Raw genomic sequence first — 144,179 nt, forward strand, 5'->3', positions numbered from 1 at the left:
CTGGGGACGTTCCATATGTTCCATATGTTTACTATTCGCTCACTGAAGTAGTGTTTCTGCAGAATTTACCCCACTTCAATTGCAGGCCGTGTCATCTGGTTCTACTGTTCAGTACAAGATAAAACAGCTTATCATGGTCTATATTATCTAGTCTCTTTAGAATCATATAGACCGTAATCATATTGCCCCTCAGCCTTTCCTTCTCCAGTGTGAACATGCCCAGTTTACCTAATCGCTCCTCATAGTCCAATCCCTTCATCCCATGCTCTCAATCATTTTGATTGTCCTCCTCTGTATCTTCTCAATCGCTGCAATATCCTTTCTATATTGCATAGAATACAGGCATAGGTTGACAAGAGCCAAGGCGCTAGAGACCCCAAAATATGCCTTGGGGTACTCACTATGTACATCTATACATATTCTATTCTAAGATGACATTGAAATGTACAGAGCTGATTTCCACAAGTGCTAATTCATGTTTTTGTGCACTTCTGGGAGTAGGAATTATAGAAACCAACTCTGGCTGCAGGACAAAGTTGAAAACCGTGTCCTCAATTAAACCCAGTATTCACCTCCAGCCAACGCTCACCTCCCACTGATTTATGGAACAGTCTGCTGTTCCACGCTGCTCTGGCTTTTAGTCAGATTAATAGTTAGAGAGCAGACAAGCAACCAACAACAAGCTAGGTAGTGCATACCGAGCTACTGAACTGAACAAAGCAGTAGTGTCCTCATTTCAAGGCTGAAACCAAGGAGATGGCAAAATCACTCCAATAGGAATTTTCCTGTCAAAAAGATTTCAAAACAAACTAGGAGCTAGTGTGCTCTCAATGTCTTTTAGTCTTCTTGGTTTCTTGATTACAAATTCATAAGTTCCAGTCCTTCAGAATGTGAGGCAATGCAAAAGATCACTGTACTTCCTTCCATTTGTGCTTCCTCCTGGGAGCTGCAGAGACTCCAGTCATCAAGCTAAATAGACACCGGCTTCTGTGAATAGACTCAAAGGAAACCTTATAAATCATACATGTCAAAAATCCTAAAGCATCATTAAAGACAAAAATCAATCCCAAATCTGCTATATTTCTTATCAAACATTTAATCTGCAACTTTGCTCTCTGTAATCTTTCTTTTGCACGATATAAAAAATATTAAAAGTACATTTTTGCAATACGTTGCAAAACAGAGAGCATATTATGTTAATATTAATATCATCATGATGATACTCGTATTTGATATTCAGTACATTCTGTGAAGCGCTTTGAGACGTCTTAATGATGTGATAAGGCGCTATATCAAATGCAAGTATTATTAGTATAATTATTATACAGCAGCTTATTACATTTTCGAAGCATCTCAAAGCCTTTCACAGGCTTTACTGTAGAGTGTAGTGACTGTGCGCTTTGTAGGTGTAATAAGCACAGAGCTTTCTAAGAGAAGGGAAACAAAATCTTTGATTCGTTGGTGATAAAATAATCCATTCCCCTTTCTGTTGAATGATCAGCAGGGCATGCACTAATCACTGCCTCTCATTTTGTGGTGAACTCCCCCAGGCAAACAGATGGAAGCATCTAATCCTGAAAGTAATCTCCTGCAGTATTTATGGAATACTGAATGGTTAGCACTGAAATTCAAGCACAAAGCATTTTTATTTTCATTGCCAACAAAATCGATTGAGGGATAAGAGAAATGGAGCAGTATAGGATTTTGTTTTGGCATCAGCCAGCTGGAAAAAAACCCACAAGGATCTTTTCCTAGTCCATTTTCCACATTCCTACCTTATAATAATAACAATAATAATAATAATCCTTGCATTTGGGACGTCTCAATGGTCGTATCACGACATCGAGACACCTCAAAACGCTTCACAGAATATGCTGTTGAGTGAATTGTATATTTTATGAGCGAAACGTGGCAGCCAATTGTCCCACAAACAGTCATGGATTGAGTGACCAAATTATTATATTTTTCAAGGATTTATTATCCCCTAAAAGTGATGACTTTAACAACTGGTTACTTACTGCTAGGTAAACAGAGGCGTGAGGAGTAAGGAAACTTGCCTAAGATTTTGCCGCTCCCGTGATTCGAGCATGGGTCCTCTCACTTGCGAGGCGAGGACTCTACATATCTTTCGCACAAATAAGACCATAAGACCTAGGAGCAGGAGTTGGCCATTCGGCCCCTCAAGATTGCCCTGCAATTAGTAAGATCATGGCTGATCTTCTAACCTAATTCCATTTACCCGCCCTATCTCCTTATCCCTTAATCTTTGTACTTGATACACTACGTATCACAATAGCAACAATGACAACTTGCATTTACTTAGCACCCACTATACAGGATAGTGCCTCAGTGCACTGTAAATCGCTGTATCACATCATAGGAGTCCTGTAGCTCAGCGGTTACAGCACTCGCCTCGCAAATAAGACCTGGGTTCGATTCCCGGCAGGGCAAAACCTTGGGCAAGTTTCCCTTCTTCACGCCTGATAATAATCCCTCAAGAAAAAAAACAATAGTTGTGGAACGAACAATCCCACCACAGGGAAATTCAAAGCTCAATAGACTGTGCCCACAGAACCCGTGCTACAGTTGGTAGAAGGCAAGACATTAAGGACTCCAAAGTGTGAGTTGGGTACTGCTGCACAAGATTGGAATAAATTGGCAAGCTCCCTACTACTTGAATTGGCAGCTTCAGTGCAGGTTTCATAATAACAAAATAAATGCGGCATCCAAGTACAACAGTGAAGCCTTTTATTAGGAATTGAAACCTTTTTTAATGTCAGTTTTTTAAACAGTAACGATAATAATCCTTGCATTTGAAATAGCACTTTTCATGTCAGAAGGACGTCTCATAGAAATATAGAAACATGAAACAGTAGTAGGCCATTCAGCCCATCAAGCCTGTTCCAACATTCTATAAGATCATGGCTGATCTGCACTTCAACAAGTATCCACTCTTGCACCATATCCCTTGATAATCTGACCTAACATATATCTATCCAACAGCAGCAACAACAACTTATGCAAACATAGCGCCCTCCAATCCGGACGGCATCTTAGAACGCGGAGTAGCGGAGCCTGAGGCCGAGCCACGGGGAGGGGGAATGTAACCATAGGCGCGGTCGAAAAGAAAGGTCTTCAGGTGCGACCTGAAGATGGGGAAGGAGGGGGTGAGATGAAGGGGTTGAGGGAGGGAGTTCCAAAGTTTCGGGGTGTAGTGCCTTCAGATGTTGGAGCGAAGAATTTGGGGGACACGGAGGAGGCCGGGCCCAGGAGAGCAGAGGCAGCGGGTGTAGCTGTGGGGAGAGAGGAGATTAGAGAGATAGGGGGATGCCAAGGAATGGAGGGATTTAGACACCGGAGTGAGGATCTTGAAGTCGATCCGCTTTGTGACAGGAAGCAGTGGAGATTGGGAAGGACTGGAATAATCAGGGTACAAAGTTTGGTGTGGGTGAGATTGCGGTCGGCGGATGAATGAGCTGGATTTTGTGAATAATGGAGAAGGTGGAGACGGGCAATGTGGCAGAGGTGGAAGAAAGAGATGCTGTTCAGGGACTGGATGTGGGGGAGGAAGGATAACTGGGATCGAATATGACGCCTAAGTTACGCACGGGTTCAGAGAGTTTTAAGGACAGGTCGGGTGGGTTGAGGAGGTCAGAACCATGGGACGGAAAACGTCGACGGGAGCCAAAGAGTATGGCTTCCGTCTTGTTGATGTTTAGCTGCAGGAAATTTGCGCTCATCTAGCTCCTGATGTCCAACACACAGGCTGACAGAATATCAGGGGACTGGGGGTTGCAACTGGGGTGGAAAAGTAGAGCTGAATGTCATCCGCATACATGTGGAGGTTAGCCTTGTGTCTGTGGATGACATCACCAATAGGGAGCATATAGGTGAGAAAGAGAAGGGGACCAAGGATGGACCCTTGGGTTATCCCGCAGGTGACCAGGTGGAAACGAGAAGAAAAGCCATTTGCAGAAATGTAGTGCTGGCAGTTTGTAAAGTAGGACTCGAACCAAGAGAGTGCTATCCCACTGAGGTGGATGATGGAGGACAGGCGATGGAGGAGGATGGCATGATCGACTGTGTCGAACGCGGCGGAGAGGTCCAGGAGGACGAGGAGGCAGAGGGAGCCCTGGTCACAAATAGAGACGATATCGTGTGTGACCTTCACGAGTGCTGTCTCTGTACTATGGGCAGGGTGGAAACCGAACTGGAGGAGTTCAAGTAGGGTGTGGAGGAAGAGGTGTGCGCGAAGTTGGTTGGAAACAATGCGTTCTAAAGCTTTGGCAAGGAAGAGCATGTTTGAGATAGGACGGCAGTGGCCGAGGTTGGAGGGATTGAGTGTAGCTTTTTTAAGGAGGGGGTGATGACCGAGGCTTTGAGGAGGATTGGGACTGATCCTGAGGAGAAAGACTGGTTAATAGTGTCTGCCACCAGTGGACAGAGGAGGGGGAGCTGGGTGATCAGCAGTTGGGTGGGGAGGGGGTTGAGGCAGCAGGTGGTGGGTTTCATTGTAGTGATGGTGGATGAGAGGGAGGAAGGAGAGATGGGGGCAAACGAATGAAGGATGGGGAACGTGGTAGGAGCTGAGGGCAGTTGGGTGAGGGAGACGGAATGGGGATGGTGTAGGTGACATTGGGCAGAGGGATGAAGCAGCCAGGTGGATGTTGTCAATATTAGAGGTAAGGAAGTCCATGACTTCTTCTCACTTGTCGTTAGATGTGATGATTGAGGGTGCTTGAGGAGGCGCACAGAGGAGGTGGTGGGCAGTGGAGAATAGGATTTTGGAGTTATTATTGGCCTTCGTGTTTGAGTAATGCGCAGTTTTTGCTTTTGACAGGGAGCAGTGGTTGGTGTGAAGATGCTCGAGCCACAGCTGGTGGTGAACCGTGAGGCTTGTTTTCTGCCACCCGTGCTCGAGCAACCGGGTTTGGGATTTTAGGGAGCGGAGATGGCTGTTGTACCGGGGGAGTGGGTAGGTTTGGAGATGGTCCTGGATTTCAGAGGGACGAGGGAGTTGAAGGTGGAGGAGGGGCGATCATGGAACAGCTTGATGGCCGCTACAGGGTCGCTACGGGTAGAAGGCCCGAGGGTTAGTAGGGTTGAGGTTGAGAGTGCCTTTGTGAGGGTCTCGGGGGAAGGTCTTGATGGAGGGGAGAAGAATGCAAGAGGAAAAGGAGATGAGGAAGTGGTCCAAGACGGCCTTGTCCGTGATGCACAGGTTGGAAATGTCGAGGCCATGTGTGATGATGAGTTCGAGGGGATAGCCACAGGTGTGGGTCGGCAAGTTGATGTGGAGGGTGAGGTTTAGGGAGGAGAGGAGGGCAGTGAAATCTTTGTTTTGCTCACATTATACTTGTTTTGCCCACAAATATATGGTCAATTCACTTTACAGTATATTCTGTGAAGCGCTTTGAGACGTCCAGAAGATGTGAAAAGTGCTATATCAAATGCAAGGATTATTATTATTATTATTAAATCTGAGGATGTGATGCAAGGGGAATTTAGGTGCAGGTTGAAGTTGCCCATTGTGAATAGACGTTCTGAGCAGAGGGACAGGGAGGAGAGGAGAGTAGAGATAGGAGAGGAAGGAGCCAGGGAGTTTTGGGGGGCAGTAAACCGGAGAATTTTGAGTAACAGAGAGGAGGGGTGGTAGATGGTGAGGTGCCCAAATGAGGAGAAGCAGCCAGAGGAGTAAGGGGATAGACCAAGGGAAGCTTGAGAGATGAGGGCTACCCCTCTGCCACGTTGGTTAGGGCGGGGGACATGGTGGAAGGTGTAGCTAGGAGGGAAGGCTTCAACTAGGGGGAATGGAGTCACTGGGGGTGAGCCAGGTTTCCATAAGTCCAAGAATATCCATGTGCTCATCCAGGATGAGGTCATGGATAATGAGGGCTTTATTGAAGAGGGAGCGGACATTTTGTAGGGAAATGCAGATGGGTTTGCTAGTGGGAGGTAACGGAGGACAGAGTGATATGGAGAGGATTTGGAGTCGTGGCAGAGAAATGACCGTGGAGTTTGAGGAGCAAGGAGTTTTGGTGAGGGTATGGCTGAGGGAGGGGGAAGGGGTGTTTGCCTTTCGGAGGCGGTTGCTGCGGAGAGAGTGAGCGATGGGACAGTTGAGGTTGCTGCTCTGGGACAACCAGCGCTGGTAGCCATGATGGGCCCGGTGGAGGATGCCCAGGTTGGAGCAGAGAGAGGTAATGTTGGGGTCAAGGAGAGAGGGAGAAGGTGAGGAGAGTGGTGGGAGAGAAGGACAGAATGGTAGTAGTGGTTAGAGGGGAGTAGGAGGAGGAGCATTTCCAGGGGAAGCGACTCGGGTGTTTCCAGCATACAAAATGCGCACGTAGAAACCGGGAGCGAGCGATCAGCGGGTCAGCATCAGCCCGCGGGCTGTAGGACACAGCACAGGGTGGGGAGAGGGAGAGGTGGGATGTCAGTCATGGCTTAGGTGCCAGAGACTGGGAGGGAAGGAAAGGACAAGGTAGCAGAAGGATAATTGCGTGTAGTTACCCTACCCTGGCGGATTTGAAACTGGCACCAGGAGGTGACATCCACCGGAGTCTTGAAGATATGAATGGATCCAGCATCCACAGCCTTTTGGGGGAGAGAGTTCCAGACTTCCACTACCCTTTCAGTGATAAACTGCCTCCTAATTTCACTCCTAAATAGCCAACCTCTAATTTTAAGATTATGCCCCCTTATTCTGGATTCCCCGAGCAGACCAAATAGTTTCTCTGTATCTACCCTATTGAATCCAAAGGATGAAGTAATTGTAGTGATTATTATGTAGGGACTATGTATTTTGTAGGTAAACAAGGCCATGGTGGGCTGCTGAAACCCTCATATGCGCATTCATAACATCCAGGCTTGACTATGCAAACTCACTGCTTGTCGGCCTTCCCAATTTCTTCCTCCATAGGCTGCAGATCATCCAGAACTATGCAGCCCGTGTCCTCTCTCGCACCGCCCTCCTCCCTCCCTGATCCCAACCACCAGCTCGAGTCTGAAATACTGATTGTCCAGCACCTTGAGACATCCTCCTGACGTGAAAGGCACTATACAAATGTAATTTTGTTGCTGTTGTATAAATTTCCAACCACCAAAGGATATTATTGTGGCCTTTTGCATTCAATTCCCAAGTTAGCCGAGATCCATATCAAAGGTTCAGCCTGGCCCTGCAAAGTGGGTTCCGACTTCGGTTTTCCAAGTTTACAAACTTTAAGGGCTCCACAACCAAATGTCCCACACCACCCGACATGTACAGTCCCTGAGATAGTATGTTTCATCAAAAAGACTGTGCATAATTATTTACAAATATTGCACATTAATAAATGTCCTTTTATTTTCTATAATTCTACTTGGCAGCAGAAGGATCCGAGAGAACCCTTTTCAAGAGACGTGATAGCAAGTGCAATTATTTTGAAAGTTATGGCAGACATTTAGGAGCCTTCTTGTAATGAGGAGCTTGGATCTCTGGAAGGTAAAGGTCTCTGAGCTTTTTCATTTCATCTAGAAGACGCTGGTTTGTAATTCCATTCCATCTGCATTTTGTCAGTACCTTAATCTGGATCATCTTCCATTTCATGTTCATGTAACATTCCAGCTTTAATATGTTTATTCTTTGGAAAACGCTGCCACAAAACATGTGATTCTAGATGGGCTCAGCAGCTTGGTAGCAGGTGTTATGATTTAATGTTGTTTCCTGTCCATTAACTGTTTTAATTTTATTTTATTTAATTTTAACCTTGTGCCAGAATCTGTGACCTTATATAATGACATCAAATATTCTGTGCTGTTGTGTATTCATAGCATGCAAGTTTTATTCCACACATCAGGTCTGTTCATATCTCTGTTGGATGCAACACAATCTATAATGGTACATGTCAGAAATCAGGTCCACACCTATCTCTCACACGTCTCTACAATGCAGTACAAATTTGCATATATATAAGCGCTTTTCACGTAAGGAAGATTTCCCAAAGTAAGTTGTTCTTGTGTTGTATTAGTGACACCGATTTAATAATATTAATCCTTATATTTTGTCGAGTGCCTTTCTCGCCAGGAGCATTTCTCAAAATGCTTCACAGGATACACTGTAAAGTGAAGTGTTTTGTGGGCGACTTGTCCCCTTTTCATTATTTTTTGATTGATTCTTCATACAAGTTTCCCTTCATAGCTAAGAGGTTTTGTTCTGTCATCGTGACTGATTTTATTTTAGCAGCATCTAGGTCCTTCATAGAACTATTGAGTTAAGAAACGTCAGAGACCAAAATAAATTTGTTCATTCACTTCCTGGGTATTTGGTTAGAGCACTCGCCTCACAAGTGAGAGACCTGGATTCGATTCCCGGTAGGGCGAAACGTTGGCCAAGTTTCCTTACTCCACACGCCTCTGTTTACCTAGCAGTAGGTAGGAACCCGATCGTTAGTCGATTGACGGATTCTTTTTCCAGGGTAATAATTCTTTAAAAAAATTATTATTATTTGGTCACTTAATCCATGACACTGCTGTCTTCAATTGGCTGCCACATTTCACCCACAAAATATACAGTCAATTCACTATACAATGTATTCTGTGAAGCGCTTTGAAATGTCTCGAAGATGGAATAAGGTGTTATATCAAATGCAAGGATTGTTATTATTATGTTATTATTTTAAATTAAAATCATTCCACCTGATAGATTATTTCTGCCATTAAACTTATTCATTACAGTCATTATTAATAGGCAGATTTGTGTCAATTAAATTTGTGGAAAGCAGAAACAGAAGGTGTATGTGATTGTTCCATCCAAACTGTGTACTCTTCTTCAATTTAAATACCTTCTAATAACTAAGTAATTCAATCTAACATAGTCAGCCACGTACAGCGATAAAATAACAGAGCTAAACAGTTTTGCAGTTCAAATGCACTGCATTTTAATGTCTATACCACTACTGAAAATTATCTACTTCACTGTGTTTCATTTCACTATTGCTGTCTTATAAATATTCAGATAACTAATTTGAGAAGGCGGGGTATATTTTGTGTTCCCATACTGATCATAATAAAAATAATAATAATAGTAATAATCCTTGTATTTGATATAGTGCCTTATCACGTTTTCGAGACATCTCAAAATGCTTCACAGAATATACTGTAAAGTGTAGCGACTGTAAATTTTTTGTGGGTGAACCGCGGCAGCCAATTGCGCACAGCAGTGTCCCACAAACAGTCGTGGATTGAAGTGACCAATTTATTACTTTGATTTATTTTTGAAGGAATTATTACCCTTGGAAAAGCGATCCGCCAATCAACTAACAACTGGGTTCCCACTTACTGCTAGGTAAACAGAACTGGTGGAGTAAGGAAACTTGCCCAACAATTTGCCCTGCCAGGAATCGAACCCAGGTTCTCGGTTGTGCGGCAGGTTCTCTAACCACTGAGCTACAGGACTTCAATAGATCAGTCTACTTCAGACAAAAGATGCAAATATGCAACTTTATCAATTTCACGCCTGGTGTTTTAACTTCCCTCTGAAAAGGGCAGAACAATCCTGGACCTCACTTGGGGAGGACGATACAGGTGATGTTGAAGACGTTGTGTAGGATGCTAATACCTGATAATAAGATGTTAGCATTCCATACGTGGTCTTTGACTGGACCTGCTTTGTCCTCCCGAAGTGAGGTCTAACTTTCTTCGACCCTATCACGCTCCCAAATGAAGACAAGTTCTCAGTAGAGTTGGGTTGGGTTGGGTTAAAATGTGGAACTGAAAAGTTCCTTCCCAATCCGGTCATTTAAATATTGATCCATGAAACATAATAATCTGAAATCTGAAGGTTGGAACAGTCTGAAGAAAAACAACCTTTAAGAGGTATTAAAGAAGGAAATAGCTCTGAGATCTATATCAGATAATAAACAGCTGGCAGTGAAATACAAGGCAGTAACTGAATCAAAGTGTCCTCAATATGCAATAAATTACAAGAGCAAACCCCGAGAAGTTTTCCGTTGTTTCAGAAACTCTAAGATTCAATTACTACCTTGCATCTCTGCGACATTTTTATTCTTTATAATAAATAAGTTACTCACTGTTGACTGACTACTGCATTTCTGGTGGTGTTGCTCTTTACTGGACAATAAAGTTTATGAACCCTCCAGTGAGAGTGGAATACACATGAAAGGTACACAGGGGGGCTAATGGTACAATCCGTGGCCGGTACAACACCAAAATTGCTTTTATTTTTAACGGCGGCAGAATAAAGTGCTGCAGTAGGTCACCATGAAACACAATGGTGATTATGGAGCCAGAGAAAGTATTTTTAGGAATTAAAAATGTTTCCTAGCTCCCACTGAGACAAGTGGGTTGCTTCCTTCCGTGATCTCATGAGCTCTAACAATGAGCTATTTGCATTCCTCACCTACGTATACATTGGTTCACAGTTACTAATAATTAAACCCCTCATAATGTTAAATATTTCCATCAGTTTTCCCCTCAACCTCTGTTCCAATGAAAAGGTTCCAGTTTCTCTACGCTCTGCCCATTGGTCAACTAAATAAATTAAAGGGAATTATATATAGATGCTTAAAAAGAGATGAATCAGGAGGAGCAAGCAGGAAAGATTGGAAGTCATGTGCAGAAACACACAAGCACAAATTTGATGTGATATCCTATTGATCAATAGCTGCAAGCTGAAAATGGAGCTGTCCAATTCAAATGTCTCAAGCAAGTAATAAATATCCAGCAGGTTTTCACTGTAGCATTTTGAGAGTTACTGCAATTTGCTCGTAACTTTGTTTATATATAAAGCAACAGATCGCTCTGTACTAGTCCTGGGATCAATATTATTAGTAGTAATAATATTACTAATCTTTACATTTGATATAGCTCCTTTCATGTCGGGAGGACGTTGCAAAGCACGTCACAGGATCTATGCTAAAATGTAATGACTGTGTATTTTGTAGGCGAATGCTGGTTAGTACAGTGGGAAGTTGATGCCTTTTATAAGTAAGGTTCTTCCATAACAAATTTCATTATTTCTTAACAGGAACCAACTATATATTACATGCAAAAAAATGTGCCTACCTCTCACATCATCAATCATTTTAAAGTAAGTGGCAGATAATAAAGTAAAAGGAAATGCCAATGTGTGCGGTGGGAGTGTAATTGAACTTTTAAACCAAGCATGTACAATTTATTCAGTTTAGGTGATGAGTCCATGTTACAAGCTGGAGTGCAATGGGAGAGAAGGAATCCTAACATCCATCATCCCCTCATTACCTTCCCTGAATGATAAATGTTTAAGAACTGAGAAGAAAACGGCAGGCATGTGATGCTGTACGTTAAGCGCAGTGTGTCACACACAATCAGGAGGAGCAGCAAAAGAACAGAGGGACAATTGAAGGAAGCAATGCATTTTACCTTAATATCTCCTAATGCCTGAAGTAAGCGTGGCACTGATAGTGCTCTAACAACAACAACAACAACAACAAAATTACATTTGTATAGCGCCTTTCACATCGGGAGAAAGTCCCAAGGTGCTGGACAGACAGAGTTACGGACCCGAGCTGAGGGTGGAGTTGCGGGAGGGGGAGGGCATGGGGGGAAGCAGGGAGATCGAAACCATGGTCGAAGAGGAGGGTCTTGAGGTGGCTCTTGAGGTGGTGACGGAGGGGGCGAGACGGAGGGACTGCGGGATGGAGTTCCAGAGGGTGGGTGCAGAGTAGCGAAAAGCCCGTCGATAGTGGGTCAAGCAAGGCGGGGGACGTGAAATAGGTCGGAGCCCGCTGAGCGAAGGGACTGAACATGGTGGTAGGGGAATAGGAGGTCGGAGAGGTAGGGGGGAGCAAGACCATGGAGGGCTTTGAAGGTGAGGACCAGGATCTTGAACTGTATCCTCTATGTGATGGGAAGCCAGTGGAGTTAGGCAAGGATGGGGTTGATAGGGTCATGGAACTTAGTGCGGGAGAGGACATGGGCTGCAGAGATCTGGATGATCCGCAGCCTGTGGAGGGAGGAATTGGGGAGGCCGACAAGCAGTGAGTTTGCACAGTCGAGCCTCGATGTAATGAAGGCATGTATGATGGTTTCTTTATATATAAAGCAACCAAGCAGTAGATGCAACTACTTTGCCCTAGTAAAGGAAGCAGTCTTAGTGTAAAAACACAGACGGGAAATGGCAAGGTAAAAGGAAAAAAGGCACACATAAAAATAACAAATTGCATTCATAAACCATCCTTCAACTGGGATAGCGCCTCAGAGTGCCCAACAATGTGGAGCACCCACATTCCAGTGAGCTGGATTAAGTGATACTTTCTCAAAGTATTTATTTCAGTCAATTCAAAATGAATGTGTTTACGTTAGATAACAGAAATACAGATATAACTGGAAAAAAAACTCATCAAACAATTTTAAACACAGCAGAAGAAGTAAAGTGGGTGTTTAAAGGAGTTTTGTGAATACCTAAGACTAGATATTGCCCCACAGGAGACATTACCATTATGATTTATAACTGAACCATTCCATGATTCCAGTGCTAATTTCAGGAGACAGACAGCCTGGTTTCACAGTGTGACAAATCAAATAAAAGCTTCCATATCTCAGTAGATGCTAAACTAATTAGTAGTAGGTCTGTCTAGGACCTGTTGTTTTACATTAGGATGCAACACTGCTCACTGCAATCCATCAAATGCCACTGGGAACATGCTTCGCAGTTCAAAAAACAAACCCCAAAAAAGAGATTATGTATGCAGATATTATGAAGCTATCCATAAAGTACTTAATGCTAATGAATTCTTAACTTTAACAGTCAATCCACGACTGTTTGTGGGACGCTGCTGTGCGCAATTGGCTGTTGCATTTCGCCCACAAAGTATGCAGTCAATTCACTTTATCGTATATTCTGTGAAGCACTTTGAGATGTCTTGAAGACGTGATAAGGCGCTGTATCAAATGCAATGCAAGGATTATTATTCCACACTTCAGATGTGAAGCACTGAATACCAGAATATTTTCGCACAGAGGAATAGATTTTATTTTCAAGTTTTTAGAAAATAGAACAAATTAAGAAAACAAGTGTGGATGGCACATGGAATTCTGCTATTTTGATTTGAATACAATGAAGTTAAGATGTAGCAAGATAATAATAATATAATAATTCATGTCTTCTGGACATCTCAAAGCATTTCACAGAATATACTGTGAGTGAATTGACTGTATATTTGTGGGTGAAACGCAGCAGCCAATTGCGCACAGCGTGGATTGAAGTGACTTATTTTATTTTTTTTTGTCTTGAGGGATTATTGTCAGCCTTGTGGAGTAAGGAAACTTGCCCAAGGTTTCGCCCTGCCGGGAATCAAACCCAGGTCTCTTGCTTGCAAGGCGAGTGCTCTAACCACTGAGCTACAGGACTCCGACAAGATACACCCAGGAGTGACTTGAAATCCCTTGCTTTGAGGCACAACACCCAAGTAATGTAACAGAAAGGAACACCGTAGTTACCCTTAAAAATTAAAATGCTGTCACAAATTCAGGTTTCAACAACCCTCACTGATTTTTCCTGACTCCAGTTCAATCAGAATTTAACCCTCTTCAACTTCCCCCCCCCCCCCCCCATCCCCTCTAGCTCAAGTGCCTAGCCATCAGTGGGAAGCTCTTTGAGACATCCTCTTGACATTTAAGGCACTATATAAATGTAAACTGTATTGTGCTGTAATTCTAAGCTAAGACCTTGGCAGACACATTAAATGTGCAGAATTGAATGAGACTTCCTCATAGTATTTTTTTTCAGACTATTCAAAAAGGATGTGTTTACTTTAGAATGAAAAAGAGCCCAAGATTACCAGAAATCTGATTCAAAATCCTTATAGTAAAACATCATAGTTCTTCAAGATTGGAGATTTAAACCTAGACATAGAAATTGTTTGTCTTTGCGAAACTGACTTGCTTCTTCTGTTCCTAACACTTGCAGACAGACCAGTCATCCCTTTTTGCATTTCTGTTCAGAATCACTCCACATTGGGGTGGACGTGCCTTTTCAGTCCGCAGATCAGACCCGAGACTATATAAAATTCCACAGTTCAACAACTTGCATTTATATAGCGCCTCTCATCCAGGGTAACGTCACAGAGCGCTTGAATATATAAAACTTCAGACCCTGGAATATATAAACCTCAACTTGCTAATCGCATCGACCAAATCCAATTGTGGTTATGTGTCTGCAGGAAACAGTTACAAGTCAAAAGAAATCTCTAATCTTCACAAGGATCGATGGAGAACCACAGAATAAGCCATCCCTTCACAGATGGTTTATTCTTTTAGACAGACTGATGGGGTGGGGGGGATAAGTCTCCAGTGTCACAACCCCTCTTACTTCTAAGGCAACATTGGATAAAAGTTTATAATAATCCTTACATTTGACAAAGTACCTCCCTCCACTCACGAGGATGTCTCAAAAGTGCTTCAAAGAATCTACTGCAAGTGCAGTGACTGTAATTTGGAGGCAATCCTGTAGTCTTTTGTAGTCTCACAATGAATAATCACTGAAGTAAATTTCAAAGCATGGAAGAGTTCCAAGCCCCACTTAGAATAATGTTGTTGGATTTATAATCAATGGCCCTCAAGATGTAATTTACTATTTTTAATAGCTTTCTCAATAGTGAGCTCACACAGACTGGAAATCCTCAGTCAATGATCAATGATCACATCAGGATCATTTCCATCTCAAACCTTACCAGTGGACACCACATTACTCTATGCACATCTTTTCTGCTTTTGTTCTATTTTGTATTCACATGTTACTGTCAATATTAAAATTCTTCTGTCATTTATTGGCTTTTTTGTATGTAGTTCACGGAGTTTTGAATGTTATCTATCTTCCTTATATTATTCACAAGGTCATGTTATTCATAGGATTTACTACAAGGTGCAATGACTGGGTATTTGTAGGCAAACACACAGCCAATTTGTGCACAGCAATATACCACAAGCATAACGTGAATGACCAATTTTAGTTAGGGATTGCTGGCCAATGAAACCAGTAGAAATTCTCTTCTCTGCTTGAATAGTGTCACCGGAACAGGCAGATGTTCAGGCAGATATTGGTTCAATATCTCATCCAAAGAATAGCACTTCCTATAATGCAGTGCTCTCCCAGCACAGTAATGGAGTGTCTGTGAATGTTACCAGCTGAGCAAAGCTAACCAGAGGACTCACAAATGAGCAATGCCAGATGGATGTATATTTGAATCATACCCTTGGGATTTATTCATTTGCTTTGTAATATTTGTGTATTCTTGTCTCCTAGCTGATAAAGAAATGAATTTCATTGGGTCTGCCATTGGTGGTCAGGCCTTCAGCCTTTCTGCCCCCACCCTTTGGAATTCCATCCCACAGTCCCATCGCCTCAATCCCCCCCCTTGCCTCCTTCAAGTCCAGTCTCAAGACCCTTCTCTTCGACTGCACCTTCGGTCACCCTCCTACCCCTACCCTCCCTGCCCTCCACCCCTACTAATCCCAACCCCCTGCTCAGTGCACATCTTGACTGTCCAGCACTTTGGGACATCCTCTAGATGTAAAAGGCTTTATACAAATATAATCTGTTGTTGTCTTTTAGCATTAAACTGTTAACTGTTGTGGAGTCCTGTAGCTCAGTGGTTAGAGCACTCGTTTTGCAAGCGAGAGACCTGAGTTCAATTCCAGGCAGAGGGCGAAACCTTGGGCAAGTTTCCTTACTCCACACAGAGCCTAATAATAATCCCTCCAAAACCAAAAACAATAATAAATTGGTCATTTTCAATCTACGACTGTTTGTGGGACATTGCTGTGCGCAATTGGCTGCCGCGTTCGCCCACAAATATACAGTCAATTCACCTTACAGTGTGTTCTGTGAAGCGCTCCCGACGTGAAAAGCGCTATATCAAATGCAAGGATTATTATTATTATTATTAAAACTCATTTTGTAATATGGCAATCACTGGAATATTGTTTTTATACCCACTGGTGTTTTTCAGTTATGCAGCTTTTTCGATCTTTAACCACATCATTTAAATTCTTCATGACTTCTACAGTGATTGTAATGATTACACTATATTAACTCCTGCGAATGAAGCAAGCTCCAGACTCTTACATTGCTCAGTAGTCTACAGCTATCTGTCCATATTGTGAGAACCGTGACAACACCGAATAGTCAAAATGAAAGACACAGTTGGAAAGCGTTTGGTTTACTTCACTGGTAATATGAAAGAGTTTGGGAAATGGATTCAAGGTAAGATGTAGAGGTTTGCAAGTCCAATTTATACTTTGAGCACATTAAGCTCCCACTAAAAGCTGCCAAACATGATCCAATTTTCTAAGGAAAATAATTGAAATTCCCAACACATCCAAGTGGGAAAGACGTTGTAATGTGTCAGAAACTGTGCAGTTGATTTCTCGAAGCAAACAACTTTTCCTGACCGAGAATGTTGTGTGTACTGGAAAATAATCAAAGTACAACAATGACATTTCTGTTCAGAGATATTACAAATAATAATCCATAAATTTCCATGTAGTGCCTTTCATGTTGGGAGGATGTCTCAAGGCGCTTTGCTGCATATACAGTAAAGGTGTAATGACTGTATGCATTGTGGGCGAACGCACAGATCACCACATGATCATCTGATTCTGTGATGGTTGCTAATGTTAATTTGCCTCTGTCCTATGATTCAGGTAGACTTGAATGGACCACTCTGCAGTTGGTATTTCAAAGAAATGCAAAGTTTTCTGACGTGTATTTCCCTCCAAATCCAAATTTACCTGCAAATTCTAATTAATTGTCTTATCATCTCACTGTTTTTCAATGGTACAAATTAGCTATCCAAGTTGCCTATGTAACAACCTTCGATCAATTATATTTTGTGAAATGCTTTGAGTTTTTTTTAATTTCAAAGGTGCTGTATAAATGCAAATTATTATTATTTACTATCTGTGTGACAGCGCATTTATACTCCCTAGATTGTAGAATGTAAGTTTTCAATGCAATTCCTCACTTGGTTAGCTCTAATTATAGGTAATAAAAGGTGTCACTGGTAATTTTATAATAATCTGTGAATACCATTATTCTTTGGTTTTTTTGAGCTCAATGGGCGGTGGGATTATTCTTGTGAAGCAGTTTAGTTTCATAACATTGTCTAAGATTCCTCAAATTTGTCAAATGACAGGAGCTGCCTTCATATAGAAACAAGAAACCCTAGAGTACAGTCCATTCTATAGAGTTGCAAACTTGACTCAGGAAAAATGTAATTTGCTCCTGATTTAGTAAGTACTGTACTGCTATAATAATTATATATCTGGTTAAATCCAAAGTAACGTATTGCTGAAGTCAATCCTGTTATGTCATGCATGTAATGTAGAAATCTAATTATATCCAAATTATTGTTGGTCATTGCACAGCCTGGCTCAGTTAAAGGTCCCATGGCAAAAAGAGAAGGGAATTTCTCCCGGTTTTCTGTTCTTTAATCCGCAGTATGAAATGGGTCATTCACTCATAACTGTTTATACATTATAATACATTAGAATATACAGCACAGAAACAGGCCATTCAGACCAACTGGTCTATGCCGGTATTTATACTCCACATAACCCTCCTCCTGCCTTTCCTCAGCTAAGCTTTCAAGCATAACCTTCTATTCCTTTCTCCCTCATGTACCTATCTAGCTTCCCCTTAAATACATCTATGCTATTTGCCTCAACAACTCCTCATGGTAGCATGTTCCGCATTCCCACTACTTTCTGTGTGAAGAAATGTCTTCTAACTTCCTATTTGATCTATTTGTGGGATATTGTTGTTTGCGATTTGGCTGCTGCATTCGCCTACAGATACACAAACACTACTCTTTACAGTAAATCCTGTGCAGCACTTTGAGACTCCATCCTAGATGAATGGCACCATATAAATACAAGTTGTTGCAATTGTTATCAGCCATACATCATAGCCCTCTTTAACTTACAAATACACATTCACTACACGTCACAGGTGCAAGCTTCATTATTATGGTATGGGATCTGAAGGCACATTATTTTGTGTGCCAGGCTTTGCTTGTTTTTCAGCAGGAGTTTTACTGGATCTGAGCCAGTAGGTGTTGATAATAAAAGTCTTTGTTATTGTCAGGTTGAATTGTAACTGGATTTCAATGTCCTACAACTATGCCAGGACGCATCAAAGTTCACAGTAATCGTGAATACCAACGTTTTACACCTAACCTCTGACTTGAATGCAGTTTTCAGTTACTACCACCTGCGTGATGGCACATTAATACACTGCTCTCTGGATCGGAGGGCATGGGTTTGTACACCGCAGTGCCTAGCATTGGTGAGCTCTCAATTTCAGGTAATGGGGGGGTGCCAAGAAAAGGCAAAGTGTTTCCCCAGAGAGAGGCAGATAAAATCAGATCCTTTCTGATTCAGAACAGCAGAGACGGAGGCTAGGCAACAGATGGTCTGCTTGTCCGTTCTGTTGATGAAAGCTGCTTGGCACAAGCGCATTTAGAAAGCTTAAGAAAAAAAGGGTCAGTGGAGGTAGTTGGAGGGGGAGTGAGAGAGAAAAATAGAGAGAGAGAGAGCAGAGTAGCTAATTGCTTTATGTTACATAACCTAACATTTAGAGGATGCTCTGAAAAAACACGCAGAGAAAAGAAAATGTGATAATGTTATTTTCTTTTGCAATATTCGTTGAGGACCTAAATTAATGTATTCTATTAGATTTTTATAATGGACATATGTGAGGAGAAATTAATTTACTCTATTAACACAGCATTTCAGCGTGCTTTGCAAATTGTTGAATTCTATCTTATCTTTGAAGTCAATTTTCTGCTTTCTTAAAAAAAACTTACGCAAACTGTCTTCAAAGTTTAGAATGTGTTTAAGAATTTGCCGAATTGAGGCTTGGAGGAGGGAAGGTAACCGAAGGCACGGCTGTCTTGAGATGGGCCTTGAAGGAGGCAAGGAAGGCCACAAGGCCATTCACTTCATGAATGTTTGTGGGAATCATGCTGTGTGCAAATAAAAATAAAGGGAACAACTCAATCTCTCAAGTGATTTCTTCACCAAATAACCATCTAATTCCTTCATGATCCTCCTCCCCTGACGTCCCGAGTAGTCCATTCCACATTTTCACCTCTAAGGGAGTTGAATACAAGCTGTCTGTTCACCTTCCGCCTTCTGAGCCTGAGCCCATGTCCCCTTGTGCTGCCTGACACTATCTGGCAATACAGAGAACATTTGCTTGCCAGTCCCGCTGACAGTGAGGAAATGAATATCCTGAGCAGGATGTTCGGGCCAGGTTGCAAGACATGAAACATCTTACTTGTGGATCCCCACGAAATGACAATTCAACACTGTGCTGGAGTCCTGTTACCCCTGACAACAGAACAAGCTATATCTGAGCTCAGCCAGGTTTCTGCTTTAATTGTTGCTGGATGATTAAGGTTAACCTCTACCTGACCCTATAATAATAATAATAATAATAATCCTTGCATTTGATATAGCGCTTTTCACGTCAGGAGGACGTCCCAAAGCGCTTCACAGAACACACTGTAAAGTGAATTGACTGTATATTTGTGGGCGAACGCGGCAGCCAATTGCGCACAGCAATGTCCCACAAACAGTCGTAGATTGAAAATGACCAATTTAATTATTGTTTTGGGTTTTTTGGAGGGATTATTATTAGGCTCTGTGTGGAGTAAGGAAACTTGCCCAAGGTTTCGCCCTGCCTGGAATTGAACTCAGATCTCTCACTTGCAAAGCGAGTGCTCTAACCACTGAGCTACAGGACTCCTAGGACCCTATCACCACCTAATATTTAAAAAATCGGGCGTTGGGTCAATACTTTCACTCCCTACAGCCATCTTTAGAGGTGCGGAAATAAATTTTACTGACAGAAGACATGGTCACTAAATAGTATCGACTCAACTCAATACCGTCCAGTAACTTCACTCCAGGTTAGTTATCCAAAGAAATTTAAAAGGAGTCTAGATTTACTCTGTGTAATATTGTAGAGTGCCCAGAATTGAGTAAAGTGTTGAATTCAGCCTTAACTTTGAAATCATTTTTCTACAGTTCAAATAAACTTACGGCTTCAAAATTGAGGCTGTGTTCAACATTTGCAAAATTCTCGACAACAACAAATCACATTTGTATAGAGTCTTTCACGTTGGGAGGATGTCCCAAGGCACTGGACAGTTGGGAAATTGGACTTGAGCTGGGGGTTGGGATCAGGAAGGGTGAAGGGCAGGGAGAGTACGGGTAGGAGGGTGACTGAAGGCAAGGTCGAAGAGGAGGGTCTTGAGATGTGCCTTGAGGGAGCGAGGGGCAGGGACTGTAGGATGGAGTTCCAAAGGGTGGGAGCGGAAAGGCTGAAGGCCCAATTGCCGATGGTGTCAACACTCTAAAATGCTACAAAAATAGAATAAATCTAGACACTGATAGAATTTCTCCCCAGTTGCTGCGTATTTCCTTTGATGTATTGCCATAATGCACTACCTATACCAAATGACAATCACTCTGATCTCCCTGTGTTTGGTTATATTTCAGCTCAGCCTTTTGGCGTGCAGCTTCTCGAATGGAATCTACGTGGTGTTTCCCAGGTGATTTTTGTCAATAACCCACTCAGTGGGATGACAATATTAATGGCTCTCATTCTGCAAAGTCCTTGGGTTGCACTGACAGGAGCTGTGGGACTGCTGACTTCAACACTCACGTCTCTGATATTGTCACAAGACAGGTACGCAGACAGCAAACACAGTGCAACGTTTAATACATTAGAGAGTCATTCAATCTCGCAAGGAGCGAGCATGTCTTTTTATTCAAATGCTTCTGCGAGCGACCATAATTTGCATTTTCACATTTATATTGAAGCTGTCAGTTTGGCTCAGCCGGTAGCATTCTTGCATCTTGGTTGAGGTCTGTGTGAGTACAAGACTCACACCAGGGTTTAGGATCCTAGAACACATAAATTGCAACACCTATTCCAGTCTGACACTTCAGATAGTCCTGCTCTGACGGAGTGTCTACCATTGAATGAGTTGTGGAACTGAGGTCTTTTCAGGGGGACAACAGAGATCCTTTGGACCATTTGTTCTCCTGCTTCCAGAATTCCAATGTTTGTCTTCCCATTACAACAGTGTCCTGGCCAACAATCCCCCAGATAAATATTGGTCTTTCACTTCACAACTGTTTCTGAGACATTGCAGTGTGCAAATCGGCTACTACTTTTGCCTACAAAACACACAATCACTACACTCTCCAATAAATCCTGTGAGGCACTTTGAGACATTTTGATTATGTGATGAAATGCTATTTCAAATGCAAGGAATATTAATATTAAATGAGTCCAGAGACTTAACCTCAACAATCCTTATTGGCACCCATTCCAACAACAACAACAACAACAATAACAATTTGGATTTATATAGCGTCCTCCACGCTGGACGGAGTCTCAGAGCGCTTTATTCCAGCTGTTGATTAACCTCGGTATAAATAAATATTTCCCGGTGTCTGTCCTAAATTTGCTCTTCACAACCATAAACTCTTTTCCTGGTCTATCTGATAGTATTATCCTGGGATTATTTGTTAATCTCATTCAACATTTTATGAGCTGTATTAAAAGCTGTTTATTAATGATTGGCCTGCAAATCTGAGAGGGTGACTATAGAAATTACATAGTGCTTTGTTCATTTGGGCAAGTGAGGGGGTGAAGGACCAGCGAGACCTGGGGGTTGAAGGTGGCAGGACAGGTAGATAAAGCTGTTAAAAATCCATATGGGATACAAAGCTTCATAAATAGGAGCATAGAATACAAAAGTCAGGAAGTTATGATGAACCTTTATACAACACTGGTTAGATCTCGGCTAGAGACTGTGTTCAGTTCTGGGCACCACACTTCAGGAAGGATGGCAAGGCATTGGAGAGGGTGCAAAGGAGATTTACCAGGATGGTACCAGGAATGAGGGACATCAGTTATCAGGAGAGGCTAGAGAAGCTAGGATTATTCTCCTTGGAGCAGAGAAGGTTAAGAGGAGACTTAATGGAAGTCTCAAAATTAAAGTTTTAAAAATTATGAGGGGATTCGATAGGGTGAACAAGGAGAAAGTATTTCCACTGATGGGTGGGTCGGTAACCCAAGGACACCGATTTAAAATAGTTGTTAAAAGAAACAGAGGAGAGGTGAGGAGAAATGTTTTCACACAACAACAACAACGTGGATTTATATAGCGGCCTTCACGGCGGATGGTGTCTCAGAGCGCTTCACAGTAATGAATCCCGGGGCCGAGTCAGGGGGAGGGGCAGGAAGGTGACCAAAGGCACGGTCGAAAAGAAAGGTCTTCAGTAGGGACCTGAAAATAGGAAGAGAGGGAGTGAGGTGAAGGGAGTGAGGAAGGGAATTCCAGAGCCTCGGAGCATAGTGGCTGAAGGCACGGCTGCCGAGGATGGAGCGGAGGCCTCGGAGGATGAGGAGGAGGAACGAAGGCAACGGGTACTGTTTTGAGGAGAGGAGGTCAGAGAGGCAGGGGGGTGCAGAGGAGTGGAGGGGTTTGAATACAAACGTGAGGATCTTGAAATCGATCCTCTCTGGGGTAGGCAGCCAGTGCAGTCTGGCAAGGACTGGGGTAATCGGGGAACGTAGTTTGGTGCGGGTGAGAATGCGGGCGGTAGAGTTTTGGATGATTTGGATTTTATGGATGATGGTGGATGGGAGACCGGCGAGGAGGGCGTTAGAGTAGTCCAGCCTTGGGGTGACAAAGGCATGGATCAGGATTTCAGCGGCCTTTGGAGAGAGGTATTTGCGGAGACGGGCGATGCATCGGGGGTGGAAGAAAGCGGTGCTGGTGAGAGACCGGATGTGGCGGAGGAAGGACAATTGGGGGTCGAATCTGATGCCAAGGTTGCGTACACAGTGAGTTGTTATGTGAAAGGCGCCATACAAATGTAATCTTGATGTTGTTCAGATCTGGAATGCATTGCCTGAAAGGTTGGTGGAAGCCGATTCGATAACAACTTTTTAGAGAGAAGTAGATCATTATTTGGGGAGGACAAGTTTGCAGGGTTATCGGGAAAGAGCAGAGGAGTGGGATTGATTTGGATAGCTCTTTTCAAAGAGCTGGCACCGACAAGATAGACTGAATGGCCTCCTTCTGTGCTCAGAAAATAGAAAAGAAAAAAAAGTGTTATACTTCCCATGTTGTGTGTAAATTGGATGCCAGGGATCCACTCCAAAATACAGTCACTACACTTTACAGTAAATCCATCAAAGCACTTTAAGACATTAAAGGCACTATGCCAGATGCAAGGATTATTATTATATTTTTGACTGATTCGGTGAATGCATTTGCTGACAGTAGAGAATGTTACAGTATAAATATTTGTGAACTGCAGTGAGTCAGTCAGTGTTTTATGAAGAAATGGCACAGTATTGAAGAGTTATTGACTGATGTTTTGAAATGTGTTATTTTGATTTGGCTGCCACAGAAAAATTCAGCAAGAAAATTGAAAAACAAACCAAACTGTACAGAGACGGAATAGTTTTGTGTTTCATTAAACGTTCCCTTCTATTTGGACCTGGATTGTGCTAGTGTTTAAACGCTTGAACTGCATGTTTTATTTGCTCAAGAAGTGTGGGTTGACAGAATACTATTGTAAAATTGAATTCTAGTAAATATATAATGACCTTCCAAAGAAATTTGTTCTTGGATTAGAATTTCTAGAACCTAGATAACATAAGAAAACACAGAATGAGAAAAGGCTATTTGACCTTATCATGTACAACATCAAATGACTGAGTGATATACACAAAAAGGGGCCATTTAGCTCAACTCATCTATGCCTGTGTTTATGAGGTTCCATCCACCCGAATTCCCTTCCCCAACCTCCCCCACTCCATGACCCCACTCTGTTCCCTTCTCCAGCATCTATGCATAGAATTTCCTCTTATATACATTACATTAATGTTTTCTTTTTGAACCACGGCTTCTGGCAGTGAGTTCCACATTCTCATTCAAGCCCACTGCTTCCACAGACTATGGCAATCATTGATTTACCTCACTACTCTGTCTCCAGGGGAAATGCTTTCATATTGATAATCCTCAATCCACAAATATAATCCACTTTAAACACCACTCCCACCATAAGGCTATTCAGCCTTGCTTGGTTTCTTCATCAGACAATGATGTGACTGTCTCTTTAATAACATTGCAAAGGCAATCCTATTCTCAATTCTGTACCTTGTGCTGTTCCAACTTGGCTGCCAAGTTTACCTACCAAAATGAACCGTCACTACACTCAGTTCACAGTATATCCTGTGAAGAGCGTTGAAAAATCCTCTGGACATCAAAGGCACTATATCAAATGTAAGGATTATTATGATTATTATTTTATTCCTTACCAATATGCTTCCCCAGGGTGGCATCATCTGCAGGTATGGGGGTCAGTGTTCACATGTATATCGATGACACCCGCCTCTGCTTGTCTGCTTCCCTCCTCGATTCCAAGACAGTTCGGCTCTGGAACTCCATTCCCCAGTGCCTTCGCCTTGCTTCCTCCCTTTCCTCCTTTAAGGCCGGTCTCAAGACCTTTCTCTTCAACCGTGCCTTCAGCTCCCCTCGCGACTCTCTACCCCCTCCTCGCTCCCTCCCTTCCCTCACCCTGACCATTTCCCCCCTGCTCGGGTCCCGACCCAACTGTCCAGCGCCTTGGGATGGCCTCCCGACGTGAAAGACGCTCTATAAATGAAATCTTGTTGTTGTTGTTGCTCGATTGACTGTCAGTCACCAAGTACTGAATGAATCTTAACTTCCTTTGGGAACAAAACGTAAACCTTCTTGTTCGGTTCTCGCAAATATTTTCTGATCTCAAGCTCTGACTCCATCAACCTACTCATTTAGGTTTAATTACCTGAGGAGTCCTGTACACAGTGGTTAGAACACTCATCTCACAAGCAAGACACCTGGGTTCAATTCCCAGCACATCTATCACTCATGTTGTTGCCAGTTTCCACTGGCATAGGTAGAGAGTATTTCAGGGATCCTTGCCCTGAAACTTCAAATCCCTTTGGTGTCTCACCCCTCTCTACCTGTGCGATCTTCTCTAACCATACACTCTTGTCTATACTTCTGTTCTTCTGACTGGCCAAATACCATTCTTCACTTTCTAAATCCCACCATTGGTGGACAAGCCTTCAAACACTGTGCTCTTCTCTCTTCCAAAACCTCTTTGCCTCATTTTCTCTCTGTGGCTTCCAAACATTCTTTAAAACATATTTACTCCACGCACCTCTGTTTATCTAGCAGTAAATAGGAACCCAGTTATTCATCGATTGGCAAATTGCTTTTCCAGGGGTAATATTCCCTTTTTAAAAAAATAATGTGGGCATTCAATCTACGATAGTTTGTGGGACGCTGCTGGGCTTAATTGGCTGCCACATTTCACCTACAAAATACAGTCAATTCACTTTACAGTATATTCTGTGAAGCACTTTGAGACGTCTCAAAGACATGACAAGGCGCTATATCGAATGCAATGATTATCATTATTATTATTTCTGACCTTGCTTTTGGTCACCATCCTTTAACTCTCCTTGTTCAATGCTTAACATAATTGTTAAGACATCTGGGACATTGTGTGTGAAAGGGGCCTTATAAGTGAATGGTATTGTTGAGAGCTGTTGAATAGATTTATATTGCTACTGATGGTTGAGGTGGATTGGGGAGTGATCTTACAACTTCAGTTATACTAAAATTTTAGCATCAACCGTCAGCAGTGACAGGGCAAAAGTAATGGCTCAGCTACCATGCTGTGTGCAAATCTGTGGATCTGTTGGTTTCGTCCACTCGACTTATCATGTGCAATGCTGCGTTTTTACAATTTGTTATTGAAATCGACAGAGTGGTTTCAATTCTACGTGTTTTTTTATGCTTATTTTACTTTTTTACATATTTTTAAAAATATGCACAGTGCTGGCTTACTCTGTCCTGGAGAAGTTTTTTTAATCTCTGTCTCTCTCTCATTCACTCTCTCTCCATTTTCAAATGGTTTTAAGCGTGAACCTTGAAGGTTTCTCTCTGTGTTAGTTCTGGTCGGAGTAGTGATGGGTGTGAGACTATAACAATAAATTACCATGGAAACTGGGCACAATGGAAGGCAACATCCACCCGGAATATCTTCAGCACAGTTTGAAGACACTGAATTTGGCTCCGCTCCAAGATCTGCTTCAACCGCTTGAGCTCTTTATTCTTTTTTTGTTCCCTTGCTTAATTAAACTTCACCATGCAAATTCCTCCCCCCTCCCCCACCACCCAATTCCCCCCATTTCTCTGACTTTCCCTGTTTGCTGCACCAAAGAGGCTGAAAATTCCTCCCGCTCTCATTGTTGCAAAGTTATGTTGTATTAGAAGTAAAAGCTGTGTAGAATTGTGGAAAATTCTTAAAATTTGTCTTAAATCTGGAAGCTGTTTTTCCTCATTTCTTAAAAAAGAACTAAAGGTTTTCCAATTTAAGATTGGATTTAAAAATTATTCCACAATTCTGCTCAAGTTTAAATTTTAAGACAAGATAGGCTAAGACTTGGTAGAACTTTGGGCCTCGGTTGCACTAACCTACTTTATCAGGAGGGAAAGGCAGTCTAACCTACAGAGACCTAAATATAAATCTTTGATGTTACGTTTTAGTCAGCTGAATGGTGTGAGAAAGAAATTGCTAACTGAATGCTAATTACAGTCTAGATTGTCATTGGACTTACTAAAGGTCTGCAAGTTCTATGGTCTGAGACTTAATACCATTTTTCTCAGATTGTACAGAATTTTGGAGTGTTTTCTGCTGTTCCTTTTAAATACCAATCTTATGAACATAATATTTACTCCCATGCTGTGTAGCACTGCACTGGCATTTGTGGAATTGTTTTCATACTTAACCGTGAGCTCATAAATTACCAGGTTTCAAGATCTTAATAAATAGATAAATAAAAATCATGCATTATCTTTCAAGAGCAATCTTACATTTTCTGTTGGTTTTACAGAGTTAGATAGAGTTATACTACAAGAACAACAACTTGGATTTATACAGCACCATTTATGCAGGGTAGGATCTCGGAGCACTTAACAACAACAACAAAATTATATTTATAGAGCGCCTTTCATGTCGGAAGGACATCCCAAGGCGCTGGACAGTCAGGGGTCAGGACCCGAACATGGGGGAGGGGTAGGGTAGGGTTGAGGGAAGGCAGAGAGGTGGGAGGGCAACTGAAGGCACGATTGAAGAGGAGGGTCTTGAGACCGGCTTTGAAGGAGGCAAGGGAGGAAGCGAGGGAATGGGACTGTGGGATGGAGTTCTTGAGTATGGGGACAGAGAGGCTGAAAGCGGGAGACATGGAGCAGACCGGAGCCCACTGAATGGAGGGAGCGGGTAGGTTGGTAGGGAGTCAGTAGGTCAGAGAGGTAGGAGGAGGCAAGGCCATGGATGGACTTGAAAGTGAGAACAAGGATCTTGAATTCAATCCTCTGAGGGATGGGGAGCCAGTGGAGTTGGGCAAGGGTGAGAGTGATGGGGTCACGGAGCCTGGTGCATGAGAGTACATGAGCTGCAGAGTTTTGGATGATCTGGCACTGGCACTCGCAGAGGTCGAAACCGAGCCAGGGAAAGGGAGTTGGTGACCATAGGCACGGTCAAAGAGGAAGGTCATCAGGTGTGAGCTAAAGATGAACAAGGAGGGGGTCAGCCAGAGGGATTGAGCCAGAGAGTCCCACAGTTTCTGGGCGCAGTGGCTGAAAGCACGGCTGCCGATGGTGGATCGGCATAGAAACAGGTCATTTCAAGATGACTCTCTTAATAATAATAATAATAATAATAGTTATTATTATTAATAATCAGGCTGACAGACTCTTACCATTACAGTGTCTTTTTCTAAACTAGTATGCATTGAGGCTGTTTAGAACATATAATAATAATAAAGAAGCAGACAGGACCTTAGTTTAACCTCTCATCCAAAGGACGGCAACCCCTAGACTATGAGCTCAAACTCCTGATGTGAGACTTCTACCCAAAACCTCCTGCCTCAGAGGTAAGAGGGCTATCAATGGAGCCAGGCTGACAGACTCTATGTGATCAATTCTATCTTTGAACAGTGAAAAGTGTCTTTATACACAGGGAAATTAATGACTGGAGTAGGTTACCAGGAAGGATAGTTGAGGCCAGAATCCTTGATTCATTTAAGAAACAGTTTGATGCTATAATGGGAGGATGGTAGGTTGGGGATTTTGGAAGAAATAGATCAAATGGCCTAAAGGATCTTGTTCATTCAAATCTCCCTGTAACCTTGTGATTGATTTACCATCCATATTAATATGGGTGAGAATTTAAATCCTATCATAGTCCTTTGCTTCTGTATCTGAAACACACACAATATCAAAAATATATTTGAGAAACAAAGCCATGTTCAAAATAAAACAAAATTGTCCTTGTCCTATCCTTTGGATACGCCTTGCATTTGATATCAGTTTGTATTTCACTGGTACCTAAGAGGTAGTGCTAAACTTATAGAAGTCATTAATCGGAGTACAGTTGCAGAGTGCAATATTGTGTCCAGTTTTGATTATCCCACTTTAGGAAGAACGTCAAGACAATAGAGGGGGTGCAGAGGAGATTTATCTGGATGATACTGGGGATGACTGGTTTGGCCTATAAGCAGAGACTGGAAAACTTTTTCTGTTGGAACATAGAAGGTTGAGGAATACCCTTATAGAGGTCTTTAATATTGATAAAGTCAAAAGGAAGAAATTATTTACACTGGTCAGTGAGTCAATGCCTAGAGAGTATCAAGTTAAGATAGAAAATAAGCAAATAATAAAAATGTTCCTTGCATTTGATATAGCTCCTCATCATATCTTCGAGACATCTCAAACCATTCACAGAATATACTGTCTAGTGAATTAACTATATATTTTGTGGATAAAACGTGAATTGCTCACAGCAGTGTCTCACAAACAGTTTTGAATTGAGTGACCACTAACAACAACAACAACAAGATTTCATTTATAAAGCGCTTTTCACGTCGGGAGGACGTCCCAAGGCGCTGGACAGTTGGGTCGGGACCCGAGCAGGGGGGAGCAGGGTGAGGGGAGGGAAGGGAGGGAGCGAGGAGGGGGTAGAGAGTCGAGATGGGAGCTGAAGGCATGGTTGAAGAGAAAGGGAGGAAGCAAGGCGAAGGCATTGGGGGATGGAGTTCCAGAGCCTCAGGGCTGAGAGGCTGAAGGCCCGGCCGCCGATGGTAGGGCGGTTGGGGCGGGGGATGTGGAGCAGACCGGAGCCAGAGGAACGGAGGGTATGGGCTGGTAAGTAGGGGGATAGCAGGTCGGAGAGGTAGGAGGGAGCAAGGCCGTGAATGGCCTTGTAGGTGAGGATGAGGATCTTGAATTCGAAAGTATTCAAGTATTCAAGACCAAAGTATTATTATTACAAACACAAAAACAGAAGTCGCTGGGAACACTCAGCAGGTCAGGCAGCATCTATGAAGAAAGGAAAGTGAGTCAATGTTTCGGATCCACAGCACTTCATCAGAACTGGGGCATGTTGGGAGGGAGAGGCTTTTAAGGGCTATCCGAGAGGGGGGAGGCAGGGCAAGGAAGACAAAGGAGAAAATGGGGTAGAGGACAGGGGATGAAGGGTTAAAGAGGTGTCAATGATGCAAAACAAAAGGGGGGATTGCAACATAGCAGGGGAATAGAGGTGTTAATACTGCAGAACAAAAGGTGGGAAAAAAGAACCTGCAACAAAACAGGCAGATCAGGGAGACAAAAGGTGTGTCTGGGACCCAGATGACATGGTAATGGTCACAGAGGAGGGGGAGGGGGAAGGTGAGCTGTTATGATCTGAAATTGTTGAAATCAATATGGTGGCCGGAGGGCTGTAAGCTCCTTAGCAGATAAATGAGGTACTGTTCCTCCATCTTGGGCTGTGGCTCACTGGAACAGTGTAAGAGACCGTGGATGGAGAGGTCAGAGTGTGAGTGGGAGGGAGAGTTGAAATGGCAAGAAAGTGGAAGTTCAGGGTTCTCCTTGAGTACAAAACGGAGGTGTTTGGCAAATTGGTCACACAATCTGCATTTCGTCTCGCCATTGTGGAGGAGACCACACCGTGAGCAACAACAACAACAACAACTTGGATTTATATAGCGCCCTCCACGCCGGACGGCGTCTCAGCGAATGGAGCAAATTACATTGGTGGTAGTACCCGTAAATCGCTGTCTCACTTGAAAACTATGTTTGGGGCCGAGACAGTGGTATGGGAGGAGGTGAAAGGGCAGGTATTGCATCTCCTGCGCTGGCATGGGAAGGTGCCGGAGGGAGCAGAGAAACCGTTAGTGGTGACGGAGGAATGAACCAGGGTGTCACGAAGGGAAAGATCCCTTCACAATGCTGAGGAGGGAGGGGAAGAAAATATATTTTTAGCGGTTGGGTCACACTGGAAGTGCCGTAAATGGTGTAGAATTATTTGTTGGATGTTGAGGCTGGTGGGGTGGAAGGTGAGGACTAGGGGGACCCTGTCACAGTTCTGGGAAGAGGGGGAAGGGATGAGGGTAGAGTTGCGGGAAATAGGGCAGACATGGTTGAGGGCCCTGTCCACCAGAGTGGATGGGAATCCTCGGTTGAGGAAAAAGGAGGACATTTCAGCTGCTCTGGTGTTTGAAAGGTGGCATCGTCAGAGCAGATGTGGTGCAGGCAGAGGAACTGGGAAAAGGGAATGGTGTCTTTACAGGAGGTGGGGTGGGAGGAGGTGCAGTCCAAGTAGTTGTGGGAGTTGGGAGCTTGTAAAAGATACCTGTTGATAATCTATGCCCCGAGATGGAAATGATGAAGTCGAGGAAGGGAAGAGTCGGAGATGGATCATGTGAATGTTATGGAGGAAGGTGGAAACAAAATTGGTGAATTTTTCCAACTTACTGCAAGGGCAGGAAGCAGCTCCAACACAGTCATTGATGTACCTGAGGAACAGGTCAGGGAGCGGACCTGAGTAGGCCAGGAACAAAGCATGTTCCAGGTGGCCAACAAGCAGGCAGGCATCGCTGGGACCCATGCAGGTTTCCATAGCAACACCTTTCACTTCGAGGAAGTGGTTGGAGTTGAAGGGGAAGTTGTTCAATGTCAGAACAAGTTCAGCCAGACGGAGGAGGGTGATGGTGGATAGAGCCTGGTTAGGCCGCTGCTCAAGGTGAAAGAGGAGGGCCTGTAGGCCGTCCTTGTGGGGGATGGAGGTGCAGAGGGACTGAATGTCCATTGTGAATAAGAGACGGTCAGGGCCTGGGAACTGGAAATTGTTGAAGTGGCGGAGGGCGTCAGAAGAGTCACGGATGTAAGTAGGTAGGGCATGGACAAGAGGAGCAAAAATGAAATCCAAATATGAGGAGACCAGTTTGGTGGGGCAGGAACAGGCTGAAACAATACATAGTCCATAAGACCATAAGATGTAGGAGTAGGAGTAGGCCATTCGGCCCCTCGAGCCTGCCCCGCCATTCAATAAGATCATGGCTGATCTTCTAACCTAATTCCAATTACCCGCCCTATCCCCATATCCCTTAATCCCTCTATCCTTTAGAAATCTATCAACCTCAGTCTTGAATAAGTTCAAGGACTGAGCATCCACAGCCTTCTGGGGTAGAGAATTCCACAAATTCACTACCCTCTGAGTGAAGAAATGTTTCCTCAACTCAGTTCGAAAAGGCTGACCCTTAATCTTGTGACTATGACCCCTAGTTTTAGATTCTCCAACCAGGGGAAACAGTTTCACGGCATCTACCCTGTCAAGACCCTTAAGAATCTTATAGGTTTCTATAAGATCACCTCTAATTCTTCTATATTCTGGAGAATATAGGCCTAGTTTACTCAACCTATCCTCATAGGTCAACCCCCTCATCCCAGGAACCAACCTAGTGAATCTATGCTGCACCACCTCTAAGCCGAGTATGTCCTTTCCTAAATAAGGAGATCAAAACTGCACACAATATTCTAGGAGTGGTCTAACCAAGGCCTTATACAACTGCAGCAAAACTTCCCTACTCTTGTACTCTAACCCTTTTGCAACGAACGCCAACAAGGCATTAGCCTTCCTAATTGCTTGTTGTACCTGCATACTAACTTTTTGTGACTGGTGTACAAGGTCACCCGAATCCCTCTGAACACTAACCCTACCTAGTCTCTCCCCTCTAGAAAATAATCCCCTTTTCTATTTTTACTACATAGGTGAATAACTTCACACTTCCCCACGTTATAATCCATCTGCCACCTTCTTGCCCATTCACCTCGCCTGTCTATTTCCCTTTGCATTCTTCGTGTGTCATCCTCACAGCTTACTCTCCCACCTATCTTCGTATCATCCGTGAATTTAGATATGTTAAATTCTATTTCCTCATCTAAGTCATTGATATAAACTGTAAATAATTGAGGTCCAAGCACTGATCCTTGTGGCACTCCACTAGTCACAACCTGCCAATCTGAGAAAGACCCGTTTATCCCCACTCTGTTTTCTTCCTATTAGCCACTCTCCAATCCATGCTAATATATTACCTTTAATTCCATGGGTTCTAATCTTATGCAACAGCTTTTTATGTGGCACCTCGTTGAATGCCTCCTGGAAATCCAAATACACCACATCTACTGGTTCCCCCCTATCTAACCTGCTAGTTACATCCTCCAAAAACTCTATAAGATTTGTTAAGAATGATTTCCCTTTCGTAAAGCCTTGTTGACTCTGTCTAATCATGCTATGAATTTCTAACTACCCCACGACGATGTCCCTAATTAAGGACTCTAGAATTTTCCCTATCACCGATGTTAGACTAACTGGTCTATAGTTACTCATTTTTTGTCGCCCACCCTTCTTAAATATTGGCGTTAAGTTTGCGACCTTCCAATCAATGGGAACCGTTCCAGAATCCAAGGAATTTTGAAAGATCATAAACAAAGCATCCACTATCTCTGCAGCCACCTCTTTTAAAACCCTAGGATGTAGGCCATCAGGTCCAGAGGATTTATTGGTTTTTAATTCTGTCAATTTCTCTAGTACTATTGCTTTACTGATGTTCATTTCTTTAAGTTCCTCACCAACATTAACCTCCAGGATCCCCTCTATTTTTGGTAAGTTCTCAGTGTCCTCTAACGTGAGGACAGACAACAACAACAACAACAACAAGATTCCATTTATTGAGTGCCTTTCACGTCGGGAGGACGTCCCAAGGCGCTGTACAGTTGGGTCAGGACCCGAGCAAGGGGGAAATGGTCAGGGTGAGGGGAGGGAAGGGAGGGAGCGAGGAGGGGGTAGAGAGTCGAGAAGGGAGCTGAAGGCACGGTCAAAGAGAAAGGTCTTGAGACTGTCCTTGAAGGAGGAAAGGGAGGAGGCGGCGAAGGCACTGGGGGATAGAGTTCCAGAGCCTAGGGGCTGAGAGGCTGAAGGCCCGGCCACCGATGGTAGGGCGGTTGGGGTGGGGGATGTGGAGCAGACCGGAGCCAGAGGAACGGAGGGTACGGGCAGGTAGGTAGGGGATAGTAGGTCGGAGAGGTAGGAGGGAGCAAGGCCGTGAATGGCCTTGTAGGTGAGGGTGAGGATCTTGAATTCGATCCTCTGGGGGATGGGGAGCCAGTGGAGGCGAGCGAGGGTGGGAGTAATGTGGTCGCGAAGCCTGGTGCGGGACAGTACACGAGCTGCAGAGTTCTGAATGACCTGCAGCTTGTGGAGGGAGGTGCCGGGAAGGCCGGCGAGGAGAGAGTTCCCATAGTCCAGCCTTGAGGTGATAAAGGCGTGGACCAGAGTTTCAGCAGCGTGAGGGGTGAGGTAGTGCCGTAGTCTGGCGACATTCCGGAGGTGATGGAAGGCGGTGCCAGTTGTGGCGCGGATATGAGGGAGAAAGGACAGCTCAGGGTCGAACAGAACCCCGAGGTTCCTGACTGCCTTTGAGAGGTGGAGAGTGCAGCCTTGGATGCTGATGCTGTCAGCGCCTGAGGTGTGGAGGCGCTGACGTGAGCCAATCAGGAGGGCCTCAGTTTTGCGCACGTTGAGCTGGAGAAAGTTATCTCTCGTCCAGGACTCGATGTCGGACAGGCAGACTGTCAGGACATCGGTGGTCGTGGAGTTGAGGGTAGAGGAGGAAAGGTAGAGTTGGGTGTCATCCACATACATGTGGAAGTTAACCCCATGTCTGCGGATGATGTCACCAAGGGGGAGCATATAGAGGGTGAAGAGGAGGGGACCGAGGACAGAGCCTTGAGGGACACCGCACGAGACAGTGCGGGGGCCGGAGGAAAAACCATTTGTGGAGACAAAGTGAAGACGGTGGGAGAGGTACGACCTAAACCACTCAAGGACAGGGCCTTGAAGGTTTAGGTGGGAGGACAAGCAGTGGAGGAGGATAGCATGGTCGACCGTATCGAATGCTGCCGATAGGTCGAGGAGGACGAGGAGGCAGAGGGAGCCCTGGTCACAGATGGTCAGGATGTCATTGGTGACCTTGACCAGGGCAGTTTCTGTGCTATGGGCAGCACGGAAACCCGATTGAAGGGGTTCGAATAGTGAATGGTTGGAAAGGACAGAAGCAAAATAATTGTTTAATGACTCTGCCATTTCATTATTCCCTTTTATAATTTCTCCTGTCTCTGCCTACAATGGACCCACATTCACTTTTGATAGTCTCTTCCTCTTTATGTACTTGTAAAAACTCTTAAGATCTGTCTTTAGTTCTTAGCTAGTTTACTCTCATATTCCATTTTCTCCCTCTTAATCAGTTTCTCAGTTTTCCTATGCTGATCTCTAAAGCCCTCTCAATCCTCAGGTTTACTGCTCTTTTTGGCAGTGCTATAGGCCTCTTCTTTTAATTTTATACTTTTCCTAACTTCTCTAGTTAGTCAAGGTTGAACCACTTTCCCATGGTATTTTTATTTTTCAAGGGAATATGTGATCACTGGGAAATATGTAATATATCTTTAAACACTTGTCATTGCTGATCTAACGTCATATTTTTTAATCTAATTTCCCAGTCTATGTTAGCCAAATCTTCTCTCATACCGGCTTTATTTAGATTTAAGACCTTTGCTTCGGATTCAACTATATCACTCTCTAAGTTAATGTTAAATTCCATCTTAAGAATACAAGAACATAAGAATTAGGAGCAGGAATAGGCCATTCGGCCCCTCGAGCCTGCCCCGCCATTCGATAAGATCATGGCTGATCTTCAGACCTAACTCTAATTACCTGCCCTGTCCCCATATCCCCTAATCCCTCTATTTTTAAAAAATCTATCAATCTCAGCCTTGAAGATGTTCTTACCTTCTGGGGTAGTGAATTCCATAAATTCACTACCCTCTGAGTCAAGAAATGTTTCCTCAACTCTGTTCTAAAAGACGGCTCTGGCCTGCTCCACGTCCCCTGTCCTACCCGCCCCACCATTGGCGGGAGAGCCTTCAGCCACTCTGTCCCCGACCTCTGGAATTCCATTCCCCAGTCACTCTGCTTCACCCCCTCCTTAGCCTTCTTCAAGTCCCGCCTCAAAACCCTCCTCTTCGACCATGCCATCAGCCATCCCCCTTCCCCTCCCCTCCCTTCTCCCCCTCCGACCCCAGCTCGGGTCTGAAACGCTGTACTCTGTCCATCACCTTGGGACGTCCTCCCGACGTGAAGGCGCTATACAAATGTAATGTTATTGTTGTTGTTTGCCAATTTTCCATATGAAAACTGAAATCACCCATTATTATTGTATTCTCCTTGCTACACGCTTCACCTGCCAGGAACAAGGGTTGAGGCAGAATCCATATTGACTTTCAAAAGGGTACCAGATCAATATTTGAGAACAAGGATATGGGGAAAGAGCAGGAAAATGGGACTGAAAGGATTGCTCTTTAACAGAACCAGCACAGACCCAATGAGACGAATTGGCCGCCTTCGTAAACTTCTGTGGTTCAATAGTAAGGTAGACTGATATATTCACGGGAGGAAAAAACATTACATCAAATGCTTTAATGTAATGTTGTGTTTTGATGCCAGGCCAAAAAAAAACTTTACTCCACCGTGAATAATAAACCACTCTGATATCTTCAGGCTAAGGCAGCTGTGACGTATGCACTTCATATAACATATAACACTCCAGCTGGACACAAGTTAGCTTGTGATGGTCAGACGCTGCACCTGAAATCACCTGTAATGTAATGAATATTACTGCCATTAAACCATAGCTTCAATTTGCACCAGTTCAGCCTTCCTTTGTTAGTTGCTTTATGACTCATTTATCTCATTTAATCTAGGTACCAGTAGCCTTGTTTGTTTTAAATTTGTTCTGGCAGTTTATATAAGGGAGCTTCTAAGCAAAATTACTTTCTAGCTCGATAAATTATCTTATCCTGCAGTGTTTCTGTAAAAAAACATTATTTTGTGGCTAAGATGTAATTTCTTGTGTGTTGAAACAATGGCTACGTGATGTGCTAATTATCACAAGTAATAACTAGCACATCATGTGTCGCATTTCCCTCCCCACCTCCCCAGAATTGTTTTTAAGCTTACATTCTTTCGGTAAATGTACACACTTGCTAGCTTTAATAATCCATTAAAAAGAATAATAATTTGGACACTCAATCTGACTGTTTGTAGAACACTGTTGTGTGCAATTGGCTGCCGCGTTTCGCCCACAAAATACACAGTCAATTCACTTTACAGTATATTCTGTGAAGCGCTCTGAGACGTCTTGAAGACATGATAAGGCGCTATATAACAAATGTAAAGATAATCATTTATTATTATCATAACACAGATGGATGTTTCTGACAATTTATCACTTGCAGGATTTTAATAATCTTCACCCAGCCAAGTAGATGTAGATTCACTTCCAGTGCTTATCCATTTTGATCTTGTTACACAGCGAGGACATCGCAGCAGGCCGCCACGGCTACAACGGGATGCTGGTTGGAATCCTGATAGCACTGTTCAGTGACAAAGGCGACTGGTATTGGTGGCTGCTGATACCTTCTTGTCTGATGGCCGCCTCATGGTATGTTATAAACATTACAACAACAAGCCGCCAATTACATTTCATGTCAGAAGGACGTGCCAAGGAGCTGAATAACAAACAGTTCAATGCAGAGTTATGTTTTGGGTGAAATTTGGCGTGCCATCTGGGTTGCCTGACACGCGTTAAAACTCATCGCTGTAGATTTCATCTTTCTATCTTTCTTTTAATCTTTCTGCTGCTCAGCACAAGTAGGTTGATCATAGGCTCAAGAGCGTAATAAAACTACAATCGTCTCTCGTTATTAAGAGTCTGCAAGGCAGACTGAGAGTTCCACATATGAATGCCATCTTCAGCAGTCTTTCCTCTTCAACTGTACCTACGGTCACCTCCCCTTTCTCTCCAGCTCGGTGTTAAACATGCCATTGTTCAGTGCTCTGAGATGCTACCCAGTGTTGTTATATCAAATATAAGAATTCTTACAAATTTTGCAAATGGTTTAACTTATGGAGTGTAGAATTTGTAAGTATTTCACAACAGGTATGACATGATAAGTATCATATGAAACGCCATTAATTTCACCCCTGTATTTCACTTCCAGCACTTTCATCTTCAGTGGGTTAAAGTCACTCTTTGAACCGTGGGACCTGCCTGTCCTCGCTTTCCCCTTCAACACTATGCTGATCTTGTACTCAGGGGCCACTGGCCGCAACAATCAACATTTCCCTCAAGTTCACATCGGGCCACAGACTACACCAACTAATGTCACAGCACCAGAGCTAAACGTACTCATGGTGAGTGAAAGATAAGAGCTAGTGGAGCTGAGCATTAGATAAAGAGCCCGCAAGTTCGCCAGAGTATCTGCTTTGACTGCAGAACAAGAAAGGTATCTTTCTGCTGCTGAACACTAGTAGATTGATCGTATGATCAATAGCATAATAAAGCTACAATTGTATCTAATGCGCAGCGTTTTAGGATAATAATATGATGCACCGCATACACTGCCCTGACCTCTAATATAATGAGCACTGTTTATTGCTCCCTCACTAAAGAGCAACAATATAAAATTGCTGCTTCTCTATAATGCATTGCTGTTTATCCCCAAAGACAGCCTGCTCAGGAGCATTCGGTTGAAATTTAGGCTGGCGTTTGGAATGGCTGCATTTGTGAACAGTGCAACAGTGCAGCTGAGGAAATAATGTAGAATTATTTTGTTGAAATATTGAATTACATTATTAGGAAGCAGGGATATGGTAAATGCCAACAGCCTGCTTATGATTCAGTATTGTATTTAGCGCTGAAAATATAGGATTGCACTAGATTTAATTCGCACATTCTATTCCTGAAAAGGATATCCATAGTAACTTAAGTGGTGCAGGCTGCAATTTGTCAAAGCTGCTGTATTCATTATATCGGTAATTTCATAGGCCCACAGTGGAACTGGCAAATAAATAAAAGATAATTGTTACTCAGTTCCCTGCAGATAATCTTTCCAACCAACTTTTGTTTAAACAAATCTATAATTTTGATCATACAACATCATAAAATTCATCTTAAAGACAATGATTTGCACCTACCTCCACTGCCTCCACGGCCCATGCTTTCCCATTTACCACTCTCCTGTCTTATCCGAATTTCTGCTTCAATGCCTTTGCTCCTAAATGCAGACGCCATAAATTTTGAAATTCACAGGGTCCAGATTTCGCTAAGCGTTGACCTGTAAATGTCAGCACTGAAATCCAGACAGTCCTTCAGAGCAATTTTATTTCCATTTATGAATCCATCATAATGTGATCATTTCCACGAAATAATATCGGGACCAAAATGTGATGTTTCATAACAGATTTAGATTTGATGGGAAGGCACCATCTTTCTTCCAGTGGCCAGTGTAGTGATTTTGTATCAGAAAGGAGGGCAGTTCACAGACGACCAGCTTAAACCAATTTAAGTTCAGACGATATATCATGAAGCAGCCCCTCAATCAGGCACAAAATGCCCCACGCCGTGTCTTGGAACTCACAATCCAAGTTGACATTCCAATGCAGTGCTGGGGATGTGCAGTGCAAGGTCTTCATGCCCCAGCACCTCCCTATTTCTCCGATCTCCTCAGACCCAACTCCCCCTACGCACAGTTAAAGGTGTTCCCCACCATCAGTGGCCAACTTCTGAAATTCTCTGCCTCTATCCTTCTATCTCGCCCCTTCTCTACTTCTACCTTTTCTTTTCAAAGAGCCAACACAGACATGATGGGCTGAATGGCCTCCTTCTGTGATGTATAATTCTATGATGTGCAAATCCACCTTAAAACCTTCCTCTTCGACCACGCATATGATCACCTCCCCCCTCCCTTTACTAGCTCAGTTTCCAATGTAAGAGGAAACTTGACACTTATGTGAGGGAGAACGGAACAGAGGGTTATAGGAGATGGAAATGGAGGCTTGGGGTGGGGTGAGGCTGGGGGTATAAATACCAGTACTGACTAGTTGAATTGAATTGGCTGTTTCCGTGATGTGTCATTCCATGTAACTATGCTCTTGTCATTTGCCTGTTGGCTAGCCTGTGGGCTGTGAGCTACTCTCCAGAATGTTTCTATTTTCGGATAACTTTTTTTTCGGATATCTTAAAAAGACCGAAACTTAAGAACTGTCGTCTTTTTTCAGTCTTTTCAAAACACAGTTTGATGACAGAGCACTGATGCCAAAACTAAACATTTATGTGTTCCATTGGGATTCTGGCCAATAGATTTTTTTTTAGCAAATTAACACTGGAGGCACTTCACTCACCACTGCTTATGATTTAAATAGTCCCACCACCCCCTAACAGCTGGAAGACAAAGTCTTTCTATGAGCACTAAAGCAATTCAAACATTAATATTATTTGTGAATCTGCTAAAGAAAAAAAAGACACATTCATCAGACGAGCATTAAACTACAAATGTGTCACATTTTTATGAGGCTCTTACTTCAATCATGTTACGACTATGTCTTTTTTTATTTTATTATGAATAAGTTATTAAGGATAAATTCTGTATGTGGTAGAAGAATTTAACACATGGTAATACTTGTAATATTTCAAGTACAAATAATAAACAATTCACAGTTCCCCATTTCTGGATAGTTAGCATAAGCAAACTGAACACTTTTCAGCTCATAATAGAAGTTAGCATTCCAGTGCATTGTTGGAGGTGCTGTCCTTCAGAGGAGGTTACTGTAAGTGCAGTCAAAGAAATAGGTCTTAATGTGGAATTTAAAGATAGATAAAGAGGGGGCAAAGCAGAGAATTGAACAGGGAAAACAGCCTATTAATGTCCACCTTATTGAATACTTTCATCATTTTAAGCATCTCTAAGGTCCCTCTCAATCATATTACACTCATGTTGCTTTGCAGATTAGCATCAAACCAATTTATGATAAAATGTGAAATATTCAAACTAATGGATTAGAAACGCTGTTGGAGGCCAATGACTCTGTACTTATTTAATCACTTTCTAAAATTGAATCACTGAAATGTAATTTTGTTCCTCGTTGCAGCTTTTGAGGGCAATCCCAATTGGAGCAGGCCAAATCTATGGCTGTGATAACTTTTGGCCTTCTGTGATTATCTTAATGGCAGTTTTTCTATCATCTCCCATCCTTTGTGCACATGTTATCGTAGGCTCTGCAGTGGGTATTGCAGCAGGTAAGCCACGTTTTATTTCACACATTCTGCAAGATATTTTGCCTTCCTCTTGGCAGAGGGGAAAAGGTTGAAATCTGAAAATGGTTAATGCCGACTTCAACATATGTTGATGTACAGTCAATTCACTTTACAGTATATTCTGTGATATGCTTTGAGACATCTCAAAGATGTGATAAGGCACTATATCAATGGCAAGAATTATTATTATTGTATATCTGAACACGTTCACATTTTACTATTGTTTTTTACTTCTGTGCTTCCCATCGGTCATATCTGTTGTACCACAAATCTCAATATCTTTGTCTTTCAAATGCCTGTATGCAGATAAACTCAGAAATAAGCTTTATATCCTACACAGCGTTCCTCCCCTCCTCTCCCCCCATCCTCTCCAGCACTTTATAAGCTGTTAGTGACTTTTGAGCTGAATCTTTGTGTTAATTAGTACATCAGGGTGGACTCTAGGAACATTTTGTCTCAAAATTTAAGATCAGCTGCACAGAAAATGTGGAAGCTTCTTAAAACAAATCTTAATTTGGAAGTCATTTACTGTAGTTCTTAAAAAAGTTTGTAAATTAAGATGGCATTTAAGAATTTTTCACAGTTCACAAAATGGCCTTGCACGCTAAGACTAGGTGGAATTTGGAGCCTTCGAAATCTTGTACTCTTCCTATGGCACTCACACCAGAGTCGGAAAGTGAATGTGCCTGTATCCACACATCACACTAAAATAACAATTCTTGCATGTGGGAGGTCGTCTCAAAGTGCTTCACAAGATTTATCGTAAAGTGTAGTGACTCTATTTTGGTGGCAACCAATTTGCCACCATTTAGGTGGACAAATAGCAATGCACACACCACTTACAGCAACAGTGGAACTGACCATTCAATACAATGGTAACATCCATTGGCAGCGTGTACATTGCCGCAATTGAGTTTCCACCTGTTATCGACCAAGTCAGAATGAAATTTAAAAAAGGGCAAAATACTGCAGATGCTGGAAATCTGAAATAAAAAGAGAAGTCACTGGGAACACTCAGCAGGTCAGGCAGCATCAATGGAGAGAGAAAAGTGAGCTAACTTGACACTGATTTAAAATAATTGTTAAAAGAAACAAAGGGGAGGTGAGGAGAAATGTTTTCACACAGCGAGTTGTTTGGATCTGGAAAATATTGCCTGAAAGGGTGGTGGAAGCTGATTCGATAACAACTTTTAAAAGAGAGATAGATAATTATTTGGGGTGGACAAGTCTTGGCTATGGGGAGAGAGTGAGATTGATTTGGATAGCTCTTTTCAAAGAGCCGGCACAAACTCAATGGGTCAAATGTCCTCCTTCTGTGCTGTATAAGTCTATGATTCTATGATTCTAAGCTATTGGCATGCAAGATATTTTGTTCCAGACGTTGCACATGAACTACTAGGTTAGAAACCCCAAAAGACAGAGAGAAAACAGTGTGAAATCTACACAGACACAATAAAGAGAACAAGCTGTTGATATTCTGGACTATAATGCTTGCTTTTATCCCAGAGGGTTGTTGATACTGTCCATTCTCAATAGCAAAATATGTGGTTTTAGTTCCACCAGTATTCCAATGCATATTTTGGTGTCTCAAAGCCTTGGCAATTGCCAACCTATGCTTAATACTGTCTGGCACATGTTCCCTCTTGGTGACATCATCCGCAAAACATGTGGCCAACTTCCACATGTATGCGGATGACGCCCAACTCTATCTCTCTGCTTCCACCCTTGACTCCAGGGCCACTGCTGTCCTAACAGAATGTCTGTCAGACATCAAGTCCTGGATGAGAGTGTGCGATCTTTAATGATATCCTTTTATTTTCTCTTATTTTAGGATTGTCACTTGGAGTGCCCTTTGAACTACTCTACAATGGACTCGCTACCTTTAATGGTGTTCTGGCATGTATGACTATTGGAGGCCTCTTCTATGTCCTAACTTGGCAGACTCATCTCCTCGCAATTGCATGTGGTGAGTACAGCATTTCTGTTCCTTGAATGATCAATAAGAAGCACCCATTTCAAAAATACAAAGTAGACGGATTTATATCTATATAACGCCTTCACATCAGGGGAACATCCTAAAGCGCTTCATTAGCATGTCAGTATGGCACATTCTGATCATGGATGTAATAATGATGACCCTCTCTGTTACATTGTTAAAATGGTTGTGACAAAATGCCAGCTGTTGCTGGCCAGCAAACAATTATACTTTACCACTTGGTTCAGGGAACACTGGCTTAACTAAAGTTTACTTAATTTTCAAAGTCTAAAGTTGCACTAATGGGTTAAGGTTTGGTTTCAGGGGATTTTGATCTATTGGGCTATCCTCCTTGATGGAAAGTAAGCGAGGTCTCCCAATGGATAAGCAAAGCGAAGCTGGCCAGCCAGTGTTCATGATCGGAAGCTGAACAGATTTAGCTGATCTATATCTCGTTCTGATGCTGATTAACCTGCAATACCTCCAACACATTCTAGAGTCCCCAAGCCTTGGCTGTAGCCAACTTCCACTTAAACATTTCTGGGATATGTGAGTTGGGTGCGTCAAACCCAGACAGAGAGTGCACACTCCATTCCAGATACGTGGAGATTTCCAAACATATGGGGAACCTCTGAGCAATTTGTTTGGATGATGTTAAACATTGTGATGGGTTTCCATGTGTATGACCTCTAGCTAATGAAAAAAAAGGTTAAAAAATATATAAAATTCAGCTTTAATAAGAAACCATTTTATACAGTTTAAAAAATACATGAGTATCCAAAATAAAAACAGGTCACGTTTGAAATGCACACCACGTTAATCAGTATCTGAATGAGAAATCTAGAGCAACATTGTGAGTTTAACCATACATCAAAATTACACAACATCCTGTGCTTTTTTTTAAGATCATAATATATACAAAAGTTGCATAAGGATTAGATGGAGTCATCCCATTTGAAGCTTTAAGCCTGGATAAGCTAGAATCAGAGAAATTAATAATTGCCATATTATACTTTACTCCACTGAGGTAGTAGGGCTTAGTTGATATATACTTACAATGAGATTGGAATCTCTCCCCATTGCGCTGTTAAGCTTCAGATACAGACACTCTCAAGAAGCTGCAAATTCCCTTGCACACTCGGCTGCTGAGAATCAGGTGTATATTTATTCACTATTGGGTGAGATTGAAATAAATTTGGTGTAATTCCCTCCTGATGTACGGTTAAACTCGAAAAGTTGCCATGGATTTCTCATTCAGATACTGATTCATTTGGGGTGCATTTTCAGCACGTCCTGTTTTTTTTGACAAAGAAATTTCTCTTAATGCAACTACCCTCTGTGGAAATGATTATTTTTCTATGACAAAGGCAGAAAACATGTCCAGTATGTATTCAATTACCAGTGAGTCCTATTTCAATTTTTAGCTGCTACAACTGTAAAACCCCCAGTGATCATCTTAGTCTGTACTGTACTGGTGGTTTTTTCTTTTTATAATGAACCTCGAGTTCTTTTTTAATGCGATTTAGAAAGTGATCCCTTAGTCCGGACATACTGTACTGCCTAATTTGTCTGAGAGAAAAAGCATTGCTCTTTAGGATTGTGCTAAACTTGAGACTGCCATAATGTTTCATTACAACTGTGTTTCTCAGTTTAACAAGAGTAGGACCCTTCCTGTGGTCCCCTGCCACCGTACCGCTCACTTAGATTCTTCCCTGATCTTTGTAAAATACTCCAAGATGTTATCCTACATGAAGGGCACTATGTAAATGTAATTTGTTGTTGTTGTGCCTCTATCCCCTATAGCAGCGTTTTCCAATCAACCTGTCATCGAAGTGGTTCCAGGTCCATAGCCCATTAGCAGGTCAATACCAGAGATCCACTTAGACTGAGTGACATGACAGACTCATTTAGACCTTATAGAGTTGTAAACATTCTTAATTGAGATTGAAAAAGTAAATCCAGAAAAATGCTTCACGATGCATCGAAACATAGGTTTAGAGTTGCAAAGGGCAATTTCAGGATAGATACCAGGAAGTTTTTCTTTATTGAAGTTGATATTGGATTCATTTAAAAAAAACAGCTAGATATTGTGATGGGAGGTCAAGGTGTTCGGGGGGAATGGGATCAAATAGATCAAATGGCCTTCTTTATCGAAAGTAATCTTGTGATCTTGTGATTAATGGTCCACCACATTTTAAGAAGAAATTGAGGCAATCGCTGGTATCAGAAAGGTTAAGAATCTCTGTCCTATAGGATGCTTCTCATTCACCTGTATAGAGTCTATCCCATTCTGTGTGAAGGGTGCCACATAAATGCATGTTGTTGTAGAGTGCAAGTGATTTTTGTATCTGAGAAAGTAATGAGAGGTTGAGATATTGGCATTGATAGTCATTGTGTCAAATTGTGTAGCTTAAAATGCAAAATACTGCTTTGCTAATTGCAAGATGTGGGATTGGCCATCATAAAATGTGTAGGATCAGATTTTAATAAGGTTAACAAACAAAGTTTGGCATATAAACAGACAATCTGGTGATGAATTCTTCCAGGAAACACACTTACATTGGTTGAAAGGTCTCTCAAATAGTCATAAAGAATGTTTGTTACAGATCGAGCATATTTCATTTATATTTTTTGCATTACTTTATTTCAATGTTACATATTTTAATTAGATCAGAAAAAGGAGATTGAAGATAAACAAAATTGCTTTGGTATCGTTGGTCACTGTGTTGTGGCTCACATAGCTTTTTGCATTTGATTTGGGCAATACAGTGGGGAGCCCTAAAATATTACAGTACAATTTACATGCAGCGCCTTTCACGGCGGGAGGACGTCTCAAAGTGCCTGCTGGACAGCAGCCGAGCTGGGGATGGAAACGACAGTCAACCCAACAATAAGCATGGTGATGGGTCTTTGCACGTGTTAGACACTCGGCTAACGAAAAGGAACAACCCAACAATATGAGAGTGTATATACCCAATTATGCAAATAACTTGACTGCTTGGGCTGGGAAAAGAAACAACAGCTTGCATTTATAAAGCACCCTTCACACAGGTTAGCATCTCAGAGCGCTGTACAGCGGCAGCTTTGAACACCAAGCGGGGGAGAGGGGGAAGTGACTGTAGGCATGGTTGAAAAGGTAGATCTTCAGGTAGGATTTAAAGGTAGATAAATGGGGGATGGGATTGAGGCAGCGAGTTCCAGAGATTAAGAACATAGTAGCTGAAGGTACAATCACCTATCGTGGAGCAGAGGGGTCGGGGGAAGTGCCTTGGGATGTCCTCCCGATGTGAAAGGCGCTTTGCAAATGTAATTTGTTGTTGTAGTTGAAGCATAGCAGGATTGTGTCAGTTGAGTGAAAGGGGGCAACAAGTGGGTCTGATACAGGGAGCCACTGGAGAGGATTGGGGTGATGTGCTTGCAGAGATTAATGTTTGGGTTCTGCATCATAGTATCTAAACACATAAATTGTTTACGTTAGAAGGAAAATTTATTCCACATACTTTTTGTTGCAAAAATCACCCTCGGGAGTTTCTAAAGGTATAGTTTATCTTATGCATTTCATATCTATTATGAATCCAACATTAGCACGAATAATTTTATACAATATAACTGACATGGATGTTTTGGTGCATGTTTGTGATTGTCAGTGTGAGGGGTGTTAGTGCTGGGAAATGGAACATTTCAAGCGCAATGTGTCAACGTTAAGTACTTTCATGTCAGCTGTAGCAGAGGTTAGATGCAGAATGAAGCTTCCTTTCTGCTGGGAGGTCTATGGAGACTCCTGTATCTGTGGCCTGACCAGGTCTGTTCATTATCAGCACATGCACTGTGGTCCTGAAAGTAACAATGCTGACAGCCCAGTTTTGCAGGCAGTTAAAGGGTAGAAAGCATAGAAGTTTATAGCCATTTGCCTAGTTTTCACACCAAGGGTTTCTTGGATGTGAAATGCCTTCCCAATTAAGGTGATAGAGTACTGTAGCGAAGTGGTTAGTGCTCTCCCCTCTCAAGCGAGAGGACTCAGGTTTGATTCCCAGGCAGGGCAAAACCTTAGGCAAGTTTCCTTACTCCACACACCTCTGTTTACCTAGCAGTAAGTAGGCACCCGGTTGTTAGTCGATTGGCGGATCGCTTTTCCGGGAGTAATAATTCCTTCAAAAAAAATTGGTCACTTCAATCCACAACTGTTTGTGCGTTTCACCCACTAAATACACAGTCAATCCATTTTACAATATATTCTGTGAAGCCCTTTGAGTCGCCTCAACATGATAAGGTGCAATATCAAAATGCAAGGATTATTATTATTTATTATTGAGGCATAGTTCATTGTAGGTTTCAAGTGGGAAGTAGACAAGTGTATGAAAGGTAGAGGCTTCAAGGAGTATGCGGATAAGGTAGGGCAGTGGGATTGAATGAGGATCAAACAGCAGACCAGAGTCGGAAGAGCAGAGGGTACGAGTTTGAGAAAAATACTGAAGGAGACTGCAAAGATAGAGTCATAATGGAGAGTATAATCATTTGAGTACATTAGTTAAACAATGTGTGACTGAACCTGTTAATGTTTCCACAGCATTCTTCTCCTCTTATTCAGATCAAGCATTCCGAAATGTCTTGGCAATGGTAAGTAGAATTTAATATTCATAATTTTAAAGGAAAAAAATGACTTACCTACTGAAGTCTGGTAAAATATCCATAATCTTCCCTTTGTCAGTAATAATTGAGTTAAAGCTTCAGATACGTATTTCCATAGGATTCATTTTTATTGTTATTTAATTTAAATACATGCTTAATGGAAGGAAAAGATTTGCCATGAAAGAAAAAAAATTAAAGTTATTTTCTCAGTTAAAGCTGCAGTTTTTTATAACTCACTCTCTGGTGCTTTAAAAATCAGGCAGTAAATGTTGCCACCGTTTGAAATGCCAGTTTCTGTTATTCTCAGTGCATCATAAAACACATGATATTGCAGGAACATAGAAAAAACAGGAAAAGGAGGAGGCCGTTCAGCCCATTAAACCTGTTCCACAAGTTTATTAGATCTTGTCAGTTTGTTTAATCCCAATGCTTCACCCTTTCACCACACTCTTTAATACCTCTTCTTCCCAAGTATCTCGATACCTCCACATTTTAAGTGTTAGCTTAGCTCAGTTGGCATCATTCTCAGCCTTGAGTCAGAAGATTGTGGGTTCAAGCTCATTGTTGGAGGTGCTGATAAACCAAGACAATAAAGGAAGATCTGCCTGTTCAAGTGGTAGATATTAAAGATCCCATGGAACTATTCAAAGGGAGTTTCTCTTGATGGCCTGGCCTACAAGCCCCAGTTAAAATTGGTTATTCCCTTCATGGCTAGTTGTGTGAGATTGATGTGTGAAAATTGGCTGTTGTGTTTGCCTATAATCAGTACATTTAACTGCAAAACCCTGTAAAGCACTTCAAGATGTTTTCCCCATGCAAAAGACTCTATATCAAATGCAGGATTATTGTTAGTGGTATTGTTCTCTCTACTCTTGGTGTGAGGAAATGGTTTTTGACCTCAGTTCTAATATTAAACACATGGTCCATGTTAAAAATATCAATTACCGATGGAGACAGAACAACCTGTCCAAATTGTTACTAAGTCGGCAGGAATGATTTGATGTTAACAGAGTTGAAATTGGATATCTCCAGTAGAGAAGCCATTTTTAAAAAATATTTTTTGCATCTGACGAAGCATCTTATCATGTTGGCGAAATGTCTCAGAGTGTTTCAAACAGTTATGAAGCGAATGATCAATTTTATTTGGGTGATTGTTGACCAAGACTAGGAGAAACTCCCTTCTTTGGTCGAATAACGCCATGAGATCTGTAACATCCACTTGAACAGGGGAATGAGTGCTCAGTTTAATGTTTCATCTGAAGGACAGCAGTTCCATCAATGTTGTACAGCTCCAGCACTATATTGGAGTGTCAGCCTGGTTAATGTAAGTTCAAAATCCTGTCCATGAATCCACAAACTTCTGACTCAGAACTCCATTACCAGCTGAGCTAGGCTGACGCCTTGACAAAAGCATCAATGATCTGAATGGCCTCCTTTCTGTATCTATGATCTATAGAGGTATGTCACACTCCTTTATGCGCAATATCTTGATGAATTTTAATTGTATTAAAAGCCTCACAAACACACTAAATAGCATTCTGTGAATATTAGTTCCACACTTTGAACAGTCACTGCTTGACCTTGTTTTGTTCATATTTAGGTTGGGTTACCTGCTGCTTCTTGGGCTTCTACCTTAACAATCACTTTATTTTTACTGGGGAAAAATAAACAACCGAAAATGTACAAACTGCCTATAAGTACGGTCTCGTACCCAGAAGAAAGCCGAAAATTGTATCTTCAATGGTCAAAGCCACAATCAAATGAGACAAATGTGTAGCGGTCATATTGAATATTGGTATTATTTCTATAGTAATAATACATCCTTGTATTTGATATAGGCCTTAGCACATTGCTGCAACGTCTCAAAGTGCTTCAAAGAATATACTGTGAAGTGAATAGACTGTTTTTTTGTAAGATACTGAAATACTCATATTTCACAAAGCAAAAAGCCTCCCAAAAACCACTTGAAAAGATTTGGTAAATATACATACAGCTTGTGAAATCCTTTATATCAGATCATTTTTTAATCCAATCTTTGTCAGATGTGAATATTTTGCTGCAAGTCACGTTATTTGAATATTTTACATAGATTCAATTTATGAAAAAAAATACAAGCCCTTGCTTGCAATAATATTCCATGAAGAATGAACATCATTAAATTCATTTAATATTCCATTAGACAAAAGTAATAAGGAACATCTTCTTTAATATTGTGCACCTTTCATATCGAATGCTAATTTGATGGTTTTCTATTTACTGTTAATTATTTTCCCTAGTGTTGGAATAGTATCAACAGATTAAATGTATTGTCTTTAAACTACAGTCTCACAACAACTGATTCATAATAATAATAATCCTTGCATTTTGATATAGCGCTTTTCACGTCTTCTAGATGTCCCAAAGCGCTTCACAGAATATACTGTAAAGTGAATTGACTGTATATTTGTGGGCGAACGCGGCAGCCAATTGCGCACAGCAGTGTCCCACAAACAGTCATGGATTGAAAATAACCAATTTATTATTGTTTTGGTTTTGGAGGGATTATTATTAGGCTCTGTGTGGAGTAAGGAAACTTGCCCAAGGTTTCGCCCTGACTGGAATTGAACGCAGGTCTCTCACTTGCAAAGCGAGTGCTCTAACCACTGAGCTACAGGACTCCTCAATCCAATGTAGAAAATGTTTTGAACCATATAATTTGGGGGGGAAATTGAATTGGAGCAAAATAATTTCCCCCCAAATTATATATTTTCAAATTGCTTGTTAGAGAAACTCTAGGGAATGGGCAACGTGCGAAGGTCTTTGTGTGGTAAAATGGATCTCTTTTAAGGTGATGATTGCATGGGAGAGATTGAGATGAATAAAGACTTTTGGTTTTATTCAATCTCTTTTTGCAGAATAGCAATATAACCATCTTCTGACTGAGCCCCAAGCTGTTAGATTCCCGTAATCACTTCCACTACCAACTCCTCCACCCTAGATAGTTTCTCCTCTAAAGATACCACGCATATCCCTTTGTTTCTTCCTGCATTGCAACAAATTACATTTATATCGCACCCTTCACATAGGGCAACATCTCAAAGCGCATGACAATGATGGGTTCGGACATTAAGCAGGGGAGGATAGAGATGGAAGGGAGGCAGAGAGTTCCAGAGGTTAGGGGAATAGAATCTGAATTACTGTTCATGGCGTAAACACCCTTTCCATGTGAGTTGATGATTGACATGTAACCACTCCAATCCAGTACTCTTCCGTGTTGCTCATGGCGCAGTCTACCTCTATATCTTTGAGACCAAGCAAAGACTGGGTGACCACTTTACTAAATGTTTCCATTTTGTATGCTGACCAACCCTGTGTACCTTCTTTAACATAGATGCTACGTCATTAATTTCTGTCTATCGACATGAAAAGCCAAATTAAAGTGAATTTTTAATGAATTGCCCAGACACTGACGTGTCTTTGACCAGTGGATTTTTTTTGTGACTATTAGTACAGAGGGTTATGTTTCATGTCAACAGTACTCTTGTCTCCACACGCCTCTGTTTCCTTACTCCACATGACTCTGTTTACCTAGCAGTAAGTAGGAACCCAGTTGTTAGTTGATTGGCGGATTGCTTTTTCAGGGATAATAATCCCTCAAAAAAAAATAATAATTTGGTCACTCAATCCACGACTGTTTGTGGGACACTGCTGTGCGCAATTGGCTGCCACGTTTCGGTCACAAATATACATTCAATTCACTTTATAGTATATTCTGTGAAGCACTATATCAAATGCAAGGATTATTGTTATTGTCACTGGGAATCTCTACCCAATGCCACAATGGGAGCACCCTCACCACAAGGGCTGCAGTGGTTCCTCAGAATAACTGGAGATGGGCAATAAATGTTGAGGGAAATCCTCAACAAAACTCAACATGAACCCTGCATCAACAACAAAATTACATTTGTATAGCGCCTTTCACGTTGGGAGGATGTGAGGATGCATCAGTATCTCTTCTTCGTTTTGAGCAACAACAACTCTTCAACCACTGACCGAAGTAATGACGAATGAGTTCCAACCCTAGTTTTCTTCCCTTCATTCATTTACTACATATGTGATTGTATTAAGAATGGTACTGGCTTTACATGCTTTCTCTAAGCTGTATCAGTCATCCCTTTGTCTTTTTTAACCTTTGTCTCTCTAATATGTATATCTGCTCCCTTGTACTGACCTCATCAATCTCCATGGCTGCTAAACTCCAATTAAAGGAGCCAGTGCAAAATCTTGGCATTTTGTTTGCCTTAGCTCTCTTTTAAGCCTTTCAACTTAATCCCTAATTTACCCCCAATCGCCTAAAACTCTATTCCATGCCTTCATCACCTTCAGACATGACTTCTCCAACACACTGCTTGGCAGCCATCCCAGCTCCATCATCCACAATCTCCGGATCATCCAGAAATCTGTCATCTGCATTCTCTCCTTCACTAAGTCTCCAGGAATGCATCAGCCTCATCCTTGCCAGATAAAACTGGTCATTCATTTTATTACTGCGTTCTGTGAAAATAGATTGCCAAGTGAATGATTTTTTTTTTATCTGGGGGAATGTTGGCCAGGACAAGCCAACTTCTCTATTCAAATAATATCATGGGATCTTTAATGTCCACTTGAATAGATGGACCGAACTTTAGTTTAAGATCTCATCCGAAGGTCTGCAAGTCAAACAATGCAGTTCTTCGCTAGCACTGCATTGGAGTGCCAGCCGATGCATGGCTTGAACCCAAAACCTTCTGAGTCAGAGGCAAATTTGCTACCAACTGAACCAGGGTGACCCCAGTAGCTGGAAAGGATTCTGGATTCATAAATCAACAAATAGAGAGCCTGTGCTGAAAGTATCACAATGAGCAAGAAAAGATGGATGACTTATGCATTGAGTGAGATTTTGAGTCATAGCCACAATTCATGCAGACTTTCTAGAATGAAGATGCTAGATACTGTAAATGCTACTCATTGCTCAAGTGTGACCACATTAAGCAAGGAAGATGGAGTGCAGCACTGCCGATGTCTCTTCCTAAACGAAATGATTGCAGCACAATTACTTAAATCCAAGGGTTTGAAAAAGAAAGATAGATTTTTGGGAGGTTAAAATGAATGCATGATGTAAAATAAAAATAATCACAGGACACAGTAGACATCTTTCTTGACTTGGAAGAGTTGTGTTCCTAGATAAAAGTGACAGATAAAAAAGTGATATTGACCAAAGTATGTCTGTATATGATAATGTTTTACCTGATCAGTTAGAGCAAAACTAGTTCAATTAAATTGCTGTCCAGATCCTTTTAAGAGTTCATGGGAGTTCACATACAAAACAGTCACTAAACTTTACAGTATATCCTGTGAAGCACTTTGAGATGTCTTCCCACAGTGAAAGTGCTTTATCAAATGGAAATATTACTCTTATTGTGATATTCAGCTCTATGAAGATTTCTACAAAAAAATCCATAAATTGTTGTTTAATTTTGACTACAATCATCTTAATCTAACTGTGAGGAAATGAGACTGTAAAAACAAATCACTTTGGTTATTTTTGATAGAATGCACTGATAGCTTGCTTTGTTCTTCATTTAAACTGCATTATACATGATGTCTCATTCTTCATGTGGGGCTTTTCAAAAAGGAACATGCTTGAATGCAGCTTTGTGAATTTTGCTACTTCAAATTTTTATTACAGCTTGTATTTGAACACCTCAACCTCTCTGATTTTGTTTTTTAATGAGCATATACACATGTATATTCAAGCTACAGCCATACTGCTTACTCTTAATTTCAGAATATATCTTTACTTAAAATAACACAGCACAAAACTAGGCTATTCAGCCTAATGAGGCTGTGCTGACATTTATACTCCATATAAACCTCCATCCATCCTAATGCACTCTTCTATACCCCTCTATTCCCTTCTCCCTCAAGTATGCATCATGTTTCCTCTTAACAGCCAAATTACTTTCCAACCTTCGCCATCTTGAAGCATAAGATGCAGCTCAATATGAAGAGTGACACAATATTCCATAAACTGCCCCAAGGCTGCAAGGTGATCACATTTGAAAGAAAGTCTAAATGGACATCCGGTACTTATTATGTGGCTCAGAGGCTGACAGTCTCATTCAGTGAAAGATGTTTGAATTATCAATCCGCCCAGCTTTACCTATCAATCATACTATACTCAGCAGTTTTGTTCTAATTGGAAAGCAAAAGCTTGACTTGTCAAGGACAGTGGTTTGGATTTACATTCCAGGCTGTCCAATTCAATTATTTATTGGAGAATTGGACCACAAAATTAACCTGAATGCTTCTGTAAAAGTTGCGGGGACATAGATTTTACACTTGGAAATAGATATTCATTCTTCTTACTCAACAACTCATATTTGTGAATCATGCAAAGGTTTACACGCTAAGGACTATTTTCTTTGCAAGGTCTTTTTGCACAATTTACAATGATACACCTGAACACTGATCTTCAAAGCATTTACAAGTCTTTTAAAAAATTATCTTAACTTCAGTCAAAGGTATATTTATGGCTAATTTGTTTGCCTCAAATCAATCTGATGTAGTTGATGGGTCGTCCTCTGACTCTTCAACCCAGCAACTCAGGATTTCTCCATCTGTTCTCCCTCCCACTGTTCCTTCTTCACAGCAATAATCTACATTCATCCCTCAACTCTATTTAAAATAATATTTTTTCTTTCAAAGACAGTTTCTTCACGCATTGTACATCTAACCAGCAGTAACCACATTACCTTTCGATAGCTCCATTCCAAATTCTATCTTTTATGCCCATTCTGGGTTTCACTATCTCCTCAGGTTGTAAAATACAATTCTCATGTCTCCAAAAAGCTACCTGTAGGTTGAGGAACATATTGGTGAGTGGGCTTTTAGCCTCTCTGCCCCCACCCTTTGGAACTCCATCTGAGTCCCTCCACCTCACCACCTCCCTTGCCTTCTTCAAGACCCCTCTCAAAACCCTCCTTGTCAATCGTGGCTTCAGTCATCCTCCTCACCCTACACACCCTCCACATCCCAACCACGAGCTCGGGTGCGGATCCCTGACTGTCCAGCGCCTTGAGTTGTCCTCCCGACGTGAAAGGCGCTATACAAATGTAAAAGACCAAGGTCCACTTAGTTCACAAGTGTTTTCTGATTCTAGGCTTTTTTTAAAAAAAACACCTACAATGTAGGTGAATCGCATATTGTGCATATTTTTATACCAAATATAGAGTGCATTTCTACAGAGAAACTACATAGCTCAAAATATGCACAAAATGCAAAAGCAAGGAAAATAAAATTACAATATTTTGCAAATGGTAGGAAGTGGGATTTTTTCTTGTTAATTCAGCAACTGACACTTCTAATAAATTTTGATTATACAGCATTCATCTTCTGCTTCTACAACAAATCCAATTTGCAGTGAAAAGTTTTATGGTGAAACTGTCACTATGTGCTCACATAGATTTTGACTGACAGTAGAATAAAGGGCAACTCATATAATCCAGTTACTTAATACATTTAAAAGACCGTTTCTGCGTGCACAGTAGGTTACCCTTGATGGGCCGTCAAAGTCTGGCTCAAATGGTTTGAACTAAAATATGCTGAAGGCAGAAAATGTGAGGATCAAGTTTAATAAGACAGATGACCTTTGTACATTAGTGTGCAGCTTGTGACTAGATGTGGGAATGATTAACATAAATTGTTTGCAGCCTCAGAATAAGCTTTGACATACCAGGTAAAATGTCAACAATTCCCTGGAAACTGTAATGTAGCTTTTGTAAATGAATATGGATGTCAACAATTGAATCTAACAATTTTTGGGGGGGGTTTTCGTTGACGATCTGTAGAATACGACAGTAGCTTTCACAGACTATGTGGCCTTTGGCTGGCCCAATAATATCTGGAGGAAACTATTGTAATATATAACATGGGTTAATCAACTCTGCCAAAAATTGGAACTTAAATAAAATAGCTTCAGTGGCAATGCTAAAACTCAGGTATCAATGCACAAAGTAACCCTACTGCTCCCCCTGGCGATTTCAACTCTCCTTGTAAATTACTGTAGTCACGTCTCATTGAGTTGAAAACAACAAACATTATATTTATCTACAAGCCTAGACCAATTAGACTCCAAGAACAGAACAAGTTTTACCAAAATCAACCACATCAAAGCTGGTAGAAAACCCACTGCACCACTGCTTCACATCTCCTGATCTCTGAATGGATTGCTTCTGTCAACGTCCAGCACAATGAGTGTTGCTGCTGAACACCCATTAATGATGAGCAGTTTTTTTAAACCATATCTGCTGTGTTGCAGTACCAGATACATAGTCTAGGTTGAATACCAATGCAGTACTGCATTATTACATGTGCCATCCATCAAAGGAGGTTTTAAACTGAGGTCCTGTCCGCCTGTTAAATTGGACATTAAAAATCTCATAACATTAATCAAGAAGGGAGATTCTCCAAGCATCCTGACCAACAATCTTCCAGATAAAATTGGTCATTCAGATGAGAGCTGTTTGTGGGCCATTGTTGCTAATTACATTTGGAATCAGCTATTCCTAAGGAAGAGCTACGCCTTACAATGGTTGCATCGCTTACAGGCCTCTGTTTGCCACTGGGTCACATCCTTGGAAGTGATGGAACCAGGAAAAGCCTGGAGAGGTGTGAAAACACTTTTGTCCTGAAATATCTTCAGTGTTTTCCCAAACTTTATAAATATGAGAGTAGGCAGTTATAAGCAATCAATGCACACTTAGCAGTTTGACAAAATAAGGACTTGTTTGCCTGTCCTTCAGGTGGACATTAAAGCTTTCTTAGCGCTAAATGAAAAACAATCGTCCCTTAGCCAACCATCCCTCTAGTCAAAACTGGTCACATTTTAGAACGGTTTATGAGGAATTGCTGGGAACAAATTGACTTCTGTGTTGGTCCACAAGTAGCCCTGCCCATAGCACAGCGACCGCACTTGTTAAGGTCACAGACGACACCCCCTCTCTCTCTGTGACCAGGGCTCCCTCTGCCTCCTCATCCTCCTGGACAACAAAAACTTGCACTTATATAGTTCTCTACACGCCGGGCGGCTTCTTAGAGTGCTTAATGGTAGAGCTTGAGGCCGAGCTAGGGGGAGGGGGAAGGTGACCATAGGCGCGGTTGAAAAGGAAGGTCTTCAGGCACAACCTGAAGATGGGGAAGGAGGGGGTTAGGCGAAGGGGTTGAGGGAGGGAGCTCCAAAGTTTTGGGGCGTAGTGGCTGAAGGCACAGCTGCCAATGGTGGAGCAGAGGATTCAGGGGCCCCAGTAGAGCAGAGGCAGCGGGTACTGCTGTGGGCAGAGAGGAGGTTAGAGAGATAGGAGGGTGCCAAGGAATTGAGGGATTTAAACACTAGAGTGAGGATCTTGAAGTCGATCCACTCCGTGACCGGGAGAAGTGGGATTTGGCAAGGACTGGTATGAAGTTTGGTGCGAGTGACAATGCGGGCGGCGAGTTTTGCATGAGCTGAGGGGAGAAGGGCATTAGAGTATTCCAGCCGATAGGTGACAAAGGCATGGACTAGGGTGTCGGCAGCTTTTAGGGTGAGGTATTGTCGGAGACGGGCAATGTGGTGGAGGTGAGAAGAAGGCGGTGCTGGTCAGGGACCGGATGTGGGGGAGGAAGGATAACTGGGATCGAAACTGACGCCTAAGTTGCGCGCAGGTTCAGAGAGTTTTAAGGACAGGTCTGGTAGGTTGAGGTCGGCGCTGTGGGACAGAAGACGTCGATGGGAGCCAAAGAGCATGTCTTTTTGACGGTTAACTGCAGGAAATTTGCGCTCATCCAGCTCCTGATGTCCGACAGACAAGCTGATAGAACATCGGGGGCTGGGGGTTGCAGCTGGGGGTGGAAAAGTAGAGTTGCGTATTATCCGCGTGTGGAAGTTAACCCTGTGTCTGTGGATGATATCACCGAGAGGAAGAATATAGATGAGGAAGAGAAGGGGACCAAGGATCGATCCTTGAGTTATTCCGCAGGTGACCAGGTGGAAACGAGAAGACAAGTTATTTGCAGAAATGTAGTGCTGACAGTTTGTAAAGAAGGACTCGAACCAAGTGAGTGCTGTCCCACTGAGGTGGATGATGGAGGCAGGCGATGGAGGAGGATGGTGTGATCAACTGTGTTGAACGCGGCGGAGAGGTCCAGGAGGACGAGGAGGCAGAGTGAGACCTGGTCACAGATAGAGAGGATATCGTTTGTGACCTTCATGAGTGCTATCTCTGTACTATGGGCAGGGCACAAACCGGATTGGAGGAGTCCAAGTAGGCTGTGGAGGGAGAGCTGCGCGCAAACTTGATTGGAAACAACACATTCCACAGCTTTGGCAAGGAAGGGCAGGTTTGAGATAGGACAGCAGTAGCCAAGGTTGGAGGGATCGAGGGTAGGTTTTTTAAAGGAGCGGGTTGATGACCGTGGTTTTGAGGGCGAGTGGGACTGATCCTGAGGAGAAAGACTGGTTAATAGTGTCTGCCAGCAGAGGAGGGGGAGCTGGGTGACCAGCAGTTGGGTGGGGAGGGCATTGACCTTTCCGACCCGCTCGACATTCGACCTCATCCAGCTCAGTAGGACTGCACTATCCTGGTTTGAGTACTACCTAACAAACCAATTCACTTTGTCTGTTCAAAAGGTTTGTCCTGCTGCCATCACCTGATCACCTGTGGTGTATCCCAGGGCTCCAACCTTGGCCTCTTCCTCTTCCATATGTTCCCCCTTGCCGATGTCATTCACAGACACGGGGTAAACAAACACACAAATCTACTTCTTCTCCTCCAGCTCCAGAGATGTTCTGTCAGCTTGACTGGCAAACATCAGGGCCTGGATGAGCCCGAACTGCTTACAACTAAATGTTGCCAAACAGAAGCCATACTCCTTGGCTCCCGTCAAGGTCTTTTGTCCTGCGGCTCTGACCTCCTCTACCACCCTGGCCTATCCCTCAGACTCACTGAACCAGTGCACAATCTAGGCGTCAGGCAACAAAATTACATTTGCATAGCAGGAGGACGTACCAAGGCGCTGGACAGACAGAGTTTATGGACCCGAGCTGAAAGGCAGGATGGGGGAGGGTGGAGGGTAGGGGAGAAGCAGGGAGATCGAAAGCACGGTCGAAGAGGAGGGTCTTGAGGTGGGTCTTAAAGGTGGTGATGGAGGGAGTGAGACAGAGGGCCTGTGGGATGGAGTTCCAGAGGGTGGGTGCAGAGTGGCAGGAGGCCCGGCCACCAATAGTGGGGCGAGCAAGGCAGGAGACGTGAAGCAGGCCGGAGCCCACTGAGCGGAGGGAATGAACAGGGGTTAGGAGGTCGGAGAGGTAGGGAGACGCAAGACCGTGGAGGGATTTGAAGGTGAGGACCAGGATCTTGAACAGTATCCTCTGTGTGATGGGAAGCCAGTGGAGTTGAGCAAGGATGGGGGTGATAGGGTCGCAGAGGCTGGTGCGGGAGAGAACACGGGCTGCAGAGTTCTGGATGATTTGCAGCCTGTGGAGGGAGGAGTTGGGGAGGCCGACAACCAATGAGTTTGCATAGTCGGGCCTCAATGTAATGAAGGTGTGTATGAGGGTATTGGCGGCCTGCGGTGTGAGACAGTGTCAGAGTCGGGCAACGTTGCAGAGGTGGGGGAAGGCAGAGCAGGTCATGGCGCAGATGTGGGGTAGAAAGAATAGTTGATGGTCAAACTCAAGCCCCCAAGATTCCAGACTGACTTAGTAAGGTGGAGTGTGCAACCATGGATGGTGATGCTGTCAGCGCTTGAGGTGAGAAGGCGCTGACGGAAGCCAATCAGGAGAGCCTCGGTCTTGTTGATGTTCAACTGAAGAAAGTTAGGTCTCATCCAGGATGATGTCTGACTGGTTGGAGGCAGAGAGGTAGAGCTGAGTGTCACCTGCATACATGTGGAAGTTGACCCCATGTCTGCGGATGATGTCACCAAGCGGGAGCATATAGATATTGAAGAGGAGGGGACCAAGGACAGAGCCCTGAGGAACACCGCATGAGATCGTGCAGGTGCTGGAGAAGCCGTTTGTGGAGATTAAGTGGAGATGGTGCGAGAGATCGGGTCTGAACCATTCAAGGACAGAACCATGAAGGTTGAGGTGAAAGGACAGAGACCTGAGGTTCAACCACTAGTTATCCTTTCTTCCCCACATCCGGTCCCTGACCAGGACTGCCTTCCTCCACCTCGCCCGCCTCCAACCATACTTTACCCAATGCAGCAAAAACGCTCATCCATGCATTCATCACCTCATGACTTGACTTTTCAAATGCCCTCTTCACCAGTCTCCTCAGCTACACCATGCACAAGATCCACCAATCCAAAACTCTGCCACCCACACATACTCCATACCCTCATCACACCAGTTCTAGCCAGGCTCCACTGGATCCCTATTGCCAAATGGATTGATTTCAAGATCCTTACACTTGTTTTCAAATCCCTTCATGCCCTGTCACCTCCTTACACCTTTGACCTGCTTACCCCCCAACCCACTGCCTTTGTTCAATTAGCTCTGGCCTTCTGCATGTCCCTCGTGCCCTCTATTCCACCATCAGTGGCTATGCTTTCAGCCACGATATATCCCCAAACTCTGGAACACTCTTCCTCTATCTGGCCCCTTCCTTCACCATCTTCAGGTCACGGCTGAAGACCTTCCTCTTTGACTATGCCTACGGTATCCGCTCGCTTCACCAGGCTACGCGTTGTGCTCTGCCACTGTCAAGGGCTCTGGCACATGACCCTGCGTGAGGGTTACTATATAAATGCAAGCTGTTGTTGTCACTTCACAGAAACCGTGAAACATTTCAAAAAGTTTGATGCTATATTAAATACAAATATTATAATAAAGATTACTTGGAGGTGTTGTCTGTTCAGTCTGGTCTGTTTTCACACTCATCTGTTCCAAAATCCGTGTGGAAGGGAAGTGATGGCAGTGATTTGGGGGTTAATCTTTTAACTGACCATGGTAGTTCCATAGGTCTACTGTTATACCATGATACAGCCTTATATAGTCTATTAATCTTCTAGCCTTGTCTTATGGTATGTAATTGATGAATGGAAAAGGAATTGGGAATGTGCTATTTTGGCTTGAAGAAACATTTCATTGAAGCTTGAATTTGATCATTTAAATCCAGCCCACACACTATGAAACAAAGTTCTCTTACACAAAGTTAATAAGCCTCATGACAGCTTTTACACTGGAGCCAACGTATGTACTGGAAAACTTTGGTGCCTTTAGACACTAGCTTAGAATGCTTTAATGTGGAATTGGTTTAAATATTGTGGTTCAAATGCAAAATCTCATTCCAGGAGATTGGAAATAACTGTACCTGAGTTAGTCTAGAAAATAGTCATTTTATGCACAGATACATGATTTAGAATATAAGCTGGAAAACAAGTGTGAATTTAGATATAAAAAACAGTCACTCTCCACTTTAACTATTATGCCAAAGTACCTTTAATAAAATAAAAGGCACCCATTTGCCTATTGGTGTCCAATTTTTGGGGGAGATTGAACATATTTTGCTCATACTATGCTCATAAATGAACACTAATATTAAAACATAAGAGGCCAAATACTCTGGTAACATTTCCCCACAATACCCCATGAGTCAGTGTGGCACCATGAAAGCTTTAACTCCAAATGCTCGTAATATACAATGACTAATATCACTTAAAATTATTTCCAAGTAACCTCTGTACTATTTCTGAAGTCACCAGGAACTTTAAACCTCATCTCTTAATGACATTTGTATACATTAGAAAAAACAAGAGGATGTTAAAAGGCAGGTACTCAATCAAAAGGGACAGATAAAAGCAAAAGTGACTAACACAGTATAAGTCATGTCAAGTCAGAGAGCATTACTGCCTTATGTTTCTTTCATTGATTGGTTACCCCCATTTTCAAAAGAACAAATGTACACATTAGATCACCAGTAAATTAGCAATGCAAAGATTGGCTTACATCCCAGGAATATCATCTCAGAAATTTCAATTATTCTCACCGTATATTTGCTGCTTCCATCACCTTTTGCTTTTTTTCCCCAAATGAAGTAAATAACTTCTAAAACAAATGATAAAGAAGTAGTGATGTAAACTACCATACTGAAATTCTCAACTTTCAAAATATAGTTTCTAACTCAGTTTTATCCAATTCAAAACTACGGCTGACATTTAAATAGCAGTTTAGACTTGTACCTTATGATCTGTTGTATACTCATTGCTGCATTTTTTTTACTACTGTGATCAATGATCAGACATTATGTGAATTAAACTTCAGGTGCATATACAATGTACTATAATATACTTCTAGTGAGGTTACCGATGTTTGCATTTTAAAAAAAGCAGGACGTGGAACTTTTCGTAAATCTGAAACAATTGGCTCCAAATTCCTTATAGCTCCAGAGATTAGATTGCAAATTTATTTAGCAAAAACAGTTTACACTAAAATTGAACAATGGCATTTAACAATAGTGGTTTTGTCTTTAGTTTACAAGATATTTCAAGCATGTCACAAGGTTGATACTAAACAAAAATAGTTTTTTTGTAATTTTATGGGCATTGAATTTCAAGTCAGAGCTACAATTTTTTTGCTACAATATACAGCATTGCAAGCTTTGAACATACTAAGGTGCAACCACTATTAAAAAATTATCACTTGGAAAAGCATTCCTTAGGTATTGGATATCAACTGGGCAAGTTCCTTTATTATTGGCCACTGCAACAATTAGCACTGAATACATTTAACTATCTTGCTGTGCGAGTTATACTGCAGAACATTTCCTCTCAGTTCCATGGTTTCATGAAAAAAAATACGCTCTCTTTCCTGCAGTAATCCTCAATGTTTCAACAGAAGAGGTCCATCTCCAGAGATCAAGTCACACTCAGCTGCTGCAGATAAACGTCTATCTTCTCCAGTACTAAAAAGGAAAAATGGGGGTGGAAAACAAGAAACATTAAGTCACTGAGGATTTCACAATAAACCTGGCATATAATTTTTAAAAAAACAGCTGCAGTACTTGACGACCAAAATCTCACATAATGTTAGGAAGGCAACAGTATAAGACAACTGTTTTTNATGAAGAAGTTTCATTTAATGAGGTTGACCATGACCATTATACATGATCTGGAAATGGACTTAGTGTCTCAAGTTTTGGATTAATTTTGAGCTGTGATCAGATCAAGGCTGCTTTATGAAAACATGCAAATTGCTCCAAGCACCTTAATTATAGAGATTCCCAGAAGAACCCACTGTAATATTGGCTCAAGAGATGCCTCACGAACATCCAGTGAGGACTCTGGAGACTCGCACTTTGTCACAAGTATTACCAGGAGATACACTCCACTTCCCATTTCATTAATTTCCAAATGGATTTGAATCAAACCGAACCTAATGATTAAAAGCCTTGTCAGGGTTCACTACATTTCAACCAAGTGGATGTAGTTTACAATAGAAAAAAGACTGGTGCAAGTAATAGAAAAGGATAAACTAGTGTTTGCTCCACTGAGGTAGTTGAGGGGAGGGAATGTGAGTTTTACTGGAATACAAAAGGAATTACTCTGCATCCAACTCTAGTGCATCTGTCAAGGGAGGCAATGCTGAAAGCTGAAATAGGGCTCCTTCCCTGCGAGAAAATATACTGGGAGTAATAGGATGAAGTTCAAATAACAGGCACATGCACAGGCCTATTCACATACATATCCAGACAGCGAGTATACCAAGACTCATTGAGCCCTCATGCTAAAATACAAGGGTACACAAAAGTTACTTTCGAGGATCATACAAAATATACTGCAATGGGACAGTAATCAGTTTGCTCACAAAGCGACTGATTTCCAAGGTTGAAGCTAACAATTGAAGAGCACCTGACAAATCAATCCTCGAGACAAATGTTCAGATTTGCAAAGGGCATTTTCACAACAGATACCAAGCAAACAGTCTTTATAAACACAGATGGCGATTAATGACTGAAGCTAGATATCAGGAAGGGTAGTTGAGGTCAGGAAGTTGGACACATTTAAATAACAGCTTGATGCTGTAATACAGCAGATGAATGGTAGGATGGGTATTCACAAAGAATGTGATGAAATCAGCGAAAGGGCATTTATCTGAACCCTCATGATCTTTCATTCATTTGGGTAGCAAAGTTTGTTCACCCGCTGACATTTCCATCAGTTGCATGAAACAAGCAGATCAGCAGCAATATGAAATCACAAGGTAGAAGCGCTTTTAGGCTACTGTTATTTGCAAGATAGTTAATGAGATGTGGCACAGCAACACAGTGAACAAGATTTGAAATTTCCACTATGTATTATAAACCTTCAGTGCAGCTTTCTTGGATATAGGGATGATTGACACTGACTGCATGAAACCATTTCACTAAGTCGGCCTCGGGAACTATGCTGTTAAGTAAACCACTTCTGGACACTGTGCCAGTTCTCGCTCTCCATCTGAATCAGCAGTTTGTCAGTATCAATCAACTCCTCAGGTTTCTGCACAAGTGCTCGGAGAACGGAGAACCAATTTCCCTCTGTCTACAACATAATTAAAGTCTGAAAGTTGCATCTTTTTCTGTCCCTTTTCTGGCAGGTGACAACTAGAATATCAATGATCTAATTGGAGCACATTATCTCCACTTTAAAGCATCTGAGATCCCCTTCCTTGCAGCCTTCTCTCAAAATGAAGGTCACACCCTTAAATTAAAATTCAAGATCTTTCCTGAATCAATTGAAGTCCATCTACCACATCAATTTTCCATTTTTTCTTAAATTAGTTCAAAGGTCTTCCATTCCCTTAACAATATGCTTTAGTGTAAAAAGATTGGTAACCTTTAAATGCATTTGCATTGTATTATGTAAACAGATATTCTAATCAGCAATGTCCCATAGACAAATAGTCAATACATTTTAAAGTTGAGGACACATTTGGGGGGTGGGGGTGGTATATACGCTGGTCATCCAGAATGATGAGGAAGGTTGATAGAGTCAGCACCTGAGACAAGAAAGTGCAGGTGAGAGCTGAACAAGATGGCTTCAGTTTTTGCAGTCACTCATTCACTTTGAAATTACGGTGTGCTACTTAACATCCTTAACAGAATCTTTATGAATATAATAACAATCCTTGCATTTGATATAGTGCCTTATGTCTTTGAGACATATCAAAGCACTTCACAGAATATGCTGTAAAGTGAATTGACTGTATATGTTGTGGGTGAAACGTGGCAGCGAATTGCACACAGCAGTGTCCCACAGACAGTCATGGATTGAAGAACAAATTATTATTTATTTTGAAGGAATTATTATCCCGGAAAAGCCAATCGACTAACAACCGGGTTTCTACTTACTGCGGGTAAACAAAGGAATGTGGAGTAAAGCAAACTTGTCCAACATTTCGCCCTGCTGGGAATCAAACCCAGGTCTCTCGTTTGAGAGGCTCTAACCACTGAGCTACAGGACTCCACATAATGGAGGATAATGGAGGATGCAGCCAGGACCACTGCGATTGGCCAGTAATTTTCGTTTTCTCTACTTCCAAAGGTATTGACTCCTTCTTCTTTTCATTAGCGTACTATTCAGTCATTACATTTACCCAAGTCACACTTTTGCACATGCAAGGATGCCAACAGGCTATTTGCCAAGCCCCATAGCCAAAGTTCTATTCTGATGAGCATATCCAATTTCCACAAATGCCCATCCAGCAGAGTTTCTGGATACAACAATGACAACGACGACAACAACAACAACTTGCAGAGTTTGCTCCGGGTTAGTAATGCGGGCGGCAGAGCTCTGGAGCAAGTGCACAAAGGAGGTGATGGACAGTGGAAAACAGTGTCTTTAGATTGATGTTTACCTCCAGGATGACTTTGGAATAAGTCAGTTTTGGCCTGTGAAAGGGAGAGGCGGTAGGTGCGCAGGTGCTGAGCCACAGATGGCAGCGAATCGTGAGCCCGGATTTCTGCCATCTGTGCTCGAGCATCCAGGTTTGTGTTTTGAATGAGCGGAGATGACTGTTGTACCAGGGGGAGCGGGTGGGTTTGGAAACAAACCTGGATTTCAGGGAATTTGAAAGTTGTGGAGAGTCAGTTATTCAGCAGCTGAATAGCTGCATCAGGATTGCTGCAGGTGGAGGACTAGAGGGAGAGGAGATCCGAGGAGGAGAGGGCATTTGTGATGGACTCAGGGGAAAACTTTTTCTAGGGGTGGAAACAAATTGGTGGAGGGATTGGAAAGGGAAAGGAGATATGGGAACAGAAGGAGATGAAGAAGTGGTCTGAGATGGCTTTGTCCGTGATAGACAGGTCGGAAATGTCAAGGCTGTGTGTGATGACGAGTTCTAGGGAGTGGCCATGGTTGTGGGTCGGTGAGTCAATGTGGAAGGTGAAGTTTAGGGAGGAGAGGAGAGCAGTGAAGTCTGAGGAGGTGGTGCAAAGGGGAGTTTAGGTGGTGGTTGGATTCACCCATTATGAGCAGGTGTTCAGTGCAGAGGGACAGGGATAAGAGGAGGGAGGAGATATCGGTGAGCTTTGGATGGGGGTGGTAAACTAGGAGGATTTTGAGGGCAAGAGGAGGGATGGTAGAGGGCGAAGTGCTCAAAGGAGTAGAAACAGCCAGAGAATTAGAGGGATAGACCAAGGGAAGCTTGGGAGATGAAGGCCACCCCACCGCCACGTTGGTTGGAGTGGGGGTGGTGTGAAAAGTGTAGCTGGGAGGGGAGGCATCATCGAGGGGGACGGGGGTGACCGGGGCAGAGCCAGGTTTTTGTAAGAATATCAATGTGCTCATCCAGGCTGAGGTCATGGATAATAAGGGCTTTGTTGGAGAGGGAGCAGACATTTTGGTGGGAAATGCAGATAGATTTGATGGTGCAGAGGGAATGGAGGAGAGAGTGGTATAGAATGGATTTGAAGTCGTGGGGGAGAAGTGACTGTGGAGGTTGAGGAGCAGGGAGAGTTGGAGAGGGTATGGCTGAGGGAGGGGGAAGGGGTGTTTGCCTTTCGGAGGTGGTTGCTGCAGAGAGAGTGAGCAATGGGACATTTGGGGTGGCTGCTCTGGGATAACCAACGCTGGGAGCCACGATGGGCATGGTGGAGGATGCCCAGGCTGGAGTAGAGGGAGGTAATGGTGGGGTCCAGGAGGGAGGGTGAAGGCGAGAAAGCAGTGGGAGAGAAGAATAGAGTGGGAATAGCGGATACGAGCAGGAACATTTTCAGGGGGTGTGGTTCAGGTTGGGGAGGCAGCCAAAACATGCACGCAGAGCCCGGGAGCGAGCGATCAGCAGGGCAGCATCAGACCGCGGGCTATGGGAGACAGCGCAGGCGGGGTGAGGGGGAAGAGGGTATGGCAGTCATGTCATGGCTTAAGTGCCAGAGACTGGGAGGGAAGGGGGGACCAGCTAGCAGAAAAATAGTAAAATTTACGCTATACTTACCCTACCAGGCGGATTTGAAAAGAATGGGGAAGAGAGGAAAAACTTACGCTCTCTCGTCCAGGCCGCTGAAGTCGATTGCAACACCCCAGATGTCACTCAACCAAGATTAGCTGTATCTAGTTTCACTGTACTGCTGCAGGTAGGACTGTACTAAATTATTTTTTTTAACTTGCAGTATTAATCAGCGCTTACGGCTACCACCCTCCTCGGAGTCAGACTTCACCACTGTTAAGCACTCTGACACTACCCTGTGTGGAGGGCGCTATATAAGTGCAAGTTGTTGTTATAATCATGTCTCACTGACAAGCCACGTACTTTTACACCATTAATTTTGCCATGGACTGGTTTAGCTACACGGCTCATTACAGCCAAGTGTCAGCTCAACTGTAGATCATTCTTACCAGCTCCCACAAGGAGGATACCTAAGTAACCTCGTAATTAAAAATAGTATCAAATAGTGAGAGAAACACTGAAACACTAAAATCTATTATCAGAATGGATTTATTCAGTTCAGCATCGTGCTACAATGAAACCAGTTTTAATGATGAGAAGAACTGAGAAAGGTAATGAATGAAGATAGCTTTCTAGGTACAGCATCTCTTTGTAAAGCTCTGAAAAGGAATGCTGTTCCCAGGTTCTCTTGAACATAAGTTCCCCTGTACTTGCCCTGCTGATCTGACAACTTTTTAAGTGGAGTCTGAACAAATAGGGAAAGAAAGAACCCTTGTTATATTGACAAGGAGGGGGAGGATTTTCAAAAATGTGCCCAAATTGGCCGAGTTATGACTGAGAAATTCATACATGTACGATAACTATTAAAAATACATTTAGTATCTACAGTAGCACACAGCTAAAGAAAGATTTGGTACCGACCTGAGCAAACTTGTGTATTTGTTCTACCACTGCAGCAAACAGGGCTCCTACACTTTCATCTATCAGACTCTGCATGTAGTGAACAGCCTCTTCATCAGACAGATCCAGACGGAATTTATCTTGCACCTAAAACAGGACAATAAATGCACAAACAGGGAACAGTAAAAAAAATTAAGTAAAACTACAATATTGAAATAGTTAAATTAGCTTTCAAAAGTTAAATCTACCATATTAATAGCTGCATGCAGGTAACAAATGCAGCTTTTCCATTCCATTTTTTTCCATTCAAAATAGTAACCCCTTTCACAAATTACATTACAAATAAAAAAAAAGCAAAGATTCTGGTCAGTTGAGGTCCGAGTATCAGTATTGCAGTTTACTACATGTATACAGGTTGACCAAAATGTTGTGATACCCTTACAATGTCTTATAAGTCTTGAAGAAACAATGATATATTTTTAGACAATAGGATAGCTGAAAAATAAGACTTTTTGGTCACCTTTGTAAAACAAATTCTGCCCAAAACTGCAGAAATTGTCTACCCTCTTATATTTATTTTAAATTACTTCTTTTACACATAAAAAATCTAAAGGATGAAACTTTCAATAGCTGCTCAAATTGTAATACCTAATTAAATGGAAACATTCTTCATTAATATTCCCAAAACATGAAGACAGGCAAAGTTCAGGCATCAGTAAAAGAGCCTTTCACTGCTTGGCTGATCAGCATGTAATTTGGATAAATTACATATGAACACACAGATCAAGCTGTGAAACCTTTGGTAAACCTTCAGTAATATTTTGCTCAAGTTTGCCTAGATGTTAAATTTTTAATTCCTGGTGTAAAGTTTAATTATCATGTTAGTATTTATTACTTGCTATTTTGTTAATCACCCCCAGCTAACACATAAATGTTATCTTATAAGTGCCAGCACTACACTAATGAATGCGATAACCATCCAGTGATCTACCTGCTGGGTCACCTAAAATGGTTTTGATCCTCACTAGCCATAGGAATGGAACCCATTTACTCTACAAAATGCTTTAAAAAATACTTAAACCATGTCATGTCAACAGGAAGGTAATGGTATTCATATAGGAAGCCTATAAAATGCATCCAGCTTTTATTGAAAGAAAAATGTACTGATTACCACAGTCATTGGTAATGGATGACCAAAAACCCAATCAATTAATAGAGTTCAGGAACTAACTCTGCTTACTAATACAGGATCTAATACTATCTAACATAATGCAACTAAGTGTGGAGATGACTCAATTCCCTCATGCTTTCCTAACTGTAAAGGTCAAATATTCTGCACTGGACAAACCAGAAATCCCTAGTCACTTTCAACTTCACGGGAACTTTTTAGAAACAGTCAAGGAACCCTTTTGGATTCGATTTACAATTTGAAAACATTTCACACTTAATATTTTCACAGAATATTAATCCAATAAAAATCCACTGCAACAATGCCCAATGATTGAAAAGCAGCAATTTGATTTCAATGGAACAGCCATGGATCATTTAAAATTACACTGCAGAACCTTAGTTTGGCTATAAAATACAGTCACTATACTTTACAGTATTTCTGTGAAGCACTTTGAGAAATCCTCCTGACGCGAAAAGCACTATGTCAAATGCAAGGGATATGATTATATTTTTTGATTGGGGAACAAGACTGGATTATTTGATAACCTGAAATGATCTTAAAATCAGTCTCAATGTGGAAGCAGATTGTCCCCATTACCCAAGAAGAACTGAAAAAATTCTGCTTCCAAATTGAGATCTTTTCCAAATTTACCCTAAATTCCAGGGCAATGCTCTGAAAACCTGAATTCTGAGTTCTAGATTCCGCTCCAGAGAGCGCTGTCTGAAGATACAGCAGTCTGGGCCTTCAGAACACCTCTCTTTGAGCTTCGAGGAAAGAGGTAATTGTTTGATTAGGACTTCAGTGGCATTGAACACATTGTCTCTGCTTTGATCAGATAAGGCAGGCGCTGAAGTTTTCTTTGCTTCACTGGTTATGAACGCTGTAGCAAATCTTGCATGAAATCAAACTGCTGTCAAGAGTAAGGCGCCTGAGATCCCCTTTGTGGCTGTCACAAATGTCAAAAGGATTTCTGCTCCACTTCAAACCTAACTCGTTTTTTAAAAAAATACCTGAAATCTGGCTTAACTGGTCACTTTTTCATAGATTCATAGAATGTTACGGCACAGAAGGAGACCAATCGGCCCATCGAGTCTGTGCCGGCTCTTTGACAGAGCAAGTCACTTTCACTAACCCCAATCACCAGCTTTCTCCCCATAACCCTGGAAACCCGTCTTCCCCAGATACCTATCCAGCTCTCTCTTAAAAGCTGTTATCGACTTAAGTCATCATGCTGCCAATATCCCAGTTGCATTTATTTATGTGTGTATACACACACAAACAAAATATATATAACAATAATACACATATAATATACAAATATATAAGATATCTATGCACCTTACTCATCACTCCAGATAACTTGCCACCGAGCCCTTTTCTCTTGGAGTGATGAGTTATCAAAAGTTTACTGCACTTTATAAAACAGCCACATAAATTAAGTTGTTCTATTATAATTCCCTCCCATGATGCTGCAATCACATTGAACTAAAGGTGCCTACGCTTCGCTGAATGCAAGATAAATAGTACTATATACAGTACACTCTGCAGGGGAAAATTGTATGGCTTACAAGGATAGTCGCAGTTAATTTCCCCTAACCAGTGTTCATGCTACATACAATATAGAATAAATGCATTTTGAAGGATAAAAGCAAAACTCCTAAAACTCAAATCTAATCAAATATTTTGGAACAATTGTTTTGCCAAAATGTTTACAGTAATTTTAAAATGGGGGCTCATATTCTGGTTTTGTGTGTAAAATTGACTGGATTGATGTTACATCTAAAATAAATGAAGTGGTTTATCTCACAATTACCTTTTTCACAGTCTTGTCAGGTTCCAGAGCTATATCTGGGATGTTGGCATCCACCATTAGTGAGAAAAGATTGAGAATCAGATTTGAATACCTGCAAAAGAAATACTTGTTTATGATATCAGGCAAAAGTTATTGCATGCAATTTTATGGTTTGACTAATTCCTTTTTTTCCAACTGAAGCGTAAAGAACCTTTAAGCTATCCTTGTGCATTACAAAGGGGCTGGGAACAAGGATAACCAGAAGCAGAGGTATCAAATGACTACTTTAAGGCTTTTAAAATCAAATATACTTATAATACATAGGCCAACATCCAACACATACGGACAGAGCTCCCAGAATTTGAAATTAGTGAGGCTAACTGCGATATTCTATATAGAGTCAAGGGTTCAAGTCACCTAGAATGGAACAACTATATCCTAGAATACTTCTAAAGACAAGGGAATTTGATTTCTCCCACAAAATATACAGTCAATTCACTTTACAGTATATTCCGTGAAGTGCTTTGAGACGTCTCGAAGACGTGACAAGGCGCTATACCAAATGCAAGGATTATTATTAGTAGTAATTATTATTTCTGACACACTGACCATCATTTTGGGGAAGTTAATGAACACTGGGAAGATTTTGACAAATTTAATGCCAGCAAATGTGGTTTCCATATTCAAGGAGGATGACAGACCTACCTGGCAAATACAAACCCATTAACTTAAACTCAATAATTGGAAAATAAATGGAATCAATCATTAGAGGCTAAATTAAGTGTCAGTCTAGTTCAGTGTGTTAGCCCTGCCTATAATTTAGAAGGTTGGACTGGCTTTTAAATCAATTGCAATAATCCTTGCATTTGATATAGTGCCTGATATTATCAAAAAGTTGTAAAATGCTTTGCAGGTTGTAGTTACTGTATTTTGGAGGCAAATGTGGAAACCAATCAATGCACATGAATGTCCCATAAATAACTGATACATAAAGTCTAATCGTAAAGTCTAAATATCAAATTTGAGATGTCTGAACAAATCTTTGAAATTTCAGTGTCAATTCTGAGCACTTTTAAGATCATCTGACAACTACCAATCACTATGTCACTGTCACAATACTCTGGTATCAAAGTGCTAGTAATTAATTCAGATTTCCACAAACAACGTCACTTCCTGACTGTGCAAAAGGAGGAAAGGATAATGCACAACCTTACCAACTAGCACAAGTAGATTAGGTTGAGGAGTGTGAGCCTGTTTTGCACGCATAAGATATGCACAGAAAAGGACATCATCTGCAACTGAAAGTCAACTCTTTTGTTTTAAAAGCATAGGAAGATGGCTCATTCTCTGTGCAGTGACTTTACCAATATTGGGATCAGTGCTGTCACAATGTGACTAACTGAGATGACCGGTGATTACGTGGGTTGGGACTTTCTGGATCTCAACTACCAAGTTATACAAACAGTATTTGAATGTGGTCGTATCAACTAAAAGAGATTCAGGATACCAGAGGCAAACAAAGCAATGATTTTTGTTTCAAAAATGTTAAAAGTTAAAGCGTTAACCACTGTATTTGATACTCTGAAAGGTAAACGATAGCACAGGTTTGCAAACAGCAAGTTGGCATTTTTTTTAAAAACAGAATTTATTTTCTAATCTAAAATTTCAGTCAGAATGACAAAAGCACATTTGCAGATATAATGTAATAGAGTTCAGGACAGGAGTTACCTTCTCAGGTGCAGAAACGCTGTGTAACACTGCTTGCGGAACTCCTGGTACTGTTCACTCTGCATTCCACCCATTCCTTCTACCATCTCTTTACTCAACTTCATAGGAGGTGGCAGAGGCTTAGGGTCTCGACCCAAAATATATCCAAAGTCTATGTGAAACAACTTCCCTACACCAATAAAATTAGAAAATAACATTATAACATCCAAGAACAAATGGTAACTGAAGAGCAAATACAGCAAACTCTGAATAATTCAACCTGATTTGCTACCAGGAGGACCAATGCCTAACTAGTCACTCCAGGTAACTAGTCGCTGATCTCGGAGTGATCCGTTATCTGACGTTTACTGTAAGGAAAAAAATCCTTCAGTGATTAAAATTTTTTACAAAACAGCATTTAGTCTTGTCGATAAATTCTCATTGGGAATAAAGTCAAGGGAAGAAAGAGTTTTACGAGCAAAAGTATGAAATCTTTATGTTGCAAGACTCGAGGCTAAAATGACTGGAGCTGAACTGGCAGTTAAAAAACACCAACTTTATGTTTAATGCCTACAGTGCAAAATGCACTTTAGATTTTGTAATGCTACAACATATGCAATGTCCGAGATAATAATAAATAATAATAATAATCCTTGCATTTGATATAGCGCTTTTCACATCGGGAGGACGTCCCAAAGCGCTTCACAGAACACACTGTAAAGTGAATTAACTGTATATTTGTGGGTGAACGCGGCAGCCAATTGCGCACAGCAATGTCCCACAAACAGTCGTGGATTGAAAATGACCAATTTATTATTGTTTTTTTTTTGAGGATTATTAGGCGTGTGGAGTAAGGAAACTTGCCCAAGGTTTCGCCCTGCCTGGAATTGAACTCAGGTCTCTCACTTACAAAGCGAGTGCTCTAACCAGAGAGATTCCAGTGAAGTTTCCAACCCTAGCATCCACATGATCATCACATGCAAAGGCAAGCCTCATTTACCATCCTCAGTCAGGAGGGCTGACCAGTCCATTAAAAGCAAACAATTCTGGTACTGTTTCCAAACCTTGTGGAAAGATCCCTTTCCGGCACACATTACCTTTCTCTGCAGTTTAATAAAAAATTAATGCTACGTTAATGACTAAGTACCTCTCACAAACTAGGAGAATTACTACAACGCAGAAAAATGCTGTTGCAACACAGAAATATGGCCTCTGCATGCTCTACAGATTAGATATGTACTTGATAACCCAACCAGCTTTTGTTTCTTGCAGAGTCAAGTACTTTCTCCATTATACAGTCTCTGCTGTTCCTATCCCTGAATGATGGGTTGCTGCATGAGTGCTCAGAATGAGCTGCTCCAGATAGAAGTGCTGCCTGCACATTTCCCTTGGGTGCCAATTTAGCAGCAGCTGAACAAAAATGTTAGTAGAAAATTCAAATTCGGCTGGTCAGCAGGCAACTTGCTTTACTCAAAACATCTGTTTCGGGTATATAAAGGGCAACATAAGCAAAATACAAAGACAGGTTTTTATATAAAATGCTTAAAAAGCTTCTGTTCAGTACATTTTCCTACATAAACTAGAGTGCTGCCACTGCAATATATTCGTGTGAAGTTGCAAAAACAATAGTAACCCTATGAAATCTTGGAGCCCTCATAGAAAATTCACCATTTTGTTTACAGCACTGCCAACCTCGAGATTGAAAAAAAAGTTTGCAATGGGAATTGCTAACAGCAACGAGCACCTTGCAGTATGCTTCAGATGACCAGCAGTAAGGAAACCCTTGCAAATTACGTCTGGTACTTGGGGGCAGAGATATCATGAATTGGCCGCAACATACTCCCTGCTACTGATATATATATTATTACTATTTATCCTACACCCACCCTTGCTGACCCTGTACCCATCCTGATCCCAATCACCAGCTCGGGTGCAAATCCTTGACTGTCCAGAGCCTTGGGACATCCTCCTGACGGGGAAAGAGCTAGAAAAATGTAATTGGTTGTTCTTGCTTCCAGCGGGATTTATAGGGAGTGAATTAGTTGCTAAAAATAAATCCAATTGCAATGATCCTTTTTTGACTGTCAATTTGACTAACCTTTGAATTATCCAGCATAATGGGATTCAACACTTGTACGGTTCTGTCTAGAACAGTTACTTTACCACTAGAGCCTTCTCAGAAGTTCTTCTAAGTGACTTACTAGAACTACTGGCTAATATGACACACAAAACTCAAATGAATTTAGTTCCCGCGAACCATCAACAAAAATAGAGCACAGACTTAGAATTTAGCATAGAAAACAAATTTTGTCCATCATATCTTGATGCCTCGTTTTCTTGCTCCATTCCTTTCTATAAATTAATAGGTTAGCTAATTTTAACAAAGATACATTCCACTAAAGTCAACAAGTTCAATATTGTTCTCACCATTTCAATACAAATTTTGAAACTTAAATATCCTTAAGGTCAAAGCTTTAACCATTATGCATCATCTTTTGCACACAAAATAGAGTTCATTCACTTTACAGTACATTTTGTGAAGCGTTTTGAGATACCTCAATGACGTGATAAGGCTCAATATCAAATTTAAGGATTATTATGTACCTTAATGAAGGGAGTGGTGGAAAGGTTTGACAATTTAAAGATATCTACCAAGTCAATGTTTTATATCTAAGACATCATCAAGCAAAAATATTCCTGCTTTTCTTCTGCTCCCCTCCAACAACACAGAGAGGCTATTCAGAGAACATCTTTAAATTCGTAACAAAGAAACACACACCTAAATGTGCATTTCAAAGGCTTATAAATTACACATAGAAATGTGTGGAACAGCATTTTCTAGTTTAACCATTTTTTTCCCCCTTCCAAAATGGATCTACAGTGCCATCTACTGAGCTTTTACTTAAACTGACTCAAGCCATTCCCAATACTGTATATTAGGGGAATCATGTGAACTGCATTGACTCAGAATGGGGAGGGAGAGATCACTGCACATTTTAGAAATGCAAGACATTTTTAATGCAGCTATAAAAAGTACTAATGAAAATTGTACATTTACCTGTTTTTGTCAGTAAGAGATTATCCAAATGTCTGTCTCCAACTCCAAGTATGTAAGTGATCACACAATATCCAGCTGTCAAAAAAAAATAGCCAAATGTTCTTAAAATGTAAGCCTGTAACATTATACAATTTAAGGTCTTAAAGTCATTTTTTTTCAAAAGGTGTGGAATCTTGATGTGAGTTCGACTACCAACTATCTTTTAAGTGCAATATCCATGCTCTGACATGCCCAGGATTCCCCTACCTCCATAACATTGATCAACCACCACCTCTCCCCTTGGGCTGCCGAGACCCTAACCCACACATTCAGTTCTGACGAAGGGTCGTGGACCTGAAACGTTGACTCACTTTCCTTTCTCCATAGATGCTGCCTAACCTGCTGAATATTCCCAGCGACTTCTGTTTTTGTTTCCGATTTCCAGCACATTCATCATATCCAGGCTAGATTACACCAACTCTACTCACTGGACTACCCGCCTCTTCTATTCAGAAGGTGCAGACTATCCAGAACTGCAGCTTGTGTCTTTTTCTGTATTTTGTTCCATGAACCTACAAGCTCCATCCTCACCTGGCTCCACATCCCCCAGTAGACAGAGTTCAAAATTCTCACCCAAATCTTTATATCCGTCCATGGTTTTGCCCCATCCTACCTCTGCAAGCTACTCAAACTCTATCAACCCAACCCTTCCCTCCGCTCAACAGGCACCAGCTTCACATCCCCCTACCCTACACACCCCAGCATTGACAGTCAGGCTTTCAGCTCTCTCAACCTCCATTCGTAGAGTCTCTATGACTTGCCCCTTCAAGGTCCACATTAAGACCTTCCTCTTTGACCATACTTTCAGTCATTTCCCCACCCCACCTCAGGTACAAACCCTGAACTGTCCAGAGCATTGGGTTGTCATAAGCCCTCTGAGATGCTACCCTGAATGAAGGGTGTATACAATAATAATAATCCTTGCATTTGATATAGCGGTTTTCACATCTTCTAGACGTCCCAAAGCGCTTCACAGAATATACTGTAAAGTGAATTGACTGTATATTTCTGGGCGAAACGCGGCAGCCAATTAAATTCAGGTTATTGGTGTTGGGATGTCATCCCGACATGAAAGATGCTATATCCCACTTGGTGACTCATCTGCAGACATGGGATCAACTTCCACATGTATGCAGAGGAAACCTAACTCTATCTCTCTGCTTGCACCATCGACTCCAGGACCATTGCTGTCCTGACAGAAGTCCTGGATGAGAGCTAACTTTCTACAGTTGAACGTCAGCAAGACCGAGGCTTTCCTAATTGGCTCCTGCCAGCACCTCAGGCACTGGCAGCATCAGCATCCATGGATGCAGATTCCACCTCACAGAGACAGTCAGGAACCTAGGCATATTGTTCGATCCTCAACTGCTCTTTCTCCCCCAAGTTGGTGCATGACCCATTCTGTCTTCCACCACAACATTGCCGACTGCGGCAATGCCTCACCCCTCAGGCCGCTGAAACTGTCATACATGCCTTCATTACATCTAGGCTCGACTATGCCAAGTCCCTCCTGGTCGGCCTTCCCAGGTCTTCTCTCCACGAGCTGCAGATAATCCAGAACTCTGCAGCTTGTGTCCCCTCCCGCACCAGGCTCCGTGACCCCATCACACCCACGCTAGCCCGCTTCCACATTCCTCAAAAGGATCGAGTCAAAATCCTCATCCTCAAGGCCCTCCACAGCCTTGCCCCTCCTACCTCTCCAACCTGCTAACCCCTTATCAACCTGTCCACTCCCTTTGCTCTGCAGGCTCCGGCCTGTTCTATGTTCCCTGCTTGGCCCACCGTCGGCAGTCAGGCCTTCAGCCTTCCTGCGCCCACCCTCTGGAACTCCATCCCACATTCCCTTCGCCTCACTTTCTCCCTTGCCTCCTTCAAGACACGCCCCAAGACCCTCCACTTCAACCATGCCTTCGGCCACCCACCTACCCTCTCTGCCGTCCACTGTCCCTGATCCCAACCAACCCCACCCAGGTCCTAAAGGCCCTGACTGTTCAGCGCCTTGGTACATCCTCCCGATGTGAAAGGCACTTTACAAATGTAATTTTGTATTGTTGTATAAATGTAAAATGTGTTATTATACCAACTTGCTGAACAGCAGAAATTTATTAAGAGCAATTTTAAGTAATAAGACCCAAGAATTTTAGAGAATCTTATAATACAGGGCAACCAGTTGTAATGTAGCCTCGTAGAGCAATGGTGTATTGTGGTCTTGCATTATATTGGAAGTGTGGCCCACTTCAGGCACTAACTGGCCACCTCCCTATGGAGGAACTAGTGCTGACATCACTCCCTGCACATACAGAAAGTGACAGCATGGCAAACGTTGAGTTCAGGTAGAGACAACTCGTGGCCATTGTTTAGTATGCCTTCTTATGATTACAGGGTCTTGGGCCCCAAACCACTGTGTTATAACTGCTCATCCTGTATAGTTTGAAATTAGTTGTTCATTGCCTTGGAACGATAAATGAATCATGACTCATGACTGAAAAAAAAGGACCATAGTAAATTGCAAGATTTATAGCACCAGCATGCATACTTTAACTATGAAATAAAAACATTAAATGTGAGTATTGAAATCATTCCAATATTTAAAGTGTTTGCTTGGATCCAATAAGTTGGCAAAGTAATTTTACTTTATGATCAACACCTTACATGTTTATAGCAGCTTTCATATAAAACATCTTAAAGCACTTTACAAAATGAGATGAATCAGAAATGAAGTCAATGTTACAGAGATAGAATGCAGTAGGTAAATTGCACTAGCAAAAATCCTACACAAAGACAAATGAAAAATGTTGGGGTAAATTTGGTTGTGAAGTGAACAAAGCGAAAACCTGGAGAGAGAGAAAAAAAATCACCAATTTTCTTTCAAATACCAGCAGAAGAGAATCACATTAGGATGGATTCACAAGTGCCTGCAAATGGCATTGATGCAGACATTGATTTCAATCCTGACATTTACAGGCCAATGATCCGTGAAAGCTAAATGTTGTGAATTCTGCAATTACAGCATCAAGGAGTTTCTTAAATATGTCCTATGTCTTGGTCTCAACCAGACTTCCTTCTTGGTAACCCATTCAAGCAGAGTGCCCTCTGCACAAGTGAAACATTCCTGGTCTCAGTAACAAACTTGCCCTTCACAACCTTAAATATTTGCCCTTGTCTTGATTTCTTGGCATATCTGAAAGTATTGATTTGGGCTGACATCATCTCATTCATTACATGTACATCTATAAAATTCACTCAGTCTGTTGCTTTCCTACTTTTTGCAAATAGGTTGAAACAATGCAACTTTTTTGGGGATAAATTATACATGAAAATGAAGTTGCTGTCTGGCACCAGGAAATCTAGACTTCGGAAACAAAAGTACGAAGGCAACAATAATGCACCACAAACTAAAACCACCGTATCACAGACAACAATCAAATAGCTTACAGCAGGCACTTACCACAGCTTTTAACATAGGTGTCCATCACCTCCACACTAATACCATAAGGCCCTTTTTCGCTGGGTGCATGTTTTCTGAAAAAGTTCTAGAGTACAATGGAAGGCATTAGGGTTCAAGATTTATTTTTTCTGCAATAGGTTATTTTTGTGAGTGCATTTTCCTCTCCCTCCCACAAGTGTTAGAATTTGAGTTATGCAAACCATTGGAACGGCTAAACTTTGATTATCCTCCTCCTCGGGGAGGGTGAGGAGCAGGTAGGTGGGTCTCATTGGAGCTAAGCTGGTAATTGGAGGTCAGAATGGAGTATTTCCTCAATAGTCTGGTTGTGTGAAGTTTCCATGTATAGGTAGCATACATGTGTAGAGCTCAATCTGGTTTGGATATTTTTAAACACAGGTTCCTACATGCATCAAACACCCAGCTGAACAAAGAAAAGAAACGGAATACAAGACAAGATTCAGTTCAATTTAATTCCCCAGTTGAACAGCCAACCAACCCTATCTTGGATCAGATTAAAAATGAAAAATTGGACTCAGTTATAATAATCAAGTAGCTGAACAACAATTGTCTTCTAAAATCACACATGAAAAATAGCTACTTGGTCAAGGTATTAGAGAACACTAGACGAAAGTACTAGAATGGAAGGAAGAACATTGCAGGTAGGAATAACAAATCGAGTGAGAGATTAAACATTAGGCAGGTTAGAACAGAAGAGCTACTATTTAGCACAGCTTTTCTTAATTTAGCTTTTGTTCTACTACAATGAACGATTAATGCACAAGGTTGATACAGCTTTGAGGGTACAATATCAGGCGGTTGATTCAATTAATACTCTGTTCCCATAAGATTTAAAAGATACAATTTATATTCAAATTGGTTCTTTACCTGTATACTTCCTTCTGTAGCAAGTACTTCAGCAACTGGCACTGACTGGATAAACTGCATGAAGCCTGCAGATCAAAATACTTGTTTCAACAACTGTAATTAAATGTACCTCAAATCACTTCAGAAGATTTTACTGTAAAATGTAATTGATATTTGTAGGCAAATGTGGTAGCCAATGTGCACACAGCAATGTCCCATTTATAGCCATGAAGTGAATGAATTGTTTTATCTGGGGGATGATTTAACAAGATACTGGGAGAAACTACCTTTTCTTTTTGAAAAGTGCCATGGCACCTTTAACATTCACCTGAACCTCATCTGAAGGACAGCACCTCCAAATGATGGATCATTCTCCCAGCGCTGTATTGGAGTGTCAGCCTAAACTAAGGTTAAAGTGACAAACCACATGCAGCCTGAACCCAGAACCATCTGACTCAGTAGTAAGAGAACTATTAACGGAACCAGGCTGACATTAACTGTAATACTCTAAAATTTATAGAATGTGAAAAATTTCATTTTATGTTTCTCCCCGAAACTATCCATTCTTTCCCTGTGCTGTTGACACCGACATTGAATACTTGTGTATTTCTGTGTTTTGTACTCTTGTTCATAGTTTGGTGTTCTCATAAACAATTGCCAAATGTTGTCGTGGGAAATCCTTGCAATATCCCTCCTAATATTCTGTCTGAGATCAACAAAATGAACAAGGAGGTTCAAACCTGGGCACATTCTGGTCTGAATAAACTGATGCATCTGTTAACCTAAAATATGAAACTCACTGCATCTCAGAGATGGCTCAATATTGCTATTGGCCACAACAAGTTTAATGGTGAGCTTTTTTGGATGACTGGTCATAATTGTGGTTTTGAGTAGAACATTTTCCCAATTTTTTAATTAAGCGTGTTCAGACCAGAACAACAAGATTTCATTTATAGAGCGCCTTTCACGTCGGGAGGACGTCCCAAGGCGCTGGACAGTTGGGCCGGGACCCGAGCAGGGGGGAAATGGTCAGGGTGAGGGAAGGGAGGGAGCAAGGAGGGGGTAGAGAGTCGAGAGGGGAGCTGAAGGCACGGTCGAAGAGAAAGGTCTTGAGACCGGCCTTGAAGGAGGAAAGGGAGGAGGCGGCGAAGACACTGGGGCATGGAGTTCCAGAGCCTCGGGGCTGAGAGGCTGAAGGCCCGGCCACCGATGGTAGGGCGGTTGGGGCGGGGGATGTGGAGCAGACCGGAGCCAGAGGAACGGAGGGTACGGGCAGGTAGGTAGTGGGAATAGTAGGTCGGAAAGGTAGGAGGGAGCAAGGCCGTGATTGGCCTTGTAGGTGAGGATGAGGATTTTGAATTCGATCCTCTGGGGGATGGGGAGCCAGTGGAGGCGAGCGAGGGTGGGAGTGATGTGGTCGCGGCCACCGATGGTAGCCAACTGCAATATCCCTCCTAATATTCTGTCTGAGATCAACAGAATGAACAAGGAGGTTCAAACCTGGGCACATTCTGGTCTGAATAAACTGATGCATCTGTTAACCTAAAATATGAAACGAGGTCATGTAGCATGAATAAGTTGTACAGTATCTCTTCCCACCTAACGTATCTTAACCCCTGCTTTAGAAAGAGCACCACTTACTGCAAGGATTGCTCATGGTTTTATTCTACTTTTGTTTTTAAGATAAGTAAAGCAAGCCATGTGCAAGAAACAAACCACAGAATGCAGAAATACACAAGTATTCAAGAACAGCATTGGCAGCACTGGGAAAGAATCAGAGGGAACTCAAAAAAACACAATTTTCCACATTCTAGAAATTTAGACAAATATGTACCAATAATTTTAGTTATGCATTACATGATTTTGACCAGACCTGAACTCTGTAGTACAAGTCTCTTAACGATGAAATGCCTGGGATTATAACAAGACTAAAAGAAAACTAGCATTGTAATATAGTTGCACCTCATTTTTAACACTGGGTCCATGGAAATCAGACCATGTTATTACAAGTTGAGTTCTAAAAATGGCTATCAATCAGAGTTTGGGTTGTCAAGTCACCAATAACCCACAACACAATAGCCAGCTGTTCAGCAAAGTCTGCTCGTGTGAATGTTTCCACCAAATGTTTGAATATCTTCTGCACCTACTTGCTATGTGCAGGAATCTCACTGGTCAGCACATCGCACTGCAGATGCAATGATGCACCTACATTATACACAGATCTGTCTTACTCCAAAGTGCTTCATAAAAGGGTCCAACTTTATTTGCAAGTGGTCAAAGATTAACACTGCAATGTTAGAACACACAGTCACTGTAGTTATAAACTTACCACTACTTTCTCACCTCAATATGGCTTCCCCTTAATCCAAACCCCAACTCTTCTGAAACTTTTCAAAACCACTGATATGTGAATCAGGCTTAAATAATACAACATACAGAATTTACAATAATTTGTATTACAAGGAGTATCTTACCATGCTTGGTACTAGTGGCCAATACTTTGTAAGGCGTCAATTTCAAATCAAGATTTTCTTTCCGCAAAAGCTAGAAATAAGAAGATCATGTAAGCAAGAAATATGGAATGAAAGATAGTGAATGCTGTCCACGCACCAGTGATTTTCCCATATGCCAAGTTTCTAACCTTAGTTAGATGGAAGCCAAGTACATTCCTAACCCTACTAATGTAACTCTTATATACCTTTCAGCTGTATTTTATAGAGGCAGCTGCTGCTAAATGGTCTGCAGCAAGAGGCAGTATAAATGGTTCACCTTTATTCTGATAAACAGCTCAATAAATGGTTTGAGTGCAATCTTTCTCCAAGAGCTATTCCAAATGCATTTGATAATTTGACAGTTCCAAGAACAAAATTATTCAATTACTTCATAAAAATACAAGGTAAAGTACTTATCCAAAGTTATTTCAAAGTGAAGCACAAGTATATCTCCCTTGCCCTCCACCCCTCTTGACTCTAGCCCCCAGCTCAGATGCAAATCCTTCACTGTCCGTCTCCTTTAGTCCCCTCCTAACATGAAAAATGCTATATAAATGCAGTTTGTTGTTATTGTTGTTGAATATAGATTTCCCGGAATTTAATACAGTACATTAAAATAGTGTATGTATTCTTTTCAAACAATAAACTCCTCTGGAAAAAAAAGTCAACACTAAATTGGAAGTCCACAAGCATATCGTTTGAATACAATAAGCACATTTTATGAGGACTAGTGGACTACATTTATTTATATTTTGCTTTACAATTCCATAGGGCATCTGCCCTCACCCTACAGGTGCCCAGCCAGCAGTGTCAAGCATGTTGTGACATCCTAATGATGTGAAATACTCTATACAAATATAAAACTATATTGCATTTCATGGAAACGTGACTGGTGGGAGTTCTACAGTTTGGTTAGTTGTAAAGCGAACAAATATTTGCATGATTATTACAATCCAACATCTACATGTTCAATGTCAGATGATCGGAGATTACGATTTGACAATATTTAGCTTGTCTACTCATTTTTTTTTAAAAATGCGTAAAACTGGAACTTAATATTGCAATAAGGTTTGGTTTATAACTGACAACAGCTTCATACCTTATCCATAAGCGAGATGATTTGGAGGATCAACTGATCCTGACGAAGATCATCACCGTGCTTGAATATAACAGGATATTTACCTCCATCTTCAGTCTTAAATATTAGCTTTGCTGGCATTAGGGCACTCTGAAACAATACAGCACCATAACTCCATTAACATATATAATTTATATATATATGAAAAAAATGCATACATACGATATATAGAATATTCACAGGAAGATATCATGTCTCAACTACCATCTTCAGTCCAATTTTCACACACTACCTAGCTTTATGATTCTAAAGGATCTTGGTCCACTTTGCTAAACACTCCTCAAAATGCCTTTGTGTGTAACCCATTGGGCATTGGTAGGAATTAAATCTGAAGCTTGAGAACTTAAGACCCAAGAAAGGCAAGAATGGACCTGTATAATAGGTTATTTGTAATTCACGCATTATATAAAATTTGAGTGTTCATAGATATTTGAATCTCATTATTTGCAGTTCAATTTTACTCCCTCTTCCCTAATGTTTATTCAATTCCCTATTAAGAAATATGATTCAGTTTCAATAGGCACTTATGGCAAAGCTTTCTATGCCTCAGTAACGCATTTTACGCTTTAACATCAGGTCATTAAATGGAGTTGCATTTTATTACCAGAAGTGAGTAATTTAACTTATGCAAATAAGTTTAATTTCATCAGTACCAAAGGCCAGAAAATAGCATCCATTGCTGCTACAAGATAAAAATGAGGTTTCTCAATGTCAGATATCTAATTTCCAGATTTATTTCTTGGTCGTCTTCAGTCATCAACTGAAGACCAAAGGGATTGTTGTACTATTGCAAGAAAACTGAAGTGCTTCAATATTTGTCCCACAATTGAACAGGAATTGCACAATTCACCCACCACCAGGAAACAAATGAGTTCCAACATTTTGAGAAACCCTAACTTGATCAATGAGGACAGATTGCAGGATGCCCTAATGGTTAGGGAAATAGCTTCAGGTGGCAACTATTTAAAATACAGGGTCACAGGCCTGTAATTTCTATTTCACAAAAGAAATAATTTTTAAATAATTGCAATAAGATGAAAAATCTGAAACCCATTTTGCACCAGTAATCCGTATTGGACAATTCGATGGAAATATTCATTTCTAAAGTTTACCTTAAATAATGTTGCTTTTTCTGGAATGATGCCTCTGATTTTAACCGGTGGTTCCAAAGGTAAGGGTATTGGTTCAATCTCTGATAAGTTGACTTTTTCATTGTCTGCCAGCAAAGTTTGAAGCCTTTCGATCTGGCAGATAAAGAAAATGCAAAGATTGTCCTCAGAAAGGCAAAGGTGGGCTGCTCAGCTGGAATGGTGAGATCCATCATTACTAACACGAGTCACACAGAGTTCCTAAAACCTAAGCAAACTCAGCAAAACTTCCACAGGACGACACATTTGATTTGAGTTTCTAATTTTCCAGTTGATGTAAACAGTAAACAGATCACTGAAGCCCAGAGTTCGCTCAAACAAGCATCCCTTATTTTCTGGAAAATACAGTAATTTGAAGAATTAAAGTGGAATAAAGCAGCAATATTTACAACCGTAGGCTGAAAATCATGGTCGATGTCCATTAAATCTTTGAGTGTTGTGGACAAGTTTTTCTACTTTAGGCTTATTTAGTAATAAAAGATATTTTAGATATACAAGTAGTTTCAATGCTCCCCATTCCCCCAGCAGATCGAGTTCAAGATCCCTGTCCTAACCTTTAAATCTCTCCATGGTTTTGCCTAATCCTACTTTTGTGGCCTCCTCAAACCCTATCAACCTGGCCACTCCCTCCGGTCAGACAGTTTCACATCCCCCGCTCCGTTGGGCTTTCAGGGTATCTGTCCCACTCTCTGGAACTCCATCCCAGAGTCTCTGACCTGCTGACTCCCTACCAACCTGCCCACTCCCTCCGTTCATCAGGCTCCGGCCTGCTCCATGTCTCCCACCCGAATCGGTGGCTGAGCTTTCAGCCTCTCTGCCCCCACACTCTGGAACTCCAACGGTCCCTTCGCCTCGCTTCCTCCCTCACATCCTTCAAGTCCGGTCTCAAGACTCTTCTCTTCGACCGTGCCTTTGGTTTCCCTCCCACTTCTCTGCCTTCCCTCACACCTACACCACCCCTCCCCCCATGCTCGGGCTCCGACATATGACTGTTCAGCGCCTTGGGACATCCACCCGACATGAAAGGTGCTCTATAAATGTAATTTTGTTGTTGTTGTTGTTGACTTGCCCTTCCCTCACCTCCTTCAAGGTCTGCCTCAAGACCTTCCTCTTTGACCACACCTTCGGCTGTCTAATACCCTCCCACCCCCTCTCTCATTGTATCCCTCAGTATTTGTTAAAATGAGCAATATCTAACTGCTATCCAACAGTAGAGTTCTCAAGCAGATACTTTTTCAATAGAGTTAAGGAAATTCTATAAACCACTATTCTGAGAACAACAACAAAATTACACTTGTAAAGCGCCTTGGGAAAAAAAAACAACAAACCTTAATTGGAATAGAGTTTAGAAAACAATTCACCAGGAATATTGCATACTGTATTCAGAAAAGTCTCCCAGCAAAATGAACAGAAAATATCAGTCATGCATCTTGTGTAATAGGAGCTATGTTAGCAACCAAAACCTGGGAGGCATTTGCTACAGGCAAGAAGCAGGTTAGTCAGCATCAGAAACTAAATACAGTGTACTCCACAGGATACCTGTGCTACAAGTGAACCCATGCTCAACCGAAGCAAATTCGCCTTGTATTATTCAGCTTTACTGTATTCAAGAAACTTTGTGAAAATACCTTTTTCTTTCGATTACCACTTTCACGCTGAACTGCTTTCATTAAGTGAACCAGTCGATCTACAAAGGTTTGCTGAGCAGCCAGTAGTGAGCGCATCACTCTCACATTCTTATCTCCCTAGGTTGAAACAAAATTGATTGAAATATAATGGATGATTATATACTGCTTCCCACAAAGCAGCCTCATCTTACAATAAGATTTGTCACTTCAGTTTCTTGTGCATTCTTTTCAAAAGAGCATAATAGTAATACTTGCATTTGATATAACGCCTTATCACTTCTTCCGAGTCGTCTCAAAGTGCTTCACAGAATATACTGTAAAGTGAACTGACTGAATATCTTGTGGACAAAACATGGCAACTAATTGCACACAGCAGCGTCCCACAAACAGTCATGGATTGAGCGACCAAATTATTATTATTTTTTGGAGGAATTATTACCCCCAGAAAAGCGATCTGCCAATTGACTAACTAGCGGGTTCCTACTTACTAATAATAATCCCTCCAAAAACAATAATAAATTGGTCATTTTCAATCTACGACTGTTTGTGGGACATTGCTGTGCGCAATTGGCTGCCGCGTTCGCCCACAAATATACAGTCAATTCACTTTACAGTGTGTTCTGTGAAGCGCTTTGGGACGTCCTCCTGACGTGAAAAGCGCTATATCAAATGCAAGGATTATTATTATTATTATTACTGCTAGGTAAAGAGAGACACGTGTGTGGAATAAGGAAACTTGCCTAACGTTTCGCCCTGTCCTGCCCGGGAATTGAACCCATTCTGTGGGAACATAAGGTGCTGACCGTTGAGATGAAAGTGTTTTATAATAGAAAAACTACCTCATGGAAACTTCAATAGCAATCAAACTTCGATAGAAAAAAAACACAAACTAGAATAGCCCTCCTTCTGCAGGAAATATTATTTGGGGTGAAAAGTTATTTTATTCAACAGATTAAATCAATTTGCTGAATCAATTTTAAGAATCATGTTCTAACTTTCAAAAGTCTCTACATCTCCCAGCCCACTCCCATCAGTCTAATTTAGGCCAATTGAATGTTTCCCCCCCACCTGTTCTATAGTAATATCCCTTTGCCTCTCCCCCTCTGCTTGAATACTCCTCCTCTGACTGTGCCTTTAATACAATACAAAACCAAATAACATTTGTACAGTGCCTTTCATGTCAGGAGGATGTCCCAAGGTGCTGGTCGGTCAGGGATTTGGACCCAATCGTGGGAGTGGGGGGGAGTTGGGGTAAGGGAGGGTAGAGGGCAGGCAGATTAGCTGAAGGCACGGTCGGTCAGAGGGGAGGGTCTTATTCACCTCACTCCTCCTGCTTTCCCCCCACCCCAAACTCCCACCATGCTCAAGCTCACTTGTGGCTCTGCAAAATGCTTCCAAGACTACTTAACATGAAAATGCAAGTTGTAGAATCCCCAAAGCTGAGGAGATCAAAACAAATTCTAGCCGATTTACTTGTTCAATTTAAATAAAATACCTTTAGCAAGGCTTGACTGAACCGCCTCATCACATTCAAATACATCTCATGGGTTTTTGGGTCACGTTGTTGAGTATCTTGATCTTCGCATTCTACAATAACATACCTTAGGAAAATATACATACACAACACTTTAGACACAATCCAACTGAAAATAAGAAATAGGAGCAGGAGTTGGCCATTTGGCCCCTGAAACTTGCTCTGCCATTTAATAAGATCATGGCTGATCTTCTAACCTAATTCCATTTACCTGCCCTTTTCCCATATCCCTTAAGATTTTAAAAATCTATCGATTTCAGTCTTGAACATGTTCAGTGACTGGACATCCACAGCCTTCTGGGGTAGAGAATTTCATAAATAATGGGAACAAGTGGGTGTATAAAATTAGTCACATTTGTAAATCCACCATGCAAGTTATAATAAAGCTTGCAGTTGATATAATGCCTTATCAAATCTTTGAGGTGTCTCAAAGCGCTTCGCAGAATATGCTGTATATTTCATAGTCAAATCAGTTGGATCTGTCTGTGATTAAAATAAGATCCCATTGTGCCCACTGTTCCAAATTAAATGCATCTCTGACCTTAACCCAGATTCTTTCCAGCTTGACTCATTTCTAGATCAAACTCTTTCCTCCTTGGAAATTTGCTCATGGCTTAGTCAAATCCTCATAATCTATCCACTTTATACTCTATGGGATTCCATCCTATAGTCCCAACAATTCACTCCCACCCTGCTCTCGTTCAAGGCCAGTCTCAAGTACCTTTTTTAGTGTGGTTTGGTCATTTTACCCCCACGGTAAAAATCATAGACATTGTCTACTCAATTTGAAAGAAAGATGCTGTTGAAAACCTAATTGATAGGATGGTTTGACCATTTTAAAATATTTAAGTATTTAATATTTACTAGTAATGGACTAGTTACATAATAATAATCCTTGCATTAATATAGCGCTTTTCACGTCTTCTAGACGTCTCAAAGCGCTTCACAGAATATGCTGTAAAGTGAATTGACCTTATATTTGTGGGCAAAACGCAGCAGCCAATTGTGCACAGCAGTGTCCGACGGGTAGTCATGGATTGAAAATGACCAATTTATTAGTATTTTGTTTTTGGAGAGATTATTATTAGGCGTGTGGAGTAAGGAAACTTGCCCAAGGTTTCGCCCTGCCTGGAATTGAACCCAGGTGTCTCGCTTGCAAGGCGAGTGCTCTAACCACTGAGCTACAGGACTCCATTGGGCTAGTTGGGCTGCCTGGCCAGTTTCCATGCTGTAATATTAATGCAATTTTATTTCACAGATGATATCCAATTTTTAGAAACCCAATATTATGAGATTGTATCTGACTATTACCACTGGCTTTACAAAGAATATGTAGTGTACACCTGAATTATAAGATCATGTTGTTTGACAGCCAGTGAAAACTATTCCTAAACTCTGATTTGGGCAGGTTATTTAGAATAAATGACCATGTTGAATTTGCTGTCTCATATTTATCACGCTGCACCCATGTAGGTTTTGTATTTAAATAGCATATGGCTCATAAGCCCTAAAGGTAAATATCCTCCCTTAATTAGTAATTTACCACAAGGGCCATTGCACAAAACATCAATACCACCTCCTAGGCATAGATAATAATAATAATAATACCGGTCCTCTCGCTTGCAATGCGAGTGCCCTAACCAATATGCTACTAGATTCTTGTGGCTTCAAATCAATTTCTTTCAACAGCTTCTTTAATTTATAGCATAGCTCCAGATTTATAATTTAAAATTAACGCTCATCTTGTCCAGCACTAATTATTAATGCAGAGCTCACTGGCTTAAAGTAAAATGGGCACTACAAAAAAAAATTCAGATAATTTTAAAAAGGCTCAAAAGAATTTAACTTACCAGTACAAATAATTAGCCAATGTAGAATTCCTACATGCTCTTGATATTAGGAATGTACAAAGGTCTTGCTAGCACAGGAAGGGAAAAAANGATTATTACAACAAACAGGCAATGTTTAAGCAAGGAGAGCTGCGAGATTACATCAGAAACTTGCCGATTCTGTGAAATAAATTTAGTTTCTTTGAAGGTCAGATGTTTGAAGAACAGGAATATCAAAAGGGATTTGGGCAGCAACCAGAAAGTGGAATTAGACTGAGTGATAATAATAATCCTTGCATTTGATATAGTGTCTTATCACGTCTCCAAGACGTCTCAAAGCGCTTCACAAAATATACTGTAAAATGCAGTGACTGTATATTTTGTGGGCCAATTGCTCACAACAACAAATTACATTTTTATGGCGCCTTTCACGTCAGGAGACCGTCCCAAGGAGCTGGATAATCAGGGATCCGTAGCCAAGCAGGTGGTTGGGATCAGGAGGGGTGGAGGGTGGGGAGGGTAAGGTTAGGAGGGTGACCGAAAGCACGATCAATGAGGAGGGTCTTGAGAAGCAAGGGAAGGGGCGAGGCAGAGGGACTATGGGGTGGGGGCAGAGAGGCTGAAGGCCCACCCGATAATGGTGGGACGGGCAAGGCAGGGAATGTGAAGCAGGCTGGAGCCCGCTGAATGGAGGGAGTGGATAGGTTAATAGGGTTTTAGGTGGTCACAGAGCACAGGCTGTGAAGGGCTTTGAAGGCAAGGACCAGGTTCGTGAACTGTATTATCACAGCAGTATCCCACAAACGGTCATGGATTGAGTGAGCAAATTTTTTTTTAAAAAAGGGATTATTACCCCCAGAAAGCCATCCGCCAATTAACCAACAACCGGGTCCTACTTACTGCTAGGAAAACAGGCGTGTGGAGTAAGGAAACTTGCCTAAGGTTACGCCCAGATGTGGAGAAAAACACCAATGTAGATTTCATGGACTGAATAAGCTGTTTCTGTGCTGAAACATCTTACAGCTCTATTGCTACCATTTATTCATCACAGTGGGATTTAGCTAGAACTATTTCACAGTCTACATTGTAATACATAGAATTTTCTCCTTCTGAAAAACTGAGTTTAAATATACAATATAATATAGTCTGTTACAACTTTAAATTGCCAAATAGGGAGGGTGATGGAGGACAGGAAAGAAAGGAGGTGAAAAGAAACCAATTAAGTAAACAATGTTCTACAAATAATCAAGTTACTAATTTACATAGAGACAATGATGGGACGAATGTGCAGCATCAAGGACACAACTGATCTGCATAGTTGCTATTAATTACAGAATCCCCATTAAGTGTTTTCTTTAAATAAATCTGGCAGTATGAGGGAAAGATAGGGAAAGTGTATTGAACATAGGACACAAAGCATAAGAATAGGTAAAAGGCCATTTGGCAGAACAAGCTCATCTGCTTCTTCAATAAAAGCCTAATCCTTTTCCTGATCAACATCCTATTCCTTTCCAACATCTACTTAGTTTTCTTCCTTGCATAAGTATTAATATATTTATCCAGATTGAACTGATCAGGAATCTGGATGTTATTAGGGATAATCTATGTTAAAGACAAATTGTTATAAAGGCTTGTTACCTTTCTTTGTTCAGTTCAAATACCCGCAAGTCACTCAAACTATATAATGCTCTGAGGCAAATAGGATGACTTAGTAGGGATGAAATTATTAAACAGCTGGCTTTATTTTAAAACTTTCCATATCATTTTGGTTTCCTCAGACAGTTGACTTAGTGATATACATGCAAGCCAATTGATCAGCAGTTCATAGAATTATAAGGTATTAACTAAATAGAAGCTAAAGGAAGCAATATTCCTGCATTAAGGTATAATAAAAAGTGTCTCAGTAACTGAGTTCAGCAAGTTAAATTCTAGTAATTAGTAAACTGGCTTATGGTATGGAATGGAAATTGGTCAAATTGATTTTCCGAGCATCCATCATCCAAGAGATGGATTTCTGAGAAGTTTGTTTTTACATGGTGCATTCTGCACCTGGGAGCTTACTGGAGGGCAGAAATAAAAGTATGAAGTAGACAGCAGTGTAGCTAGAGACATTGCTAAAACAAACTGATTCAGACCAAAAGTCTGAGGAGTCCTAAGAACAAGTATTATTTGTGTACTGATTATATATTTTATCTGCCTCTGCTCTGGAACTCCATCCTAGAGTCCTGACGACTCACTTCTTCCTTGCCTGCTTCATGAACTCTCTCTTTGACTGTGCCTAAGTTTATCTTTTCCCGACAGAACCTAAAGCCCTGGACTGCTCATTGCCTTGGGATGTGTTCCTGATGTGGAAGGTGCTATATAAATGTAAATTTTTGTTGGTGGCTCACTTTATCGTTTGGCAAGCATTTTGTTCAGGTAGAGGTTTGCCTGCAAGTAGTCACCAGATCAACTTCACAGTAAAAATATCATAGTTATTATATTTGTTCGTCCTCAAAACTGTTAAGATGTGGTTGTAGTCGCAATTGCAATTTACAACCTATTTGCAACACTAATCAGTTCTGATATCTGTTTTAACAGTGACGAGATAATTCTATTCACAGGAAAAGTTAGAACAATCAGCTCAAAGTTCGCCAGTAATAAAAAGGTGCATCACATGCCTTTACCTCTAGGTTTTCCCCATCTGACATTTCTTTTGCTTTTGATACAGATGGAGGTGGAGAAGATACCGGAGGCGGTTGACTGATTATTTGTGAGCTGCAAGAGATATTTTTCATACATTAGGTTTGTTGTCCATATTTCTGAAAACAAACAATTCTACTTTAGCTCACCAGCCAAATCCAAAAAAAACAAAAACACAGTAAGAACATTATAGGATTTCATAAAGTTTTTCTAAGGACAGATTTTGATCACCTATTGGAAGATGAATAAACACACACTTGCGGTTAAGTAACCAGTCCATCTTAACCTAGGGAAAGATTGTAAGATTACTATTCTCCAATGCAGTTTTTAGCTGGTTAGACTCCAGCAGTACCTTAATGCGCACTCCAGGGTCTCCAAACCTTGACTCCTGCGAACCTGCACTAATACTTTCCAGGATTAGGCCAGCAGAATGCATCCTTCTAAATCCAAAGAGAGAGTGCGCATTTCATTCCAATCTATCTCTGGAATTTTCATGTGTAGGTGGGATGCATTGTACACTGTTTGATTTGAATACTCTTAAGCACGTGTCGTGGAGTCTTGTAGCTCAGTGGTTAGAGCACTCACTTTGCAAGTGAGAGACCTGAGTTCAATTCCAGGCAGAGGGCGAAACCTTGGGCAAGTTTCCTTACTCCACACAGAGCCTAATAATAATCCCTCCAAAACCAAAAACAATAATAAATTGGTCATTTTCAATCTACGACTGTGGGACATTGCTGTGCGCAATTGGCTGCCGCGTTCGCCCACAAATATACAGTCAATTCACTTTACAGTGTGTTCTGTGAAACGCTTTGGGACGTCCTCCTGACGTGAAAAGCGCTATATCAAATGCAAGGATTAAACACCTGGCTTACCAACAAAAAAACTATTCTCTGTAGATGCTTACTGAAAATTAGAGTACTGAACTTTTTTAATTAAACAAAGTATAGAACATGTTTTTCTTTGGTCAACAATAAACATGGCCTATTTCAGACTTACAAAAAGAATAAAGTTGAAATGTTTGAATGAACATATTGCAATACAAGCTTTTCAAACCATGATTGCAACCAGTAATCAGCAATCAACAATATTAAAAATCTTTGCAAAGCAAATGGGAGAATACAGAATGGATATGAAGAATGAGCAAAGATATTTCATGAATTCAATACTGAAATTGATCTTATGCAGATAGGAAAAGGTACTTTTTAATCAGTGCCACTGCTTCATATTGAAGCTTTTCACATCACATTATTATATTGAAATGTTACATTTGCATTAGAAAAGGTGTTGAGAACAACACTGATTCGAACCCTAAAGGGAATTTTAATCCACTAATAGATATCCTCTTAGCATAATAACTGTAACCAATTCCTGCATTCATTTGGAGTCCGAAATGTCAAGGGAAATGGAGTGTTATGTACTGACAAAGCTACAAGTATACCACCTCCTACCTGGCAATCTCACATTGGAACTTATATCCAAAGGAGTTTACAGTTTGTAAAATTGTACAATAAGGCAAAAGTTTCCCCAGTGTAGGAAATCAGGAGTGCTAGTATGTAGTAAATCTAGAACCTAGAATCATAGAAACCAAAGAAGTTACAGCATAGAAAAATCAAGCCTGATGACTCATCCAACCCCGGTAAATGAGTAGTTTAAAGTTTCAGCCACTCCAACATATGAATCGTAAGAATTTATAAAATAATTCTAAATGAATACGGAATGCTATATGGGCAAATAAAACCATGAGAACTATATAAACAGAAACAAAATTCACCTCTCCATTTCAGAAGCACTTGCTGTTGAGCCAGACATGCTTTCAGACATTGCCATTTGACTGTTTTCTTTTCTACTGGGCTCTAATCCAACTTTTATGTCATTGAAGTTTTCGTACTTCAGAGCCTGCACAAGCTGTAGCAGGTACATGAGCAAATCCTATGAAAAAAGTTTTCATTAATGAATCTGAATAAAAATCTATCAATTTATCTTTTTTAAAAATCCAAACAGCATAAATCTTTCAACCTTATAAAAGTCATAAGTGACAAATACTAACATCAGTACCACCTACACCTATTGTACGGTTGGAATATGACATTTTCTGTTCATTTGTCATATAAAAAGTGCTGAAGCCAAGTGCATCAATTTTAAAAGGGATATCCTTGAAAAAAATTAAAAGACTCAGAAAGTGAGCAGAAGAGTTAGATTAGACTAGGTGGCTTGTGTAGAGACATTTTGGCCAAATGGATAGTTTGTGCTGTATATTCTATGATTCGGACATCTGAATTTTCGCAGGATTTGTGTGTTAATCTCAGAATCATCGTGCCAATTGGCATAATTATCATGTTCAAAAACTGCTTAAGAATTCAAATTAAACTAAAATATATAACCCTGTATTAAAAGTACACAGACACAATTTGGTTAGAGACACACAAGCCATATAAGAAAGTAGACACAGAGAGAGAAAAAGTTAAAATTATATTAAAAGAATGAGGAAGATTAGTAATCCCAAATTCTTCTTTTTTTGGTAAAGTGAACTACCATCTAAGAAATATTACTTCTAAAAGGCAAAATACAGAGAATTATCTATGTTTTATAAAAATAGCATACATCATCTGTATTTATGGCATGAGCTCCAAAAATCAAAAGTATAACACATCACATCTCTGCTGTCAGCTCTCTTATATTTGCAGTATATCTTTTTTTAAGATATCCGAACTGCAACACGTTACGATTTGTACCTCATCATCAGCTTGCTTCAACCTGGCAACCGCATAGCGTCGTACGGTTGGATTAGTAAACTGTGAGGAAAGTAATTCAAGTCCATCCTCCACATCCATTGGCTTCCACTTGCCCAGCAGTTCCAAGGCTTGTTTAGCCTCTTGGGCCAAGTCCCAGTTTACACACTTCAAGAATTTAGTCAATGCCTGCATAAGAGAATCTCATTCAGTTGAATGCATTTTGATAAATGATAGCCTTGGCTTGCATTTCCAAGTGCTTACCGTTTATTTTAGAATCTGCCATTTTTATTACGCAAGCTTTTTTTTCTTACTTGTGTTATGAACATGTTAGATCCTTAGTAGACACTGCAATACTTTACATAACAAATACACTGGGATGCAAGTTCTTGCAACTCAAAAAAGGAGAGAATTTTGTCCTGTACCAGACTGAGAAGCTGCCGGTGACATTTTAGAATTGTACGAAATCATTCTTTATAGGTTTGGTTGTTGGAAACTTTTCTTGTACGAGAAATGAGGATGATGATTTGATCACTTAAGTGTTCAACATCCAGAAGCCGCTATTTCCCCAGCCACAAATAAATGCATGGGGGCAATAGACAACAGCAATTTGTACACTGCAGCTGAATTATGAGAGCATTGAACTTTTCACAGAAAAATAAATCCAGCATTGAAAATTCAGGAACAGGATTATGATATTTGCAGGATTAAAAAGATTAAAAACCTTCACCCCTATTTCCCATTAGAAAGCTAGTAAACAACATTTGCAAGATACTTTTCTCAGTCAGCTTTGCTCAAGACACCAAAAACGTTGCATTCTACAATGGCTTCTTAACAAACAGTTATTTTGCAAACAAGCAAAAACAACAAAAAAAAAATTGCCAAATCAGAGATCTTTGCAACTCCCAAATCATGTTCTAGAACTCACCTTTTCTTGGTTTGTGAGATAGTATCTAAATTTCCAGACAAGGTCTTGTTCTTCAGAGGACAGCAATTTAGTGGGAGGATAACTCAAAATAATCTGAAACATAAAATATAAATTTAAATACAAATCCTACAGATACTCAGAATGAAATCACACCCTTTACTTTGCACATTAAAGATTGTAGTTGGATAGGTTCCAAAATAAATATTTTAAACGGATCAACTTGCAAGTAATATTAAAATGCATACCCATTCTAATCAGAATATTGGATTGTAACTATTCACTGTGTATAAGCATAGCATATTCGCTTCCTTAAAAAATCTTAACTACAGAGAAACAGCTTCACAGTTAAGACCAAATTCAACAAATTGTGAAATTCTGAATAATCTGAAATGCTTCATTAACAGAGTTAATCTTCCATTACTGGTGTGCACATTGTCAAAAGTGCTTCCTTTTGGATGAGAAATTAAACCAAGGATCTATCTATTTGTTCAGGTGGATGTTAAAATCCCATGACGCTGGATAATAATAATAATCCTTGCATTTGATATAGCGCTTTTCACGTCAGGAGGACGTCCCAAAGCGCTTCACAGAACACACTGTAAAGTGAATTGACTGTATATTTGTGGGTGAACACGGCAGCCAATTGCGCACAGCAATGTCCCACAAACAGTCATAGATTGAAAATGACCAATTTTATTATTGTTTTTGGAGGGATTATTATTAGGTGTGTGGAGTAAGGAAACTTGCCCAAGGTTTCGCCCTCTGCCTGGAATTGAACTCGGGTCTCTCACTTGCAAAGCGAGTGCTCTAACCACTGAGCTACAGGACTCCTTACTTTCTTCTGGTGTCCTGGATAATACTTTCCCAGATCAATTTTAATGGTCACTTCATGGCTGTTTGTGGGTCATTGCACATTTTGCCTTCCAGTTTGACTACAAAATAGTCACTAAACTACAATAAATCCTATGAAGCTCTATGACAAGCTCTACAAAACACAAGAATTATTGTAAATCTAGACCCAGGTGGAATTTACCCCACAAGTTTATAAAGAATTCAGAAGGGTAGAAAGAGGTAATATGATCACCAATAATGTACATTATTAATTTGAGATGAAAGGTTCACAGCAGCTTCCTATTGTAAGTAAACCTCAATGCTTGTATTCATTCAATGGGAATAGGATTATTTTTAAAAAATGGAAAAATATAAAGAAAGATAGATTACAGGGGCAATGGTGTAGTGGAGAGAGCTGCCGCTTATAAAATGGGAGCTCATCTGCTCGAATCTAGTCTGAGGTGAGGCTTGTGATCTCAGCCAGGGGAATTAAAATGAGCCCCAGCATTTTCAACCTTGCTCTGATCGCTCTTTAGCACCATCTACTGATAATTCACATGCGGCAGCCGGGTGAAAAGATGTAGGCTCGTTCTCTTGACTGCAACCCTCTCTATAGCCGAGTGGCAAGAATCTTAACAAGAGAAATGATCTGGGTCCAAGGCTCACACAAACAATAGATACTTGAGCAAGCTACCAGAGAGAAACCTCCACAACCACAATCAGAGCAGCAATTCAGCAATTAGATGGCTAGGGGCAAAAGGCATACCACAAAGCAGAGTTAGAAAAATTTAACATTTTCAAAAAATGAACATACAATTCACTGAGTAGTCAACTGCTACTGTGGCACAAAAAATCCCAGAGGTTAACATTAACATTTAAACAAAGTGCTGCACAATGGAATGATAGTCCTACATTTTACCCGACAATCTGGAGTGTGTCTTTTTCTGAAACACTGATTGTGCAACATTTTGGGACGTCCTCCCAATGTGAAAGGTGCTATACAAATTTAATTTTGTTGTTGCTTTTCCTGGCTTCTGAGTCAAAGAAACCCTCAGTGCTCATTCTAATAGCACTACCTAAATAGCAAACATTGTTGTTCATCTTACAGTGAGATTCATATTTTCTTAAAAAACTTCTTGGAAATAGGTAATTTTTTTCTTTAAAATATGGTGAACCCATCTTTAAATTCTATTAGTTAAAAAATATTAATATAATAACAATCCTTGCATTTGATATAGCGCTTTTCATATCTTGCTCAGCAACTGAATAAATTGGAACCATTTGGAATTTAATGGATAATGAGAAAGCAGTGGTTTAAACAAATTTCACATGTAAAAGAAAACTCACAAGATTTCACAACTCATCCTTTGCATTACTTCAGGTTGCCAGTCAAACGATTTAAAAGCCCATTTGCAAGTTAAAATAGTCTGAACATTCATACCCACTAAGATAACCTCAGTCCATCCCACACTCTGTGGCACTGCTTGAATCTGGAGACAAGGAGAATCCTTGTGAATGTGAAACGTACTATCCACAAAATGAAAATAGAACAAAACACAACCTGACCTGGAGCAATCTTCCAAGATTAGCAACAAAAAAGATAAATTAGAACTGTTAAAATTTCACCAAGTCACTTGATCATATGAAATGGTTGGTTGTCAGAATCCTTGGAACCAGATACTATCTGCTGTTGTTCAAACATGCAAACTTTAGGTAGATGCTGTAATGATTGGGAATGTTCCCATTCCTATATGTATGCATATGGCAATATTTTGAAGAAATTGTTTTATTGAAAGAAAGCATCCCATGTGTTTCTAAATCTAGTCAGAAAACTGTAACATCCGTACTTACGTTAAGCTGGTCACGGGTAGCAGCATTCGGCTTTAGGTCATGATCAGATGGCCCGCTTCGTAAACTTCGAGCAAGTTTATGATGCTTACTTTCTACTAAATTCTCCTACAAATGGAGAGAAGTATTCATTTTTATTTCAATACTGCTTAACAGACCATTTTTAGCTTGCAATATCACATTTCCTTGCATTAAAATATTAAATGATTTAAAAATTAAATGTAAAGCTCGTCATCCACAACAAACATTCTTGATCACCAATTTCACTTTATAATTTAAGCAAATGTAGCCTTGTAAGAACATTGCAACAACAACAAAATAAATTGATTTTCTGCAACAAATCCGAAACACTAGATGACAAATGCTAAACCTATTTTTAACAAAAACAAATGGGCGAATTAATTCACACATACTCCCCTTTCTTTCTACCACCTTTACAAACTTAAGTCCTTTTACATCCTTCAATAATTTAGATAATTTCAATTGCTTTTTGTAAGATTACTTTTTACTTTTTTTTTTGTTTCCTTGTATCTCCTGAAGCTATTTTTTTAAAAAAGGATTATTTCCTTATTTCCCCAGTGGCATTAGTTTAGTTACATTTCTTTTCCCTTCAGAAGAAAGCTTCTGCCACCTCTTCGCCCAACCTCACAAGTCTTGCTTCACTATCTTGTTGATGTGAATCCCTCAAAAAAAAATTTGGTCACTGAATCCACAACTGTTTGGAACACTGCTATGCATAATTGCACAGGTAACATCAAGTTTAACCTATTTGAACGTAAAGTTTATAAGGCAGAAATAGAAAAGACAAAACACTAAAAGGCTACATTGCTTTCAGGTATAAAAAGTTATTTTGAAATCTCACACGTACCATGGACATTTGAGGATCTGGCACTTTGACAATCTCGGAGCTGGCTAGATTTGGGGATGACTCATCACCATCCTGGGCAAAAGAGCATTTAAATAAAACAGAAGTAAACTGGTCTGCTAGTTACTACTAGAAACTGTCAAAAAAAGTCAAATCTTTGTCCAGTAATGGCAGTAATTGTTTAGTAATGGCATCCTATAAGAGACTGCCTATACATTTAGCTTGTCAAAACGAACATCAGTCCTATTGTGCGTATATTATATAAAAATACACGCACACACTCAGATACATCTAGTCAAGCTGTAATGAATCTTTTATTCAAGCAAACTAGAAAAAAATCAACTTTTCTTCAATTATGTATTAAAGTTACTAGAAACTGCCATAAAAAGTCAAATCTTTTTGACTTTTGACACTTTACATATATTCTCTGAAACGCTTTGAGACGTCTTGAAGATGTGATAAGGTGCTATATAAAATGCAAAGATCATTATTATAATAAAGTAACTAGAAGTGACCCAATATAATTTACACTTGTATAGCGTCTTCATGTCTGGAAGGTATCTGAAAATAATAATAATCCTTGCATTTGATATAGCACCTTATCATGTCATTGAGACATCTCAAAGGGCTTAGGATATTTAAAGAGGATTGACTGTACTTTGTGGGCAAAAAGTCCATTGTGCTCATTTACAATACAGACTTCAACTGTATAGGTGGCTTGAAAGACATTCCATCTGCTAATAACCTCTTCCAGATTTTTTAAAAGCAAATTTCAAGAGAATAATAGAAATTACAGAAAAGGAAGCCACGTCCAAGTAGAATAGTGCTGCCAACTCAACATCTTGTACAGCACACTTCACGTGAGGTAACATCTCAGAGCACTGAACTCTCCATCAGTGCTGGCAACTTATTCTAATTCCCTTTTCATCACATCCTTTTACACGGTGTCTTTAAATTGCACATCTGATGAAATGAGAACGCCCATGAAGTTGTAATTAATTGGATAATGGAGATTTTAACATCAGACAAGATACGAGCTATTCAAGTACAGTATATAATTAATTATTGGAGAATTATTGTAGGCATGAATAATTTGCATGTTCCAGTTGCATAACTAGCACATCTAAAACAGCTACCTTTAAGATAAGAGGAAGTGTAATGCCACATTAACATTACTTTGTTTTCCTCCCCCATAGATACTCATTGAAAATGTGCAGTATAATTTGGGACTAAGCAGTATAATCCCAAAGGAAAAGTGCTGGAGCCCAAGAACTTTTTGTTATTAGGGAGCCAGCCACACAGCCAGCGTTTAATTAAAAAATACAGGATTTCTAAGCAAAACTCTCCCGACCTCCCATCTAATGCAACAAGTAGCAGGAAGTCTAAGTCAGACTTCTCATTCCCAACTGCTTTACAACTGGAAGAGATTAACTCACTTCTATCAGGACGTCAGTGAAAATCCTACAATTGGAATTACAAACATTTTACCACAAATCTATTGTTAACAGAAGAATGCTCTGCTCAAAAAGACAAGAACTGTAATGATTAAGTAATCTGGCAAATAATATCCAGATAGCAACAAACAAAGAACAAACCTTTTCATAATAAACGATACCGTATTCTTTATCTTCACACTTGACACGTGGAAATTCAACCATGAGGTACATGAAATTAGAGCTTCTCTTTTCACTCTGCAACAAAAATAGTGTCTCTTAATGTAAGGCGCAATCAAATGTAATAAATATAAGCACAACTCAGAAGGCACAGCAAGCTTTCAGGCTCATTTGAGTTTATCGCAAAGCTCTAATGACAAAGTTCTGCAACAATCTACTTTATAAATTGAATTTGTCATACAGAAAGAACATGTTAAACATATTTTGCAGTATTTAAAGTCATTCCATGCCATGCAAATTTAACTCCATGTGAACAGTATTACTGTGCTGACTTCTCTCAGGCACAGCTTACCTCATTTATCATCTCGATTTCCCTAAACGTAAGCCGGTCCAGCCAATCTACCTTCACCATGTGACCCTGGCGATGTGCTTTGGTGAGCTTTAGGGGAAGGAGAACATTAAAATAAGCAACAACAACTATTTTGCGTTTTATTAAAATAATAAAGACCATCAACTAACCAAATTATTTTGTAATCCAAAGCTTGACATACATGAACAACACCTTTCATGATGAATGCATATCCCGAAGCTTTTCAGAGACAACAGTGAGCAATGAATAGGGCAAGGAAGGAGAATTCAAGAGAGCTGATCAAAGCAAAGATTCAAGAGGGATTGGGATGGGGCAAGGCAAATGATTTGGGGAGAGTTCCTGAGAGTGAGGGGAAAAAAGTGTGAAGGAGTGAGAAACAAGTCAAAGTAGGAGCAGCAGAAAGCGTGAACAAAGACAAGAATTCAATAGGGTACAGGGAGCCATGCAAGGGTGGGGTAATGAGTGTGAAGTGGGTATAAGCTGCTGCTTTGAATAAGCTGGAGTTTGTGGAAGGAGGTCAGCAAGGAAATCATTGGAGATGTCCAAGCTTGAGGCTTGAAGGTATAGATGAACGTTTCAGCTGCAGAGGTAGGGGGTGAGTTATGAGCACATATACGCAACATTTCAGATAGAAGCACATACTTTGGTTCCAAGCCTGGGATGTAGTGTTTAATGGAAAGCTAAGTGAGGGGTGGTGCTCAAGCATAACACATTGGCTCAGTTAATAAACTTGCATTATATAAACAGATATTTTCATCAGCAATGTCCCATAGACAAACAGCCAATATATTTTAAAGTCGGGGATATATTTGGAAGAGGTGGGGGGGATATAAGCTGATCATTCAGAATGATGAGGGAGTTTGATCGAGTCAGCTCCTGAGACAAGAAGGAGCAGGTGAGAGCTGAATAAGATGGCTTCAGTTTTGCAGTCACTCATTCACTTTGCAATTAGGTTGCGCTACTTAACACCCTTAACAGAATCAGTATGAATATAATAATCCTTGCAATTGATACAGCACTTTATCACTTTTTCGAGATGTCTCAAAGAGCTTCACAGAATATACTGTAAAGTGAATTGACCGTATATTTGTGGGCGAAACGCAGCAGCCAATTGCACACAGCAGTGTCCCACAAACAGTCATGGATTGAAGGAACCAATTTTTATTATTATTTATTTTTCTTGAGGGATTATTATCAGGCGTGTGGAGTAAGGAAACTTGCAAGGTGAATGCTCTAACCACTGAGCTACAGGACTCCACAGTCACAGTGACTACCTTTACTCATGTTGATCCAAAAATACTGTTCTGGGTTTACTTTATTCTATAAGCAACCTATATACCTATAGGATTTAACTCAAGTTTACTAGTCTCTGTAGCCAAATATCTGACTTACCTAATTTATTGTTGCATTTTGCATTATTTCCATTAACATGTTCTCTCCTATCCATTTAGGATATGTGTATCTGCTATCAACTTCTAATATGCTGTTCCTTTCACTTCTCTGTACTGATGTTAATTTGCCAGTGATCAGTACTCTTTGTAAGAATTTGACCAACTCCAAGGATTCCAGAATTCCCTTCACCCAGCTTGACATTTGCAGATTTAAACTACCACATTGTCTGCAAATCTAGGTTATCAGAAACAGGAGACCCAGGCTCAGTTTTAGTCAATGCAATCCAATATGTTGTCAATTCTGCTCAGTTTATTGCCATTGTCACTCTTTGGGCACATTAAATAAGGAGGGAAGAGAAATCTCGAAGCCTGTTTCAACATACTTTAGCATGTTCCATCCTATCCATTTAGCAACAACCACTGTCAGCCTCCTTCCATGTTCTCCACTTCCATTTAGTCTAGATAAGTTGCTTAACTATATTCATTATGTGAAGGGTTTTCAGGTGTTATGACATTAGGCACTCCAACCAAACAACTTAGCTGCAGCTGTTTTATAAATCTCAATTCATCATAACCCAATGCACGGAACCACCATTTTCAAGCCAATGTTCACTGAATTCCCTTGGAAACAAATCACATTTATGATAAAGTACTGTAAAAGTTGTACAGTACCTTATTGAAAAAACAATGTACACCAGTCTCATCAGAAAAAGTGGCTTACTCCCATTTACCTTCAATTTGAGGATCTCTATATCTAATATGTTTAGAACTTTGCAACACATTCAAAGTTTAAAACTTCTTAAGATTTGAGATTTAACCACGAATCTTACATGTGAATACTGAAGACAAGTTTAAGAGCATGGAAAAAAAATCTAAATTAGATTAGAAAACATTCTTGAGGAAGCAGCTAATAACATTAAAACTCTGGTATGCCGCATTTGCAAAAAAAGAATTTAACACTGTCTTCACACTGCTGTGATCAAAGCAGAGCAGAATGCCCCATTGAGATTTCTCCCCACACGTCTGGGCTATTAAAAATACAAACACCCAATTTGAGAATTCTACACAGATGCTCCATTTTGAAATTGAGCCAATTGTTTTACTGAACTAATTACAAGTGCTGCAGGGGTTTAAAGAGAAGGCCTCACCGCCTCCTCAGGGCAATCAGGAATGGGCAATTAATACTGGCCCTGCCTGCACCACCCACCCATATCCTAATAATTACATACTAATGGGACACTGCTGTCCGCAATTGGCTTCCGCGTTTCGCCCACACAGTTAATCTACTTTACAGTATTCTATTCTGTGAAGCGCTATGAGACGTCTGAACGACATGATAAGGCGCTATATCAAATGCAGGGATTATTATTATTGGATCTATAACATTAAAATAATTGTCAAAATGGTCCTGGTAATTCAATGGACCCAATAGTAAAAACCAATTTGTACCGTACCCACCACCTCTGTACGGCAGTTGGGCAATCATACTGCTCCTGAGATCTCTTCAGATGCTCAGTTGCATGGTAATTTATTCCAATGCAGGTCAGACTCATGATTGATACAAAGGTGTATCAGAATTAGGGCTCCACAGTAATATCCACTGGCTCACAGATTTACGCTGGGTAAAAGTGGCAGAGTTTCGATACCAAACATGAACGGATTCACATTCTAAAATGCTACTGAACTCCATTGGAAATGTATCTGGTTCAAAATTGATAATGCAGAATTAGAAAATAAGTTGAACATTTAAAAAGATCCTCAGAATTTCACTTGCACACTGTAAAATACATAATTTAGGTTAAGCTACTTCATATTTCAGTCCCCAAACAATCAGCTGACCCACTCACGATTTAGCCTACACACACTTCAGTTCAATACTTGATGCAATGAGCCCATTGCTTAGATCAAAAATCGGTAGTTTTAAAAAACACACAAAAAAGTGGTTATTTAAAAAAAGTAGTCTGACACTAAATACAAAGCAACCTCCAAAAAACAGTATGCAAGTTAGTAATAAGCCAGGAAGCGATGTCACATTTCAGTGTGTTAAATTAATGCAGTCATCTTTTCAAGCATGCACTTATATAACAACTTCCATTTATATACCACCTTTCCTTTCCCCGAGGAGAAACATCTTGAAGCGCTAAATATTTTAATGTTAATTATTAGAGTTTTTTGTCTAAAGAACTCGAAGCAACAAGTTCTGATCCCAAAAAGGTTAATCATGAAACCCAGCTGTGCCCAATGAAGAGCAAATAAGCAGTCAGACTCAGTTAGACAAACACTTGCACGGTTGTGGGGGAAGAAACAGAATTTGAATGAGACAAGAAACATTCCTTGCCTTCTACCAAAGGTTAGAATTTCTCAGCAGTAAACATTTCAAAGGAGCAAACTACTTACTAGATATTGAATGTTTCAAAGTTAGATTCTGCTATTTATGTTGCATGTTTTCTTTCCAGTGCACAATCTCATCAGGATGCCTGTAGTCTGGCAACCTTCCTAATGTTGGATTCTGACCCTGGCAATACCAGCTGCGTCCCACATTAGGAGTGTTAGTTGACTTAACATGACAGGACACTGAAGATAGACCCACGGCACAGAGGTCTGCTGCAGACACAGCATACAAATGTCACTTTATAATGAGAAGAACTGAGGTATCTATGTGGGGGGCGGGGGGCAGATAAGGCTTTAGAATGAAAAGACTCTTCCACTGAACCTAAACAATACCCAGACATTATGCTCAAATGAAAGATTTACACTAAGCTGTGTTTGGGCAGTTTATCTTTTCAATAATTTCCAGTGATGATAAACTCTAAATTGGTTAAAATGTGTTTAGAATGCATCTAGTTATAGCATGAATGGAGCAGGAACTCAAAATACCTCTTATAAAACGGGTATTTATAATTGTGCACATCTTATGATGTTCTGAGTAAGCTCAAAGAAAGTTTTAATTATGTGCATGCACAGAAAACATCAAGATTTAGTGCTTACTTTTTATTCTGAAGAGCACAGAAAGAAACTTTTTTAAAAAAAGGGGAAAAAGTGCCAATAGTGGATCTTGAAGTCCATTTTCAATGGTTTCTTAAATAGATCAGTCCCTTTCATTTTGTTTGACGGAACAGCAACGTTTGACAGTAGATGTGCCGGAAACTAGTTTTATTCTCAGAAGAGATCTGCCAGGTCACTTGCAGCCTCAGAACAGAGATTATTCCATATTACTTGTGACATTTTACTTCCTTTCAAGTGACAATTCCCCCCTCCTTACCCTTTTAAAATGCAGCTGTAATTATCATCAAGCAATTATTTTAAGCCCTCAATATGCACACATAGCCACAGTGCTGTTGGAAGCACTAGACATCTTTCTGTCAGATACTTACCTTTTCCAACTGTCTCTTGTCTGGAGCCTGAGTTAGAAAGGATGTGTTTAAGGCACTTAAAGCACGGATAAATTTGGGTGAACTGCATTTTTTGAAAAAAAGATTACCTACTAAAATCACTAACCTGTTTTTTCCACATACAACGTGAAGGTTTTAAACTGCTGATAATGAAATAAACTATGTGATTTCTGCGAGAAATCACACAATACAAGTACCAAGAGATTCTTGCAGAAATCACACAGTTTAGTCTTTAATATTAACCATAGTCTTTAATATTAACAGTAGAAAGTTTTAGTTATAGTTGCAAACCTGATATTTTTTACAAAAATATTTTCAGATACACCCTGAACAGTTTAGTGAATGGAATTCTGGATCATAAAATTGCATTTTGTTGAACTGCATCAACATTTATGCCTAGTTTGTCTGCATTAAATAATTCAATATCATAAGCACATTAACAGCAGTGTTTTTTTTGAGGGGGTGTTTAAAAAAGGTAGCACACACCATATGCTGAGTTTACCAGTCACCATCAGCTTTCTGCACAAAGCACACTAAAGACTTGTTCCATATCAACCTTATTCACATAACATAATAACAGATTAATTTCAACAAAATTTAAAGAACGCATTTTGAAGTTTGCATTTATGCATGGAATCAAAAAGGCTAGTGGGGACACAGAAAAAGTAGTTTCTCCCAAAAATGTCCAGGAGTAATAATAATCCCTCCAAAAACCAAAAACAAAAATAAAATTGGTCATTTTCAACCTACGACTGTTTGTGGGACATTGCTGTGCGCAATTGGCTGCCGCGTTCGCCCACAAATATACAGTCAATTCACTTTACAGTGTGTTCTGTGAAGCGCTTTGGGACGTCCTCCCGACGTGAAAAGCGCTATATCAAATGCCACGATTATTATTATTAGGAGTAGAAGTGGTCCCAACCATTCTCAGAGTAAAAATTAAACTCTACAGTTCACTTTTAAGACATCCTGCAGCATACAAATCATCTCACTGTGCAAAGCATTCAACTGGCTATATATTTAAATTCATCCAATCTTTTGGTAGGAGTAACAAACATAACCAAAATACATATTGCATGGAGACATAATGGAGTTGAATCTACATCTACTTCAATCCATGACTGTTTGTGGGACACTGCTGTGCGCAATTGGCTTCCGCTTTTGCCGCAAATATACAGTCAATTCACTTGACAGTATATTCTGTGAAGCACTTTGAGACGTCTAGAAGATGTGAAAAGCGCTATATCAAATGCAAGTTTTATTATAAGCAATTATTTGTGGCAATGGATACCCCATTGTTCTTTGCAGAACATAGCCATTTGGTAAGAGTTTTCCCCTCCACTGCTTTTCTTCACTCCCCGCCCATTCCATATGTTCTAATTACCCAAACTTCAAAGGAATACTTTGGAAAATAACTGAATTTCAAATTGAAAATTAATCATTATTTGAAGCGAACGGCATCATTTTCAGTATTAAATTGCAGGAAAAAAGCTAACAAGCACTTAATGTAACATTCCTCTTATTTTTAGCAGCTAGATATCTGGTACAAATTGTAATCCATAGGCATCACTGTTCTAAGCATATGTTTACTTCAGTTACAGCTCCTAAAAAAAATACATCAACCTACTACTGGATTGATAGTGTTTTGATACAGAAGAATCACTTATAAGGCAGGTGGGTGCACTGTGGACCAGCTGATCCTCTAATATATCCAGTTAGAGTGGAATTATCTGCATTACCAACTACTACCTTATTATAATAATAATCTTTGCATTTGATATAGCGCTTTTCACATCTTCTAGACGTCTCAAAGCGCTTCACAGAATATACTGTAAAGTGAATTGACTGTATATTTGTGAGCAAAATATTATTGTGGGTGAATTATGAAGTTCAACTGTATGGCCATTCTAAACTACAATTGACATTACATATTTTAACAGATACAAGTGTAAAAAATGACCAAGTTCTAGCTACCTACTCCTTTTAAATGCCAACTCCACTGATTTTACATCCACTGAAAGGATCTTGCATAACCATAAAAAGTGCTCAAATTACAGAAGTTTTCTGATCAGGTTCACATCCGCTGAATAAATGCAATGGAATTCAAGACATTTCTTTTAGTACAGGTCATATCACAAATTGTTCTAGTTCTCAGGGACATTTTTCAAAACTTTTTTCTCTCCTCTAACTGCACAATTCTTACCTTTGCTAGACGGCTCATCTGATCTTCTGCTGCATTGCTGCTGGTCCTGCCCGCCGTTTTAGTCGGCTCAAAACCATCTGCCTCAACATTTGGCCATACTTTCAAGTCATGCATACCCTGCCGGAACATGCTGCAAAATTAAGAGCATGAAAGAAGATAGATTACTGCCAACTTCAATTGAATTATAGCTAAAGGTTCATCATCCTCATCTAATTGAGGCATCAACGGGACTCATTGTGAGCTTCAGTCACATGGACATCTATTAAATCCTGAAAAAATCTGTTATGTAGCAAATTTAGACTTCGCTCAAGACAACCAGTAAATAAAACTCGCTACCATTAGCCAATAGTATACTGCTGCTAACAATACTTAAGGATTGTTTGGTTAAAACTGACAAGTCACAAACTAGTAATGAAAGCTTCTCAAATAAAAGTAGGAATCCTACTCATGTTCATTGGATGCTTGTTTATACAAACAAGACTTGTCAAACGAAAACAAATGTTTGAAATAGTGATATATCCTGACTTATTTTTAGAAGATTACACATTTATTCCTGCCTACCATCTCAAACAAAATGATCAGTTATAGAATCCTCCTGAGGTGTGGAAACAGGAGAGAGAAAAAAAAAATCATATAAAACCAATTTTGGATGCTTGTGGGCATTATCAGCATTGTAAGAGTGAAAAGTTTCAGCACTTTCAATTTATTAAATGGAGAAATGCTTGAAGGAGAATATGCGATCCAGGGCTGAATACGTAACAGTTCTTTTGAAAGCCGAAGACATAAAAGAAAATTCTGATTGCTAACATGTGAAATAAAACTGGGAACGCTACCCAAAATAATAAGCCTGAATGATAAGTAGCACAACATCGATGCTCTAATGCTTGGTAAGACAAGCAGTTTAAACGTAAAGCACTGGAGGTCACTCACATGATGGCTCACAAGATTCTGAGTCATTCATAGCTTTCAATTACAATAATACTTCACAGCCCACAATCATGTGCAAATTGTTTATTTCTAACACGCGCAATCTGAAGGAAGAGCATAACTTTAATCCCAACATCAAAACAGACAGGATAGTTTGAGAGAAACAAAAATAAATGAATTAGTCAAGAGCAGACATAAAATCGGGTGGATTTTATTTCAACTTTTAGAATATATAAAGGTCACCATTTCTGAACCACAAAACTTTTAGTCCATTACATACTATATACATGTGGAAAATGTTTAATTACTTGTATAATTCTAGAAATTAGAATACAGTATGAGTGACTGATACCATCATATAATTTAAAAGGGAATTATATCTTTCAGGTGAGTCGCACTGCACTATTTGAAAAGGGAACAAAGTTTCTCCCAATGTCTTGGCTAACAATCTCCCAGATAAAATTACTCATTCACTTCATGGCTGTTAGTGGAACATATCTGTGCACAAATTGGATACTGCATTTGCTAACACTCATAGTCACTATACTTTACAGAAAACCCAAAGTGCTTTCACGTGATTTACTTTTGATAGTGCCTTAAATAGTTGCATTTGATATAGTGCCTTATCACATCTTCGAAACATCTCAAAGTGCTTCACAGAATATATTGTAAAGTGAATTGACAAAATTTTGTGTGCGAAACCCTTATTTTGTGAGGAAAGACACAATACATTATGTCAAACGTTTGAAGGGGAAGAATGCAGATGAGTACCTGGCGGGGAGCAGGGGGAAAAAGAGGGAACTGATAAGTTGTTTGCTCTGGTGGATGAGCTAAATTGGTTGTAGCATATCCACTGAACAGCCACTGAGCTCCACTGTATACTTATCATTTCTCAGTCAATTCTAGATCATGAGTAGAAGTGGTTTACAAAAAGTTACTTCCCAAGCCATTTGGCTCATAAAGTCTTTTCTCCACATTTGTCACCTAAGGTAATTCCACTCTCCGGCACTTCACCATAACCTGAAATACCTATATGCTTGAAGCATCTAAGCAATTCCTTTTGGTTTGGAAAAATAATCAATGGACTCTGCTTCAACCATGCTGTGGGGCAAGGAATTCCTAAATCCAACCATTCACTGTGGGAAGACATTTTCTAAACTCATTCCACTTGTAATTTAAATTATATGCAGGGCTTCTGATTTTGAGGGGTTATTTTTTAAGCAATTTTAGTCTTATAAATCAGGGATTTGTGGGGGGGGGCTTCATTGCTGTTCTAAGAGGACTTGCCTGCGCACATGGAGAGGAAAGAGGCACCCTCATGCATGTCCAGCACCTCCCTCCTCTCAAACACTTTACCAGATGTGCGTGCGCGAAACAGAGGAGGGAGCAGCAGAAAGCGACGCACGTGTGTTGACACAACAGGAGGCCGTAGAGAGCCAGAAAGCGGGAAACAACGTAACCTCGGAGTTAAGTTGAAAGTTATGACAGACATTTATTTTTAAATCCGTAGTTTAAGAACAACAAAACTTGGGTAAGTATGCGAGCAGCAGAGTTCTGAATCAGCTGGATCTTTTGAATAATGGAGCTGGGGAGACCGGCGAGGAGTGCGATTAAGTAATCCAGGCGGGAGGTGACAAATGCATGCATGACGATTTCAGCTGCCTCATTGTACACAAAACTAATAGAAGATAACTAGTTTAATCAGGGTTTATCAGTTAAAATAAAAATTCAGAACCCTTAATTATGAACCCTTTCATTATAGTCTTGCCAACCAGCAGAAATATTTTATATGTATCACCCTTCATAAAACTTGCAAACTTTAGATCATGTCTTCCCTCAACCTTCTCAACTCTAATATAAAAACGTTTCAACTTCTGAAAGTCTCTCTTCATAACAAACCCTTCATCCTCTGGAAAAACATCTGGAGAATTAATGCTGCATCTTTTCTATTCTTATTATAATGGAGTGGCTATTCTGAGAATCTTCAGTTGTAGCTATGCCACAAATGTGCAAGCAAAAACACTTGTAACATATTCATCCAGTTTTTGATCATACTAGTTTGTGGGTGGCAGAAAAAGGAGAACATAAATATTATACTCAAAAATTCTAGTGATCCAAAGAGAAAGAAAGACTCAAACAGTGCAGAAGCAATAGTACCATTCACCACGTGAGAAAGCACATTTCAGCAACCATATTGGAAATCAGGAGGAAGACAGCTTACCCATATTTTCCAAAAAGTGAGACTGTAGTTCCTCCAATTGGCACAGCTTTTCCAGGTCCATAAACATCCCAGATGGTGAGAGCAACCTGAGCGTTCCGTGGTAAATCCGGATATTTCACAGGCAATTTTAGCCATTCATTCCAGCTGAAAGATAGACCACAACTATTTTTGCAAAATTCCTAAATGTACAAAAATGCTATTAATCTGAGATATTATTAAACGAATAATCACCATGGAGGATTTATCAGCCAGTGACAGACAAGAATTCTCTGTGTACTCTTGGGGTATTAATCATGCAAACAATTAATTCTGTAGAGCAGTAGACATGAATCACTTTACTTTCTGACGTTCCCATCACGTTCAAACAGATATGGAAACCGATCAGGGAGACAAAAAACAAGCTTTGTCTAAAAAAACTCGTAGAATTTACAATAGATCTTATTTCTATTTAACATGAAAATACCTGAAGAATGAACAGCATTTTCTTAAATGGATAGGTTAATATTATACACCAGATACTTTGGACATTTGCAGTTTTATTATTATAATTTGTTTTAGTGTCATGATGTGCAAACTGAGAACTAGTCAACAGAAGAATATTGAAAATTTCCTAGGTCTACTATACTTGAAGGATTAAAAAGACATTTACGTTGGGTGCCATGGTTCTTCTACCCTCATAAGATGCACAGATACTCACACACATTGGATAAAATGAGTCACTCTGATGCATTGTTCAAAAGAGCTGATGGATCGATACTCTGTATGTCTAAGAGTCTTCAACTTTGGGCACTAAAAGTGGAATCTTTATTCCAAGCACTGACAATCTTTATCTGGAGTAGCAAAGAAATTAGCTCTCAAATAAACACAATACTAAATTTCAGGGTGAAAGGATGATCCCACATCTTGCAGACACCACATTGTACACAAAACTAATGGAAGTTAGCTAGTTCCAATAGTACAGGAAAACAGACACACATATTCACACACACGAAAAAACATTTATGGCAAGACAGTTTTAAGTAAATTTGTTTCCAGATAAATGCCGCATGATCAGCACAACAAGAAACAATAATACTAATACGGTTGTCGATACTTCAGACTATCCCTACTGAATCATTTCATCTGTTTCAAAGTAAAATTTTTCACATTACATTAAAGGGAGTTGCCTAGATTATGTGACGCTCCATGACTAAATTCAATAAACTAGTGGTAGGGATAGACGGGTCCTTTTCAGATTGGCGGGATGTGACTAGTGGAATGCCACAAGAATCAGTCCTTGGGCCTCAGCTATTTACCATCTACATCAACGATCTAGATGAGGACATCGAAGTTAATATATCTAAATTCGTGGATGACACAAAACTAGGAGGAAGTGTCAAGACAGAGGACGACATTAAAAAAATGCAGCGCGACATAGATAGGTTAGGTGATTGGGCAGGTAGGTGGCAGATGAAGAATAATGTAGGGAAGTGCAAAGTCATCCACCTAGGTAGCAAAAACAGTAGAGCGGGTTATTTTTTAGAAGAGGAGAGATTAGAATGTGTTAATGTCCAGAGGGACTTGGGTGTCCTTGTACACCAATCACAGAAAGTTAGTCTGCAGGTGCAGCAGCAATTAGGAAGGCGAACGGTATGTTAGCATTCATTATGAAAGGATTAGAGTATAAGAGTAGGGAAGTCTTGCTGCAACTGTATAGGGCCCTGGTGAGACCACACCTGGAATACTGTGTGCAGTTTTGGTCTCCTTATTTAAGGAAGGATGTACTTGCCTTGGAAGGCTACAGCGTAGATTTACTAGGTTAGTACCAGGGATGAAGGGGATGAGTTACGAGGATAGGCTGACCAATTTGGGCCTATATTCTGTAGAATATAGAAGAATTAGAGGGGATCTTATAGAAACCTATAAGATCATCAAAGGGCATGATAGAGTAGATAGTGGGAGATTGTTTCCCCTGGTTGGAGAAACTAAAACCAGGGGTCACAACCTTAAAATCAGAGGCCAGCCCTTTCGCACTGAGTTGAGGAAGAACTTCTTCACTCAAAGGGTGGTGAAAGTATGGAACTCACTACCCCAAAGGGCTATTGACGCTCAGTCCTTGAACATATTCAAGACTGAGATAGATAGATTTCTTATTGCAAAAGGGATTAAGGGATATGGGGATAAGGCAGGGTCAGGTTATTAGCTGGAGTTGGATTAGAAGATCAGCCATGATTGAATGGTGGGGCAGGCTCGAAGGGCCGAATGGCCTACTCCTGCTCCTACATGTTATGTCAAACTTGAATCCCTTTTAGTCAAAGAAACTAGTTATTCAGAAACAAAATGCCAAAAAACTACAACGCTGGAAATCTGAAACAAAAAACAAAAGTCGTTGGGAACACTCAGCATGTGTAAAACCTGTTCCTAAAGAGACCACATTCAAAAAAGCACTATATCAAATGCAAGGATTATTATTATTATAGGTACTTACTTCCATCTTGTACTGAATGCTTTGTAAGAAGTCCGAACTGGAAGAGCTAAGGGTTTCCCTTCCGCAAAGACCTGGCAAGTTACGTAAAGATCAGAGCATGTTTCCTGATACAGGCCAGAAAATTTAAGCAATGGATCCTCTAGAAGAGCTTTGTAGCTTTTCTGCTCTCGTTTTCCTTCCAAGCTTCCTCTGTAGAGATGAAGAAGACAATTTGATTGCAGAGAAAATAACTATCTGCATTCATTACCCTGAATCAACAAATATAAAGAAAAACATCCAGTGGAACATCTATATTCTTATAACTCTCATCCTAGTGAAAAGAACGTTAGAACATAAGAAATGCTGGACAAAAAAAAGACCAGGGTCCATCTAGTTCGTCTTCCACTTACCTGGCGGTCGTATGCACATATGTCCCGAACTACCTATGTACTATATCCCATGTTATTTCCTAAAAGAAAATTATCTAATCTGTGTTTGAAGGAATCAACACCTCCTGCTTCAACCGTCTCCCTAGAGAGCCTATTCTACAGGTTTACTACACTCTACACTCATTGAAATAGCGTTTCTGTAGATTTGTTCCAAATTTATCCCCTTTCAATCATATAGTCAAAGACTTTTTGAAGTTCAATTTTTGAGCCCTTTAGATTTAAATTTTATATTAAATTTTAGATGTCATTAGCTAAGCCAATATTATGGCCTCAAACAATTTTTAACTGCGTATATTCAATTCGTATTTCAGTTAGCTTTGTGCACACCGAAAGAAAAAANTCACTAGTTAAAAAGGAAAATAAATGTACACAATAACCACTTGGCAAATTCCATAAGGGGTGACGTGAAGTACTGGAAAACAGTACATTCAGAAGTAAACAAGCACAGGTAAGAAAGAAACTACAAAGGCTTAAGAAACAGCAAAAAACAATTAACCAAAATAATTCACGGTATTAGTTTTAGAAATAAATGCAAAGGAGCCTGGTTAGAAATTGGATAGATGGGGCACAAATCCTGCCTTTAGTGGTTAAGATTTGAGCAATAGCATCTTTTTCAAATCTCACTTTTATACATACAGTCTCAATGTACAATTGTTTATACAACAATTGCAAGACGAATAGAGGACAAGTTCCGCAGTCAAGATAGGATATTTGAAAACTGCAGCTGCGACATTAGGAAGTACAAATGAGTGCATAACTCGGATTATTAGCTGTGCGCAATTAGCTGCCGCGTTTCGCCTACAAAATACAGTCAATCCGCTTTACCGTATATCCTATGAAGTGCTTTGAGACGTTTCAAAGACGTAACAAGATGCTCTATCAAATGCAATGATTATTATATTACTATATTACTATTAAATCAGATTCATCAAATTAGATACATGACCAAAAATGCAAGGGTCATCATGAGGCGCACACAGAACTCAGTGTAAGGTAATACCAAACAATAGCCTCCTTACAATCCTCCCTGGGAAGGTGTGTGTGTGGTGGTGGGGGGGGAGGGGGGCCAGGGGCAGTCATGGCTTTACTCTTAAAAAAAATGGTGAACTTCACCTACAAAATAGTCACTACACTTTAAAATAAATCTCACAAAGCTCTTTGAAACACCTACTCACGTGAAAGGCACTTTGTCAAATGTATAGATTATTAACTTTATCCCAAACCCAGAGGAGATTACTCATGGGGAGGGGGGGGGGAGAGGAGATGGGGGGTGAAGAGAGCGAAACGGGTGGTTGGAGATTTATTTCCCTGCCAAATTCTCTATACATGCAGAGCTAATGATTCTCTGGTAATTTCTGAGAGGTGGGGGTGAAGAAAACAAGATGTAAGGTCAGATGATCATACATCCCCAATTTCCAGTGATGATCCCTGGATGAGGTATTATGTTCTCTACCAAATTTGCTGTCTCGAGCTGAGCAATAAACGAGCAAGAAAGATAAAATTCTAACAGATACCCTCATCAGAAAAATACAGCCATTATTAATCTAACAAGTTTCTCCAGTGTTGTCAGCATTAGGAAACGTGGTGAGTTTTTTAAAAAAATATACATGTCCCCAGATTTGATTTACAAAACATGGTCAGGAATCTGAGGGGTAGTGTGGAAGTGGATAGGGGAAGAGACTCCCAGCGGTGGTGACACCAGGAGGAACAAGCAGTTGATATCTAGAAGATTATACATAGACTTACCCCGCCATGCAAACACACATAACTCACACACACATCACACCACCATCAGTTTATTACAGTTCGTTACAATAATATTTATTACCAGAGGAGGGTTAATGACTCTTCTGGATTATTCAAGGGGGAGAGAAAGAAAGAGAAGACTCTTTCATCCACAGAGTACAGTCAGTCAATCCACTTTACAGTATCTCAGTGCCATGCAAGGATCCGAGCTACAAAAATTCCCAAAAGTCTACTCTCACCTTGAATGGCCACTCTACTTAAGAGTAATATTATTATACTATTACTATACAAGTAATATTATTATTACTACTCTTCAGGAGAGTGAACATACATCCCCGATTAAGGTTCCCTGGGCAAATAAGCACTCCGAGACGCTACTCCGTGTGGAGTCCTGTAGCTCAGTGGTTAGAGCACTCGCTATTCAAGCGAGAGACCTGAGTTCAATTCCAGGCAGAGGGCGAAACCTTGGGCAAGTTTCCTTACTCCACACAGAGCCTAATAATAATCCCTCCAAAACAAAAAACAATAATAAATTGGTCATTTTCAATCTACGACTGTTTGTGGGACATTGCTGTGCGCAATTGGTTACCGCGTTCGCCCACAAATATACAGTCAATTCACTTTACAGTGTGTTCTGTGAAGCGCTTTGGGACGTCCTCCCGACGAGAAAAGCGCTATATCAAATGTAAGGATTATTATTATTATTATAAGAGCACTATAAAATATACAGTCAATTCGCTTTACAGTATATTCCGTGAAGCACTTTGAGACGCCTGAAAGACGTGATTAGGCGTGATATCAAATGCAAGAATTATTAATATTATTATTAAGCTGTTGCGGTAGTAGTAGCAGAAGAGGGAGGGAGAGAAGTATGGTAGGAGGAGGGGAAGAGTTGAGTGAGAGAGGGAGGGAGGGAGGAGAATGGTGAGAGAAAGAGAGACTCACATCTTGAGCTGGACGTTGATGTCCAGGTCACAGCTGTAAACATAACAGAATCTCTCGGTGTCACCCATCACAGACTCTCAACCCAGAGAGACACAGACAGACACACAGGGAGACACACACACACACACACAGGGAGACACAGATAGACAGACACACACACAGGGAGACACAGACAGACACACACAGGGAGACACAGACACACACACACACACAGGGAGACACAGACAGACAGACACACACAGGGAGACACAGACAGACACACACACAGGGAGACACAGACAGACACACACACACACACAGGGAGACACAGATAGACACACACACACAGGGAGACACAGACACACACACAGGGAGACACAGACAGACACACACAGGGAGACACTGATAGACAGACACACACAGGGAGACACAGATAGACAGACACACACAGGGAGACACTGATAGACACACACACACAGGGAGACACAGACACACACACACACACAGGGAGACACACACACACAGGGAGACACAGACACACACCGGGAGACACACACACAGAGAGAGAGAGGGGCCCCGGGAGTGTGAGGAGAGGCTGTGTCGGGCCGCTGTGTGTCCTCGGGCTCTCAGGGCGGTGGCGGGCGGCTGAGCTGTTGTTGTTGTTGCCGCTGTCAGGCCGCCATGATGACCGGCCGCCGGCGGTTTATATCCGGGTCGCGGCGCCCGCCCCTGACTCGGGGGTTTTGGTCAGAAATGAAAATAAAAGCCCACCCAAAGTCCACCAAACATCACCCAAAAAACACAGCCAGCCCGGTATTTACCCACCCCTCGGCCCCTAATGGCACTGAGAGGCAGGGCGGGCGGACGGGCGGGCGGACGGGCCGAGCGTCGGGATTTTCATTTGTTTCCCAGTGAATCGTAAAACGTTTTGCGCGTTTCAGTTCGTGGATATAAATATCTCTCTGAAAAAAAATCTGATCTGTTTTGAGGAAATGGTTCAATGAGAGCCGCTCCCCCCCTCCCGCCCAAAGCCGCTACTTTTCCCCCCACCCACACACGCGCAGGAAACAAACCCGCCCAATCGGGGGCGTGAAACCCGCCCAATCGGGGGCGTGAAACCCGCCCAATCGGGGGCGTGAAACCCGCCCAATCGGGTCACATTGGGCGGCACCGAGGTCACGCCCCCCCCCCCCACTCTCTGTCTGGAGCTGGTTGCCTGGCAACTGCTCACCCCCCCCCCCCCCCCCCAAGGGGCAGGGGAGAAGGGGGGAGCAGTTGCCAGGCAACTAGCTCCAGACGGAGAGTGGGGGGGGGGGGGGGGCGTGACCTCGGTGCCGCCCAATGTGCCCCGATCGGGCGGGTTTCACGCCCCCGATCGGGCGGGTTTCACGCCCCCCGATCGGGCGGGTTTCACGCCCCCGATCGGGCGGGTTTCACGCCCCCCGATCGGGCGGGTTTCACGCCCCCCGATCGGGCGGGTTTCACGCCCCCCGATCGGGCGGGTTTCACGCCCCCCGATCGGGCGGGTTTCACGCCCCCCCGATCGGGCGGGTTTCACGCCCCCCGATCGGGCGGGTTTGCTCCGAAGGGTCACCGAGATCTGAGTCCAGGCTGACGCTCCAGGGCGTGTTCCCAGGGGCGGGGAGCTCCGTATCGTCGGGGGGAGCTTCGGATGAGATGTTAAACTGAGGTCCCGTCTGTCCCCCTTCGGGTGAACATTCCCATGGCGCTGCTTGAAGAGACGAGGGAGCTTCATCCGGCGTCCTGACCAACAATACCTCACAGATAACATTGGTCATTCGCCTCCTCGCTGTTTTGCTATCCACAAATTGACCGCTGTGTCTGCCTACAGACGTTGCAATTGACAGCAATGACATCTGAAGCATTTTGTGGCGTTTCACATTCCAATAATAAATAATCCTTGCATTTAATATAGAAGCTTTCATGTAGGCAGGATGTCTCAAAGTGCTTCGCAGGACTCGACTGTAAGCAACAACTAATTACATTTGTATAGCGCCTTTCAGGTTGGGTTAGAGGACATCTCAAGGCTCAGGACAGTCAGGGATTTTGGACCCAAGTATGGGGTTGGGATCGGGAGGGTGGGAGGTGATCGAAGGCACGTTCAAACAGGAGGGTCTTGAGACGTGCCTTGAAGAATGCAAGGGAGGAAGCAAGGTAAAGGGACTGAAGGATGGCGTTCCAAAGGGTGGGAGCAGAGAGGCTGAAGGCCCCGACCACCAATGGTGGGGCGGGCAGGGTGGAGAACATGGAGCAGGCCAATGATTGCTGAACAGAGGGAACAGACAGGTTGATAAGGCGTTAGGTCACAGAGGTAGAAAGGAGCAAGGCCGTGGAGGGCTTTGAAGGCAAGGATGAGGATTTTGAACTCCATTCTCTGGGGCATGGGGAGCCAGTGGAGCTGGGTAAGGGTGGAAGTGATAGGGTCATGGAGCCTGGTGCAGAAGTGGACACAAACTGCAGAGTTCTGGATGATCTGTAGCTTGTGGAAGGAAGAGATGGGAAGGTCGACAAACAGGGAGTTGGCGTAGTTGAGCCTAGATCTGATGAATGCGTGGATGAGGGTTTGGGCGGCCTGAGGGGAGAGTCAGTGGCGGAGACCGGCGATGTTGCGGAGGTAGGATAAGGCAGAGCGGGTCATGGCATGGATGTAGGGTAGAAAGTACAGTTGAGGGTCAAACAAGATGATTAGGTCCCAGACTGGCTTCGTGATGTGGAGTGTGCATCCATGGATGGAGTTGCTGCCAGTGCCTGAGGTGCAGAAGCGCTGACGGGAGCCAATCAGCAGAGCCTTGGTCTTGTTGACATTCAACTGGAGAAGGTTAGCTCCCGTCCAGGACTTGATGTCAGGACAGTAGTGGTCCTGAAATCAAGGGTGGAGGCAAAGAGATAGAGTTGGATGTCATCCGTTTACATGTGGAAGTTGACCCCATGTCTGCAGATGATGTCACCGGGAGGGAGCATATAGATATTTAAGAGGAAAGGACCAAGGACTGAGCCCTGAGGAACGCCACACAAGACGTTGCAACAACAACAACAACTTGGATTTATATAGCGCCCTCCACGCCAAACAATCACAGAGTGCTTTACAGTAACGGATCCCAGGTCCAAGCCAGGGGGAGGGGGGTGAAGGTGACCAAAGGCTCGGTCGAAAAGAAAGGTCTTCAGCAGAGACCTGAAAAGGGGAAGGAAGGGAGCGAGATGAAGGGAGTGAGGAAGGTAGTTCCAGACCCTCGGGGCATAGTGGCTGAAGGCACGGGCACCAAAGGTGGAGCGGAAGACTCGGGGGACGAGGAGGAGACCAGACCCGGAGGAACAAAGGCAACGGGTACTGTTTTGAGGAGAGAGGAGGTCAGAGAGGTAGGGGGGTGCAGAGGAGTGCAGGGACTTGAATACAAGGGTGAGGATCTTGAAATCGATCCTCTGGGATAGGCAGCCAGTGCAGTCTGGTAAGGACTGGGGTAATCGGGGAACGGAGTTTCATGCGGGTGAGAATGCGGGCGGCAGAGTTTTGAATGATTTGGATTTTATGGATGGTAGAGGATGGGAGACTTGCGAGGAGGGCGTTAGAGTAGTCCAGCCGAGAGATGACAAAGGCATGGACCAGGGTTTCAGCGGCTTTTAGGGAGAGGTATTGGCGGAGACGGGTGATGGGTTGGATGTGGAAAAAAGCAGTGCTGGTGAGGGACCGGATGTGGGGGAGGAAGGATAATTGAGGGACGAACCTGATGCCTAGGTTGCAGAGGATGGAAGAGAAGCCGTTCATGGAGACAAAGTGGAGATGGTGTAAAAGGTAGGATTTGAACCAATCGAGGACAGGACCTGAAGTTTGTGGAGAGGAGAGGTGGTGGAGGAGGAAGAATGGTGGACAGTGTCAAAGTCAGCAAAGAGGTCAAGAAGGACAGAGAGGTCAAGTGTTCCTATTGTATTTTTGTAGGCAATGCAGCAGTTAATTTGTACACAGCAGTGTCCCACAAAACATCAAGACGTGATTGACCAATTTTATTTTGGGTGATTGTTGTCCCAAACACTGGGAAACAATTAGGCGCATGCAGTCATAGGATAGGGCGGGAGGCCTGTATGATGCTAGACGCCATCTTATAGGACAGGTTATCCGATCAATTTTACATTGTAAGTACTTACAAGAATTTCTAGAATCGGACTAGTAATGTGTGAATTAAAGCAGAGCCACTTATTAACATTTTGCACGGGAGGGGGCCAGGCTATTGACAGCATGACAACTTAAGCGATATTGACAAGTTAAGCCAGGGATGAGTTATCTGGAGTTTATTGTGTGAAATAATGCTAAATAAGATAAATAGATTGCTGAGCAACATGAGTTGAATTCAGATTCCCCAGAAGTCATGTTGAAACTTTAAACTACTCTTGCCCGGCCTCACCTGAAGCCCTACGTACAATTCTGGTCACTATGACATATATGCACAAATTGGCTGTATGCTTGCCTCCAAATAGTCATTACATTTTGCGGTAGATCCTGCAAAGCCCTTAGAGACATCTCAATGATGTAATAAGGTCCTATATGAAATACAAGAAATATTCTTAGGGGGAAGGGGGTAGGTAGGGGGTTACCCACGCTCAAGAGGCAGTGCAGAGCAGATCCTGGTTGATGCAACAACAACAAATTACATGTGTATAGTGTCCTTCAGGTCAGAAAGATGCCCCAGGGTGCTGGACATCCAGGGGTTTTGGACCTGAGCTAGGAATTGGGGTCAGGAGTGGTGAAGGGCAGCGGGTTGGGGGTGGGAAGGTGGCCAAAGGCACGGTCGAAGAGGAAGGTCTTTAGAAAGGACTTGAAGGATGCAAGAGAGGGGATGAGGCAGATGGATTATGGGATAAAGTTCCAGGGTGTGGGGGCAGAGATGCTAAATGCCTGCCCCCAATGGTGGGGAGGGAAATGTGGGGGACCTGAAGCAGGCCGGTGTGCGTCGAGCGGACAGGCTAATATGGGGTAAGGAGGTCGCAGAGGTAGGCGGGAAGCAAGACAATGGAGGGCTTTGAGGTGAGAACGAGTGTTTTGAACTTGATTCTTTGAGGGATGGAGAGCCAGTGAACCTGGGCAAGTATGGGGGTAATCGGTTCACGGTACCTGATGCGGGAGATGACACAAGCTGCAGAGTTCTGAATAATCTTTGGGAAGATTTGGGAAGATTTGGGAAGAGTTCTGAATAATCTTTGGGAAGATTTGGGAAGTGACCGATAAGGAACTAGGGCTCTTAGTCTTGAAAATAGGAATCTTGGTGGGGTTATTAAAATGTTAAATGGGATAAAGTATGTGAATCTAGATCACTAGTTTCAGATATACACCAGGACAAAACAAGAGGAAACATGTTCACGATGGTGCAGGGTTATTTTAAGACTTACAATTAGAATGGGCGTGCTAACATCTGGATGGTGGACCATTGCTTATTAATCGCTGGACATGTAAGTGCAGGACTGAGCCCTTCCTAGGTCGATACCGGGTAATCGCAACCCATTGCAAACCTCAGAACATGCTGCATTCCTCTTAAAGTTTGATGCACAGTTTGATCACCAGATGGTGCTACTTTCCCACATGGTTGCTGTGTTAATGTTAAGTTCCAGATTGAAGCTCCGGTGGTGGTTATTTTACTCCCATAACTAATATCACCATCTTTCTGATTTATCTGACTTATTTCGTAAAGGAATCCCCAATCTTAAGAAATACACCAAATCACAAAGATTGACTTGTAGCATCGACTAGCAAATCAGCACGCATTTTGCAGGTTTTGTTTTATCAGCTTTTTGATTTATTTTTAAGTCATTAAAAATTATTTTAGAAGTCCGCATAAAACAGACCCAAGTTTCTCTTCCTCAGTTCTAGTAATATAATCACCATGATAACATGATTTTAATACCTTAATACTATACACAGCTACACTTCAAGAAACTTTCAGGAACTTCATTGCAGTTCTTGGTATTATTGTAAACGTGAAAGCAAAGAGAAACAACAACAATGATAACAAAATTACATTTGTATAGCACCTTTCACATCAGGGGGACATCCCTAAGTGCTGGACAGATGGAGTTACGGATCCGAGCTGAAGGTCGGGGTGGGGGGAGCAAGGTGGGAAGCAAGGAGATTGAAAGCACGGTCAAAGAGGAGGGTCTTGAGGTTGTCTTGAAGGTGGCGAGGGAGGGGGCGACACGGAGAGACTCCGGGATTGAGTTTCAGAGGGTGGGTGTAGAGTGGCGGAAGGCCCACCTGCCAATAGTGGAGCGAGCATGTTGGGGGACGTGAAGCAGACTGGAGCCCACTGAGTGGAGGGAGTGAACAGGATGGTAGGGGGTTAGGAGATCGGAGAGGTAGGGGGGAGCAAGACCGTGGAGGGCTTTGAAGGTGAGGACCAGGATCTTGAACTGTATCCTCTGTGTGATGGGAAGCCAGTGGAGTTGAGCAAGGATGGGGGTGATAGGGTCGCAGAGCCCAGTGCGGGAGAGGACACAGGCTGCAGAGTTCTGGATGATCTACAGCCTGTGGAGGAAGGAGTTGGGGCAAGGCAAGAGATCTAGAAAACAATGAGAACAGGACTTATGCCCTATAAAAAGCAACAAACAAAGCCATACTTGCAATTCAGTTAAAGAAAAACAACAAATAACAAAAGATTGACAACATAAAGAGATCACAAGATGCAGGATGATATTGAATGATGTATCTCAAAGAGCTTAAAGCCACAAAAGAGTGGGTTTGTTCGTAACTTGGAAAACAACCGTGGCTCAATTAAGACTTACAAAACAAGGAAGACCTCAATTAACACAAAACCACATATCTTGAGATGTCCTCCTGACAGGAAAGGAGCTTTATAAATATAAATTTGTATTCTTGTTATACTGTAACCACAGAAAAACAAAAAATTGTAATTCCGTTGACTTTATGATAATCCTTTATCTTGTGCTAGTTGCACGTTTCTACTTGGACATTCAACAAGGTAATTATTTGCGGAGGACAAGTTTGCAGGGCTATTAGGAGAGCGCGGGGGAGTGGGATTGAATTGTATGCTCTTTTCAAAGAGCCGGCACAGACACGATGGGCCGAATGGCCTCCTTCTGTGCTGTCTACTTCTATGATTCTATGAAGGTGGGATCATTTCCCAATGTCTCAGGTCAGAACTTTGAACTTATATATTTCAAGCTGACACTCCAATACAGTGCTACGATTATGCTGCATTGTTGGAGTTACCATCCTTCGGATGAGATATAGTCTGAATACACTTCACTTAACAGTATAAACAGTCAATAGCTTTGAGATGTCCTCCTGATGTGCATGGCATTATATCAAATGCAAGGATTAGTATTATTATAACCACATAGTGGCTCTGCTACCAAAACATTTTGGGATAATGTTGTATGATGAGGTATTTCAGATTGTTGACAGTGGGGCTTAATTTGCATGACTTCGTAAAGGAATCCCGAATCTTAAGAAATACAGGAAAAAATCTCGTGAAAGACGCGATACAATTGTAATGTTGTTGTTGTAGCATTGTCTTGGAAAGTTCATGAAAGATGACGTTCATTGGTATAGATCTGCACTGATGATTTAACTTAAGGGTGAGTTTCAACCAAATCTGGTTGCTGTGTTCTGATCTTAAATGCTATTGTAATATTTCAACAAAGATACTGCTCATTGATTCTCATCATGTGAGAGTAAATCAGTAATCTAGCATATAATAATAATCCTTGCATTTAATATAGTGCCTTATCACATCTTCGAGACGTCTCAAAGCGCTTCACAAAATATACTGTCAAGTGAATTGACTGTATATTTTGTGGGTGAAACACAGCAGGCAATTACGCACAGCAATGTCCTACAAACAGTCGTGGATTGAAGTGACCAATTTTTTTTAAAAAATTTTTGAAGGCATTAATCTCCCCGGAAAAGTAACAGCTGGGTTCCTACTTACTGCTAGGTAAACAGAGGCATGTGGAGTAAGGAAACTTTTCACCCTGCCGGGAATCAAACCCAGGTTTCTCGCTTGCGAGGCGAGTGCTCTAACTACTGTGCTACAGGACTCCATGTACTGCACATTATATCAGTAGCTAATGACTATATAAAAATACTGCACCATGCATGAAGCAGTCTTTGTCAGAGTCATTCTTGAAATAGAAAACCTACTGTAAGCTTAAAAATGATACTTCTTGCTTTTGATATTATGCCTTTCACTTCAGGAGGACGTCTCAAAGTGCTTCACAGGATTTACTGTAAAGTGGAGTGGTTGTACTGCACTGCATTGTGTAATAATAATAATAATCCTTGCATTGATATAGCACCTTATCAAGTCTTCTCAACATCTCAAAGCGCTTCACAGAATATCCTGTAAAGTGAATGGACCGTATATTTGTGGGCGAAACACGACAGCCAATTGCGCACAGCAGTGTCCCACAAACAGTCGTGGATTAAAAATGACCAATTTATTATTGTTTGTTTTGGAGGGATTATTATTAGGCGTGTGGAGTAAGGAAACTTGCTCAAGGTTTCGCCCTGCCTGGAATTGAACCCAGGTGTCTTGCTTGCAAGGCGAGTGCTCTAACCACTGAGCTACAGGACTCCACAAATTAACATTAACATCACCATCATCATTACCATCATCAATAACATCAACATAAACATCATCATCAACATCATCATCAACATCATCATCAATAATAATCCTTGCATTTGACCCAGCGCCTTATCATGGCTTCGAGACAAATTAAATTTAAATTAAATTTACAAATTAAAGTGTAGACAAATTGAGTAGCCAATTTGCGCATGGTAGTGTCTCACCTGTGTTATACTCGCTGGACTTAACAATTATAATCATTGCAATTGATATAGCACCTTGTCACGTCTTTGACACATCTCAAAGCGCTTCACAGAATATAGTGTAAAGTGAATTGACTGTATATTTTGTGGGTGAATGCAGCAGCCAATTGCATACAGCAGTGTCCCACAAACAGTCGTGATTGAGTGACCAAATTATTATTTTTTTATTTTTTTATTTTTGAAGGGATTATTACTCCTGGAATAAAAATTACGTTAAAAATTAAGAATTGTCCAAAATTAACAGTACATTCTCTGAAATGCTGAGTAAAGAAGGCTAGACATAGATAAAATAGCTAATATATAAGGTCACTATAAGAAAGAGCACAAGCTGAACCATTCCCATTTATTTAATTCGGACTACGCCTTCACATCTATCAGAAAGTTCCCTTACAGTTCCTTGTCTATATACTACTACTAATAATAATCCTTGCATTTGATATCGCGCTTTTCACGTCGGGAGGACGTCCCAAAGCGCTTCACAGAACACACTGTAAAGTGAATTGAATATATTTGTGTGCGAACGCGGCAGCCAATTGCGCACAGCAATGTCCCACAAACAGTCATGGATTGAAAATGATCAATTTTATTATTGTTTTGTTTCAGAGGGATTATTATTAGGCGTGTGGAGTAAGGAAACTTGCCCAAGGTTTCGCCCTGCCTGGAATTGAACTCAGGTCTCTCGCTTGCAAAGTGAGTGCTCTAACCACTGAGCTACAGGACTCCAAGGTATATAAAACCTTTCAGAAGACAGCTGTTCAAACCAAAGTACTTTAACGCCCTAATTAAAATGCTTTTCCTAGTTTCACTCTGGATATAATGTGTTACTTTGCCTTCAGTTCTATCCCTCTGGAGAGGTTTTACAGGGCCAGGCAGGCAATTTTGTTCCTTTTTCCATTAAGTCATCTTGTGTAGTAACTTTATTTTCTTGCTACAAGAAGTCAAAGTATTTATAGTTCTGCAGCGCTTTTTTGCTGTTCCCTTCTTCACCGAACTCCAATCTATTGCCTGCTGTGTTACCTGGGAGGTTGTGGCAGGTAAATCACCTGAAACAATAGTCCCAAGTTTAAGACATGCACTGCAAATATGGAGAACTGATTTTTTAAAAATCTTCCCCGAGTTCTGGGGAAGTAGTTGGATCCAATTTCTGCTCCAAAATGCATTTTTTTGGAGCAGAAAAAATCTATAGCATCATTTAACAGGATAAAATGCTTGTACAAGTTTTCCAGTTTAAGTTTCATCAACCCTGCATAAAAGAAAAACATGTTATAATTTCAATTTTATGATAAAAATTGATATGCCATAAATGGCTGTATTAAGAACAGAATTACATATTGTGTTGTATAGGTTCAAAGAAATTTACAACACAGAAGGAGGCCACTTGGACCATCGCAAGCTGTCCATTCAATTCCCACTGCCTCATCTTATCCCAAGCCCCTTCAAGCCTTTTACTTTCATGTAAATGTCTTGTAGACGACAGTGCACTCTGCCTCTACTACCTACTCATCAGGGAATTCCACATTCCAACAACTCTGTGAAAACATTTCTCCTCATCTCTCCTTTCGCTCTTCTTGTGACTGTTGTGACTATCTTATATCCATGTAATCACAGATTTCCCTACCAGTGGAAATTGCTTCTCTCTATTTACCCTATCAAAATTCCTCATAGTTCTGTACAACTCTATCAGGTCCTCTCTCAACCTTCTGTGTTCCAATGATACAGACTTAAATTCTCTCCAGTCTCTCCTCATAACTCCTCCTCCCTCCCCATGGCTCGGCATCAGGCTTTGCCACTGTTAAGTGCTCTGTGACCCTGCCCTGTGTGAAAGGCGCTGTATAAATGCAAGTTATTGTTTTATAACTATAGCCCCTTATCCCTAGTAACTTCCAGTTTTTACTGTAAATACTATACTGCATTAATATGGGACAATCTTTCCATTTCTTGTCTGATTTACGAAGCACTTACTCAATTAGCTCTTTAAGACAGGCTTCTGAAGTGAAAGTGAAGATTGTATTTGGCCACCCTCCTACCTATACCCTCTCTGTCCTTCACCCACTCTGATTGCCCTGCTCGGGTCCAAATCCCAGACTGTCCAGATCCTTGGGACGTCCTCCCGACAAGAATGGTGCTTTACAAATGTAATTTGTTGTTATTTGTTGTTATTACATGGAGTATCTCTACAGTGTGCCACAAACTTCCATGAGTTAGGGGGTCTCTTCAAAATTATTTCACTGCAGTACACAAAATGGCTTTCAAATGAACCACAATTCACACAAAATCACAATTATTTTGAAAATTAAGCTTTAACTTTCCTGTTCCAGTCGTATTCTTCACATATATTCTTCCCTTATTCTCTGTTCTGGGTTTAAAGGTTTGACTTTTTATAATAAACAGCTCACATAAAACTAAACTTTTGTTGTCCTTTGAGTTGTACAACAAAATGATTTACGTGCATCTATTATTCAAGGTTTGTGGGTGATTAATTAATTTGCTTTTTATCTCTGTTGTTGTGCTCGTAAGCAGATTCGCTACACATTCCATATGGTCAACACATGGAAGATTAGGGAAAGATTATTCCTGCTGTTTGTTGAACTTGAACAAACAAGAAGGCGTAAACTCAGGATTGTTACCGGAAAGTTATGAGTGAGGTTAGAAGATTCTGATTCATGTTGAGGATTGTTAGAACATGGAATGCTTTGCCATCGGGAATACTGAAGGTGAGAGCATTTCAACATATAAAAGGAAATTGGACACTAATTTGAAATGAAACAATATTAAAAAAGCAGGGAATTGGGATTAAAGTCTTTAGCTCCAATGGAGGAGTTAACACCAGCATAGCTTTTATTTTACAGAATGGTCTCCTTCTGCAGTGTCATTTTTATAATTCTATTGGTATTATTTTGCAGTACATTAGTGATTTATTACACTTGTTTCATCTTGAATTGTGCTGCTCATCAAGTGACTCTTGTACCAAGAGAGTGCAAGGTACCTGCTCTCCACCTAGTGAGAGTTCAAACCTACGCATGTAGGATGTCCAATGACCAATTAATCACTATCCTCGTTGGGGGGAAATAAGCTTAGTGTCCTTGCGGGTGAACTGTCTCCAAGTTGACCAATAATTTGGTCACTTAATTCATGACTGTTTGTGGGACACGACAGTGCGCAATTGGCTGCCGCATTTCACCCACAAAATATACATTTAATTCACTCTATAGTATATTCTGTGAAACGCTTTGAGACATCACTAAGATGTGATAAGGCGTTATATCAAATGGAAGGGTTATTATTGTCTAGCAATAGAATATCAGAATTGAGTTAATCCTCTGGGTAGTCCAGTTCTTGAGCCAGATCGATTTGCAATAGTGAAAGGCACTGCTAATGACAGACAGGCCAGTTTGGGATATCGGCAGGACTTTGAGTGGCAAACTGGTGACTGGTCATGGGATACTTACCACTCAGCTACTTTTAGTGGAGTCCTGTAGCTCAGTGGTTAGAGCACTCGCCTTGCAAGCGTGACACCTGGGTTCAATTCCAGACAGGGCGAAACCTTGGGCAAGTTTCCTTACTCCACATGCCTAATAAGAATCCCTCCAAAACAAAAACAATAATAAATTAGTCATTTTCAATCCATGACTGTTTGTGGGACACTGCTGTGCGCAATTGGCTGCCGCGTTTCGCCCCCAAATATACAGTCAATTTACTTTACAGCATATTCTGTGAAGCGCTTTGAAACATCTAGGAAAAGCGCTATATCAAATGCAAGGTTTATTATTATTTATTATTATTATTTAACCCTGGAACCCAAAGCCCTGAAAGGCATGCATGGTATTCCTAGCTTGAAAAAAAATCTTTGCGGTTGATATGTCAGGAGGACACCTCAAAGCTCTTCACAAACAGCCATGACCAATTTTATCTGGAGTATTGTTGGCCAGGACATTGAGAGAAAGTCCCCCTTCTTTTCAACTAGGGCATTTGGATCTTTGACTTTCACCTGAACAAGAAGACAGGGGCATCTTATAGAAAGAGTGCCACGTCAGACCATGCAGCACTCCCCCAGCACAGCCTGGACTGTGAAATCAAAGTCCCGATGTGGGGCTTGAGATTAAACCTATATTCTCTGAGGCAAGAGTGCTACCAACTGAGCCAAGCTGATGCCAATAAAACAAATTCTGCTCCAGTTAGGGCAACCAGAATAAATGTAACATCAGACTTTGACCACAAGAGGTCATCATATGGCAAGAATTAAATCTGATCGGTTTAGTTTTGGAATACAAGAGATATAAACCCTCAGATGACTGTAAAGCATAGGCTGCATTCTTTTAAAATTCTGCTATATTTTTGCAATATCTTCAAATAAAACATTACAACTAAATGTAGTCGGGTTGTGGGGGCCTAGTCTAGCCCCCGCACTGTCACGTGTGGGGTCCTCAGAGCTCTGTCCTCGGTCCCCTCTTCAATCTATACATGCTCCCACTCGGCGATATCATCCGCAGGCATGGAGTCAATTTCCACATGTATATGGATGACACCCAACTCCATCTCGCCGCCTCCACCTTCGACTCCAGGACCGTTGGTGTCCTGGCTAATTGTCTGTCTGACATCAAGTCCTGGACAAGAGCCATCTTCCTCCAGCTCAATGTTGGCAAGACAGAGGCTCTCCTGCTTGGCTCCTGGCAGTGCCTCATCACCTCAGCCGCTGACACTATCACCATTCATGGCTGCACTCTTCACCTCACTGAGCCAATCCAAACCCTCAGTGGCCTTTTCGACCCTCAGCTATCCTTCAAACCCCACATTCATGCCGTGACCCGTTCCGCTTTTCCACACCTCCACAACATTGCCCGCCTCCGCCACTGCCTCTCACCGCCAGCCGCCAATACCCTCATCCACGCTTTTGTTACATCCCAGCTTGACTATGCCAACTGTCTGCTCACTGGACTTCCCAACTCTTCTCTCCACAAGTCGCACATTATTCTGAACTCTGCAGCTCGTGCCCTCTCCCGCACCAGAGTCCGGGAACCTATCAACCCCCCATTCTTCCCCGGCTTCACTGGCTCCCCTTTCCTCAGAGAATCGAGTACAAAACCCTTATTCTTATCTTCAAGGCTCTCATAACCCCATATCAGCCTGTCCGCTCCCTCCGCTCAGCAGACAGCGGTCTGCTTCATGTCCCCGGCACTTCCCATGCCACCATTGGGGGTCGGGCATTCAGCATCTCTGCCCCCACACTCTGGAACTCTATCCCGCAATCCCTCTGCTTCATCACCTCTCTTGCCTCCTTCAAGTCCCGTCTGAATACCTTCCTCTTTCACCATGTCTTTGGCCACCCTCCCACCTGCACCACTCTGCCCTCCACCCCTCCTGACCCCAACTCCCAACTTGGATCCCAAATCCCTGATTGTCCAGCACCCTGGGATGTCTTTCCGACATAAAAGGCACTATACAGGTGTAATTTGTTGTTGCTGTGGTAACGATATAGACTCAGGAGTTCCCCAGCACATTTAAGTAATACTGTGTTACAAAATAAAGACATTAATCAAAAGGTGTTTGTTTTTCAATATTAGAGAACTTGATAAAAAATATTATGTTCAATGATTAATATTTTATGTCTAAGTATTAAACTTTCCTGTAGCAAGATCTTCTTACATTCATGACTGCGCATTACTTAACCATGGGTTTGTGCACATTATTCCATTTATCCAGTATAACCTGTAAGTTCCTTTAATTTAATCACTAACACAACAATTGCATCCTTCATGGCTTTAATTAATAAGGTTTCCTAAACGTTCAGCTAATCCAGTTACTTATGCACAGAAAAGAAATGTTTTTGTTAGAGCAAGCACTCTATAATGCATTACCATAGTAACCAGTTCAATTACAATTCTTTTTATTGAAATTATATATCGTGGAGTCCTGCCGCTCAGTGGTTAGAGCACTCACTTTGCAAGCGAGACACCTGGGTTCAATTCCAGGCAGGGCGAAACCTTGGGAAAATTTCCTTACTCCACACACCTAATAATAATCCCCCCAAAAAGTAAAACAATAATAAATTGGTCATTTTCAATCCACGACTGTTTGTGGGATACTGTTGTGCGCAATTGGCTGCCACGTTTCGCCCACAAAGATACAGTCAATTCACTTTACGGCATATTTTGTGAAACGTTTTGAGACGTCTGGAGGATGTGAAAAGCGCTATATCAAATACAAGGATTGTTATTATTATTATAAAGGGGAAATGCCAAAAGTAGTACCTATTAAAATGTCTCCTCCATATGAAAAACTGAATTCTTAAGAGTATTATGTCGGCTTCGAATTGGTGTAGGTAATAATAATGAGGCATGTTCTCTTCGATTTCTTTTTGTGCATTAGGTGATTAGTGGAGTCCTGCAGCTCAGTGGTTAGAGCACTCGCTTTGCAAGCGAGAGACCTGAGTTCAATTCCAGGCAGAGGGCGAAACCTTGGGCAAGTTTCCTTACTCCACACAGAGCCTAATAATAATCCCTCCAAAACCAAAAACAATAATAAATTGGTCATTTTCAATCTTCGACTGTTTGTGGGACATTGCTGTGCGCAATTGGCTGCCGCGTTTGCCCACAAATATACAGTCAATTCACTTTACAGTGTGTTCTGTGAAGCGCTTTGGGACATCCTCCCGACGTGAAAAGCGCTATATCAAATGCAAGGATTATTAGGTGGCATTACTAGAAATGCAGCCAGAGAGCACTATAACAAGGAAAGGTGTCTAAAGGACTCAACTTTAACAATCCCAGAATGACATGAAGAATTATAGAATTTATTTGAGTCATTCCGGTGTCTAACATATTTGGAAACCCATTACAGTGCTCAACAGTATCCAAACCACACTGAGAGTTCCACATATAATAATAATCCTAGAATTTGATATAATGCTTTTTAAATGGAATAATGTGCACATCTTCTAGACGTCTCAAAGCGCTTCAGAGAATAAACTGTAAAGTGAATTGACTGTAAATTTGTGGGCAAAGTGGCAGCCAATTGCGCACAGCAGTGTCCCACAAACAGTCGTGGATTGAGTGACCAATTTCATTATTGTTTTTTCTTGAGAGATTATTATCAGATGAGTGGAGTAAAGAAACTTGCCGAAGGTTTCGCCCTGCCGGGAATCGAACCCAGTCTCGCTCTTGCAAGGCGATTGCTCTAACCACTGAGCTACAGGACTTCACATATATATGTTACTTACGAATGGAAATTCCTGTTGTCTAGAAAGGAATGCACACTCTCCCTGGAGGAATACACCCTTTGACTGACTGCTCACCTAATTCTGGAGAGTAGGGTTTGGATTTTCATGGTTAGTAGGAGCCTGTGGATATAATCTCTGTCCCAAGAGACTTGTCTGGTCCTCCGATTCCTGCAGACAGGCCAAGCTGGTCTGTAATCAGCAGTGGCTTGGCGTTCTGTTGATCTGCTAAGCTAAGAAATTGGACTACTGAAATTAAACTAAATTCTGACACTCCATTGCCAAGCATGTCACCAGCTCCAAGGAGACCCCACTCACCCCTCCTCCTTGAGGATAGCATTACAAATAGGAAAACCATGCATGCTCCAACAAGAGATGTTTAATTCTTCATTTGAAATGTTCATTCAAATAACAGGTGAAAATCCTGTCTCCAAGACAATTCCACAAGTGGGTAAAACCTTGCAGTTGGTTATGCATACAAATTCTGTAGACTGCTGCAGAAACGTCACATACTACTGAAGTAACTTTTATATTCATAGTCAAAATATGAGACATGCAGAAAGCAAATTATTGATCCAGAAAAGAGTGAAATAAGGAATGAATCCATACAATCATAATAATCCTTACATTTGATAGCACTTTATCACAATGGGAAGACATCTCAAATGCTTCACAGAATTTTTACTTTTAAGTGTAGGCTTTGTATCTTTTGGGTAAATGCGACAGCCAATTTGTATACAGAAATGTCTCACAAACATTTTTGAATTCTGTGAATTCAGAAGATTGTCATATTTAAATTCTGCTTGTACATAAGACAAGAACCATCCAAGGGTTCTCTAGCTAGTATGGGACTTCTTCCAGGATTAATCCAATCATTCTTGTTTCAAACTACTCAAGATCATTGTTGATCTTTTACACCTTTGTCCTTTTTGGAATTAACACACGGAACATGTTGTTTTTCCATTCGCTAATATTAATGAAAAAGTTTGTTCGATAGCTTGTCCTTCATTAGCAGTGCATGTATCTAGTAGTACTAACAGGTAAAAATCCTTGTCTGTAAGACAATTATACACATGGCTAAAACATTGTAGTTGGTTATGCAAACATAGAATCATAGAATTATACAGCACAGAAGGAGGCCATTCGGCCCATCATGTCTGTGCCGGGGATTTGAAAAGAGCTACCCAAATCAATCCCACTCCCCCGCTCCCTCCCCATAGCCCTGCAAACTTGTCCTCCCCCAAATAATTATCTACTTTTCTCTTAAAAGTTGTTATCGAATCGGCTTCCACCACCCTTGCAGGCAATGCATTCCAGATCCAAACAACTCGCTGTGTGAAAACATTTCTGCTCACCTCCCCTCTGTTTCCTTTAACAACTATTTTAAATTGGTATCCTCGGATTATCGACCCACCCGCCAGTGGAAATAGTTTCTCATTGTTCACCCTATCGAATCCCCTCATAATTTTGAAAACTTCTATTAAGTCTCCTCTTAATCTTCTCTACTCCAAGGAGAATAATCCTAGCTTCTCTAGTCTCTCCTGATAACTGAAGTCCCTCATTCCTGGTACCATCCTGGTAAATCTCCTTTGCACCCTCCCCAATGCCTTGACTTCCTTCCTAAAGCATGGTGCCCAAAACTGAACACAATACTCTAGCTGAAGCCTAACCAGTGTTTTATAAAGTTTTAAACAGCTGGCACAGACACGATGGGCCGAATGGCCTCCTTCTGTGCTGTATAATTCTATGATTCTGTGATCATAATTTCCTGACTTTTGTATTCTATGCCCCTATTTATAAATACTAGTGTCCGGTATTCTAATATCTCTCCCTTTTTCTCTTTCATTCTCTGTCTCATGTCCACAGCCATTTAAGTTCATCTGAATCTACTGAGTGTAGGCAAACCATTAGAATAAGGTAGCCATAAAAAGATTCTTTAAAGAAAACATCTTATTTTCATTTTATACTTTATTGTAATATTCCTCTATTCCATCTTGCCCTCTTTCTGTCTTTAAGTCTCATCTTTGAATGTACCTATGGTCACCTCCCCCAAGTGTCCAACCCCATTACTGTGAAGTGCACTGAGACGTTGGCCTATATGAAGGGTGCTATATAAATGTAACTCAATGTTATTGTTTTTGATATATCACCTTTCATTTCAAGAGGACGTCTCAAAGTGCTTCACAGGATTTACAATAAAATATCGGGACTGTGTATTTTGTGAGCAAAACATACTAAGTTAAGGACAGCTGCCATGTTCAAATTCATTAATATTGCTTTAAATACACCTGTTTCTTTGTTAATACAGTTTCATTTTCTGTATCATTCCTATCAGTGGTATTAAAGGATTACTTAAATCATGTTTACTGACATTCACTGATAAATATCTGTTTTTTGGGAGAAAGTTAATTGTTGAAACAAATTCATCTTAATTTCTACATTAAAAAACAGAATTCACTGAGGTTCTTTGGGTGATCATGATGCTGCACACACATCCGGAAACTCACTACCATCCACTGCCAGGTCAAGGAACCCATGTGTAATGTGATTTATTCGAGGGTAAACCAGTTCCAGGTAGGTCAGGAGTTCACATGCATCCCAAACTCCACCCACCCTACTGCAATATTTTCACTACAGGACTTGGAACTCATGTGGTCTAAGCTGATACTCCAATGCAGTGCTGGGGGGAGCTGTGCTGCATTGTTGGAAGTGCAGTTCTTCGGATAAGACATTTTCTGCCTGTTCAGGCACTATTCGAAAAGAGAATTGGTCATTCACTTCAACTTTAAGATCCTCACACTCATGTTCAAATCCCTTAACTCTCTGGCACCTCTCCACCTCTCCAATCTCCTCACTCCCCAATCCACCACCTCTGTTCGACTGGCACTGGCCTCCTACTCATCCCTCACATGTGCTTTTAGTCACTATGCCCCTGAAACTCTGGAACACTCTCCCTTAATCCTCTGCCTTGTCCCCTCTCCCCTTTTTCAAGCCCGCCTGAAAACCTTCCTCTTCGACCATGCTTACGGTCACCTCACCCCCACCAGGCTTGAAGTTAGGCTCTGCCACTGAGATGCTGGGTGGAGGGCGCTATATAAGTGCAAGTTGTCGTTGTCGTTGAACAGCTGTTTGTTCAGTACACAAATTGGCTGCCATATTTACCTGCATATCATACAGTCACTCAACTTTGCAGTGAAAGGCACTATATTGGAGTCCTGTAGCTCAGTGGTTAGAGCACTCGCTTTGCAAGTGAGAGACCTGAGTTTAATTCCAGGCAGAGGGCGAAACCTTGGGCAAGTTTCCTTACTCCACACGCCTAATAATAATCCCTCCAAAAACCAAAAACAATAATAAATTGGTCATTTTCAATCTACGACTGTTTGTGGGACATTGCTGTGCGCAATTGGCTGCCGCGTTCGCCCACAAATATACACTCAATTCACTTTACAGTGTGTTCTGTGAAGCGCTTTGGGACGTCCTCCCGACGTGAAAAGCGCTATATCAAATGCAAGGATTATTATTATTATATTAAATGTAGGTATTATTATTATTGTTTTATTAATTATTATTTTGTTGTTGTTTTATTATTGTTATTATTAATGTTAATAAGGCTTGGCAAAGTTTTAAAGTTTATAAAAAGGTTGTGTTCTGCATTTTTCACGTTTGTACAACAACAACTTGGATTTATATAGCGCCCTCCACGCCAGACGGCGTCTCAGAGCGTTTCACAGTAACGGATCTCAGGTCCGAGCCAGGGGGAGGGGGAGAAAGGTGACCAAAGGCGCGGTTGAAAAGAAAGGTCTTCAGCCGAGACCTGAAAGTGGGAAGAGAGAGGGCGAGACGAAGAGAGTGAGAAAGTGAGTTCCAGAGTAGTCTGGTTGTAGTCTCATTGGGGGTTAAAGAAACTAAAAACTTATCTCTTTGACTGCCTGTCTGCTTTCCCTCATCCTCTCCTTCCGACCTTACTCATGTGTTTTGCACATCTCCCATGTAAAGTGCTGATAGATGGTCTCCTTTGCATTATATGAGTGTAAGTTTGTGGTAATTAATGAAAAACATTGATCTAATTGGTCCTAGAGTTGAGACGTAATCCAAGGTTCCGTCTGCCTGTTCAGGTGGATGTTAAATTTCCATGGCACATTTCAAAAAGTGAAATGAGTTTCTCCTAGAGTCCTGGCTAACAATCCTTCAGATAAAAAAAGTTATTAACTTTATGGCTGTTTCTGGCACATTTATGTACGCACATTGGCTTCCCAATTCACCTACAAATACACAGAAAGTTCTGTGAATTGCTCTAAGATGTTTCAATGAGTCTTATTATTATTATCATTATTAATTATGATATTATTGTATTATTGTCATATCATATTAATCCTTGCATTTGACTTACCATCTCATCACGTCATTGAGACGTCTCAAAGGGCTTCACAGGAATGAAAGGATCATTGTTATAATTGTGAAACTTTGTGAAGCTTACCATGGCCTTTTGAGATTTCTAGACTGACAGAAGATACTGACTTAACACTCGAACCAGTGTATTAAAAGCTCTGGATTATGTTACTGTAATAACGGACATTGACATAAAAAAATACTAAAAATAAAAACAGACCCGAAACTCGGCTCAGAGTTTCCTAATGTGGTTAATGTGTAGCATTTTGGTATCCAGATATCTAGCTTCATTGCAATCATTTTTTAAAAATAAAACTGCACCTAATTTTGATCATATTGCAAACAAATAAAGCGCAGGATTGTAGACATACTCTATGCTGTGCTCCAATAAATTGTTTCCCAGTACTATTGTAGTTGTCTTCAATTCTCTCTACTAAATAGAAAAACAAAGCAAGTCAAGAATGTGATTATAAAAGCTCCATAATTATCAACTGGAATGATTTTCAATCTTTGTTTTAGTTGCAACATAATGGAGCTGGCAGGCCACAGAGGCAATGCAGAGGAGAGCAATGAGGATAATCCCTAGTGTTAAGAAGAATGAGCTATTAGTAAAGATTGGACAAGATAGAACTCTTCAGTCTTGATAGGAGACATTGAACAGCTCAGCACTTAGACAGTCTTCCAAAATGGTTATATAAATTGCTCCACAAAAATACATAAAACGAATCACAAAACTTAACGTTTTCATGTTCTAGGATACTACCCTATGTGAGTGTCAAGTTGTTGTTGTCAGGCATTTTTTTTAAATGACATTGAAAAAGTAAACCCAGAACAATAGTCTAAGATGCAACAAGGCAGTAGAATAAGAGGGTACATATTTAAAGTTGCAAAGGACAATTTTAAGTCAGACACCAAGAAATATTTATTTACCCAGAGGGTAATTAATGAACGAAATAGGTTGCTGGGAAAGGTAGTTGACGCCAGGATTTTCTAATCATATTTTAAAAAAAGCTGGAATGCTGCAATGGGAAGATGGTAGGGTGTGCATTCTGGAACAATGAGGTCAAATGGATTGAAGGGCTTCCTTCATCTGAACTAATGTTACTATTTGAAATAACTTACCTTTGCCCTTTGCTGAGGCATCAAGGTTCCTATTCTTGAAACTGTAGCTGTAATTACAAATTTCCTATACATGGAAACACACAGAGAAACGCACATAAGAAAGGTTAGGCCCTGGAGAATTAGATACGTAAAATATAAGTGCATTGTTTTTGCAGGTTATGGTGCTCTCTAATTGTCTAAATCCTGACATACATTTTTTCCATTCCTTTTCTGATCTCAAAGTCCACGCTCTTTCTGCAATGTTGGTAATCCAGTGTAGTGTGGGAAAAATGAAACTGAATCCCAACTCTCACTCCACGGTGCATCACATCATCGTTTCAGGCAGACCTGCCTTGCCTATCTGGATTAGGGTCATCAATAGCATGTGTATGTCACATAAAATCTAATTGTTGGTGCACTTTTATAGTAACGCACGCATTCAGGACACTTTTAAACAATATACAATAACTAGCACAGACTTTACTTACCAACCACAAGACTTTACTTTCTCCCCCACATCCAAGCCATGACCCGCTCTGCCTTCCCTCACTTCCATAACATCGCCCGACTCCGCCACTACCTCACCCCTCAGGCCGCTGAAACTCTTGTTCATGCCTTCATCATCTTCAGGCTCAAAGATGCAAATATCCTGCCTGTCGGCCTTCCCAACTCCTCCCTCCACAGGCTGCAGATAATCCAGATCTCTGCAGCCCGTGTCCTCTCCCGCCCCAAACTCCGTGACCCCATCTCCCCCACTCTCGCCCAACTCCATTGGCTCCCTATCCTTCAGAGGATCCAGTTCAAGATCCTGGTCCTCACATACAAAGCCCTCCATGGCCTCGCCCCACCCTACCTCTGTGACCTGCTAATCCCCTACCAACCCGCCAGTTCCCTCCGCTCAGCCGGCTCTGGCTGCTCCACGATCCCTGACCCACTCGCCCTACCATTGGCAGGAGAGCCTTCAGCCACTCTGCCCCCAACCTCTGGAATTTCATCCCCAATCACTCTGCCTCACCCCCTCCTTAGCCTCCTTCAAGTCCCGCCTCAAGACCCTCCTCTTCGACCATGTTATCGGCCACCACCCTTCCCCTCCCCTCCCTTCTCCCCCCCAACCTCAGCTCGGGTCTGAAATGCTGTACACTGTCCAGCGTCTTGGGACGTCCTCCCGACATGAAAGCCGCTATACAAATGTAATGTTGTTGTTGTTGAAATATTCTGCTGGAATATTTACCTAAAAAGAGTATGCTTATTATTACTATTACATTTAGCCCCTGGATTATACAATGTCATTGCATTGATCTTCTTGCTCTGTGAGCTGGTGTGGACTCGATTGGCAAAATGGTCTTCTTCTTTGCTGTGGATTTCAATGTTTCTATGTGCAAACGGTTTCACAAAGAATTTATTGACTATCTTAATTTGCATAATATACACTTGGAGTCATTTTGTCATATTTCTCTCTTCAATATATTCTAAACCCATTTTAAGAATAAAAAGTACTTCGGCTGGAGCACTGAGCTCCGCAACACATTAGCAGTACACAAGTATACCCCTGTGAGTACATCATTCAACCATACTATATTCTTAATCCCAGTGGTTATCATTGATAGATGACAGAATAGAACAGATGCTTGCTTTAAGCAGCCAGTGTTGGTTATTTCAGCTTCTGTGAAGTGTAACCTTGTTGGTATAGCAACATTACACCTATCAACATTTTATTTATTAAAGCAAGACTGGGAGAAACAGAGAGCTGTCTGATGGAGGAATATTTTGTAGGCAGTACAATTTCATCCCTTAAACCATTTAAGAGTGAGTCCAGAAAGCATTTCTTCACACAATGCGTTCCGAGAATGTGGAATGGGCTATTCAGAGGCCCTACACAGAATCTATCAAGTTTTTGTTTAAAGGGGAGTTAGATAGATTAAGTAATATGAAGAAATGGTAGGGGAATGGGATTAATCTGTGAAGTAAAGAAATGGTGAAGCAGAAATAGTCTAAATATTCTACTCCTGTTCACTGTCCAATATGTTTACAGCTCATTGCTAGAACAGATCGTTTTGGGTCAGCCGAGCATCTGACACATGTGGAAATCCAAGTGTATCCAAACGAGACAGTTTTACATATGTACGTCATCTACCAAGAGTGTGTATTGGGGTACTCCTGCAGTTTAATCAGCTAAAACTGCACAGCTTGCCAGTTGAGGCACTGTCTGGCAAGCTTCCCACTGGTTGTCCAGTTAGAACCACCCTATCTGCTAGGGTTTTAGCTTGGAGGAAAGCAGTGGAGAGAATCTCTGCTGCCAATGACCAAGCAGGAACCATTTTTATCAAGGCAGCAGAACACTCCCAGGCCTCTGAAACTGATTTTAAGCATCTTTAAACCTAATAACCTTAAATCTTTTAAATTGATTGAAATTTGTTTAGTTGTTTAGTTCATTTCCCCCCCACTATTAATCATGTTAATCTGCTCAAAATGCCGATCAAACTTTTAGATGTCAGGCAGACTCAGTTGGTAGCATTTTCACCTCAGAGTCAGAGGTTCTGGGTTCAAGCTCCACATTGGGACTTTGATCTCAATCTAGGCTGACACTCCAATACAGTGCTGGGGGAACGTTGCATAAGTGGAGATGCCAAATCTCAAATGAGATGTCAAACTGATATCCCACCTGCCCGTTCAGGTGAATATTAAAGATCCTATGGCACTATTTAAAAACTGAGTAGATTTTCTTCTGGTGTCCTAGCCAACCGTCACTCAGATAGAATTGGTCATTCATTTCATAATTATTTGCTGCATTTTGCTATGCTTATGTTAGCATCTCGCTTTTGCCTACCAAATACACAGCCACTACACTTTACAGTAAAATCCTGTGAGGCTCCTTGAGATGACCTCCTGAGGTGAAGGCTCTGAACCGAAAGCAAGAATGGTCATGATTATAAAGTAATTTAAAATACGTCACCTTGCATCTAATGTGAAGACATTCTTGAAATTTATACAAAAAGTTTGGCCAAAATAAATTTCCCAAACCTTTAAAAATCTTAAATGCCTGTATGAAGTTCACCATAACGTTCTCTGTTCAAGAGAGAAAGGCACCAGGGTAATTAACCTTTCCCTATAATTGTGTCCTCCAAATTTAGGAATTAATCTAGTAGCCAATGCTGCCGTTGTTCCAACATATGATATGTAACTTGGCTCGGTAACCACTTTCTAATACTCATTCGAGAGGTCTGCTGATTTACATTTATTGCTCCTCTTGACATTCAAAAACAAAAAGGTTTTTATGTTAAAATAGGCAAGTTCAGATTTCTAACTTCTCAGTTATAAACAAGGGATCACAGCTTGGTTGAACTCACAAGAGATTTCTGAATTCCTGTCTCTCGCTCTGAGATTAGAGAGATGGAACGATTGTCCAAAGAAAGCGAGCAAAGGAACTTAAAATTCCCAGTTGCCCATTTCTGGTCGGCAGCCACAATTGCATCCACTCTTCCTTACAATCAGTCAAGTAATTAACGAGAATTAAACCACAGATGGAACGATTGTTTAGCAGCATTTTTTTTAGATAAGATACACAAACTATGCCTGCTGCTTGTCCATGCTGAGGCACTGATATGGAGGGAGGAAGTTGTGAAATTTATAACAGTTTTAACAAAAACCTTTTGGGGGGGTTCAGCCGAGTGTTTGACACATACAGAAACCCATCACCACGCTTAACAGTATCCAAACTAAACAGAGAGTTGCATGCATCCCACCTACATATGGAAATTCCAGAGATATTTATTGGAATGGAATGCACACTTTCTCCCCAGAGGGACGCCTCCTGCTTACCTAATTCCAGAAAATATTAGGCGCGGATTGGCCAGAGCCAAGGCTTGGGGAACCCCAGTGTGTTTGTTAGGGTACTGCTGGAGTCTAACCAGTTAAATCCGCATAGCTTGTAATTGAGAACACTGCCTGGCGAACTGTCCTGTTGCTTTTCCAACTAGGACTACCCTGCCCATTAGGGCTTTAGCTTGCAGGGTTAACAGACACTGAGTGGGAAGAGTACCTGCCCCAATGACTTGTCTACCCTGTGTACCCTGTCAATGAGCCAGGCTGGCTGGGCTGTCATCAGCACTGCCCTGGAGTAGCGAGAACCTGCCTGGATCAAGAATTGGACTCCTGAGACCGCCACAGAGAATGGCTCGATTCTGACATTCCATTGCCAAACATGTCATCTTGGAGCCAGTTCAGCTTCAGCATGATGGGCGGACCTTTATAGGACAGCTTGTGACTTGCCTGTCACCCTGATGTTCTCAAGATCCAAGTCCATTGATGTGTACCAGACTTCCACAGCATCAGCTGCTTAATCCAGATTCTCATGTGAGGGACCTTGTCTCCTGTGAAGCCGACTCTGCCTCCAGGGTGCTTAGCGACAACTCAGTGTAGGCTGGAGCCCTCCCTCCCCATAGCTACTTCCTGTGTTTGCCACAAATCCACCTCACTGCTTGATCCTGGATATGCCACCGGCTTGACCTGCATTGGGACCTTGCTCTCCTTGAGGAGAGACTACACAACCAACAACAACAAATTACATTTGTATAGCACCTTTCACGTCAGGAGGGCATCCCAAGCTGCTGGACAGTCAGGGATCCATACCCGAGCTGGTGGTTGGGATCAGGAGGGGTGGAGGGTGGGGAGGGTAGGGGTAAGAGGGTGACTGAAGGCATGGTCGTAGAGAAAGGTCTTGAGACGGGTCTTGAAGGAGGCAAAGCAGGGGTAAGGTGGAGGGACTGTGGGATGGAGTTCCAGAGGGTGGGAGCAGAGAGGCTGAAGGCCCGCCCGGCAATGGGGCGGGCAAGGCGGGGATGAGAAACAGGTGGAACGGAGCGAGTAGACAAGTTGTTAGGGGTTTAGGAGGTGACAGAGGTAGGGAGGAGCAAGACTGTGGAAGGCTTTGAAGGTGAGGACCAGGATCTTGAACTGTATCCTCTGAGTGATGGGGACACAGTGAAGCTGGCGAGGATGGGGATGATAGAGTCGTGGAGCCTAGCACAGGAGAGGGCACAAGCTGAGTACTTGGATGATCTGCAGCCTGTGGAGGGAGGAGTTGGAGAGGCTGACAAAAAACAGCCTCTGGCTCTGTACAGTCTTTCAGGACAGTCCAGGCAATTTAGTAATAAACTGGACCTTTGGGTAAAGGGTTTCAGACAAGAAAATACATAACAGTTTAGAAATAGAGAAATAGATATTTAGTTTACAATTCAAATACAAATTGCATTACAAAATCAATTAAGAATACATTTCATGATCCACAATATTATTATTCCATATTTCATAAACATTGAATATTTTGCTACGTGAAAAGATTATGGCAAAAATCTAACACTGTAATCTTAAATATGTGTAAAATATATAGTTTGCAAAATACACTATCACTCCAGTAAATCCTGTGAAGCCCTTTGAGCCGTCCTTCCGATGTGAAAGGGGCTATATTTGTGGAGTCCTGTAGCTCAGTGGTTAGAGCACTCGCTTTGCAAGTGAGAGACCTGGGTTCAATTCCAGGCAGAGGGCGAAACCTTGGGCAAGTTTCCTTACTCCACACGCCTAATAATAATCCCTCCAAAATAAAAA

The 144,179-nt window shown here is 41.3% G+C and overlaps 2 protein-coding genes across 6 annotated transcripts; one reads left to right on the plus strand and one right to left on the minus strand.

The window, feature by feature from the left end:
• Positions 1-16,115: 16,115 nt before the first annotated feature.
• On the plus strand, positions 16,116-49,593 carry LOC103181015 (urea transporter 1-like). The gene is given in 8 exon segments (NM_001292900.1): positions 16,116-16,243; positions 20,545-20,734; positions 36,893-37,021; positions 37,581-37,773; positions 40,510-40,657; positions 42,507-42,641; positions 47,218-47,267; positions 48,880-49,593. Coding segments are annotated over 8 exon segments (1,095 nt in total). The 5' UTR covers positions 16,116-16,170; the 3' UTR covers positions 49,057-49,593.
• A 12,087-nt stretch (positions 49,594-61,680) lies between these two features.
• Positions 61,681-117,164, minus strand: pik3c3 (phosphatidylinositol 3-kinase, catalytic subunit type 3). 5 transcript variants are annotated; one of them, XM_042335538.1, is made up of 26 exons: positions 117,037-117,164; positions 113,918-114,106; positions 111,451-111,594; positions 108,303-108,432; positions 106,082-106,108; positions 101,299-101,385; positions 100,929-101,024; positions 99,337-99,408; positions 98,472-98,576; positions 95,790-95,882; positions 94,865-95,050; positions 93,904-94,061; positions 92,117-92,207; positions 89,472-89,539; positions 87,583-87,688; positions 86,088-86,204; positions 84,424-84,555; positions 83,273-83,401; positions 82,156-82,225; positions 79,703-79,767; positions 78,818-78,902; positions 75,331-75,405; positions 72,294-72,462; positions 70,587-70,677; positions 67,624-67,749; positions 61,681-62,242 (listed from the first exon to the last, which is right to left on the minus strand). In XM_042335538.1, the coding sequence occupies exons 1-26, from the start codon at positions 117,102-117,104 to the stop codon at positions 62,228-62,230; spliced, it is 2,694 nt and encodes an 897-aa protein (XP_042191472.1). In that variant the 5' UTR covers positions 117,105-117,164; the 3' UTR covers positions 61,681-62,227. The 5 variants fall into 5 exon arrangements, with proteins under 5 accessions (XP_042191472.1, XP_042191466.1, XP_042191482.1 ...); XM_042335532.1 differs by having other exon boundaries at positions 92,111-92,207; XM_042335548.1 differs by lacking the exon at positions 106,082-106,108.
• Positions 117,165-144,179: the final 27,015 nt, after the last annotated feature.

Source organism: Callorhinchus milii, unplaced genomic scaffold (genome assembly GCF_018977255.1).
Source record: "Callorhinchus milii isolate IMCB2004 unplaced genomic scaffold, IMCB_Cmil_1.0 Scaffold1, whole genome shotgun sequence".
In the NCBI taxonomy this organism is placed as follows: domain Eukaryota; kingdom Metazoa; phylum Chordata; class Chondrichthyes; order Chimaeriformes; family Callorhinchidae; genus Callorhinchus; species Callorhinchus milii.

Excerpts from the sequence above, each read along its gene's own strand:
- pik3c3 (XM_042335532.1), bottom strand. The coding sequence starts at position 117,104 with ATGGGTGACACCGAGAGATTCTGTTATGTTTACAGCTGTGACCTGGAC. Across the intron at positions 101,386-106,081 it reads ACAAGAGACAGTTGGAAAAG|CTCACCAAAGCACATCGCCA; the intron begins GTAAGTATCTGA and ends CTTCCCCTAAAG. Across the intron at positions 79,768-82,155 it reads GGCCACTAGTACCAAGCATG|GCTTCATGCAGTTTATCCAG; the intron begins GTAAGATACTCC and ends TTTGATCTGCAG.